At 39.4% G+C, this 144,179-nt stretch overlaps 2 protein-coding genes and 1 pseudogene across 3 annotated transcripts; 2 read left to right on the top strand and 1 right to left on the bottom strand.

The window, feature by feature from the left end:
• Positions 1-36,812: 36,812 nt before the first annotated feature.
• Positions 36,813-39,639, bottom strand: LOC136131860 (uncharacterized; annotated as a pseudogene).
• On the top strand, positions 37,124-106,433 carry DSE (dermatan sulfate epimerase). 2 transcript variants are annotated; one of them, XM_065888779.1, is made up of 6 exons: positions 37,130-37,326; positions 68,648-69,116; positions 94,961-95,214; positions 98,820-99,059; positions 101,445-101,652; positions 103,752-106,433. In XM_065888779.1, exons 2-6 carry the CDS (start codon positions 68,701-68,703, stop codon positions 105,517-105,519), a joined length of 2,886 nt encoding a protein of 961 aa, XP_065744851.1. In that variant the 5' UTR covers positions 37,130-37,326; positions 68,648-68,700; the 3' UTR covers positions 105,520-106,433. The 2 variants fall into 2 exon arrangements, with proteins under 2 accessions (XP_065744852.1, XP_065744851.1); XM_065888780.1 differs by lacking the exon at positions 68,648-69,116 and having other exon boundaries at positions 37,124-37,326; positions 103,752-105,573.
• Positions 106,434-123,675: 17,242 nt separating this feature from the next.
• On the top strand, positions 123,676-125,823 carry CALHM6 (calcium homeostasis modulator family member 6). The gene is made up of 2 exons (XM_065889035.1): positions 123,676-124,393; positions 125,342-125,823. The coding sequence occupies exons 1-2, from the start codon at positions 123,866-123,868 to the stop codon at positions 125,762-125,764; spliced, it is 951 nt and encodes a 316-aa protein (XP_065745107.1). The 5' UTR covers positions 123,676-123,865; the 3' UTR covers positions 125,765-125,823.
• Positions 125,824-144,179: the final 18,356 nt, after the last annotated feature.

Here is a 144,179-nt window from a genome sequence, read left to right as displayed (position 1 = left end):
TCTCATAACAACTGAAAAAAGTTGAATCTCTAATTTAAAACCTTCCAATATACGTCCAAATAGTTTCATTATTTAACTCTAGCAAATGTTTAACGAATAGACATCTTTTATGCTTTTTCAGAAAACAGAAAAAAAAAAAAAAAAGGTAACACTCTTCAACTTAATTTATTAGGCCAGCATAACCTTGACATCAAAACATGAACAGGAAATTATGAAGAAGAAATTTCTGCGCAACCTCAATCATGAACATATATATCAGAATTCTTAATTTCAGCTAACCAAACAACATGTACAAACAATAATATGTCACGAACAAGTTGAGTTTGTTGTAATTACACAATGTTAGTTTAACATTAGAAAACTAATCAGTAGAATTTACCACATTAAAAGAATAAAAGGAAAAAATTATATGATCATCTTATTAGAAAAGCAGTTGATTAAAGTCATCATTTGTTTATGATTAAAAATGTCTTTTGGCAAACTAAGAATAGAAGAAAATTTCTTTAATCTAATAGAGGTTATCTACAAAACACCAATAGCAGACACCATGGAAATATTGAAAGCTTTCCTTCTGAGATCAGGAATAAGACAAGTATGAGAATTATCACCATTTCTGGTCAGCCTTATGCTAGAGGTCCTAATCAGTGTAGAAAGGAAAGAAGAATAACTAAAAGAAACAAATAAAACTGCTATTATTTGATATGATTGTGTATATAGTAAAATCCCAAAGTTCTACAGATAGATATTAGAATAAATGAATTTAACAAGGTTGTCTTTGTTAAGCTCATTTAATTCTAATATCTACCTGTAGATTTTAAAAATTACAGTTCTATGACAAGTAACAGTAGGAAATAAAACTGAAAAAATTTATAATTGTATCAAAAAATGTTTAAAATCTAGCAATAAATATTAAAGAGTTATGGGAAAAAAACATAAAACATTTCTGAGACATAAAAAACAAATTAAAGCAGCCCGATGCCACATTCACATGTTGGAAGACTCAGCATTTAAAAATGTTAATTTTCCTGAAACTGACCTTTAGGTTTAATGAAGTTTCAATAAAAATCCAAGTAGGTTTATATGTGTGCTTAAGTATGTGTGTATTTGTTTAGTTGCGCTGGGTCTTAGTTGCGGCTTGCGGGCTCCTTAGTTGTGGCATGCAAACTCTTAGTTGCAGCATGCATGTGGGATCTAGTTCCCTGACCAGGGATTGAACCCTGGCCCCCTGCATTGGGAGTGCAGAGTCTTAACCACTGCACCACCAGAGATGTCCCCAGTGTGTGTGTATATGAGGAGAGAGAGAAAGGAACTTTAAAAATATTCTAAAGATATCTATATGAAAATTCAGAGGACCAGGTACAGGCAAGACACTCTTCAAATAGGAGGATAAAAGTAGGAGGATTTTTTCTACTAGGTATTAATACTTATTGTATGTCTGTAATAATTAAGATAGTGTAGTATTGGGGTGAGAATAGACAAAAAGATCAGTGGCACAAATCAGAGTCCAGAAGGAGATGCACCTTTGAAATAAATCAATTGTCTCTATATTAAACTGGACACAAAAAGTACCAATAAAAGGAAAAGACTGATAATTACATAATGTTAAAATTAAGAACCTCCGTTTATCAAAAGACACCTTTAATTACCTGTAGTCAAGTTACAGGGTAGAAGAATGTATTATATATGTGAGTCTTGTATCCAGCATACATATAAAGAACATCTACAAATCAATATATAAAACAACCCAATGAAAAATAAGCAAGAGACCAGAACAGACATTTCACAACAGTAGGGTACCCCAACTGCCAACAAATATAAGAAAAGTCTTTAATTTTTTTAGTAGTCAGGCAAATGCATATTAAATTAAATTAAATGCAAATTAAAACCACAGTTAAATATTACTAGATTTCCTCCAGAATAGCTAAAATTTAAAATACGGATAATCCCAAGTATGGGTGAGGATGTGGAGCAACAAGAATTCTCATTCACTGTTAAAATGAAAAAATGATAAATTGTCCATAAAAAGAGAATGGAATTATCATGTATTTATATCATTCATGCATTCAAATGGCAAGCACTGACCTGTGCTGTGTCTCAACTGTCCTTCAGGACAAGTACCATATCTAGTTTACAAAAAAGAAAAGTGAGCTTCAGGGAAGCTAAAGATCTTTAGTAAATCTGTAAATCTACTAAATGGAAGAGCCAGCATCTAAACCAGGTCTTTGCAACTCTCAACGCCATATTCTTTTCAATATATCTATAAAAGCATCCTTTTAAAATGCTATCCTCTCTTTTTTCAAAATAAATATATAAATTTCTCTTTTTACAAATTTAAAAATATCACTCTAATTACATTATTTCATGCATTTTCTGCTTACCCAGAGATAAGACAATGCAGTTTAGAAAATAGTGTGATCTGTGAAAGAAGTTCATTTCTTTGCTGTGTTGATCTCTACGGTTGCTGCTTTCTTTTAATGTATTGTATTCACTTAGTGAACATTATTGCACTAATCTGTTTACACATGTGTGTCTCATTATTAGATTCTAATATTTTTGAGAGAAATCTCTTATCTTTGTGCCATTATATTCCCAGCATATCACACAAATGTCTGTTGAATGAATGAATGAAATTTTATCCTTGACACTTTGACTCAGAATGGGCAAATTCCCATTTTATCTCTTTTAAAGAAAGATTGAAATGACTCTACTACCTTCTAGCAGAATTAAAGCTAAATCATGTTCTGAAAGATAAAGGATTCTACTTCATCTTTACATTTGAAGTGATTCACAAATAATTCCACTTCTTGTTGCTCTATTCATTCATATACTACCTTTCACCAATTATACTCAGAGAGTTTACTGAAAGTTTTGTTTTCTTCTCTTCTGTGTGCACCTACTCATAAACATTTCTCTCAGAATTATGTTCAGCGTATGTCCTACATTTGTATTCAGATGTCAACTTTTTATAGGAGAAAAATCTAAAAATAGGTATCTTGCAGTATATGAACAGAAAATACATTCCTGTTGAAAAGGTTCATGATGACCTAGACATATAAACAGTGGAATGGGAGATGATATACAAGCTACAAGATGCTAAATGATGTGATAGAATTAACTTTAGCCAAAATCTTGCTCATCTGAATGTTATAACTTATAAAAGTTGTGTTAAAAATAAAGAAATGGGGAGACGGTGGGGCAGGGGTGCAAAGGAACAGAAGGGAACAGGGCAGTGCTTTCCCTGTCCACTTAGGCACTGGGAAGCCTGTTGGGATCCTGGGCCTAATCCTGTGCCCTCGGAGCCTCCCTCCTGCCATGCAGAACCCAAGCCCTGCACCTACACCCTCACTCATGGCCCTACCTCCAAACTCCGGAACCCCACACTCCAGAGGCCCTCCTTTCCACGTGCTGCCTCTCCCCTTACATGCAGGTCCTAAGCAGAGGTCCTACCCCACGTTTGAACGTCGCCCCACCTAGGCCCCGCCCCACACTCAAACGTCACCTGCACCCGCCTAGGTCCTGCCCCACCCTAAACCCCGCCCCTGCCTAAGTTCCACCCCCACCTAAACTCTGCCCTCATAACCAAGACATTTTTTTTCTTTCTTTATTCCTCTTTTAGATTGGGATTCTGTTTTACCTTGCTGATTCATTGTTGTTGATTCTTTTATATTTTTATTTTTCCTAATAAATCTTTTATTTTTCTAATTTTATTTTATTCTTTATAGTTTGTTAGTGATCTCTCTTTTTGGCTTGTTGCCCCCACCCCTTTTTTTTTCTTTTTTCTGCTGTGGTTTTATTTTACCTTTTGCAGTTGTTTCAATTATAGTTTTATTTTTCCTAATATATTTTTTATATTTCTGGTTTTATTTTGTTTTTTACTTCTTGATATTGTACTGCTCTTTTTTCTGTCTTTCTTCCTTTTGTATATTTTTTTACCGCGCCACGAAGCTTGCGGGATCTTGGTTCCCAGGCTGGAGGTCGGGCTCGAGCTCCTATGGTGGGAGCTCCAAGTCCAAACCGCTGGACTAACAGAGAACCTCAGACCTCAGGGAATATCAGTCAGAGTGAGGCCTTCCGGAGGTCCTCATCTCAGCACCAAGACCCAGCTCTATCTAACTGCCTGCAAACTCCAGTGCTGGACATCTCAAGCCAAACAACCAGTAAGACAGGAATACAGCACCACCCATCCAAAAAAAAATGAAATGACAAAAAAATATGTTACAGATGAAGGAGCAAGGTAAAAACTTACAAGATCAAATAAATGAAGGTGAAATAGGCAACCTACCTGAAAAAGAATTCAGAGTAATGATAGTAAAGATGATCCAAATATACTAAATAGCAAAGAGATCACTGAAGAAATCACAGAGGAAATCAAAAAACACCTAGAAACAAATCACAATGAAAACACGATGACCCAAAACCTATGGGATGCAGCAAAAGCAGTTCTAAGAGGGAAGTTTATAGCAATACAGTCTTACCTCAAGAAACAAGAAAAATCTCAAATAAACAACCTAACCTTACACCTAAAGCAATTAGAGAAAGAAGAACAAAAAAACCCCAAAGTTACCAGAAGGAAAGAAATCATAAAGATCAGATCAGAAATAAATGAAAAAGAAATGAAGGAAACAATAGCAAAGATCAATAAAACTAAAAACTGGTTCTTTGAGAAGCTAAACAAAATTGATAAACCATTAGCCAGACTCATCAAGAAAAAAAGGGAGAACTCAAATCAACAGAATTAGAAATGAAAAAGGAGAAATAACAATTGACACTGCAGAAACACAAAGGATCATGAGAAATTACTACAAGCAACTATATGCCAATAAAATGGACCACCTGAAAGAAAGGGACAAATTCTTAGAAAAGCAAAACCTTCCAAGACTGAACCAGGAAAAAATAGAAAATATAAACAAACCAATCACAACCACTGAAATTGAAACTGTGATTAAAAATCTTCCAACAAACAAAAGCCCAGGACCAGATGGCTTCACAGGTGAATTCTATCAAACATTTAGAGAAGAGCTAACACCTATCCTTCTCAAACTCTTCCAAAATATAGCAACAGGAGGAACACTCCCAAACTCATTCTACGAGGCCACCATCACCCTGATACCAAAACCAGACAAAGATGTCACAAAAAAAGAAAATTACAGGCCAATATCTCTGATGAACATAGATGTAAAAATCCTCAACAAAGTCTAGCAAACAGAATCCAACAGCACATTAAAAGGATCATACACCATGATCAAGTGGAGTTTATCCCAGGAATGCAAGGATTCTTCAATATATGCAAATCGATCAATGTGATACACCATATTAACAAATTGAAGATAAAAACCATATGATAATCTCAGTAGATGTAGAAAAAGCTTTTGACAAAATTCAACACCCATTTATGAAAAAACTCTCCAGAAAGAAGGCATAGAGGGAACCTACCTCAACATAATAAAGGCCATATGTGACAAACCCCCAGCCGACATCATTTTCAATGGTGAAAAACTGAAATCATTTCCTCTAAGATCAGGAACAAGACATGGTTGCACGCTCTCACCACTATTATTCAACATAGTTTTGGAAGTTTTAGCCACAGCAGAGAAGAAAAAGAAATAAAAGGAATCCACATCAGAAAAGAAGAAGTAAAACTGTCACTGTTTGCAGATGACATGATACTATACATAGAGAATCCTAAAGATGCTACCAGAAAACTACTGGAGCTAATCAATGAATTTGGTAGAGCAACAGGATACAAAATTAATGCACAGAAATCTCTTGCATTCCTATACACTAATGATGAAAAACCTGAAAGAGAAATTAAGGAAGCACTCCCATTTACCACTTGCAAGAAAAAGAATGAAATACCTAGGAATAAACCTACTTAAGGAGACAAAAGACCTGTATGCAGAAAACTATAAGACACGGATGAAAGAAATTAAAGATACAAACAGTTGGAGAGGTATACTATGTTCTTGGATTGGAAGAATCAACATTGTGAAAAATGACTATACTACCCAAAGCAATCTACAGATTCAATGCAACCCCTATGAAACTGCCAATGGCATTTTTCACAGAACTATAACAAAAAATTTCACAATTTGTATGGAAACACAAAAGACCCTGAATAGCCAAACCAATGCTGAGAAAGAAAAACAGAGCTGGAGGAATCTGGCTCCTGGATCTCAGACTATACTGCAAAGCTACAGTAATCAAGTAATTGATTGTCAGTACAATGAATCATTGTACTGGCAGAAAAGCAGCAATATAGATCAATGGAACAGGATAAAAAGCCCAGAGATAAACCCACGCACAAATGGTCACCTTATCTTTGATAAAGGAGGCAAGAATGTACAATGGAGAAAAGACAGCCTCTTCAATAAGTGGTGCTGGGAAAGCTGGACAGCTACATGTAAAAGAATGAAATTAGAACACTCCCTAACACCATACACAAAAATAAACTCAAAATGGATTAAAGACCTAAATGTAAGGCCAGACACTATAAAACTCTTAGAGGAAAACATAGGCGGAACACTCTATGAAATCAGAGCAAGATCCTTTTTGACCCATCCCCTAGAGAAATGGAAATAAACAAATGAGACCTAATGACCTTTTGCACAACAAAGGAAACCATAAACAAGAGAAAAAGACAACCCTCAGATGGGAGAAAATATTTGCAAGTGAAGAAACTGACAGAGGATTAATCTCCAAAATATACAAGCAGCTCATGCAGCTCAATAACAAAAAAACAAACAACCCAATCCAAAAATGGGCAGAAGACCTAAATAGACATTCCTCCAAAGAAGATATACAGATTGCCAACAAACACATTAAAGGATGCTCAACATCACTAATCATTAGAGAAATGCAAATCAAAACTACAATGAGGTATCACCTCATAACAGTCAGAATGCATCATTAAAAAATGTACAAACAATAAATGCTGGAGAGGGTGTGGAGAAAAGGGAACCCTCTTGCACTGTTGGTGGGAATGTAAATTGATACAGCCACTATGGAGAGCAGTATGGAAGTTCCTTAAAAAACTAAAAATAGAACTGCCATATGGCCCAGCAATCCCACTACTGCGCATATACCCTGAGAAAACCATAATTCAAAAAGTCATGTACCACAATGTTCATTGCAGCTCTATTTACAATAGCCAGGACATGGAAGCAATCTAAGTATCCATCAACAGAACAGATGCATGGTTAAAGAAGATGTGGCATATATATATATGGGATATTACTCAGCCATAAAAAGAAACGAAATTAAGTTATTTGTAGTGAGGTGGAAGGACCTAGAGTCTGTCATACAGAGTGAAGTAAGAAAGAGAAAAACAAATACCGTATGCTAACACGTATATATGGAATCTAAAAAGAAGAAATGGTTCTGATGAATCTAAGGGCAAGAAAGGAATAAAGACACAGACCTTGAAAATGGACTGGAGGACACGGGGAGGGGCAAGGGTAAGCTGGGACGAAGTGAGAGAGTAGCATTGACATATATACACTACGAAATGTAAAATAGATAGCTAGTGGGAAACAGCTGCATGGCACAGGGAGATCAGCTCTGTGCTTTGCGACCACCTAGAGGGGTGGGATAAGGAGGGTGGGAGGGAGATGCAAGAGGGAGGGGATGTGGGGATATATGTATGCATATGCTGATTCACTTTGTTGTACAGCAGAAACTAACATAACACTGTAAAGCAATTATACTCCAATAAAGATGTTAAAAAAAGAAAGAAACATTATTTTAAAACTAATATTAAAATGCCTGAGTGACATGTGGTCTGCTGTATTTACTTGCATGTTTTAAAGAAAAGAATAACATCAAATTCTATTAGTGTCGTTATATTGTGCTCAAAATATGTATGTATTTTATGCTAAGTTCATAGTCTTTGATGCAAAAACATTAATGTATGTGATACATGTGAATATTTATGACTATAAAGCGAATAAGCTAATGATAGTGATATATTGATAATGTCGAAGTTTAGATTTTATCTTTGTTAATGCAGTGGCCCTATGAGGTGTAAATACTATCATTATCTCTGTTTTACAGATAAGTAAACTGAGGCACACACAATAAATATTTGCTCAATGTCACACAGCTGATAAGCGGTAGAGCTGGTACATAAATTTAAATAAAGTGACTCAGAAACCCCTGCTCCCTACTGACATGCTATGCAGTACCTCATATATATGAGGAAAACATATATAAGAAAAGATGCTTTGTGCAGGATTTACTTTAGCTAAATTTTTCAACAGTGTCATTATTCATCATTTAAGATTAGAAATGCTCTTATTGCAGAATTAATCTGGAAAAAATGAAAAGCATTGGTATTACTGATGATTAGAGAGAGTCCTGAGGTCAAATAAAGGCTAAAGATTTACAAAATTCGATGAAGTCTGAGATTTCAGATACCCCATGGTAAGAAATGGTTTCACATACTTCTTAATCACTATTTGTAAGCTAAAATGTCCCATGTGATTTGGTTTATTTTTTAGAAGTGGCTCTGAAGGTATCAAGTATGTTAAGTCTGCTCTGATTTATAGAGACTTTTTACTCCTGTATTCAATAACACCCTTAGCAATTTGGGGGGACATCATAAAATTTGGTATAACCGTGACGATTATCTTCAGCAATTGCAGCAGAAATTTTATAATTACATTGATCCTGTCAGGTAAGAGAAACAACAATAACCACAGAGAGTAAACTTCATCAGTTCCTTTCTGTAAAACAAGAGCTTTGTTTTTCTTCACACCTCTGTTTTGTGTCCTGATTAACCTTACTTTTCTGGCTCTATTTATCTTTAATTAACATGCATCCTTTCATAGTGAAATGTTTTAAATTTTGATCCTATAAATTCAGAAATCATTATAATTCGTAAACTGAACGAAAAATTGCCTTTGGCATAAATACAGAGAGAGTGGAAAGCTTAGCTAAACAACTTAACCCACACCCAACCAGCCTCTGCAGGGTTTTTGTTACCTAATTTGCAAAATCCACGTAGCTTATTCTATGCACACAGCTGTAGAGTGATAGAAAGCTTTTTCCATTTTCCAGCAAAGTACTGTACACGCAGCAGCATGTTTATAAAACAAAGCAGCTTCTTGCCAGTTAATCAAGATTCTCCAGCTTCCCCTTGCTTGTCAAGTGTGTCTGGACCTCTGAGGGCTTTCCTAGACATCTTCGCCCAGGTCCATCTGGAACTGTACGTTCCTCTATGATTACAAATAGCAAAACTGAGTATTCCAGAAATATTTCCTCTAATCTTTATTTGTCTCATGTGCCCTGTGCTAGAATCTCTGTTCATCTGTATCCATTTACTAGTAACTTGCTCCTGTCAGTAGATAAATTAGTTGGTTTTCTTGTCTATAACTGGCTGAAAAAGCCCAGCATGGGATCCTCCACCCCAGCCCCATCCATCTGTTCACCATATCCCATGGCCACGTGTCCCAAACTTTTCCTCTCCCATAGCTGATGTGGCTACTCTACACTTCCAAGAACGTACATAATGATAAAACTTAGAACATTTACAAGTTGTCAGGGAACATGCACTCACCCACAAATAATAATCTTTTTTTCATGTTTTTTTCAAAAATAAACTTTCCTTTTTCTCTTTTAAACTTCATGGTTTATTTCAGTTGAATTGAAAACAGTCTCCAAAAATTTTTTTTTTCACAACTGGAATTGGAGGTTGGTGAAAGGAAGTGGTAAATATAGTTTCGAAAGGAATGTTCTGTTAACAAACTCAGATATTATTTTGTGAGCCATGGGAAACCATCATTTTGTTGTTTTAACATGGAGTGAAATGATGAGAGCTATGGTTTAGAAATAGTAATCTGACTACTGTGTTTTGGATGGATTAAAGAGAAAAGAACAGGGTCATGAAAGCCAGTTATTGCTGTAGGATCAATCTGGGTGAGAAAGTAATGAAATCCTTAACTAAGGAAGTAGTAGTGGAAATGACTAGGAAGGAGACAATTGTCAGTAGAATTGGTAGGATTTAACAACTGAGTAAATTGGGGGAGATGGAAAGTCAAAGGTAACTGAGGTTTCAGGCTGCCTGTTGCCCACTCTTAGTGCTAATGCTGTTATAGAAATATGGAACAACAGAAGAATATCCATTCTGCAGTTAGGGAGATAGTGAAATACCCAAGAAGAGGTATTTAACCAGGCAGTGGAAATACAGAAGTTATAAGTTTTGAAAGTCTCTTTACTGATAGTTTTTGAAAATGGATAGAATTTCTATGTGAGAGTGTGTAGTATAGAAAGATGAGTTGCATGGGGTTTTAAAATACATTCACTGAGACAAAAAAGATTGAAAGACAAGTACACAAGAGGAATAGTCATGGATGTGTGAGGGGACCCATGAGAGTACACAACCACAAAAAACCAGGGAGGAGAGCTTCATGTAGAAGGTTTATATACCTGGAGTTGATTGAGACTCTTGGATATGCAGATTAATGTTTTTACTCAAATTTGTTATGTTTTCAGTTATTATTTTTTCAAATATTTTTCTGCTCTCTTCTTTTTCTCCTCTTTTTGTGGAACTCCCACTACTTGGATGATGGCACACTTGATGTTGTCCCACAGGTCTCTGTTCTTCAGTTTGGGTAGTTTCTACCAATCTGTCACTGATTCTTTCTTGTGCCATATTAAATCTGCTATTGAGCCCTTCTAGTGAATTTTTTATTTTAGTTTTCAAATCCAGAATATATGCATTTGGTTCTTTTTCACTAATTTCTGTCACCCTACTAAGAATTTCTATTTGTTGATTCATTGCTATCATACTTTCCTTTAACTCTTAATCATAGTTTACTTCAGTTCTTTGAACTAAATAGCTGCTTTTTAGAATAAGTGTTTTGTATTTTTTGTTTGCAAGATTCAACATTTGGTGGCAATCAGAGAATGTTTTTATTGACTGCTTTATTTCCTGAATATAGGGCACACACTCTTGTTTCTTTGCACATCTCATAATCATTTTGTTGAAAACTGGACATATTAGAAGTCCAATGTTCTATCCATGGTGCCACAAAGCTCTACATAACTGGATGTATTAGACAATATATCTCAATGAGTCTGGATTCTGATTTTTTTTTTTACTTCTGAATGTTATTTTTGCTGTGGATTTTTGTTTGCTTGTTTAAGTAACTTGCCTGGGCTAAATTTATGAAAATTTTCTCCTCTGCCATTTGCGTGTGCTGATGTCTCTGCTCAGTTTAAAAAATATATAGATGTATGTATACAAATATAGAATATATGTATATCTATATGTATCTATACATTATATATATCATATATATCTATGTATATATATACATATTTTAAAACTGAGCAGAGTTATATATGTATGTATATAGTGTATCTACACCCCCCCAAACACACACACACACATACACACACACACACACACACACACACACACACACAGAGTTATTTTTATTCTAAGCCTGGTTTCCTAAGGATGTCCTTTTGTCTACAAAAGGCTGAGTGATTGGACAGAGGTTGTGTTCAACACCTTAAGCCATATGACTTCTGTCCTCTGCCAGTGAACCTCTGTGTGTGTAGGGGAGCTCATTCAAAGTTCAGGCTGTTCCCAAGTCTGCTCCAGCTCCAGCTTTTACTTTACACTGGGCCTTTTCTTATCTCCTCTGTGCATGCACACAGCTCCAGGGTTGGCTAGGAGTGCGTGACTATCTTTGGCCCACTCTAGTCACCACATATACACAGCCAAGAATGTGCCTCAACCATGACCACAAGCTCAGACTGGTAGAGCTCTTAGCTTTCTTTGTTCACCCCCCTAAGTGAGATGATCACTTTCACTGAGAATGCTGCTGGGAGTGGTTGTCTGCCACCACTCCAGGTTGACAGAGAGCCTGCCAGTCCTCATAGCTGCCCTGCCTCTACAAAACTTCTGTCCTTACTGAGGGCAGAGTGGGAGGCAGGGGAGGAATAGGAGAGCAGGGCAGGGTGGGAGCAGCTTTAGGACAGAATGGCACAGATTCTAATTATTCTTACTCTAAGTTCAGCAGTTTTTCAAACCTAAACACTTCACAGATTGTTGTATGCCTTTGGTCAGTTTTCAGAGTGCTGCTACAATGATTGTTTTTGTCGATTTTATCTAGCTCTATGGTTGCTTTTTGGAGAGAGGATTTATCAGTCTCCTCAAGTGTTCATTACTAGAAGCTCCACACCTATTTATTGCCTTAAGAAGAATGGATTATATATTAATTCTGTTTCATGTTTACATGAATAAAATTTTTAAAAGATTACTCTGAGCTCATAAGCTTTAAGAGATTAAGTCACCCAAATCTGTTTCATTTAAAAATTTTATAATTTACTTTTTCTCTATCTCAAAGTGATTTAATGTGTCCTAAAGAAATAGGATAATAAGAAAATTGTAAAGTGATCAGGCCATTTCAAATGCATTAATAAAAACTGTTCAAGGGGATTAGCTGAGGACTAGCATGAAGGTCAATGTAGTATCAATATACTTACTTCCTCACAGAGCAGAGACCTTCCACTCTCTAACTTCTGTGGCAATAAACTTTTTTGTTTGGCCACGCCATGCATCTTGTGGGATCTTAGTTCCCCGACCAGAGGTCGAACCCAGGCCCACTGCAGTGGAAGCACAGAGCCCTAACCACTGGACCGCCAGGGAATTCCTGGCAAAAAAACTTCTTTTAAAGAAGCATGATTATATCAGAACTTATTCTTCAGAGAAAGGAACTTGAATCTCTTTTTCATATCACAAAAGCTTTCTTGAGAGAAGCCTGGATAAGCCAATCACTTTTAGAACTTGCAGGGTCTTGACTTCTCCCACATTTTCTCAGGGAAAAGTGTTAAACAGACCATCATTAGCCCATTAATCATAAAAATATCCACTGACACAATTGTCTCCTCTTTGAGAGAGAGCAAAGAATCCAGTCAGGTCTTACACTGTATTCAATTGGTGATTATGATATTTAAAACTGTCCTTAAACAGCAAAGTATAGGGCTCTGTAAACATCAGGCAAGTCCTCACTGTTGTCATGGTATTCTCAAAGAGGAGTTATGTTCCACATGTGTATTTTCACTGAACACGTACACTACTATCAGCCTCCAAGTAAAGAAAAAAGGTAGAGCAATATCTGGGTGTTTTTCATGACTTTAGACATGATGAAGATAGACTATTTTATTTATTGTATAATGATTTTCCTGGCATATCTTCTGTTCAAAGAAAGGAAAGAAAGAAAGCCCTGAAAGTCCCACGAAACATCCCAGTCTCTGTTCTGCGTTGTATTATTTTACACAGAACTTACAGTCTTAGAAAAGAATGTTTATTCCTGTGTTAAAAGCTACTCAAATTGGCTAATATTACCAATGCTGTAGTTTGTTTTTACATAGTGGTTAGTAGAACATTTGCTGTGATTGAGCATGAATTTTGGGGTTTTTTTGTCTTTCTTTTTTCTTCCAAATAGTCAACATCATTAATAACTTTCCTGTAACAGAGATGTGAATGTTTTCTCCTCACTGAATCCCCAGTCTCATGAATCCACAGTCTTAGAACCCTTATTTTAACCGAATAGTCATCTGATCTCAGTTTGGCTGTTCCTTACCCAGATCTCCTGGCAGCAACAGAGTAACCCTTGCTAGTACCTGTGGGAGAAAACAGTGTGTTTTGAGTATAGTAGAAGATAAAAATAAATCTGATACTTCATATCACATTTTAAAACTTTTATTTTTTTATTTAAGAAAAGTGTTAAGTTGGTAACCTTATTAACATTTAAATTTCTAAGAACCATTTTTATAGCTGATTATAATATTATTATTCTTATTGGCTAAATATATCACAACTACGTTCTACTACAATTTTATTATAGTAATGCTTGTTCTTTATTAATAACTTCATTATTTTTACCTCCTTATGAAATAACTACATATATGCTGAAATTTTTAATGTTCCACAAAAAGAGAAAAAGAATAAGGGTTATTGACCATCTTGGATTAATTTTTCATGAATCCAGTGTCCTCAAGTATATAATTTTAGAAACAGATTTATCAATTTAATTCAAATGATCAGTCTTTGCTGATTAAAATAGTCCTCTCTGTCATCAAGGGTACTCCGATTCTAATCTCAGGGCTTTAGGGATTTGAGTTTGTAATTAGAAAGCTCCCTGGTAAGCTATGAATGAGATAAAGGTCTTGAATGTACGTCTCAACTCTGGTAGAACCTGGAGAGTTGTCTCTTACATTTTATCACACACCTTTCTAGTGACTGCAGTTCTCCTATCCCAGAGTGCTGCTTTTTAGTTTATGAGAACTTTAAGTCCCATCATTAAACCTTTACTAATTGTGTGTAACCTCCTTTGTTACAATTAGTTTCCACTGGACTGTAACCAAAGCTCATTCCAGTCTCTGCCCATCATCTGGGAAAAGTTAGTTAGAATCTCCAGACCTCATTTCTGTCCATAAATATGTAAAACAAAAGGGTCAAACTAGATGTCTAGCTGTAACATTTCATGATTTTAGGTGTTTATATATTCTTGGAATCGGTATCAATAAACAGTGGTGCCTTGATGAATGTTACTTTGTGTGAGTCAGCTATTATCTAACTACACATTATCTATCTACACATAGCTTCCTGGGCACAACCAGTTTTTTCAGACCTTACCTTACCCTGTTACTATGTCCAAGGATAAGTTCAACTAAAATGACCAGTTAGAACCATTGCTTTGCTCAATCATAAAGGTTCCCCAAACACAGGTGTGCCTCAGATGATAAAGTACCTGCCCTAGAAGAATCTCTCAATATGTACTGAATTGGCATGGGTAATTGATCCTAATTTCTAGGCTCTGCGTGGAGGCAGCTGTGCCAGTATTGGTGGTTCTGAAAGGCAAAATGACTTAAAAATCTACAGAGTCAGTGCTAGAGAGGGTAGAGGTCACTAGCTTTGGAACTGGGTAGAAGGAAATTGAGAAACAAAAAGCAGGAACTTTGGGATTCTTTGAGGAGAACACTTCAAACCACCACAGCCCAGATGTTTGTGCTAAAGAAGTAAGAGGGCCAAGAAGAAAATGTTAGTCAGGTCTGGGACTTCACTCATTCCAATAACATGCCTGGAAGAGAAATCACTACCCGTTTTACAACATAACCTTAGGGCAAGTCTGGGCAAAAAAGTTGGCTTCCCAAAACTGACCTGGCTTGCCAAGCCAACCCACGCACATGCCCTACACATGGAATCTTCCTTTCTTTCCTCCTTCCTTTCCTCTGTTCTTTCTTCCTTCATCCCTTCCTCCCTCCCTCCCTCTATTCTCTTCCTCCTCCTCCCTTCTCCCTGCTCCCTCCTCTCCACTTCCTCTCCCTCCTCCTTCTCTCTTCCTTCTCTCTCCCCTTCTCCAGAATAATCTGTGGGATTGTGGAATGTGTTCGTCAGACAAGTTCATCCGGGATGATTAAGAATAAGAGAGGCATGAGTCTTGTGGTCATCATAAGTGTTTGGGCTTCCCCAACACCTTACTCATTTCCGTTATCTAAGCACTAAAACCTAGGTCTTTACTAATTTATGGTTCAAGTATACATATAAGTAAATGTGTTTGTGTGTATGTGTGTACATGGAAGTGTATATCTTTGTGGGTTTGTCTTTGTATAAACACTGATGGATATTTTCACAAATGACCTGACAATGACCTTTAATTTGTGTTTAAGCAGAAGGAACTTTATGTTCTACTTTTCCTCTTGAGAAATGGAAAGACTACTTAAGGGTGTGTGTGTGGCGGGGTGTCGAATCATGTGTGTGAGTGTGTGTTAGGTAATATTTAATGGAAAATTTGGGGATATTTTCCTTTGTAGTAGTACAAATTAACCTGTTTATGTCATGGATAGTTACTCTGAATAAATATCTTTCTTCATGGAGGCCTTCTTAATTTCCAGAAAATCTTATAAATGTTTATCAGTAAAATCTTTAAATAGACTTTGTTTCATTAATAGTAATAGCTACCTTTGAGCATTTACTCTGTCTGGCATTGTGTCCAACACTTTACATTCATCCTTATAACCTTGCAAGATGGGCATTAATATCCCCAGAAAACTGAGATTTGGGGGTGCTAAGTAATTTTCCTGAGCTTATAGAGCAAATAAATTGTACAGCTGTTACTTGAACATAGATCTGATTGTCTCTATCCATAGGACACTTGCCGTTGTGATATAGAGGGACTCAGGTAGATGTGGGGCTTATTTTATAATTTTTCTCCTTTGATGAGAGCTTCTCTATCAAGATGTTTGTTTTTTCTGAACTTTAATGGCTAATGTAAAATAATTTGATAATTATTATTTTAAGTTTAAAAAGTCTTAGAGTCAATCTAAACATAGTGATACGTTTTCTTAGATTCTTAGAAAAGGTTTTAGAGTATATGGAAGCAGCCTTCAGTTACTGAATCATAGTGGTTATCTGCTTTTAAAAAGTGATGTAATGTCATTTTCTAGAACGTAGACTTCAGATAGCTTTTAAATATACACCTATATTTACAGCAATATGTAGAGGTAATATTTTCCGATATATAGTCCTTCTCTTAAAAAGAATGAATATAATATTTAGTGCAGTCTACACAGGAACAGTCTTCCTCATATTTGTCCTTGAGAAGTGAGGTAAGGATTGGAGATTCATTAAGTAAATGTTAACCTAGACTATATAAATTTAATTATCAAAATCCCTTTTTTAAAAAACTAAGGAGATTGGAAAACTTTTTTATTTCCAACCAATGAGTAAATTTTTATGTATTGATTGAAAGCATTTTGCGTGCTATGTGCTGCTTTGGTCTTAGACAACATAACCTCATGTAGACCTTACAGCTGCTGTGCAGGCCAGTTTTCATTCTCAAGTCAGGCTCTTTCAGTTGCAAGAAACAGAGTTGCCACTCATTGCTATCTCAAAAGGGGTAACTTATTTTAAGAGAGAGTGGATGGAAGGTTTGCACAATAAGGGAACCATGAAGCGTATGGAATTGCTGTACAATAAGGCCTTACAAGAACTTCAGTTAGAACTCTGTCAGAATGGGAAGCAGCTCAAGAAACTCACTCTTTCCACCTCAGGAAGGATAATATTTTTCTGGCATTAATTCTTTTTTAAATGTTTGGTATCATTCACCCGTGAAACCAGCTGGTCCTGGGCTTTTCTTTGTTGGGAGGTTTTTGATTACTGATTCAAACTCCATACTCATTAATTTGTTCAGATTTCTATATCTTCATGCTTCAGTTTTGGTAGGTTTTATGTTTCTAGGAATTTACCTATTTCTTCTAGGTTATCCAGTTTGGGGGCATGTAATTGTTCACAGTAGTCTCTTACAATCCTTTATATTTCTGTAGTATCAATTGTAATGTCTCCTATTTCAGTTCTGATTTAATCCTTTAAGTCTCTCTCTCTCTCTCTCTTCAGTTAGTCTACTTTCTTAGACTGCTTTCTTAGTTAGTTTAGTTTTTAGTCTAGTTTGTCCATCTTATCTTTTCAAAAATTCAATCTATTTCATTGATCTTTTCTATTGTTTTTCTATTCTTTACTTATTTCTGCTCTGACCATTGGTTATTTCCTTCCTTCTGCTAAAATTGGGCTTAGTTTGTTCTTTTTTTCCTAGTTCCTGGAGGTACAAAGTTAGCTTGTTTATTTGAGATTTTTTTCTTTTTTCTTAATATAGGTTAGAACTGCCTTTTCAGCATTCCTTAGGTTTTGATATGTTGTGTTTCAATTTTAGTTTGTTTCAAGATATTTTTAAAATTCTCTTGATTTTTTTCTTTGACACATTGGTTGTTCAAGGGTGTTTTGATTAATTTCCACATATTTGTGAATTTCTAACTTTCCTCCTGTTATTCATATCTAATTTCATACCATGGGTGTCAGGAAAGATACTTGGTATGATTTCAGCTTTCTTAAATTTGCTAAGACTTGTTTTGTGACTTATCATGTGATTTATCCTGGAGAATGTTCTGTGTGCACTTGAGAAATGCATTCTGGTGCTGTTGGATGTAGTGTTCTGTATATATCTATTAAGTCTATTTGCCCTAAAATATGTTTCACATCCAGTGTTTCCTGGTTGATTTTCTACCTGCATGATCTATGCATTGTTGAATGTGTGGTAAAGTCCCCTACTATTATTGTATTGTCTATTTCTCCTGTCAGGTCTGTTAGTATTTGCTTAATATATTTAGGTGCTCCAATGTTGGGTGCATATGCATTTATAACTGTTATACCTTCTTGATGATTTGACCCCTTTATCATTATATAATGACCTTCTTTGTCTCTTGTTATCATGTTTGTCTTGAAGTCTATTTTGTGTGATATAAATATAGCTATCCTTGCTTTCTTTTGGTTTCCATTTACATGAGATATATTTTTTCATTCTTTCACTTTGAGCCTATGTGTGTTAAAAAGCTGAAGTGAGTCTTCCGTAAGCAAGATGTTGGGTCTTGTTTTTTTAATCCATTAATGTCTTTTGATTGGAGAATTCATTCCATTTATAGTTAGAGTAATTACTGATAGGTAAAGACTTACTAATGCCATCTTATTAACTGTTTTCTAGTTCCCTATTCATTGCTTCCTCTTTTGCTACCTTCCTTTATGAATTGACAATTTTCCATAATGGTATGCTTTGATACTCTTCTCCTTACCTTTTGTGAATCTACTATAAGTTTTTGCTCTGTGGTTACCATAAGGCTTACATAAAACAGCTTATAGATATAACAGTCTATTTTATGCTAATAACAACTTAACATTTATTGCATAGAACAACTCTACCCTTTTATTCCACCCTTTTATGTTTTTGATATTATAGGTTACCTATAATAGAAATTACTTTTATATTGTGTATCCACTTGTTTCAGCATTTCTTTCAAGTGGTTATAAACTCTCAGCATTTCTTGCAAGTGGAGATAAACTCCCTCAGCTTTTGTTTGTTAGGAAAAGTCTTTACCTTGCCTTCATTTCTAAAGGACAGCTTTGTTGGGTAAAGTATTCTTGGTTGGCAATTTCTTTCTTTCAGCACTTTGAATATATCTTCCATTTCTCCCCGGTCTGCAAGATCTCTGCTAAGAAATCTTCTAATAGCCTTATGGGGGTTCCCTTATATGAGAGAAAATTTTTTTTCCTAGCTGAGCTTTTAAAATCTCTCTTTGTCTTTGATTTTAGATGGTTAAAATGTGTCTTGGAGAAGATCATTTTAGATTGAAATTTTGGTGTGAACTATTAGCTTCATGAACTTAGATGTCCAAATCTCTCCCCAGGTTTGGGAAGTTCTCAGTCATTATTTCTTTAAATAAGCTTTCTACCCCTTTCTCCCTCTCTTCTCTTTCTGGGACTCCAATGATATGAACGTTGTTTCTTGGAATGGTGTCCTATAAATCTCATAGGCTTTCTTCATTCCTACTTATTCTTTTTTTTTTTTTTTTTTTTGCGGTACGTGGGCCTCTCACTGTTGTGGCCTCTCCTGTTGCGGAGCACAGGCTCCGGACGTGCAGGCTCAGCGGCCACGGCTCATGGACCCAGCCGCTCTGCGGCATTTGGGATCCTCCCGGATTGGGGCATGAACCCGTGTCCCCTGCATCGGCAGGTGGACTCTACACCACTGCGCCACCAGGGAAGCCCCTATTTATTCTTTTTTCTTTTTCTCCTGAGATTGAATAATTTCAGTTGATCTGTCTTCTAACTCATTGATTCTCTCTTCTTTTCAATCAAGGCTGCTGTAAAGTTCTCTCTCCAGTTCTTCAGTTCATTCATTGTATTCTTCAGCTCCAAAGCCTCTGTTTGGTTCTTCTTTATGTTTCTATTTCTCTGTTGAACTTCTCATTTTGTTCTTGTATTGTTTTCCTGATATTGTTAAATTGTTTATTTGTGTTGCCTTATAGTGCTCTGAGCGTCCATAGGATAATTATTTTGAATTCTTTGTTGGGCAATCCCTGGATCTCCATTTCGTTGGGGCCAGTTATTAGAGCTTTTACTGTATTCCTTTGGTGAAGTCATGTTTCCCTAATTCTTTGCATCCCCTGTAGCCTCAGGTAGGTGTCTGTGTTTGAAGAAGGGCTGACTTTATCTGTGTTTTATGGGCTGACTTCATTAAGGGAAGACTTTCACCTATGGGTGGGGGCACACTGAAGTGTACTCTGGCCCCAGGTCTAGTGGTACAGGGTGCCAAGCGTGAGGGTATGTAGCAGCACTGGGTTCTTAGGGGGAGATGATGTCTCTTTGCCTCAGGCTGCTGGGGTCCACATCACTGACAATGGTGTGGTGCTTGGTGAGTACTGCAGGAGGTCCACAGTGGCTGCAAGGGCTATTGGGGTCCTCAGTGGTACTTCTAGGTCCAGTGGCTAGGGACCAGGGCAGGCAGCAGTGGCGGCTGGAACTGGTGGTGTGCACACACTCAGCTGTGGGGGCCCGCTGCAGGTACCTGTGTAGTGGTAAGGGTTGGCTGCAAACACACACGTAGTGTAGTGGTGGGGGCCAGGAGCCAATGACAGGTTCACTGCAATCTGCAGGGTCCCTGGCTGTTAGCATGTTCGTCTGTGTCTCCAAATCTCCCCCTAGGTATGCACCCTTCAGGAGGTTTGTGATGGGCATCAGGCCAGTGGGTGAAAGTGCATGGCTGGAGGGGCTAGAATTGAATGTGCACATGGCAGTGGGGGCAGCTGTGGGAGTCTTGTACTCACGAGTTGCAGAGGCCTAGGCTGGTTGCTGGTGTCCTTCTGGGCTCTGGTCGGGGTGGGGGAGGGGAGGTAGTAGGGAGGGACTCAGGTGACTGGCGTCAATGAATGAGAACACCTTTCATCTGTTGGGTGAAAGCTAGTGAAATCTGCAGGGGGTCTGTTGTGACTGTGCTGGCCATTAGTTTCTTCAGTGGCAAAATCAGCTGGGTTTGTCTGCATATCAGGTCTCTGTAACTGCAATTGCTCCTACTGCATAGCTGCTGTTGGTAGCCCCTGCTTTTTTTTCTTGTTCCTAGCTGTCTCTGTGTGTCTCAACTTTGCTTGTCTAGGTAGGGGGAACCGAAGTGGGACCTTTGTGTAGTGTTCCAAAAGGCTGGGTAAGCGTGTTGCTCACCCAGCTGTTCCTTTCCTGACAAAGGGAACTCCTTCTAGCTGGGAAGTTCACTCTTGGTGCTGAGCAATGCCAGCCAGGGGATGGGATGATAACAGGCAAAATGAAGCTGTCTTCATTCTCTTCTGGTGCTGTTATTCTTAGGTGTTTCATTCCACTGTGCTGTTAGGGTTTCTTAAGTGGACTCCAGAGCTCTCCCAGAGCTGTTTTTGTTTGTGGATAGCTGTCTAATTGTTGATTTTTGTGGTGGGATGGAGGCTGTATTCTCCAACATCACCATTTTGGTCTCACCTATTATTTTTTGGCTGATACTTTTAAATTATCTGCTCCAGTTAGGCCACAGATACCGTCATCTATTGATGCACTTGAGACCCCTTTGCTTTTCCTTTGGAATAACATTAGCTAGGGCTCATTCAACCTAATTTCAACTCGTATGTTTTCTGAAAATTCCCTAGTAGCCTCCTTTGTCCATGCTTAAATGATTTTGGAAGTCGAGAAGGGAGACTTCTAATACGTATACCCATTTTTTTTTCTGTCAGTAAAATGGAAGTATTATGGGACTCTTCACTTTGATAAGTTCTCCCAACTACTCTATTATCACTCAGTTGAACACATATGAAGGTGATAATGTCTTAGATCGAGGGCAACCAGTCTACAAACAAATGTTAAGTGGCTCAAAAATAGATCTATAACCACAGCTGCAGCTCCATCAAGTCACCAGCTGGACATGTCCTGGGAGAATAGAATCTGGCTTCCTTTGTTTTGCAACATCAGCTCACTGTTGTTTGTTTTTTGTTTTTAATACATTTTAACTTGAAAAAGTTAAATTGCCCTCAATAACTGAAAGCACCCCATGCTGTCAGGATTAGTGTTGAAATCTTCCAGCTCACATAGGAGACAGAAGATAGTCCTCATGCCCACTCTCTGGAGAGTCTCTGGAGGGGCCGCTAACCACATGATCACTGCTTCCCTTATTCCACCTACCTCTGAACAGCATGAAGCCTCAGTTAGGTCAGTGAAGAGGTTTTAAACACTGCTCTGCAGACTGGAATGTACTGGTTGCACATCAGGTTTATCTAGGGAGATTTTTAAAGATATGACCCATGCTCAAGGAATGGGATGGGCTCAGAAATATTTTTTTAAGTTCCTCTAGTAATCTTGGTGAATAGCCAGGCTTTGGAATCATGACTCAGAGCATCAAAGAGAAATGTAAAAATAAATAAATAAATAAATAAAAGAGAAATGTAGCTCCTTTCCTTTCTGTCTTGTACCATTTACACTACTGTCTATAGCTGTGCTGTCCAAAATGGTAGATGGCAGCTACTCCCAACATGGGGCTATTGAGCACTTGAAGTTACACGGCTACTTGAGATTTCAAAGGCATGTTGAAATAACAGAATTTCGGACATATTGGGTTAAGTAAAAATTTTGTAAAACCTTATTTCACCTGTTTCTTTTCATATATTTTGATGTAGTTACTAAACATTTAAAATTACATATGTGACTTGCATTAGATTTCTTCTGGACTGTCCTTATCTGGAAGGCATCTGTACCACGGCTCAGGAATTTTGAGTCATACAAGGAATCTTGTAGATGATACAACCTTTCATTTCATAAATGAGGATATAGGCACCAAGGCGGCTGCTGCGACTTATTCAGGTCCCTGACTTGGTGGTAGAGCCAGGATGTACATAACTGGATCTCCATTGAGTGGTAGCTTTTCCCGCCCATGCTGCCTGTGTTTGGCTGCAGTTGCCACACTGAGTGTTTCCGGGTTCCTACAATACTGGGGCATGAAAAGGCTTACTACCCTCAGCCCTTGCTGTAGTCTCTGCTTACCAGATCCTGTCTGCATAGCTGGTACTTCCAAATTCATTACTAAAAAGCCATATATGGGCCTTAAGTCAATGTCTCCCCTTTTCATCATCTCACATTAATTACTAGCTTTGACTCCTCAGGGAGCTGTGGTTTCAGTATAGTCTTGATATCTTTCCAAAGCATGGCTGGGAAAAATAAAAGCAAAAAACCCAAACCAACAACAACAACAAAGAAACAAACCCTTCTAACTAATTGAGAAGTGTGAACCTTTGAAATTCATTAATAATTTTTTCCCCCAAAGTTTACTACATCTTGATTTTCTCTGGCATCCACAAAACAATGTTCCTTCTCCAGTAGTAGTTCACTCTTCAGAAGGATGAAGTGCTGATGGGTGGTGAGCCACTCCTTGGCTTCTGCCCTTTAGCCATAAAAACAAGGTTTTTTTTTTTTGGTTTTTTTTTTTAATGACATCAACATAGCCTTGCTTATATAAGACTTCTTTTTAAGCTAAAAAATATTTTTCCTTCTTTCTCATCTGTTAATAAATTATTTGAGAAATGTAAACAAATAATGTTAATAGGTAGCATACAAAATATTTCTAGAATCCATTGCCCTGCAACAGGAATATTTGCTGCTCTGAATGGTGCATTCCAGGGACCCACTTTCCCGGATGATTCCAAGCTGGTTGAGGTCCATGTACGTACATGTTCCAAGATGTGTGTATGTGTGTGTCAAAGTGAAGACACAGAGAAACACCTGGCTGATGTCTTTGCGTTTTGATGTCTTTTCTTCTGGATTCCTTAGGTTTAAGCTGAGCTGTCAAGTGTAGAATTTATAGAGTAATTAACCCAAGTCACTGATAAATTAAAATGCCCCAGGAAAATAAAGCTAGGTAAATAAATCTGGTTTTAGAATTTCTGAGAACTAGGTCACAACATAATTTCTAACTTCAGTCCATTACTATTTAGTTGAATCCTTGCTGCTGGCAGAAAGCAGGCAAGTTCTCCTTCCCTGACTCCAAAGCCCTTGTATGCGGGGCAGCAAATATTTCTTGTTATGGCCCTATTTTCCTCGTGACGTATAGATGTCTTTCACTGCTGCTGATTCTTTCTGACCATAGAGATAGTCACTCTGTGAAAAGAAATAAGAATAATAATCAATGGATGACATGTTTAGAGATGACAGTATCAACACCATCTGCAACAGCAGGCTGCAGCCTATGCTGGTATGTATGCTACCATACAATTATTTATAAATGGAGGAGGTGGAAAGAGTTTTTGAAAGTCTCTAGCTTTGTTGAGGGGAAGAGCTATTCTTTAGTAATAAAAAACCTGAGATGAGGTAGTGAGGGAATGTGGTGGGTGTGGTCTGGGATGTGGCAGTCCTTGGAAGCCTTCTTCCCAGTGGCAGGGATTGATGATTTATGATCATCCAGGTAGACTTTCTCCTTGATGAACTGATGACTTCTAAGGTGTGGGAAAACTCTGGTGCCTTACAGCTCTAACAATCGCACCTTTTCTTGATGTACCTCAAAAACACACACTCTTCCTGTTAAAATATCTATGTGGGGCTTCTCTGGTGGCGCAGTGGTTGAGAGTCCGCCTGCAGATGCAGGGGACACGGGTTTGTGCCCTGGTCCGGGAAGATCCCATGTGCCGCTGAGCGGCTGGGCCCATGAGCCATGGCCGCTGAGCCTGCGCTTCCGGAGCCTGTGCTCTGCAATGGGAGAGGCCACAACAGTGAGAGGCCCACGTACTGCAAAAAAAAAAAAAAAAAAACCTATGTGACCCTTGGGAAAATCTCAAAGGTAGTGTATTGCTTTAAACCTTATCTATGTTGCTACTGTTTCCTTCTTCTCCTGCTACTATGAGCAGGCTTCTCAATGTCACAAGGTATCTGTTTTTAAGCAGAGTTGTCTCTACTTCTCTATTTAAAGCATCAAGACATCTTCCAGATTTACGTAGGTTAGAAAGAATGCAGAAGCCACAGTTTCAGTTTCATATTTCTTAGAGGTCTACATCCTTAAACTTTGAAACGAAACATGAACAATCTCTCTCTACACATACATAATAACCCCAGTGCAATGTTTTAAAGCTGCAAGTTGCAATCCATTAGTGAGTTTTGAAATCTATTTAGCAATCAAAATCTTTCTTTTTTAATGAAATCGACTAAAATAAAAAATGTAAACATTGGTTTCTGAAACTTTGTTTTATACATATCTATTTCTATATCTTTATCACCTATCTACCTAGCTTGTCTATTATCTATCATCTCTTTTCTGTCATCTCTCTATCTATATTAGTTTTTAGTTAAAAAAGAGTTTTGAAGAAAATCTGTTTTGTGGGAACTGTCAGAAATAGATTATTAGATTCTGTGACAATTCTTATGATTTCTTAGTATGCTAAATAGGGAACACTTCCTGTGAGTTTGCATATATGATGATGTCCTCCTTTTATAACTTCTTCCTCCCAGAGCTACATGTTGGATTTTTTGGGGGGAGTTTTGGGGACTTTTTTTTTTTTTGGCCTTTTAAAACTGTGTGTAGGGACATTAAAAATGATTAATACTAACTTTTTTTGTGTGTGTGTGTGTGTGGTATGCGAGCCTCTCACTGTTGTGGCCTCTCCCGTTGCGGAGCACAGGCTCCGGACGTGCTGGCTCAGCGGCCATGGCTCACGGGCCCAGCCGCTCTGTGGCATGTGGGATCTTCCCGGACCAGGGCACGAACCCGTGTCCCCTGCATCGGCAGGCGGACTCTCAACCACTGCGCCACCAGGGAAGCCCTAATACTAACTCTTAAAGACATCTAGAAAAATTATTAGAGACCTTTGAATCCTGGCTCCAAGCTCTCTGGGCCAGATCCAGCTTCTGTTCCTCCTCACTGATGCCATCCAGCAGAAGAGGCAGGTAAAATGTCAGCTCCTTGAAGCCTTTGTCTTGGTGGGCACTGGCTGTCAATGGGGCATTAAATGAAAGAGGTTGTGGAGGAATCAGGCACCTGTTCAAACAGTCTTTCGTGTATCATTCTTCATGAATGTACTTGGAGGTCAATAGCCAATGAGACTTGTTTAAACTTCTGAGCAATAGGAACACCAAACCAGAAACAGAAATTTAAAGTGAAAACTTTACAATGGTATGAAAAGCAGAGCATAATTTCTAAAGGAGTAGATATCATGTGAAATATTGCTTCCCTATTCAGTTTTGACACTTCAGTCATCCACTCTGGGTATAGAATCTGGCACTTCTTTGATTGTCAATCCAGAATAATAGAGCTGTCATTTGTCATCTCAATGTCTAAGCAACAAAAGTCACCTACAAAGACAGAGGCCAAAAATAATTTATATTTTCTGGTTTATCCTTCATTAGAACTATTCTGCTTATTGGGGAAAGGAAGACACAGACGCTGCTGTCAGTTCCTGGTGAAGCTGGCAAATAAGACTTTCTTATCTATTTCTGAACTAAGAAAAAACATATAGTTCTAACCGACAACGCTTCTTTCAATAAAACAAAAAAATTATGTTTAGAGTGGCATTTTATCAATTTCCTCACTGAAAGTGAACAGTGTATTTTACTCAGATTCTTAGTAATACAATACAATTTAACAACCATTATTACCAGGATTTTATGGATTTCAGTAGTCATTGTCAACCATCATGATCAAATTTAAATACATCTTTTTTCCTGTCTATAATTTTGGCTAAGCTACTATATTCATATATTTTATTTCCTATATATAGCAAATACTATTTTAATACTTAGCAAATACAGTTTAATCCTGAACTACGAAGTTCAGAAGCTTTTTGGCTTCCAGAGAATGACATCTGACAGATCATGGACCTACAAAAGTTAGTACTATTCTTTCACACACAGAATAGAAACTCTGTAATACAGATCTTTCATTTCAGTACAGTATAGATAACAGATGATGTGGTTAAGTGGAAACAGCTGGGAGTTTTGCACTATTATTACAAATCAGAACTCTAATACTTCCTTTTCACTGCAAGCATTTGTTAATCTCAGCTCATCTGTGGTTCTAAGTGTTCGTTTAGTTTGCTTTCTTCATAAAATGGTATCTCTTGACTTGTGAGGCAAGATCTCTTAGGTTAAATTGCTAGGTCATGGTCATTCTTACTGGTATCCAGTAAAAGCAAAAGTAATACGGCAGCATTGTTTTCAAACAGTTCTCCAGCAGATTATGTTCTACTTATAAACTTGCCTATAGAGAAGGAATATTGTCGTGTATCTGCATGTGGAAAGGAAGTTACATCTTGACATGTTTTCTAATATTTCATTTGTAGTTTTCCTGTTAATGTTTTTACTTGTTGAAAGATGCAGAAAATATTTGAAAGCTAATTTTTGAAGGACTTGTAAACAAAGGTGACACCATTATCCCACTTTTAATAGAGCATGAATTTGTGAGTGGATGTACCAATTTAGTGTTAATTACCCCAGGTGCTTTGTGAACATTAGTATGGATATTTAACATGTCCATATGTTTGAAAATGTTGCCCCCTTGGCCTCATCAGAACAGAATTATAATTAAGCCAAGTGCTCAAATACTATTCTTAATAACTCTTCTATTAAACCCCAATATTATTAGGAAGATTATTAGTTTTTATTCGTTAGTTACTTGTTCCTCTCTGATGAATTTGAAGTTTTTAAATAATTAATCTACCTGAAGAGAAATGACAGTATTTTAGGGGGTTGTGTTTTTCTACTTTTATGTGCTAACTTTTATGCTGACAGTATTACAATTAAATTCACTGGTCAGAGCTCTGGTGATTTGAGATATTTTAAAATGTCACTTTTCTACAGCTATTATTGTACACTTTGGGGGTAAATGACATACAACTTTTATCCTAGAGCCATTTATACCCTGGTATCAAAAGAGATTTTAAAATTATATATAAGTTTATATATATAAACTTATATTTGAATGTAAGCTTTAATACTAAGAAATACCCATATTTCCTTTATTTATATGGTTGAATAAACTTTTTGAGATTTACAAAATAATCACATTATGTTTGATTTTTTAGAATAACCCCTGGACTCTAAATTTGTAAGATTCTTTTAAAATATCTCATAAACATCTGGCTACTATCCAAACCCTCATTTAGTTTTATACAGTGGAAAGACATTTGACCATCAAATAGATCTTTGATTTTTATGAAGAATAAAGGACCATATATCTAGCAAAATAGTACTATCAAAGTAGTAATTCTCGGGCTTCCCTGGTGGCGCAGTGGTTGAGAGTCCGCCTGCCGATGCAGGGGACACGGGTTCCCGGAGCCTGTGCTCCGCAACGGGAGAGGCCACAACAGTGAGAGGCCCACGTATCGCTAAAAAAAAAAAAAAAAAAGCAATTCTCAAAAAAGTTCCTGTTTATTGCATCATATAATCAAGTGATTAATGAAAAGAGGCTAACAAATGGTTTGTATCTGAAACTACAAAATAGAAAGAGCTATCTGATCACCCTCATTTTGATGTACATTATCTAGATTATGTATATTACATATATCATATATATGTGTATATGTCATTGTATTAAAATCCACACCCGTTTAGAACTGAAAAGACCCTTAGAGACCTTCTACACCAGAGGTTCTCAGATTGGAGTCACCTGCAGAGCTTTAACACTTGCTTAGCGTGAGCATCCTGTAACAAATCGAAATTTCTGGGATTGGGCCCCAGGCATCAAATGTTTAGAAATTCCCCAGGTGATTCAATGTGCAGCCTAGTGTAAGAACAAGTGGTCTAAGCCAGTAACCCTCAAACTCACTGTGCATAAGAACCACCTGCAGAGTTGGTTAAACTATAGATTCCTGGTCCTTACTCCCCGAGCCTGGGCTTGGAACTGACATTTTAAAAAATCCCATGGTCACTGGGGGATGGGGGGGGAGGGATAAACTGGAAGATTGGGATTGACACATACACACTACTATTGATATATTTAAAATAGGTAACTAATAAAGACCTACTTTATAGCACAGGGAAATCTACTCAATACTGTGTAATGGCCTGTATGGGAAAAGAATCTAAAAGAGAGTGGATATGTATAACAGATTCACTTTGCTGTACAACTGAAACTAACACAACATTGTAAATCAACTATGCCCCAATAAAATAATTTTAAAAATTAAAAAAAATCCCAAGTTCTATGTATTGAATTGTTTCTCCCCCCACCAACCCTAATTTATACGTTGAAGCCCTAACCCCCGATATGATTGTATTTGGAGACAGGGCTTTTAGGAGGTAAAGTTACATGAAGTCGTAAGGGTGGGGTGATAATCCAATAGGACTGGTGGTCTTAAAAGAAGAGGAAGAGAGAAAGAGATCTGTTTCTCTCTCTACATGTGCATGCACTAAGGAAAGGCTATGTGAGGTTACAGCAAGAAGACAGGAGACAGGAAGAGAGCTCCCACCAGAAACCAAATCAGCTGGCACCTTGATCTTGGACTCCCCAGGGTTCAGAACTTTGAGAAATAAATTTCTGTTGTTTAAGCCACCCAGTCTCTGGTATTTTGTTGTGGCAGCCCAAGCTGACTAATATACCAAGTAATGCTGATGCTAGCAGTCCATGGACCACATTTTGAGTACCACTAGTCTAGGCCACATACCCCAGAAACTTTTTTAATTTTTCTGAGGGTAGTGCAGGGCATCATTATTTTTTAACATTTCCTGGGTGATTTTAGTGTATAGACAGGATTGAGAACCACAGATCAGGACCAGCTTCTTCAACTTATGACTAGGATGCTGAGACTCAAACAGGTTAAGTGATTTGCCCAAGTTATCATGTATGCTATTGCTGAATTTTGCAAATTTATAGGAGAAAAAAAGAATTTCTTCACACAGCTGGAATTTGAAAGACACAGTCCTAGAACCCAGCACTCTCAGTTTCCAGTATTAAGCTACTCATTTTTCCCCAAACAACATTAAAATTTGTTTAATTCTGGCAGATTCATTTTAAGTGCCTTTTCCATTATAGTACAATCCAAGAATGTTGTAGTCTGTGCCCTTCGTCTGCTTCATAACAGTTGTTATTTGTTGCAACATGCTTAAAGACTGAATAGAAAGTGATATTTTATATATATACATATACATGTATATGAGTATACATGTGGCTGACCTTCACACCACAATATTAATTTGCTCACCATGAACAGAAACACTGCTGTCTAGCATTATGCTTCTTGTGTAATAGCAGGAAACTTAGAAAATTGATTCATGCAATAAAAAGATGAAAATTTAAGACTTTTGAATGCCTTAAAAACCCCAGGCATAAATGAGGATAAATGACCAAGATGGGTAGAAGTTTACTGAAATTTCACCTCAAGGACAGGAGCTTGGTTTGGTAAGTATGTGGTGCTGAGCTTACTTTGCCCATAACTCGGTGGAAAATTATATCACAAGTAATATACACCATCAAGTTTAACAATGATAAAGGAAACATGCTATATTTTGAGTACATGCTATATTTTGAGTACATTTTGAGTAGGCATTTGATTTTCCCTAAAATAAGGCTTATTTCTCCTTATACATTGACCTTTTGTTAATGGAAAAAAATGTATCTTGACATTTTAAAATAAATTGCCACAGTTAATGTAAGATATGAAATCTCAAAAGAAGTTAGTTGTAGTTTCTTGGCCAGTGATGCAGCATGGAGAAGTGGGAGAAAGGAAGCTTGGCTAGGAACCAAGAGGACTGACTTCTCCTCTCTACCAGTAATTAGCAGCAGGAACTGTAACAGTCACCACCTATGTTAACCTCAGTTTCTTTGTAAAAGGAAAGGGTTGGTATTATTCCAAGTTTCTTTTTACCTTGCTTCATAGATCATAAGTGCCTCTAAGGAATGCTGTTTTTCTGTTAGACTGTACTTGGGCTTTTAAATTTTGTTTCCATTTGTCCACAAAGAGTAAAAATGGCCACTCAAAAATCCCACCATTTTAAAAAGTCTTAAAAATTAAAACAGAAGAAGAAACAAGTCTGTATTATTTGGAATCAGGTTAGAAAAAGATATTGAAAAATGCCATTGGATCACATACTTAGGTTTAATATCAGCAAACTGTCAATTATTCCTTATCTAAAAGATACTATGAATGCAAAGCAGACAAGATTTTCATTGCCTGATACAGTTAATCTCACCAGTAGAAGAAAAAGCCTGAATAGCCTGGCTATTGGAATTCATTATTTATAATACTTGGGCAGCAGAAATGTGAAATGAAACCTTATATTCTGAAAGCAACTTCACTAGTTCAGCCATTACTGAAATCAAGTAATACTTCCCCAAACTGCATATCCAACAAAAGTATTTAGAAATAAATATATCAGTGAACTGATATAAATGAAAACCAATCTTCACAATATTTTATATCATTATTAAACCAGTACAAGTGTGGCAAATAAACCTATCGTCTAAATCTAATGCTTCATTTGATTCAAGTGCCCATTGAGTAATACTCCTGTAGACCAGTGGTTCCCAAGCTTTCTATACATTGGAATCACAGGGCTTTAAACACCCTGTTATTATGCTTTGATTGGTACAGGCTACAGCCTGGGCATCAGAAGTTCTAAAACCCACAGGTTGTTCTAAAGTACAGCAAAGTTTGGGAAGCACTGCTATGGAGTATTGGTTCTAACTCTGGCTACATACTGGAACCATCTGGCATCTTAAAAAGAATATGGGATGTCTGGACGTCATCCTAGAAAGAATTAAATAAGAATTTCTGAGAGTAAGCCTGAGCATTGGTGTGTTTTAGGTACTCCCCCAGAAGAGTTCTACTACAGAATGCTGCCTGAATAACTCCTATGGCTCCCGAATACATGAGCATAAAGTCTCATAAGGTTTGACTTCCAAACTAGTGCAAACCTGGCATGAACTCAACAACTTTCAGCAGGGCTGTGAGTGGGGTGTATGAAGAGAGAAGTTGGGCTATTTCTTGAAATAACAGACCATAACAATACACGGACATTTGGCAATCAGATTCCTGGGCCGTGAACCTGTCCTCAGAAACTTCTTAACACAATTCTTCCCTAGCTGTACGTTTCTGGAAAAAGCCAGAGTTTGGTAAAAAGAGGAGAATTAAGTACTACCCAAGCACCTGAATCACCCAATTAAAAACATCTTAATAAATATTTATTTTCTAAATTCCTCAGTGATGTCCAGATTTCTTTACAATTCTCAAAAGCCATGTTTAAGAAAAATACTAAATGCTTAAAATTTTGACCCATTCCATAACTCTGAGTAAAGAACAAACTTCTAATTTCATCCATTCATGTGGCAAAAATTAATAATCATTTTTGTAATTTCAGAGAACAGTGCTATAGTTTGGTAGGTGTAAGGGACACCTTGGGTAGTTGTATGGTTAGGCCATTCAAGATGGCTGTTCTCTGGCTCCCTGTACATCTCATGCTGGACCAGTCCCTGCTTCTCTCATACAACTATGCAACCTCATAATTATAGGGTTTAATTAGTCCCTGTAAGTGATGAGCCCACCTGATGTCAATTCCACCTATAAATAGCCTCCTTCCTTGAGTAGAGAAGATTGTTGCCATGTTGTCTGTTGTAGGCAGTGGGGTGCCCCTCCAGGACATTTTGCTTAAGATCCCCTGTCCAATAAACCATTGATGTCTCTGTCACTGTTTCCAAGCTCTTTCTTTGGTCTCCAGGCTGGGCAACTACAAGACTTGCAGGCCAACAGTAGTTTAAGGTAACTCAGGGGATATGTAAAAATCATCAATTTCAAAAGTCAATGGAGCATGAATGGAGGATAACTTTCATCTGAGACCAGGACACAGACTGTAAGTGGGGCTTTAGATATGAAAAGTTAGTATGGGCCAAGTGGTTTAGTGGAAAGAGCCTGGATTTGATAACAGAAAATGTAATCATATGTGGTCTGAGCCATTACGTCTTGGGAAATTCACTTCAACTTTCTGAGCCTCTGTTTCCTCATCAGTCAAATGAACATAGTAATACTGACATCAGTGCCTGTGAGGATAAAATGAGACACAGATGGAAGTTCCTGGCACACGTAATGATCGATCTGTTAAAAGATTGTGAGGCCAGGAAACATGTATCTGAAGAATTATATGTAAACGCCTCAAATTGTGACTGAGGATGGAGGGTTACAACTCAATTATGATTAAGAATGTAGGTAAATGTTTCCTTTCGTATTAATGATGAAAGCTAAGTTCAGGAAGCTTGAATCATCTGGAGATGAAGCAGTAGCAGCAGAACAGTCTAGGCAGTGGCAAGGAGCAGGTCAGCACTGGAAGAGTCAGGGAGGTGACAGGCCTGAGAAAGGAAGGTTGGAGAAGTTGGTGGTGGATGTCTGGACAGGGCTGAATGCCCGGAGATGGAAGGGGAAGCTGAAGGATATTATCACTGAGGAAGTTAGTACAAGTATAGGGCAATAGGGTTTGAGCAAACCAAAATGATCACACCTCTTCGGTGACTCGAGAATGTATCTTTTAGATGTAGGGTAAGGTGGTTTTATGAATAGACTAATTTGATCTGAGGGGGGAAAAAAGGCTTTTCAAGGATTGAAGCAGGTATACAGTCATGGACCAGCTGGCTGGTTAGTAAAACCTAAAGGGCAATTTGAGTCTAATGACTTAAACGAGAACAGAAACCATATACTCGTAACAGCCCTGTAAGACTGGGGTTCATTAGGCTAGAGCCAAAAGTAAACTAAAGACAACAACAACAAAAATACATTTTGTAAGATCATAGAAGGGATATACCTACTTAAGGTAAATGGATGATAAACCAGAACTAACTCCCTTTTTTCTTCCCTATCATGGAAAAAAATAACCCTTCAACCTGAAAGAGTAAAATGTACTTTGCAATAGTTAATTGAAAGCTAAGATAGGTGAAGAACTTATAAGAAAGCCTAGCTCTCTAAAGCTTAACTTCTCTTGCCTAGAAAAATTACATCTCAGCAAGGAGAGTTTACAAATAAGGACTTTCATCTAGAATCAGCATCAGAGGTGAACACTAAAAGACTGGGGATGAACAAATGGAGTTCCAGTTTTCAAAAAAATGAAGCAGCTCGATTCCTGAAACCAAGACAAGGAGCTTGTCACAGATCCTGAGCAAAATGAATAAACCTATGATTAAGGTAATATCTGGGCACTTAGAAAAGGAAGAAACTCAGAAGTTAACAAGAATTCACAAGTAGTCATTTCCTTTTTTGGACTATGTTGTAACACCGTATAGCAAGGACATCTAATAGACAAAGCACATCTGCTGTTTGGGGCTGTATCTGGGGGAAGAGGTCACTTTTCCCTAATCCCTCAGCCTGGGAAATGATGGTGTACTTTAATTTCTACAAAGATGTCACGTACCCATGTGCCTTAGCTGCTCTGGGACAAGGGAAGAAAATATTAAGTTACATGAGGTTCCTCAACTGATGAGAATATTCGTCAACAGCATGCTAATTCAGTGTCAGCAGTGCAAGGCATCTGAGAATGAGAACTTGAATGTTGACATGGCATACAGACTGCATTTGCAGAACACGTGAAGCTGGGACGTAGAATTACTCAGTTACATCAGTGATACATAACATGTCAATAAGCTAAAAGAAGAGGCCTAACTTAACATGTGATTCTATTAAATTTTATTGTGCTAAGTGTTGAACAAACTATAATGGGTGTGGCTCGGGAAGAAGTGTTTTGGAGTGGGTGAGAAAAAGACATTATTACTTCAGAATTTTAGTAGATTGTAATATAGGAGTCAATAGGGTAATATTGCTGCCATAATAGTGCCTAGGATTTACTTGGGGAAAATACAGTAATTAGAACAAAGCCGTTAAACATCTGTGTTATTTGAATAAAACCTTGAACTCAATTTTGGGGATCAGATTTTGAGAGGAACAATGGCAAAGTAAACCACCTTCCAAGGGCTTTCAGAAAAGATAAGGAAAAGCTGATGGAATTGGTAGGTATCCAGACAAATTGAAGCACTCGCCTGTGGAATTCATGCTAAGTGCATCCTAGAAGACCCCAGAGGGCAGGACTGCAGATCTTTGAGTCCTACTACTTGGGGGGCCATTTGCAAGAGGTGGATGTTATTCCGAAGCAGATTTCCAGGTCAATTTAGAGCAAAACTGGGGGCAAAGGGGAATAGAAGACAGTGGGTACTGTCTCCTTTGAAAATTTCTTTCTTTCTTTTTTTTTTTTAGCGGTACGCGGTCTCTCACTGCTGCGGTCTCTCCTGTTGCGGAGCGCAGGCTCCGGACGCGCAGGCTCGGCGGCCATGGCTCACGGGCCCAGACGCTCCGCAGCATGCGGGATCCTCCCGGAACAGGGCACGAACCCGTGTCCCCTGCAACGGCAGGCGGACTCTCAACCACTGTGCCACCAGGGAAGCCCTCCTTTGAAGATTTCTTCATCCTGGTTGCACATTCTGATCGCCTGGGAAGAGATTTTAAAATGCTGATGCTTACATGTTAGCCCTAGAGATTCTGATTTATTGGTCTGGTGTGGGGTCCCCATTAAAAAGTATTTTATCAGAGCTCCCCTGCTGATTTAATGTTCTAGGTTGGAGAACCACTGAGTTAGATGACTACTTATCTAGAGGTTAAATAAATCAAACCAGACGCTTTTTCTAAGGTCTTTTCCAAATTTGAGAAGGTAAGTGTAAATTAACACTTATGGGTTATATACCACAGCTAGACACTTTCACAATGAATCTTCTCTAATAATTGAATTAATATATGTAAATCTCTTAGCACAGTATCTGGCATGTAGTAACTCAAATATTCGATATTTTTATTGTATCTTCTCTATAGCTGTTCGATGGAGGTATTATATCTCTACATTACAGATGAGAAGACGGAGGCTCTGAGGTTAGTTTTCCAAGGACCCTTGTAGTAAATTGCAAAATGAGGATTTAAACCAGATTAAACTAGTTTTAAGTTCTAGAGCCCCTTATCTCCTCCACAGTCCACCTCTAAAACATCTGGAAGTTTACGCAAATTAGTGGTTTACTTGAGTGAACATTTAAAATATTTTAACAAAACCACTTCCTCTTGACCATTTTGTAAGGAATTTCTCTCCAAATGCAATTTCTGAAAAAAAGAAGCATAAAACTCGACATCCACATTTCTTTCTAATGTCGCCTGAGGGAAACTACTCTGTAGGTCTTGAGATACTCTGAGGACGGGAAAATGGAAGGAGGTGGCCCTTCAGAACTCAAACAAAGCATGGGAGAAGCAAGGGAGAAAAGCACTGCTCTCAGGTAAAACATCTCTAGTGCTAAAGAATGGATGAACATCTGTCACTGTACCGCCTAGCTCTGGCAGGTTAATTACAAGCCAACGCTGAGGAAGCCCTGCGGTGACGGCCCTGGTCTTGTCTGCCACTTTCCTGAGGCCAGGTTGGATCAGGCTGTGTGCAATGGCTGCTGGAAGAGAAGGCAGGAAACTTCTCCAAAGGGGCTGTGACTACTAAGGTTGCAAATCCTCCACCTGAAAAACTCAGACGGATGAGGGGAGTCGGTCTCTCTCTCTTTCTCTCCCTCGTCCACCCAGGCCTAGGAGATAAGGTAAATTAAATTTCCTCTTGTGCGTTGTATATATCAAATGTTCTGTTCCTGACCCTTTACCTTTGATTAACATCCGTTCAGTTTGCAGGGTTCAGTGCTTTTGGCTTTACTGTATTTTGTTAGTACGGTTAAGGCGAGGACCGCTTCTAAATAGGTGATTTCCACCCTTCTGTCTGAGAAGAGAGTAAAACTGAATTCGGGAGAAACGGAGGGGTAACAATTTTGGAAAAGGCGAGGGGAGTGGGTAACAGCCTCGGTAGTAAAGTTCTCAACGTTGGAGGAAAACGGTTTCCTCTCCCGGAGCTCTATGGAAGCATCAGCTCCTCCCCTCGGGCCTCCAAAAGTACCCTTCGCTTGGGGGCGATTCTAGAGTTGAACCCGAAGCGCGTGGGGTCATTAGAAACTAGAGCAAGTTGAAGCCAAAGAGGCCTGGCAGGGTAGGGGTGCGTAGAGTCGGGGCCCGAGTGGAGGGGAAGGCCGAGAGTCGCGAGTCCCGGGAGAGGAGGAGGAAGAGAAAGCGGGGCGGGCCGGAGGTCGGGGTCCGGCGGCGGGAAGGGGTCCCCGTTTCTCCCTCCCCGTCCTCGCCTCCCGGGGCGCTGGTGACGTTGCGGTTTCCTCCTCCCTGCAGCTGAGCCTCAGCGCCCGCCGCGTCCCGCCCTCCTCCCCTTTCGCCCACACCCCACCCGCCCGCGCCGGCCCGGCTCGCAGTAGCGCCGCCCGAGGCTGCAGCGGCGCATCCTGTGGCGCGGCGCCCACCCGCACCCATGGCGCGGCGGGCGCGCTGAGGGCTCGGCTCCGAGGGCGCCAGGGGCCCGGGCGCCCTGGAGTGAGGGGGGCCGGGAAGGGCTTCCGGAGCCTGGGCCCAAGCTGGGAGGCGACGCCCGAGGGGACGAAGCCGCGGCAGGGAGCGGTAAGTGGAGGGGCGCGCGAGTGGTGGGCAGGGGCGCGCGGCGGGCGTCGCTCTGGGCCCCGCGCGGCGCAACTTTCTTCCGGAGATTCGGGCGGGTGGCCGGGCGCCGGCTGGAGGCAGGCGAAGAGCCACGTCCCCAGCTGGGCGCAGAGCGCCGCGAGCTGCGCGCCCGAGCGCGGTTCCGCCGGGCTCCTGGAGGGCGCGCGAGGCGTGAAGCCGGAGCTGTGGGTTTCCCCGGCGGCGGGGCAGTTTTGAGTCCCTTCCCAGCCCTCGAGCGCCCAGCGCAGAGCCGGGCGCACCATAAGAACTCAGATCACTTTCGGTGCGTCGGGTCCGGCCGGCCCAGCAGCGATTTCCTGGACGGCCGGGGGGCTCCGGCTTCCCTCTGCCCGGTAGCCTGGCACAGCTTCGCGCCCTCCTTTCCCTGTATGTCTCCGTTAATTGGGGTGGTAGTGGTCGTGGGTGCCGATGCTGGCGCTGGCAGCCCGCCTCTGCGATTGTGGAAGCTGGGCAGGCACGTCCCGAGCCTCCCCCAGGCGCTGGATTCCAGAGCCGCCCGGCTCCGCAGACACTTGGAGAAATTGTTGGTAAACCTCACTCCCTGGCAGCCCCTGGTGGTAGGGTGGGGCTGGGACGTGCTTGACTCACAGGCTGGGAAGCTCTGTGAGCAATGCCACATGGGCTCAAGATCTGTCGCGGCTGGAATCTGAGCTAAGTTTGTGACCCGAGAACTTTCTCATTTTCATTGCTCATTTGAGGCATCAGCCTCTGCTTAGGCTGGCGGGCATTAGAGCTGAAACCGAATCCATTGCTTAAAAAAAAGTAGGTGAGCCTCATTTACCTGGAATTCCTTAGATCAGGAAATGCCACATTTAATTTCTGGGAATCTCCGTGTTATAAAGTTTTTTAAAACGTTTTTTCATTAGTCATGGTTTAGTTAATGTTACATTAAATTTGAGAAGGGACGTTCTCACTGAGAAATAGTTTTGAAACAGGTTTTATTTTATTTTATTTTTCACATTATAGACTTAACCTTTCAGGAATTTCCTTTTCTTCAGTTTTTAAAAATTTCTCAATAAATGATAACCCGTATGAAATAAAATATTATGTGCAATGTTTTTTATTATTATTTTAGTTTAGTTTAGTTTTGGTTGTGTTGGGTCTTCGTTGCTGCACGTGGGCTTTCTCTAGTTGCGAGCAGGGGCTACTCTTCGTCGCGGTGCGTGGGCTTCTCATTGTGGTGGCTTCTCTTGTTGCAGAGCACGGGTTCTAGGCACATGGGCTCAGTAGTTGTGGCTTGCGGGCCCTAGAGCGCAGGCTCAGTAGTTGTGGTGGCCGGGCTTAGTTGCTCCGCAGCATGTGGGATCTTCCTGGACCAGGGCTCGAACCCGTGTCCCCTGCATTGGCAGGCGGATTCTTAACCACTGCACCACCAGGGAAGTCCCTATGTGCAATGTTTTACAGAATATTCTGACACTACTTCTAAAATGGGATCCCCAAATTATTCGTAATGTGCATGGAAAAAATAAAATACAGCGTTATCTGAGTATTTGTGTGTCATGTACTACAGGGTCCCATACAGATATGTGTCCTTTTATGAAGTGTGCAGGTAAGATGTGTTCTAGTATAAATGGAGAAGAGAAAATATTGAGTTTGATGCCTCCATCATCTAGTGACCCCTCTGTGTGGGTTCAGCAGTAAGTGCAAGACAGTGCTGTTTACTTAGGAGACATACAGAAGGATATAAGAAACTGCCCTGGCTCTCCCCAAGCTCTTAAGGTAGAAAGGGAGAAACCATAAATAAGCGGCACCTGAGAGTTTGGGCTTGGGAAGCATCATTTTTCATTAATTGGTATATGATGTCAGTATTAGTGTCATCTAGTTTTCGTTAAATAAAGACAGTGGCCTACATAGTACATTTTTACATTCAGGTTAAAAAGTATCGATAGTACAGTTACCAAGTAAAATGGAATTCTCAAAAAAAAGAAATGTGGATAAAGAGGGAAATTTGCCACAGAATACGATTTAGGCCTTTGTCACTGAGGAGATTATTAGCACCTTCCTGGTCCTGCTGGGTAGAAGCTGTTTAAAGTTCCTCCATCTGAGGTTAGGGGCCTGCTTATGGAAAGACACTGGGTAAGAAGTTAGCTACGTTTGCCACATGAGGTCAGGACCATCATAATACCTAATATTTGTGTGTGCATCTACTTTAGTGTTTATAAAATTATTCCACAAATTAGCTAATTACAGGTTTTCAATGATATTTGTTTTCCGGTCCAGTGTCCCACAGTACTGCCTTAATCTGGTGGCCATCCAGGAGGGAAAGTTCTTAGCTTCACAGATGTTGCCCCGCCCTTCCCAATACCTCATTATAAAGATTTTTTTTAATCTCTGAAAAAGTGTTTTAAGATCATAGATGAAAATGCATTCTGCAATTAAACAAAAAAAAATTTGTTTATACATTTCTTAATATTATTTGTAGCAGAATATTTTGGTATTTATTTCTACTTGCCTTGGATTACACTAAGGCATGAAAGAAATTACATGTTCATGAAAGTAATTACATGATATCCGCTCTATTATGATTTCAACAAATGAATGGAGAGGAATAAAGAAAGATACATTTAAATTTGGGTTTTAATATATCAGTAACCTTTGTGTTCCAAAGGGGTAAAGAAACTACTAAAGGACTAGCATTTTGTATTTGCAGCATGTGTTAAATATTACTTAAATCATTAGCATGTTTGAGTCTTAGACATAACACATTTTCTTATCCTTTTTTCACCCTCCTCCATTTAAAAAAAAAAAAAGAAATACTGTTATTGTCCTGGGATATGTTTGTGGCAGGCCTTTGAGGAGATCAAGAATGTCTGGTCCAGGGAACTCCATCATTATAGTGGATACTTTTATTCCATTTACTGAGAGGGGCTGGATCTTTACTATTATGAAGGAGTGGGTAAGGCAGAGATTCCATGTCCAGCAACCCTTCTGAAATAATGGGTCCAAGCGGAGGGCAGGACAGTTCTTATTACTATATTATAAAATGCCTTAGGGTTTTCTCATCTTGGAATTACATTATCTTCACCTACAGTGATTTGGAGAATAAAACTCTTTGGTGGTCACCAAATTACCAGTAGGTGTTTGGATGATGCAATGTAATCCTCTAAACCTGAGTCAGTGGCCAGCATGGGAATTAGGCAAGCGTGTAAGCCCAGAGTACCAAAAAGAAATTATTTTCCAGTAAAATTCATATGATTAATTAAGGGTAGAATGGAAGTAGAGATTAAAGTCCTAGATTCCAGAGGCACTGATCCATGCTTCTATTTGGTGATAGCAATAATTAGAAATGGATGAATTTCAAAGTCTTGCCAACTCTAATAGGAAATTATATTTAAAAAATTAAACTTTGCAAAAAAAATATAGTTCTGATGAACCTAGGGGCAGGACAGGAATAAAGATGCAGAGGTAGAGAATGGACTTGAGGACTTGGGGAGGGGAAGGGTAAGCTGGGATAAAGTGAAAGAGTAGCATTGACACCTATACACTACCAAATGTAAAATAGATAGCTAGTGGGAAGCAGCTGCATAGGACAGGGAGATCAGCTTGGTGCTTTGTGACCACCTAGAGGGGTGGGATAGGGAGGGTGGGAGGGAGGTGCAAGAGGGAGGGGATATGGGGATATATGCATATGTATAGCCGATTCACTTTGTTATACAGCAGAAACTAACGTACTATTGTAAAGCAATCATACTCCAAGAAAGATGTTAAAAATCAAACTTTGCATTAAGTGGATAATATTTTTAATTGAAGCAATTTTTCTTTAAAGAAAATCTTTCTATATATGTTAGTTAATAAATGTAGTCCCAAGTTCTGACCCATCTAACTTTATTGTTTCACAACTTCTAGTTGCATATGGAAGAGTGGTTTGGTTAGGGGATGGTGGAGAGATATTGCAGGGAAGAAGCATACTGGAAAGAAAATTAGGAAATATTGTGGATGCGATTAAGAGGAGAAACTAGCGTTAATAAACTCTTATGAATTCATATACATTTAGACAATTGAAGGAAGAGTCCTTGATAGATCATACAGCTACGTGAATGCTTGCATTTTAAAACTGCCTAGTAATTTAATATTTTTTCAAATAATTCTAATATTCTGATGTTTTAGCCTAGTGGAAATGGAGAGTGATGTAGAGCAGGTGTCTTATCCTCATTTTAGGGGTGTAGAAATGGAAATACCATGGAAGTAAGAGACTTATCTCTCATTTTAAAAAAAAATTTATTTTATTTTTGGCTGCATTGGGTCTTCCCTGTTGTGCGCGGGCTCTCTCTAGTCGTGGCGAGCGGGGGCAACTGTTTATTGCAGTGCACAGGCTTCTCATTGCAGTGGCTTCTCTTTGTTGCTGAGCACGGGCTCTAGGCGTGCGGGCTTCAGTAGCTGCGGCTTGCTGGCTCTAGAGCACAGGCTCAGTAGTTGTGGCTCATGGGCTTAGTTGCTCCGCGGCACGTGGGATCTTCCTGGACCAGGGCTCGAAACCCGCGTCCTCTGCTTTGGCAGGCAGATTCTCAACCATTGCGCCGCAGGGAAGACCTGTTGTCTCTCATTTGCAAGTAATTACTGGTCTACCTTAAACATGAGATAACCTAAATGGAGTATGTAATTCTACTTTTCTCCTTTATGACTCCACATTCATGTTGTTAAAGACTCTTATTCATTTTCCTACAGATCTAATTTATTATCCCGCTTACTACTCATTACTGTCCCTGAACTGTCAGCTCCCTGGAATGCTTATGTGCTTCCCAGTCTTCTGTAAACTGGCTATTTACAGACCCTCTTCCCACAGCTCTCTCCTCTCACTCTGCCTATCTCTTCTCATCCCCATCAGGATTCCATCCTGGGGCCCCTTCTAATTCCCACAAAACCCTAGGCTCATTGCTTAGCTCTCATTAGCTGGCTTCGGGTTTTTGGGTGCTTTACCAATTGTGTTGCTTCCTTCTGCTTGTCTCAGCAAGCTCCAGCCTGTTGAGGGTGTGGATTTCAGATCCCCTGTCAGATGCCCAGAAGAGTATAAACCTGCAGGAGGTAGAATATTCAGAGAATCTGTTGAATATCACAGAAAATAAAAGGGAATGATTTTACTTTGGGAAGAGAAGAAAAGATTGTTGAGGCCATCTGTGTATTTCTTGAATGGAGTTCAGTTCTTAATTCCGAATAACACTATGAATTTTGATGTGCTTTAAGATTACCGCTGAATTTCCTTCTGTTTGTTTCGACTCCCTTGGGGTGTTCCATACACCTGATCTTGGTAAGTGTTGTCATCAAATGTTAGTAGGTAATTTCTGAAAGAACAGAATTTGCCTCTTTAGTAATATGTAGAAGCTATAAACATCCTGATAATAAGCATGATTTGTTTGGGCATTTTATATGTGAGAATAGTTATAACCATTAGGTAAGTATAGTCCTGTTTTTAAAAATATAGCAAAAGACATGTATGCAGTTAACTCTCAATTACACATATGTGACGTATCCATTGTAGGTTGTGCCCATCTGCTTTGTCCTAGACAGAGTCAGAGAGAGTTTGCAACTGAGTGTATGTATGTGTCTGCATGCCAGAAACATTTTTTGATATTATTTATGGAATTAATAGTGCCTCTCTTCTCCCCAGTAAATGTGGAAAATAGTAGGATAATCATAGTAAAATTCCTTGTGTGTGTTTAAATTAGTGTACATGATCTTTCAGAAGAAATTGAGTAGGTCCACACTCTTTTAAAAAGCTGTCATTTAAATTTTTCCATTTGAAATATTCATTGCATACATAGATGCCATAGGGTTGTGAATTTGTTGATTAAATCAAGGATTTTACGTTTTTCTCAGGTGTAACAAACTTAGCTACTAAGCAATAGGCATTTAATGTGTGCAGATGTTCTACCACAACAAAGTTGAGTCAGCATTTCATAACTCTTAAAAAGAACTTGTAAAGGAAATGGGCTCACCAAGCTTGTGGGTCTGTAATATTTTTATTGATGAAGTACACAGGCAATATACTGGCTTTACTGTGGGAGTCTAATTGCTATTGCAAGAAAAATGGAGATATTTGTTAGCAATTCCTGAAGTGGGAGATAACAACATTGGGTTGGTTATATAAGTCTTAGTGTAAAATGTAGTAATCTGTAGATTATGTTGTGAATCTGGTAGAGATTACTCATGTAAAGAAATAACGGAGTACAAATTGACACCTTCATTTAGAGTAGTCCTTTACATTGAAGTATTGAAAGGGTTATAGCATTTCTAAAGTTAGCTTACACCGAGAAAGGTGTGTCAGTGACAAGAAACTCAAGAATTGCATGATAAAAATCATCAAGTAGTTTAAAAATGTTTCACACCAAGGTGCACTCAACACCCTGACACCAGGTAGAGCAGTAGTAAAGGTGGCCTGGCTGCAGGATCACACCGCTTGCCTTCTTTACAGTTGTGACTGTCAGCTTTTCTTCTTGACACAGTGCTCTTTTTGTTGTTTGGCTATATCTGAGGACAGACTATAAGTAATGGATTTCTGGAATTCCACAAATTCTGGTTAAGAGCTCTTCTTGGGGCCTTGGCAGTTGAATGATATCATCCTAGGAGGTATGGATGGGGCCAGGCTCACCAGACCCGTGGATAATCGGGCAGGGGCCAGCTGGATTTAGGAATCACCTGCAGTGTTTACACTGCTCCCAGGGGGGGAATGGGCCTGGCAGGAAGGAAAAAGGAGACTGAAAGGGAATGTTGAACAGCTGTTTTCCATCTTCCCTGAAGAAAAAGAAGAGGAAATCGCTGTAGAGCAGGCATCAAGAGGGATTTATGCTAAATACAGGGAAGTTTTTCTGAATGTTTTAACCTTTAGAATGGATTTATGGAGGAGGCCTTTGAGTTCTTCTCTGTTTAGAGAGGTTCAAGTGAGGTTGTCCAGAAGGGATGTTAGCATTTATCTTCTGGGGTTCTAATTTTATGACCTCTGCTCATCTGGATTTGAAAATCTTAGAAGTTAAAAATGACTTAATTATATGAATGTAGAAGAAATGGTCAGTTTCAGTGTTTGAAATGCGAGTTGTCTTTATAGTTTCTACTTAGCATTTTTATTTATTAGAGCAAAGTATTTGCTAACTGGTTAAATATTGATTCTATATAAGACTGCTTCAACCTTTCATACAGATACACATTACAGTGTCTGAAAACTCCTCTCCTCTATGCTTAATCTGTTTTCTCCCCAAACAGGTCACTTTTCTCCACATTTCTTTTTTATTTTAGAAAATCTTTAAAAAGGTCTTGGCATCAGACTATGGTGTTCCATTTGGACTTTCAGCAATATCTTTTACTTTTCCCTGCCCCAGTTTTTCTAGTAGAACTAGACTGGCAACAGTGATCACCTGAATGTATGGGGCATTCATTAGCCATGTGGTCAAAACATAGAGGTTGCCCATGTCAGAAAGAGTCTGGAAACTTCTCTCATATTCCAAACTTCTTATAGCAGTATTTTGGTTAAAAATAATAATAGCATTTATAGAAACAATGTGAACTTTGCTTCATTTTTGTTCAGGAAGATAGACTCTCTAGTAGAATTTTTTTTTTCCCTCTCCAGTTTTATTGAGATATAATTGACATACAGCACTGTATAAAAGTTAAAGGTATAATGATTTGACTTACATCATGAAATAAATTTAGTGAACATCCAGCATCTCATATAGATACAAAATTAAAGAAACAGAAAAAATTTTTTCTATAGTGAGCCAGTTTTTCTACAGTGAAGTAGTTTACGGAAGAGGAAGGGGAGGAGGCCAGAATGATCCTTGTAATGGATTAGAGCTGGAGACTAAGTGTGAACTCATGTTTAGCTTAGTATCAGTACAGATGGTTAAATTTAGAATTGTTTATAGATACATGTATTATATATACATGGTTTAGTATACACGCATGTATTTCCTCACTCTGTCAGCTGCAAAGGACAAGCAGCAATGATACCCTGGTGGTAATGAGCACACCTAGCGCTCAGTTCTTGGTTTTTAAAATCATTCTTCACAAAAGTAACCAGGGCTCCTTAGAGAAATGGCTGATTCTAGGACTGGGCAGGAAATATACAAGGTGATTCTGGAGCATCTTGCAGTGGCAGAAAATAAGGAAGTGTTAAAAAAAAACCCAAACCAAAACTAAATTATATTCAAATTTTCTTATCTTTTACCTAATGTCCCATTTCTGTTCCAGGATCTCACCCAGGACACCACATTATATTTAGTTACAATAGCATGTCTCCTCAGGCTCCTATTTTCTGTGAAAGTTTCTCAGACTTTCCTTGGCTTTGAAGACCTTGACAATTTTAAGGACTGGTCAGGCATTTTTATAATGTCTCTCGAGGGCTTCCCTGCTGGCGCAGTGGTTGAGAGTCCGCCTGCCGATGCAGGGGACACGGGTTCGTGCCCCGGTCCGGGAAGATCCCACGTGCCGCGGAGCGGCTGGGCCCGTGAGCCATGGCCCCTGAGCTTGCGCGTCCGGAGCCTGTGCTCCACAACGGGAGAGGCCACAGCAGTGAGAGGCCCACGTACAAAAAAAAAAAAAAAAAAAAAATATATATATATATATATATATATATATATATATGTAAAATGTCTCTCGAGTGGGATTTGTCTAGTATTTTTCTCATTATAATACTGGGGTTTTAGGTTTGGGGGAGGAAGAGCATAAAAGTAAAGTGCCATTTTCATCACATCATATCAAGGGTACAGATCATAAATATGACTTATCATGGCTGATGTTGACCTTGATCACCCGGCTGAAATAGCGTTTGTCAGGTTTCTTACTGTGAGGTTATTCTTTTCCCCCTTGTCCATACTGTCCTCTTTGGGAGGAAGACACAGTCCACACTTAAGGAGGGGGAGGTCATGCTCCACTTCCGAAAGAGCAGGCTATCTACACCGAACATTTGGAATTCTTATGCACAAAAGGTTTGTTTTTTCTCCCTCATGTATTTATTTATTCAGTCATTTTTATATCAGTATGGACTCATGGATATTGTTTTTATACTTTGGGTTGTAATCCAGAACTATTTTGTTTATTTTGTTGCTCAAATTGTTTCAGCTTTGGACTGAATTTGGGTCCAAATTCAAACAATTTGGGTACTATTTCAGTTGGCTCCTTTGTCCCTTTGACATACTGCGATCTAGTAGAATTAATTTGTGGTGTCAGACCAGCTGTGTTTTTTTCTCAGTAAGAAAATTAGGTAGGACTTAAGATGTAATCATCTTAAAAGCAGGCTCATAGCGATGCTGCAAAAGGTATTGGAAAATGCACACTTAGCCAATATTGGGGCAGTGGGTTTGGGGGATGTCAAGAAGTGGAGCCCAACAATGTCAGTGTCTTTGGCAACTGGAATTAAGTGTTTCTACTTAGTTTCACAGCCCATAGTTTTAAAGCAATTTTGAAATGTTTTTCACAATTACCTTTCTCAGAGGAAACTGGTTCTTGGAATCACTGAAAAGCCTGCAGAGTTAACTTAGGTCAAGGTGTCTTTTAGTGTCTCCTTTAGTTGTGAGGTTAATTTCTTTTCTTCCTCTGTCTTTAATGTAAGTCTTTTACAAGTTAGAGCCTGTTGGCTCTAATGAGAACCCAGGAGGAGTAGAGAGCAAGATAAGAATCGATCTGTTACTTTTATGCAATAGTTCAATTTATCCTTTCTTAAATTCTAGTGTGAAATTTTAAGATCCACCTTTTTTTCTAAGGAAACCAGCATTGTTCAGATTAGATTCATCTTGTTTACCACATGCTCTGCTAGGGTTCTAAGATTTTCACCATTACAGTTTTTAGATTTACTGTGACTTGCATAGAGTTATTCTGTATAAAATTCAAATTAACAAATGATATTTGAGATCTGCTGTGGGAACTTTAAAAATTCTGTTTCACCTCTACTTGTGAAATTTAATCTGGCAAGTTTTAGGATACGTTGGACCACTTTCAGTATCTCTTTCTTGGGGAAGAAATCTGTTGGCAGTATTTATACTACTAAATTGCCATAAAATGATAAATTCTGTGCCTAAAGAAGTTGAGTGGAGCTAGAAGTATTAGGGTAGTTATGTAACAGACCCTTCTCTGTGTGTTTACATCCTTTTTTCTTGTTGGTGAAGCCACTGAAGTTTGTTTCAGTGATTGCAAGTTTTAGAAAAGATAAATCTGTGTTATCAGAAATGAATGCTTTGATATATAACTTTTTTCAATGTACTTTTGAACCTGGAAAGTCAGATGAAAGAACGTTCTACTTTGGCAATAGAAATACTGAAAGGATTAGTCATTCAGCAAGTACTTGCCAGGTACTTCTGTGTTTGAGGGGACGTCTGGGTGGAGGCAAAGAGGGGCGGCATGCAAAAGAAATATGACATGGTTTCCAGCCTTCAGGAGCTATAAAATCTGGTTGGAGGATAACTAAATATGAAACTTTATGAGAACAATTAAGTGTTGAACAGAGACAAATGCATGCAGCAGGATTGCAGGAAGGAAGATGTCTGTGAGGCTTACGTGGGCAGAGAATACTCAGCTAGGAAGGGGAGAGTGAATTGGGCCTCAGAGGATTTTATGCCAGAAAGGGGAGGGGAGAAAGCATTGCAAGCAGAGCCCGCCAGCTAGGCAAAGGCACAGGAAGAGGAGTGAGCAAAGGAGTGGGGTGGCTGCCAGGTCAAGGAGAACTTCTTAGAAAAATCATGGGAATTCACTTGTCTCCTTTTATGACATTCTCTCTCCTTTCGTCCTTACCTTCTTTGTATACTCTTTCATTCTTTTCCACAAATATTTTTGAAGGCCTGTGTTGCATGTAATCATTGGTGCATGACACCATAGGAAAGACAAAGAAGACTCAGACCCCTGCCTTCTACCAGCTTATACTTGAGCAGGTGAGGTCTGCCTCAAATCCCTTTTGGAGCCAAAGAGGACTGACAATAAATGTGGGAAAAGAAGATAACAAGTACCTTCAAGTAACTCAGTATGCATATTGACTCCTTTTTAGGGCCCAATTCAGATACCACCTCCTCAGTGCATCCTTCCTTCTTCAACTCAGCCGGAAGTATTAACTTCTGTAAATTTAAGTAGTACTTTGTAATTCTCATGCAAACTTACCTCCTTTTTCTTTCTTTGATTTTTTGTCTTGCGGGATATGAGTTCCCAGACCAGGGATCAAACCCATGCCCCCTGCCATGGAAACATGGAGCCCTAACCACTGGACCACCAGGGAATTCCCTTACTTCCTTTTTCTTTAGTGGTTTGTGTTAATATTTTCTTTCTTTTGCCATGTTATACGATGGCATAAGCACTTTCTTGGTTGACATCATCCCTGAATTCCCGAAGAGTATTGAGCAATGCATATATGGGGCCATAGGGGAGACCACTTACGGATGGAGTTGCTAGGGAAAGCCTCATACATAGCACAGTGTTCTTTGAGAAAGGTATGCAGTTGAAGTGGAGCCCGTAGAGGGAACCCCCAGAGAGAGTAACAGAGGGAATTAAGGACAAAAATATGAGTTGTGCTCAAGCAAGGATGAATAGCTAAGTGTGAAGGGAAAGTTTGTGTAGGGAGGAAATGAATGATAATGTTGAAAAGGTGGGCCAGAACTAGACTGTGGAAGCTCTTGGAGGAGAAAATTGTTCATTTTGCTGTGTGTATAGAGGCTCTTGAATAAGAAAGTGATATGATGATGGTGATTAATTTGGGAGGAACTTTATGGTTTACAAAGATAGTTATATCATGGGTAATATTAGCAGACTGCCTAGGTTTATATCTTGGCTCCTTCACTTTCTGTGTGACCTTACTTATTATGTCTGTGCCTCAGTTTCCTCAGCTGTGAAAAGGGGATGATACTAGTATCTGTATTATGGCACTGTGGTGAAGATTAAATGAGTTAACCCATATGAAGTACTTAGCATAGTTCCTAGGACTTGGTAAGCACTATATGTGTTTATTGTTTATAGCAGCCTTTGGTGTAGATATAATAAGAATTACGATCCCTACTTTAGAAATGAGAAAACTGTAGAGCTAGGACTATGTATAGTTTGTTAGGGCTGCTGTAACAAAGTGCCTCAAACTGGGTGACTTACACAACAGAAATTTATTGTCTCACAGTTCTGGAGGCTAGAAGTCCAAAAGCAACTTGTCAGCAGGATTGGTTCCTTCCAAGGCCATGAAGGAGAATCCATTCCATGCCTCTCTCCCAGCTTCTGGTGGCTTCTGTCGATCTTTGGTATTTCTTGGCTTGTAGATGCTTCACCCTGATCTCTAGCTTTATCTTGACATGGCATTCTCCCTGTGTATGTGTTTCTGTCTCCAAATTTCCCCTTTTCATAAAGATAACAGTCGTATTAGGAGCCCATCCTACTCCAATAAGATTTCATCTTAATTATAATTATTATGTCTTAGTTATATCTGCAATGACCCTGTTTCCAAATAAGGTCACATTTTGGTGTATTGGGTATTATAACTCCAACATACGAATTTTTGCAGGACCCAATTCAACCCATTACAGATTTCAAGTTACATCTTTTTTTTTTTTTTGTGGCACACGGGCCTCACACTGCTGTGGCCTCTCCCGTTGCGGAGCACAGGCTCCGGACGCGCAGGCTCAGCGGCCATGGCTCACGGGCCCAGCCACTCCGCGGCATGTGGGATCTTCCTGGACCGGGGCACGAACCTGTGTCCCCTGCATCGGCAGGCAGACTCTCAACCACTGTGCCACCAGGGGAGCCCTCTTCTTTCTCAACATGGACTTTCTGTGACTTCTTTCCATTTAGGATTAGAGATAAAGACATTAAGAGAAGTTTAGGGACATTATACTTGCACTGGATAATTTCAGTTTTCTCTGTAAATGTGGATGATATGTCACCGTCCCAAAGTATAGGGGATAGAGGAAGAATAGAATGCTTTTGGAAGAGGCAAAAATCTAAAGTATCACAGTAAAGATTTTACTGAGAAGTTAGCTGGAAATGAATGAGTGGGTAGATATGCATCTGAGTGATGTCAGATAGAAGTTGATGCCTCCCAGGTTTATAGTAGGGATCGAGGTAGAAAGGACAAATATGATTGAGGTTCCCGAATCACTGAGGGAGTTAGAAATATCGCCAAACAATAAAAATGACCTGTGAAGATTAAAAAGAGTACAGACACAGATAGTGATTGCAAGTGATGAAAGTGCCAGGAGAGTCACCCCTGGTGAGTCACTGAGAGAACTAAGGTGGCCCCAGGAATGGAAGAGGCTAGCTCCCATCTTGCTTATGGCTTGGGGAGAACGGCATTTGGTCTCCATGGGAGAGCACAACAGAGGATGTATCGCTGAAAGAGTCAAAGTTGCTTCACAAAATCTTTAATTTGGAAGCATCTCAAGTGATCTCTGCACCGTCCCTTGCCCCATTTAACTCAGGAGTCACCTGACAGGTGGTCATCTCATCACCATGTTCATTTAGGACAAGACATGAGAAGAAAGTCTAAGACATAAGATTAGTAGAAAAGGACTTTTCTCCAGCATGGATGAAGAGAACTCCGTCAGGTTTGACCAAAAGAAATAGCTAGGTAAAATCTGGCCATGAGCAGATATAGACACCAAGTTAAACGTTCATGACCTTGAATATAGACACAGACACAAATATTAAATATCTGGCATTTCAGGCCCTGAATTGGGGTGTTTCTGGCAGGAGCATGTTTTTTGGCCTGTGGATCTGTGACCATCAGTTCTGAAATTATTGTCTTGTTCTGCACAGCATGCATGGTCTCCAGCAGTCTAGTGAAGCTTTTCCTTAAAAATTGTTTCTCGACTAGTAACATTTTATAGACAGATATATAAAGGCTCATCATAAGAAGTTTTTAGCGCAAGATAATAGGAATAGTGTAGGTGTGAAAGAAAGAATAATTCATTGGAAAGTATCCTTATTATATTGACATCTCTACATAAAAGAAACGTTGGCAGTACAGAGGATTTTTTAAAATTTCCAAATAGTAGCACTAATAAAGCGCTTAAACCAAACCGTTAAATAATGATGATAATCTTTGGGAATGTGGTTGAAAGTGGGGACTTGAAGGGAATCACTTGAAATTTGAAAACAGAAGAACCTCAGTAAAAGTCTTGGCACCGAAATAGTTATCCCGCAGAAAGGGTGGCCTGGCCAGTCTGGGCTTGAGGAGAGAGGGGAGGGACGGGATGTCTAATACTGTGCAAGAGGGGCTGAAAGTTTTGAGGTGGCATTTAGGAAAGACCCTGAGAAAACCCATGAAAACCACTCATGGAATGCTAGGAAACAGCAAGGGATGCTCAGGGAGTGGACTGTGGTCAGAGGCAGGCCAGGCACATTGACAAGGGCATGGCAGGCTTGGGGGTGCAGGAGCCAGCCACAGCCGAGGGTGGGCATGGAGCTTTGTGCCTAAGCAAGGGTTGGGAGGGCACTGGGCAGGGGGCAGCTCTCAGTAAACTCCGTTAAGAATCGCCCTCAGCAACCTTCAAAGGTTCAAGCATTGTAGTATAGTTTACCTCCAAAATGTTTATCTTGGTATACAAAAGATTTTTATTGCTTCTTTTTATGTAGTTATAGAGCTATCTCACTATATGTATAGTTATCTCTGAGTATTTAAAGGTTTACATCTTAACACATTCATTAACTTCATCTTATTCAATAAATACTCTGTTTCTTAAGTGCTGGGCACTCCTAGATGTTGGGGATATAGCAGAAAGCAAAGTGCCCTCACGGAGCTTACATTCTAGAAGGGGGAGCCAGGCACACAAAAGAAATAAGTAAGTTGTGTGGTAGATTAAAGGGTTGTAAGTGCCATGAAGAAAAATAAAACCCCGGAGGGAGTTAGGGAATGGTGGTGGTCGTGCGTGGTAAGAGTGTAACTTAAATAAGATGGTCACGTCCAGCCTCACTGAGAAAGTGGCAGTTGAGCAAATACATAAAGGAGGTGAGGGAGCGAGCTATGTGGATGTCTGGGGGAAGCATGCCAGGCGAAAGAACAAGCACACAGGTGCTGAGGAGGGAGCGCACCCCGTGTGTATAAGAATAGCAAAGAGGCCACCTGGTGAGAATGGGGAAAGAGTGGGGAGAGCTGTAGGATGTGAAGGCAGAGATAACACAGTCAGGCCATGTAATGACTTGAGAGCTATCGTCAGTACTTTGGTGCTGACTCTGAATGAGATGGGAAAACACTGGAGGGTTTTAAACAGAGTGGTGACATAATCTGAGTTATGGTTGAACATGATGGCTCTGGTTCTCATGTTGAGAATATCTACTGGAGATGAGGGTGAAGGCAGGGAGACTAGTTTGGAAGCTATTGCAATAATTTGGGCAAGACATGATGTGGCTTAGGCTGTTATGGTGGTGGCAAAAGTAGCTGGATTCCGGATGTATTTTGAGAATGGAGCCAACGTAATTTGCTGATGGTTTGAATATGGAGACAGGCGGGAAGGGAAGGAGGGGTAGTTTGGGCCTGATTGGTTGCCAGTAACTGAGACTGAGATGGGGAAGTCTGAGAAGGCAGTGCCTGCATCTTTGGGTTAATTACATCTCTGTATCATTGTTTCACAAACCAAGTCTGTGGTATTCTGAGTTTTGATTATGATTCATAGGAGGACATTTGGAAAGTGCTCAGGGATTTTGATTCCAAAGAACTATGATCTGAGACAAAAATGAGAGTCAACAAAAGTACACATAAAAATGTTTGAGAATGTGAAAGGCAACAACAAAGAAAGTGAAATTTATCATTGGTGAGTATTTGAAGATTAAAAAATGGAAGAATGCTTGAATATAAGTGAGAAATGAAAAAAGAGCTTGTGTGTTGTGATAAAAGCATCACTCCATATGTACCCATCCAATAAATGAAAGTTTAATTTTAATCAAATGAACTGGAATTGTATGTTGAATGCCAGCAAATTACTTTCCAATGAAAGGCTTTTAAGCTTTTTGCCTAACATCATGTATTTCATTTTTAGACAATATCTAAAGCTTTTAAGCAGTTTCTGAGTCCAGTGTATCCTGCTGTGTCCTTTGCTTTAACAGCAACGTCCTTGGACAGAGTCATTTTTCTGGGTTGAAGTTGGAAAAATAATAGAAGTTGAGTAAAGAAAAAGATTTGGTGAAAAGTATCACGACATTTTCTTGTCTAATGGGACAAAGAGTTATGACGAGACTCTCAGAATTCGAACAGGAATTTAGATGACTGAACTAAAAGGAAGTCAGGGAGTCCCCAAGACCACTGTTGGGCTCAGTGATTCATTAGAAGGGCTCAAAAAGCTGTTAAAATCAGGTTATAGTTTAAAACAGCCAACGGATAGAGATTGAAATCAGCAAAGGGGAAAGGTGCATGGACCTAAGTCTGGGAGAAACAGGCACTGGCTTCCAGTATCCTGTACTAATGAAGTTCCACTCCCACCAACAATATGTGACAACACGTGCAAAACTTTGCCAGCCAGGGAGGCTCACCCGAGCCTTGGTGTCCAGGGCTTTTATTGGGGTTCAGTCGTGTAAACATGCAGCGCCTATATGAATGACTTCAGATATTCAGATTCTAGCCCCCCAGAGCAAAGACAGGAGTTTGTCGTGAATCACATTGTTAGTATAAATTATCTGATCATACTGGTACCACGTGACCCAAGGCCTCAGGCATGCAAAAAAAACCTCTTATTACATAGAATATTACAAGGGCTCAGAGCTCATCTCCCATGAGCCAGACAAGGGTCAGTCCTGAAGACAGGCCTTTCTTGGAAATGTGTAGGTTTTGAGTTAACCCTTTCCGGCATAGCTTGGTAGGGCTTTGAACATGGTATTAGTGCTTCTTAGAGTCATTATCATTAGAGGGTAAATTTCCAGGACCTGATGCTGGAGGGGATGATATAAGGACATACCCCAAGTATACATAGTTTTAGCTAAATTTGTAAATGAGTGAACCAGAGTAGATTATAGATGAGAGGTTAAAACGTGTTTTGTGGTACTTTGCCTGAAAATGTATAATTGATGTCATGATACATCCCACATAAGTTTGCAGATGCTGGGCTAGGAGAATAGAGGAACTAACCTGCAATTATGTGGTATTGATTGGGATCAGGAAAGAGGTGGAAAAGAGGAAGGGAGCCTGGAAGTTGAAGTTGAGGCAGAGGAATTGACTCATGCAACTGTGGAGGCAGATCTACTGTCTGCAAGCTGGAACCCAGGAAAGTTGGTGGTGTAAGTCCCAATCTAAGGGCAGACGTCCTTAGATGACGTCTAGATGAGGAGACGACGTCTTAGATGAGGAGACGACGACGTCCCAGCTCATCAGTCAGGCAAAGAGAGAGGGAGAAAGGAGGAGAGGGGTGGGAAGGAGAGAGAGAGAGAGAGAGAGAGAGAGAGAGAGAGAGAGAGAAAGGAGGGGGGGATCTCTCCCTTCCTCTGCCTTTTTGTTCTATTCAGACCCTCAATGGATTGAATGAGGCTCACCCATATCAGAGCAATCTGCTTTACTCAGGCTACTGCTTTTAACACTAACCTCTTCAGGAAACCTTTTCACAGACACAACCAGAAATAATGTTTAACCAAATATCTGGGCACTCTTTGGCCAGCCAAGTTGACACATAAAATTAACCATCACAACTGGTAAGAAAAGAAGTCAACATATTTCAGAATCAAAGGGGGAGATTTGGTTACAGAATTAAAGGCACTTATATTCACAAATTCAAAGAATTACATTACCAACTGAAAACTAATGTATAATATCATTTATGGGAAGTAGAAAATATATTTCAATCAAGCATAAGATATGTAAAATTTTAAGTTCAGAAGTAATTTTTTCATCTTTAAATTTTACCAAGACTGTTGTTTCTATGTTTAGGATATTTTTCTGACTGTGTAAACACATATATATCAGTATGGTGTATCAGTAAGCTTTATCTCTGTATATAAAATTTGGTTGGTGAAGAAATAGTATTAAATGTGGAAACTTCTCCTCAGATGTGTTCAGTTACCTGGAATGTGTAGCCTGAAAGTTACAAATGTGCAGTTGTGCAGGAAGAAGGACCGACTTCTTGGCATCAAATACTTTATATCTGTCAAAGTATTTGATATTTTTAAGCCCTTGAAGAATCTGCAAGGTTCTGAGTACCCGGTGCGTTGTACCTATTTTAAAAATAACTTTCTGTGAGTGATAGTTCGTGAGTACTTCCTCGTAGTGTCATGGCACACTTCCTCTTATGTGGACTGACTTTGGTGTTCTCGTTGACAAGGTGATGACAACCGCTAGCATTTATTGAACTCTTTCTAAATCCCAGGCACCCTTTTAATGCTTGAAGCTAATTTAAGATCACAGAAACCCTGTGAGGCAGGTATTATTTTATCCGTTTTACAGAGGAGGAAACAGGAACATAGCTAAGAATGTGGTGGTGCTGGGTTTCAAACTCTGGAAGTCTGGCTCCAGCTTGTGCCCTCAATTGCTAATCAGGTTCAGAGGTGAATGATGAGAACCAGCATTTGGGGGAACACTTACCAGAAAGCGTTAAGTACTTTATAGGTGTTATGTCATTTAATCCCCCAAGCAGTCTGTGAGACGAATACCATTTCTATCTTCATTTTAAGTAAGGGAGTAGGTTCAGAGAGTTAGCTTGTCCAAAGTCATACAGTTGTGAAAAAAGCCACTCTGACCCCAAGCCAGCACTCCTAACTACCTCACTGGTCTGCCCTCATGAATCTATGGCAGGAAGAAAAATTTTACTTTAGTTTTCATGGGCATTTCGTGGTTTAGTTTAACTGTTATAGAAACTGTATACGGTTATATTTAGCTCTTGGCTTCATTATCTTTATTCATCTTTTCATGCTTTATATTTTTAGTCAGTAATGCCAGAAAAGAGTGTTTTCATGGTTAAAGCGATTGCTGAGAAAGCCAGAGCTGATTTTTCAGACTCTTCTAGAAAAATCTTTGATTACTCACTATTTAGAAAAATTTTGGAAAAAAAAAAATTAAAAGATTGCTAACTGTCTTTTGGGGCCAGGTACAATAAGTTAAATAAATTGCTTTGGACTAAGGAAGAATTTTCATTTTGTATCCTCATGGATACAAAATGTTCCTGGATTTAATGGCTTCTCAATACATAGCTGAGTTAATTAATATTTGTAAGAAACTCTTACCCCCAATATCGATAGGGAACTGATATTCCAATTCTGGAAAACAATGCAGTGGAAAACTTAATACGCATAAGTTACTGCTTTTTAAAAGATTCAGAATACCAAAAAAGAAATACACTCATTAAATTAGCCTGAAAATAATATGAGTAAAAAATTCAGAAAATAAGATATTATCGTCCGATGTCATCATTAAGAAAATTGATTAAAATTGTAACAAAAGGTACCATTCAGAAGATATGCAATTGTTAGACTGCTAGATAAACTAGAATTTACTCATAGCTTGTCTTATAAAGTATAACCATTTCATTTTGTCTTTGAGCCTTTTTGCAGGCAAAATTCAGTACTCCACTAGTCTCATCAGTGACTTTGTAGACCTTCCCCCCACCTCTACCCTGGTCTCTCTGCCTCCACGAAAATGATACACATTTTACTTCCTCTCTGCTTTCTGTAGGGCAACCACTCTCTCAAAAGCTGGATCTTAATGGTTTTTAGTTTTGTAGGAATGAGCACCAGGCAAAACTCTCCTCCTAATTATGTCTTCAGTTTGATAGCCACCAAGTTATTCATTCAAGTATTGATAGTGTCTGGTGTGTGGGAGATGGAGCCTTCAGACTTGATACCAGAAAATATCTCTGACCATTTAAAACATAATTTAGATGAATTATTCTCATATAAAGAAGTTATACTGTTATCATTGTTGGTGTAGGAAAAAAGTGAGCTTCAGATTATATTAAGGGAAAATGTGGTATCTTCACAACTTTCCTGGGGACAATGTAGAAATGTTCTTTGACTACACAGAGCTGCACTTAACTTACAAACTTAACCTAAAGTTCTCCAGTGTTGAGTGTAAAGGTGGTGAACATCAATTATTATACACAGTGTGGTTTTGCTGTGTGGGTTCAGGGTTATAATTACTCCCTCAGTAGTGTGTATAAATTCTTTGGGCTTCCATATGTTATAATTTCATATTGTGGACTTTTGTTTGGAAATGACTTTTTTGGGGGAGATGTATTTTGTTTCACCCTTAAGCAATAAGGAAACAATAAGCCTTCAGTAAAAAGAACTTTCATTTTGATTAAGAACCCTTGGTTTTTAAAATTTTCTTTTTTGGCAGAGTCCATAGGCTTTACACGTCAGGGAGTATAATTGTAGGGAATGATTGCATAGTACCAAAACCATACGTTTTCTTAACATTTGACATATTTAAGAATAATGTTAGATTTATTTCACTACAAAAATTTACCAAGGACATATAAGGCTTTATTTTGATATTGAGGAAAAATAACTAAAATTATCCTAATGATACCTTTAATAAAATTGAAATAGAAAAGTGAGGAGAACTTTAAACACATGTATATTCCGTTACTTAAAATATATGGAAACAGGGAAGTAGTATGTGAGACCATGACAAGATGTTTCTCAAATACTTGGAATTAGATTTCTTTGAGAGTTAAGTCCTAAAATAGATCAGAGAAGGAAATAAGTAGCTCTGCTGGGATGTACTAGTGCTCTTAGGCCATTGCTTTGCCTAAACCCTGATTGGAGGCCTATAGAGGGAGGGAACTTGGGTTTTACTGGAAGCATGATGAGGGAGGAGTTGTAGTTGCTAACTCCTGCAGGGCCTGCGCATTTTCCAGGGCAGAGGGTACGGTGTCAGGGGTGTTCAGTTGTCTGGTCTGCTGGGCTGTTTCAGCCCTTCATGGATAAGGGCACATCCAGATCTAGTGTGGAAGGGTTAGCTGTCCTAGTCATATTATTCACTACTGGGCCTATCCATTGGGTTGGGCAAACCATAACAGCTGATGTTGGGCTGGGCTTGGTGGAGGTGGTGGCAGGAGCTGTGGGGGGCATACATTTTGCTCTTCTTTCCTAAATATTCACTACAATTCAATTTTTTTTTTTTATTTTGTGGTACACGGGCCTCTCACTCTTGTGGCCTCTCTCATTGCGGAGCACAGGCTCCGGACGCGCAGGCTCAGCGGCCATGGCTCACGGGCCCAGCCACTCCGCGGCATGTGGGATCTTCCCAGACCGGGGCACGAACCCGTGTCCCCTGCATCAGCAGACGGACTCTCAACCGCTGTGCCACCAGGGAAGCCCCTAGACATTGATTTTTAATGATGTCCCAGGGGCATTTGTGACATGCTGACAACACAGACTCCTTTCAAGGGCAGCTATGGTGGTGATCTCTACTCGTTGAGTTGCTCCAGGTCCAGGGCCCTTCCCACTGCCTTTGTTCTGATTCCTTGTACACCAGGCAATTGTCTAATAATTTTACTTCCTTTGTATTTTTCTGATGAAGCCAGAAAATATTTCCTAATCTGCTTGATAGTTGTATTTCTCATAAATGAGTGCACTGACATTCTGGTTTTATATATGTGGAGGGAGGAGGGATTTAGTTTCATTAACATCAGATAGCATCTCCTAGGGTGATCAGCTGAGATGCTGATGACATAGACTGACCCAAGACCAGAGCCTGGACTGAGTTTAAATCATCATCTCTGGCAATAGCAGCAGATGTCCTCCAAGTCCTCATGTACTCCTTCCATAATATCAACTTGTTCCTAGGAAACAGCTCCCCGGCCAGAGATTGTTTTTCCCAGCACTTACTGTATCACTGGGCCTTTCTTTCCAAAGAATACAGTAAGCAGCAGTCACCTTTTGTACACCAAGAATAAATAACTGGCCTTGGGAGGCAATCAGATTCAGATAATAGTTTATTTAATGTTTATGCTTTTCTTTGGGGGTAAAACCGCCAACAAATTCTTGAAAAATTTCAAGGGTCATTTGCTTTCCTGTCTAGTGAGTGTGGGGCTTACTGTGAACGATGCCCTAAAGGGTCAGGAGCCTTGTGTTCTAGTTTCAGCTAAGTCTCTAACACGTGGCGTGACCTTGCCCTAGTCAGTGGATATTTTTAGTTCTTATTCTTTTACTATAATATTTAGTTTCTTTCAAATAAAATATTTTACGGGTAGGTGAGTATCGTCTTGCATGTCTGAAACTTCTTCCCTTTTATTCAAAATGACAAATATTTATGAAGCCTTTCATGTCAGGTTCTATGCTAAGTGCATCACATAATATTTATTTTGCCTCAGGAAGTTGGGGCCATTTTATGGATGAGAGAACGGGGGTTCCGAGAGCAGGACTCAGTTGATCAAAACTAGTAGACAGCAGAGCTGGGACTTATACTCATGCCTGCCCAACTCCACGCCCATAATGTTAACCATAATGCTGTGCTCCTTAGACTTGGCACATATTATAAGGGGTTTTTAAATCCATCTTAATTTGGGACATGGTTTACTTTCTATAGGGTGATTTCTTCTATCCTTATACTTTGTATATTTCTAAAGCCAGAGGAATTGAAAGAACTTTTGTACTACTGTATGTTTCATTTATAAATCGCCCAGACTGTTTGCAAACCCATTTCATTTTTGAAACTCGATGTACTCGTATAGCTTTCAGTTCTTGATCCTTCTCAGCATACTCTTTCTGTGCTTTCTTTGTGTAAGGATGACAAAAATGGAACCTTTAATGTTGTTGAATGTTAACAATTTGGCTAAAGGAAAGAACCTTGGTTTAGGGTTTGGGAGACTGAGGTTGTTTTTCTGCCTCTGAAGTTTACGCTAAGATGTTGTTAGATTAACTCTTAATACTGCTTTACCACATTGAGTTATTGTAAAGGGAAAGATCAAACACGTGAAGAGCGTTTCACACAAAATTTCTCTGTGTGTCAGCAATCATAATAGCTGCAGTGGCTTGTTGGAACCAGAATTAAAGCAAAACAACTTTAGGCTTATTGTTGCTTTGTGAGGACCTACTTAAGATAATTGGAATTCGGTCAGTTTGTTAAGTCCTTTTTGCATTATTTGGCTTGGCCTTAGCATAATGCCAGTTGAGCTGTTGCAGATATATGTAGGGCATGCAAGCAGAGAAATGATTAAATTGCTATCTGAATTATCTCAACTATACTGTATTCATTGATTAGGTCAAAATTTAGGAATGTTTTGCTCTCTAAGCTGTGTAGAGTGAGACCAAAAAATAAGAAGGAAAACTGGATTAGAAAAACTAGTGGAGAAGAGAAGAGGAAGACTGTTAGGGGAAATGAGGCCTTAATAGGGTCATTCAGAACCATCCTGAGAATTGAATTATGGGTAAACTGTGTACTCTTAGGCAGCTGCTGAGGGGAGCTCACGATTTTGCCATATTGAGAGTTCCGTGCTCTTGAACTGGGCCAAGGGCAGCTTAAAGTTTTAAGGGAGGTGGTAGCACTCTGCCGTGTTTGCAGCACAATGAACTAGGGAGAGAATGGCTTGAGAGATCATCTGCAGACATCTGAAAGTACAGACTTAATTTGTGCAAGGTGTGTGTGTGTGTGTGTGTGTGTGTGTGTGTGTGTGTGTGTTGTGGTAGGGGGAGCCAGGGAGTCAGGGTTGGTCATTTTGGTAAACTCATTAGCCTTTAATGGCCGTTGTTTCACTCACCATTTTCAGCATCTTCCAAACTTTAGTCATTCAGGCACCACCTTCAACGGTTTTTGCTTTATCCATTTACTTTTCTTTTTAAATTATTTTTAAACTTAAATGTATTTTAAACAGGAAATTTATCTATTGAAATCTCAGGTTTGATGTGATAGTTATAGTTTTTTCTAATGTACATTGAAATAAGTACATAAAATTAGCATAAAACCTGTCCACCTATTTTTTTTTTATTGGAGTATATTTGCTTTACAATGTTGTGCTAGTTTCTGCTGTACAACAAAATGAATCAGCTGTACGTATACATATATCCCCTCCCTCTTGAGCCGCCTTCCCATCCCCCTCAATCCCCCCCGACTCTCCCCCCAATCCCCCCCGACTCCCCCCACCACCATCCCACCCCTCTAGGTCATCACAGAGCACCAAGCTGAGCTCCCTGTGCTATACAGCAGCTTCCCACTACACACAGTTGTGTATATATGTCAATGCTACTCTCTCAGTTCATCCCACCCTACCCTTCCCCCTGTGTCCACAAGTCCGTTCTCTACGTCTGTGTCTTTTTTCCTGCCCTGCAAATAGGTTTATCAGTACCATTTTTCTAGATTCCATATATATGCGTTAATATACAGTATTTGTTTTTCTCTTTCTGACTTACTTCACTCTGTGTGACAGGCTCTAGGTTTATCCACATCACTACAAATGACCCAATTTCATTCCTTTTTATGGCTGAGTAATATTCCATTGTATATATGTAGTATATCTTATTTATCCATTCATCTGTCGATGGACATTTAGGTTGCTTCCATGTCCTGGCTATTGTAAATAGTGTTGCAGTGAACATTGTGGTACATGACTCCTTTTGAATTATGGTTTTCTCAGGGTATATGCCCAGTAGTGAGATTGCTGGGTCATATGGCAGTTCTGTTTTTAGTTTTTTAAGGATCCTCCATACTGTTCTCCATAGCGGCTGTATCACTTTACATTCCCACCAAGAGTGCAAGAGGGTTCCCTTTTCTCCACACTCTCTCCAGCATTTATTGTTTGTAGATTTTTTTGATGATGGCCATTCTGACTGGTGTGGGGTGATACCTCATTGTGATTTTGATTTGCATTTCTCTAATGATTAGTGATGTTGAGCATCTTTTCATGTGTTTGTTGGCCATCTGTGTGTCTTCTTTGGAGAGATGTCTATTTAGGTCTTCTGCCCATTTTTTGATTGGGTTGTTTGTTTTTTTGATATTGAGCTGCATGAGCTGCTTGTATATTTTGGAGATTATTCCTCTGTCAGTTGCTTTGTCCACCTAATTTTAGCTCTTCTCTTTACAGAGAGGATATACGGAATGCCAAAGGTAGAAGGTTAAAGGGGAAATCCAAACCCAAAGCCTGGTTATAGGGGCTTTTCGATGAAATTTCCTAGACAGATTTAAGATGGTAGATGGGAAATAGGTCTCCCTTTCGGTTATCAGGCTAAAGCAAGTTTGTGTTAGACTTTAGTTAAGTTTAATTTGTTTACCTCTTTCATTTTTTTTTTGAAAACCTAGTGAATAATACACAAATCAATAAACGTGATAAACCATATTAACAAATTGAAGGAGAAAAACCATATGATCATCTCAACAGATGCAGAAAAAACTCTCAACAAAATTCAACACCCATTTATGATAAAAACCCTCCAGAAAGTAGGCATAGAGGGAACTTACCTCAACATAATAAAGGCCATATATGACAAACCCACAGCTAACATCATTCTCAACGGTGAAAAACTGAAACCATTTCCACTAAGATCAGGAACAAGACAAGGTTGCCCACTCTCACCACTATTTTTCAACATAGTTTTGGAAGTTTTAGCCACAGCAGTCAGAGTAGAAAAAGAAATAAAAGGAATCCAAATCGGAAAAGTAAAGCTGTCACTGTTTGCAGATGACGTGATACTATACATAGAGAATCCTAAAGATGCTACCACAAAACTACTAGAGCTCATCAATGAATTTGGTAAAGTAGCGGGATACCAAATTAATTAATGCACAGAAATCTCTTGCATTCCTATACACTAATGATGAAAAATCTGAAAGAGAAATTAAGGAAACACTCTCGTTTACCATTGCAACAAAAAGAATAAAATACCTAGGAATAAACCTACCTAAGGAGCCAAAAGACCTGTATGCAGAAAACTATAAGACACGGATGAAAGAAATTAAAGATGATACAAACAGGGCTTCCCTGGTGGTGCAGTGGTTGAGAGTCCGCGTGCCGATGCAGGGGACACAGGTTCATGCCCCGGTCTGGGAAGATCCCACGTGCCGCGGAGTGGCTGGGCCCGTGAGCCATGGCCGCTGAGCCTGCGCGTCTGGAGCCTGTGCTCCACAATGGGAGAGGCCGCAAGGGTGAGAGGCCCACGTACCGCAAAAAAAAAAAAAAAAAGATGATACAAACAGATGGAGAGATATACCATGTTCTTGGATTGGAAGAATCAACATTGTGAAAATGACTATACTACCCAAAGCAATCTACAGATTCAATGCAATTCCTATCAAACTACCAATGGCATTTTTCACAGAACTAGAACAAAAAATTTACAATTTGTATGGAAACACAAAAGACCCTGAATAGCCAAAGCAGTCTTGAGAAAGAAAAACGGAGCTGGAGGAATCAGGCTCCTATGCTTCAGACTATACCACAAAGCTAGAGTAATCAAGACAGTATGGTACTGGCACAAAAACAGAAATATAGATTAATGGAACAGGATAGAAAGCCCAGAGATAAGCCCATGCACATATAGTCACCTTATTTTTGATAAAGGACGCAAGAATATACAATGGAGAAAAGACAGCCTCTTCAATAAGTGGTGCTGGGAAAACTGGACAGCCACATGTAAAAGAATGAAATTAGAACACTCCTTAACACCATACACAAAAATAAACTCAAAATGGATTAAAGACCTAAATGTAAGGCCAGACACTATAAAACTCTTAGAGGAAAACATAGGAGAACACTCTATGACATAAATCACAGCAAGATCCTTTTGACCCTCCTCCATTTAGAGAAATGGAAATAAAAACAAAAATAAACAAATGGGATCTAATGAAACTTAAAAGCTTTTGCACAGCAAAGGAAACCATAAAGAAGACGAAAAGACAGCCCTCAGAATGGGAGAAAATATTTTCAAATGAAGCAACTGACAGGATTAATCTCCAAAATTTTTAAGCATCTCATGCAGCTCAATATCAAATAAAACAAACAACCCAATCCAAAAATGGGCAGAAGACCTAAATAGATATCCTCCAAAGAAGATATACAGATTGCCAACAAACACATGAAAGGATGCTCAACATCACTAATCATTAGAGAAATGCAAATCAAAACTACAATGAGGTGTCACCTCACACCAGTCAGAATGACCATCATCCAAAAATCTATAAACAGTAAATGCTGGAGAGGGTGTGGAGAAAAGGGGACTCTCTTGCACTATTGGTAGGAATGTAAATTGATACAGCCACTATGGAGAACAGTATGGAGGTTCCTTAAAAAACTAAATATAAAACTACCCTGTGACCCGGCAATCCCATTACTGGGCATATACCCTGAGAAAACCATAATTCAAAAGGAGTCATGTACCACAGTGTTCATTGCAGCTCATTTTACAATTGCCAGGACATGGAAGCAACCTAAATGTCCATCGACAGATGGATGGATAAAGAAGATGTGGCACATATGCACAATGAAATATTACTTAGCCATAAAAAGAAACAAAATTGAGTTATTTGTAGTGAGGTGGATGGACCTAGAGTCTGTCATAGAGTGAAGTAAGTCAGAAAGGGAAAAACAAATACTGTATGCTAACACATCTATATGGAATCTAAAAAAAAAAAAAAGGTTCTGAGGAACCTAGGGGCAGGACAGGAATAAAGATACAGACATAGAGAATGGACTTGAGGACACAGGGAGGGGGAAGGATAAGCTGAGACGCAGTGAGAGAGTGGCATGGACTTATATGTACTACCAAATATGAAATAAATAGCTAGTGGGAAGCAGCCGCATAGCACAGAGAGGTCAGCTAGGTGCTTGTGACCACCTAGAGGGGTGGGATAGGGAGGGTGGGAGGGAGATACAAGAGGGAGGAGATATGGGGATATATGTACATGTATATCTGATTCACTTTGTTATAAAGCTGAAACTAACACACTGTTGTAAAGCAATTATAATCCAATAAAGATGTTAAAAAAGAAAAACAAAACCTAGTGAATATGTTTTAGGCTACAGAAGTTTCTAGGCCTCGTGAGTGTTTTTCTCTGTTCGTTTTCTGGCAGAAACTTTTTCTCAAAAATTCTAAACTTGCTTTGGCTTCAAATAAGGAGGAATAAGGTTTCTCCTTGCTCATTTCAATAATGAGATCCACTCTATCAGCTCCTAGGCCCACAAGTTCAGCCAGCGTCTGTGAGCTGCCTTTTATATGCCAGGCACACACTGCTAATCCCTGTGATGCAAAGAGGGAGCTGTGGTCCCCTCTTCTGTGAGGTATGGCATAAACAGCTGAAACAGTCCGATGTGGTACAGGTACCCGCCAAATACAGGAGATGTTAACTCTTCAGGTAGCTCAGCAAAGGCATTAATAAATTACAGAGAGTAGAGGCTGGGCTTGTTGTGTGTATGCTATGAGGAAGGCTGCACAATTTGTGCCACCGCGAGTGCCACGGTCTTCTCTTCTCATTCTTCGTGGATGATTGTTCAGCAGAATTTCTGTGGGTACTGCACTGGCCCACATGTATTCCAACAAGAATGTTTTAAATGTGTGGTAACTCAGGCCTTGCTGCCCTGACACCCTCACGTGAATGAAGCAATAACTAGGGAACCTTTGGTAACAGTTGGCATATTGAGGTGGCATCGTTCCCAAAACAACATCTTAATGAGGTCTGTGCTTCAGGAACAGCGCTTCTTGTTTAAATACCCTCAGGCATATCCTATGTAACCGGAAGCAATGTGGCAGAAGTGGCTGTGATCATAGCTTGAGTCAGTCCTGGATTGGGAGGGTCACTGTGGAGCAGCTGTCTCTATCTCAGTGACTCCAGCCCTGGATAGGAGGGTGATATGCATAAGGCAGGAGAAAGAATAAAACAAATCAGCTTTAGCCCCTTTTAGGGAATGTGTGTGCAGAATCTGAGATGGAGTTTCTAGTTTCCACATAGCTTCCAACCCATCCATCCATAACCCATGCCACCCCCTTACCCACCTAGAATTTGAGCTACACGTTTAAAAAACAGTAGTTGACGCAAAACATTTTCATCACCCCAAAAGGAAACCTACACCCATTTTAAGCAGTCATTCCCTATTTCCCTCTCTTCCAAACCCCTGGCAACCACTAATGTATAATATTTTCTGTGTCTATGGATTTGCCACTGCTGGACATTTCGTAGAAATGGAACCATACAACATGTGGCCTTTCGTGTCTTCTTTCACTTAGTTGCATCCATGATGTAGCATGTATCAGTAATCCATTCACTTTTACGTCTGAATTTCCTGATCCTGTTTTCTTCATACTGTTTGAATACAAACTTTAAAATATGTTGAGAGTGAAGCTCTGTTTTAATGGTACATCTGTTAGGCCAGTTCATTTAAAGAAGGTGAAAATGGAGATATTGTTGTGAAATGATAATCATTAAGAAGCCTCAGACAATTTGATAATGAAAAGTTTGGGCAATGTTGCAAAAAATTATTTGCTTTATGTTAAAAGCCTTTTAAACAAGGAAAACAAATAAGCAAACAAACAAACAAAAACCCAGTAGTTGAGAGAAGATCTTCAGTTCTGTTCTATGCACGTAGAGGTCAGTTAAAGGAGAAACTTCCAAGCCATCCTCAGTCTGGCTGCCTACAACCCACCCCCACCCCCACCCCCGCAACAGTGCTAATTGCATTGATGGCTGCATCCAGTTGTAGACCTTTGGGGATTTAATATATGCAGGCTTTAAAAAAAAATTAGCACACTTGTTCTCTGAAAAGAGCAAAAAATACACCTCGGGGTGGGGGCAGTGGGGACTGAGCATTACTTCAGACTCAGCCATGTCTCTGTGTTGCCAGAGACTACACCCCTCCTCAGACATAACCACAGAAGACTCTGGGCCAGCTCTCTGGCCTTGAAGGAGGCAGCCAGTTGCCTTGAAGATTTGGGTGCTAGACACAATATGGGTGGAGTCCAAGAGTTATTTCTATTTTATGTATTTTATTTAGCATGGCTATATTAGTTGTTTTTATTCATTACAGGTTCTACTCTTGAAGTAAATCTAAACTGCATCACAAAATCACTGCCACTGAGTTTTATATATATAGTCTAAAGCGCGTTCAGAAATACAAAGAATACTAGAGTTTATGGCAGCATCTACAAGTGATGCCATGTTGCCTTTCTCTTGGAGATAGACCAAGTTGAGAATATGGATTGTTCTCCAGTGTGTGTTAAATCCTTAGTTTTCTTTCTTCTGAATGTGATGAGGCAGACTTTCCTTGGAAAAATAGTTTGTGTTCAGCTGGAGAGGTTGATTTTTCTCCACCAGTTTCTCCGATGAATAATTGAAAACTACTGTTCATTATTTACATAAAACTGTCTTTTTCTGGTCTGCTTTCTATAACCTTTCCCCTCTGAGGAATTTTAAGAATTCCCTGACTTTCCTCTGGGGGATTTTATGCCTGCTTTATCCCAGATGTGGGACATAGACCAGGCTGAGGATTTTCTTTCTTTCTTTTTTTTTTTTTTAATGTTCCTACTTTGAAAGACGTTCTTGCTAACCTGTGAGCAAAGCTGCCACTGAAAGAAAAGGATTTTTAAGAAAGTTAAGCAGTAAAGAAAATATGTGAGCTTGGTTTAAATGTCTGACTCACTGAATGACACCAAAATCCCAAATACAAAATGAAAAAGTAGACAGTAGTTTCAAATAATAAGGGGAAAATGCACACGTGTTCTTTCAGCCTTTTAATTCTGGAATTTTATTTTCTGAATGAAGGCATGTCAGTCTCTAGTCCCTGCAGCCCCCTGTCTGATCATGCCCTGCACTCCTGCCGATATCAGCCCAGGGAACACATGGGCTTAGCAGATGTTTACCCTGCTTTTGTTGTCGCAGTCCCCACCTTCTGCTGACACAAAGAGAATATTTAGCCTTACTCATAATATTTTGTCTGCTCACATTCATATAGATGTATTGATCCTAATCCCTGGTTCAGAATGGAGAATGCTGAGAGGAGGGGAGAACTTAGAGTGAAGGTGGCTGTATTAAGACAGGATTTTCTTTTTTTTTTTCCCTAACGTCCATCCTGATTCCCAGACGATATTTCACCACAAGCTTTTGGTTACTGTGGTTTTCATATTAATGTCCAAAAATACCATAAAATCAAAACGTTTTTTGTGTGATAAAACGTGAGAAGAATGCCAACAAGAGTTTTTCTTCTCTACTCGAGCAGATATTATACTGTTTTCCCAAGTCCAAAGTTTCTGTTTTCCACAATGAATATGTCTGTTGTATCATGTGTAATTAATTAATGAGTTAATTAAATGATTAGGTTTTAGTTTCTTCCTAGCTCAAATTTTTGCTGTATTTTTGAAAAGTCTAAAAATTCATAAGCTTAATTTTCATAGTAAGCAAGGTCGCTACCTACCACGTATTTCCTGCTTCACCATGGTCCCCTGGTTGACATATCCTCCTCTTCTCTTTTCCGTCCTGTAGGATCTTTCGAAGATGGTTTGGCTGCCTTGGAGATTTGGAGATCTGAGGCCACGATGAGGACTCACACACGGGGGGCTCCCAGTGTGTTTTTCATATATTTGTTTTGCTTTGTGTCAGCCTACGTCACCGACGAGAACCCAGAAGTCATGATTCCCTTTACAAATGCCAACTACGACAGCCATCCAATGCTGTACTTCTCCAGGGCGGAGGTGGCCAAGCTCCAGCTCAGAGCTGCCAGCTCCCACGAGCACATTGCCGCCCGGCTCACCGAGGCCGTGCACATCATGCTGTCCAGCCCCTTGGAGTACCTCCCTCCCTGGGATCCCAAGGAGTACAGCGCCCGCTGGAATGAAATTTACGGCAACAACTTGGGAGCCTTGGCCATGTTCTGCGTGCTGTATCCTGAGAACATTGAAGCCCGAGATATGGCCAAAGACTACATGGAGAGGATGGCAGCTCAGCCTAGTTGGTAGATTTTTGTCTTTTTCTTCTTACTGTATTAAACTCTGCAATTTAAAAAAATGAATTCATAGTCAAATGAAATCTCAGAGGCCAGATTTTCACATACTTGTGTGTGTGCGTGAGTGAAGGGGATAGGATACTTGTTATTTGTGTTGTTAGTGGCTTATGAATGGTCCCTAGTTTCAAAAGACCTAGTGACTTCCATGTTTAAAGTTAGAAGAAAAATATTTAGGTAGAACCTAACCAAAGAAAAAATAATTTGCTGCATTGAGTAAATAGTATCATCTTGATTGTTGAGATTTCTTTCCCCCTTGTTTAACAGCCTTGTATTACCATCATCAGGCCTTAGGTTCTGATTGACCCCCAAGTGGTTAAAACCTTTTGCCAGCAAGAGATTTCCGCCAATTAAGATTTCTTTGCATTTTAGGACAATTAGGAGCTAAAAGTAAATGTGATAGGATTAACTGACAATTTATAAATAAGATCTTATCCAGTAACCAGCAAATTGCCCAAACCTGTAGGAAAACCAATGTTGTGGTATAATTATGTGAGGAATTCTAATTATGTAATAATTTACTTTCAGGAGTTCAAGATTTGAGAACAAACTTCCTGTCTCTCCTTGATTAGCTTAAATTTATTTTATTTGTGTATAATTAATATGTCTACCTGCTTCCAAAAGGTATGGGATGAATTAATTAAGCTAGGGATTCCGCGGGTATTCTTATTTAAACTGTGTTTTAATACACATGGTCCAGTTACACTACAAAAAATTACAAACTGTATGAAATATCCTTTTAAAATTACGTAGGCTGATACTTGTCATAGGGTTGGAGAGAGCTCATTTTTAAATGTTTAGAAAAATCAGCGATGCATTTAATGTTGTGAAGAGTTACATCTCAGATATCATAAGGGTGAATAATGGTAGCTTGCAAGCTTCCTGAATTCTGCCAGTATGGTAAGTAAATTTCTGCCAGTATGGTAAAGAATATTGTTTGTTTATAGAATTTGAAGGAGTTTCTGGAATTTCTAAATGAAAAAGATTATGGAAGAGTTGACATTAAATCCATATCAGAGCTTATTTTTTTAAGGCTTGTTATGAGGTATGTATAATCGTTTTGAAGCTTACAATATTTTAGGTTGAAAAGAACCTTTTTATTTGATTTGTTTCAAAGCTGAGCCATGTATGCCTTAGTTTCTGTTCTTGACTAACCTCATTCTACTCCTGACACCAAGAAAGAAAATAAAGATGGATGGAAATTGGATATTTGACTTATAAGTTTCCATTATCAAGTGTTACAATTACTCACTTGACATTGTACAGTTAGTTAAAAAGTGGCAACCATATTTACTTTAGGGGAAAAAAACCTTTGTTGTCTATAAGGGTACTTTTAAAGTCCTTTTTGTTTTAGATAGGTAAGTGAAATTTGACAGATTAAGATGTGGATGAAAATGTTCCAGAGAGCCGTCTGTTTCACTTCATGAAAGAGTAGCTAACTGTGAAGTACCACTTTTTAATGGAGATTTTTTTTTTTAGTACAAATAAAATCGCATTAAGAGAATTCACAAGACCACTGCAATTGTATTATGATGATATAAAACATTCAGGCGTATAAATACCAACTTAAATGAATGCTGTTATTAGAGAGGACTAGACTCCTATGATAAAAGGAGGAAAATAAATAAAAATGAACATTTTCATAGTTTCTACAAGTTCAGAGTTACTGGTTGTGGAGCTGTGTAGGAATTTATTAGAGGACTAGTACTTTGTTCATGGCAGTATTGATAAAAATAGGTATACCTCTATGCCGTTAGCCAGTAACCCAAAGCCAGTCTGTGATTTAATAGAGCTGAACAGTTGACTTCTTTCCCTAGACCTCTTAGATGAAGGTCAGAAATTGAGAATTTACCTTTACATCTGGTTTCTAGTTCCAGAAGTGATCCTAGCATAAAAAGTCGAGCTACTGGAACATTTTTGTCTTGGCAAGTACTGTTACTAGGTTGTACTTTTAAATGATTTTATGGAAATTTTAACTTTTTAAGAGCAACCACACCCAACCCCTAGACCCTTAAATTTTTATTAAACTGTAGTTGAATATAATCAATCACTTTTTGACAACTTAAAACACTGCTAAATGTTTTGGTAGTTCAACTGTTCCTATTTAAATCAACTAAATCATATGTTGCCACTGTACCTAGAGAAATGTATTGTGGTCGTTGTCATTGTCTTAGGACATAGTTCACCTATATTTGGTTTCAGAGGAAAATAAAAGACTGACTCTTATTTATAAAGATGCAGACCTACTAGACCTACTAGAGAATGGACTTGAGGACACGGGGAGGGGGAAGTGTAAGCTGGGACAAAGTGAGAGAGTGGCATGGACATATATACACTACCAAACGTAAAATAGGTAGCTAGTGGGAAGCAGCCACATAGCACAGAGAGATCAGCTCGGTGCTTTGTGACCACCTAGAGGGGTGGGATAGGGAGGGTGGGAGGGAGGGAGACGCAAGAGGGAAGAGATATGGGGACATATGTATATGTATAACTGATTCACTTTGTTATAAGGCAGAAACTAACACACAATTGTAAAGCAATTATACTTTAATAAAGATGTTTAAAAAAAACTACTATGTATAAAATAAATAATCAGCAGGGATATATTGTACAGTGCAGTGAAATATAGCCATTATTTTGTAATTAAAAAAAGAGATCAATAATTAATATTGATTTATCAATTAATTTGATTAATTAATTAATTTTAAAAGCTTCCTACAATGGCTTCATCAAACTTAATACATTTGCCATATTCCATGAGGATCCTTTCTACTCCTTTGAAAACCAGTGACTAAATTGTGTCCACTCACTTATTCAATTAACAAACATTTATTGAGCATCTGTTGTATGTCATGTACCATGCTAGGTGCTGGGGATTCAGTGATGAAAAAAATAGCCCAGTAAGTTTAAAATTTGCACCTAGGGTAAGGGCTGCAAACATTGGGTATTTGAAACCTAAGCTAGGACTATATTCTCTGCTCAGAATTAAGTGTAAGCATCACTTAATAGTAGGGGTTCATTAGTTTTTTGTTTTTCAATTAAGCAGAATTCAAGACTATCTGGATTTTTAAATTAATTTATCTTTAAATTTAAAAATTTTTTTTAATAATTTTTATTGGAGTATCTTATTAGTTTTTATTCATGACTTAAAGATTTGAGGATTAAATGAGATAATGTAAAGTACTTAGCACAGTTCCTATCAAATAGTAAGCCTTCAATAAATACGAGTAATGATAATTATTGTTACTGATATTTGCTTAGTACTTAGATCCTGTTTAGTTTATAATTTGGTGTATGTAGGCTGTAAGGAAATAGTATTTGTTTGGGATTTATTTGGAGATTTGACTTATCTTTGTCCAAATTGCTCTCAAAACTAGAACATCTGTTTAACTCATAACATAATCCTTTTGGCTTTATTCCATTAAAACTTTCAGCAGTGCTCCCCTGGGCCCTTTTTTTGGCATATAAGAATCTGATGGTAACACCAATCATGATGGCTTAGGGGAAAGTAACAGTGATGTGTCTTTTGTCTGGTATTCAAAAGAAGTACATCTGAGATGTACATGCATACAGATTTATTCATGTGATTCATTTCATTTGAGTATTTTTGGGTTTTGTGGGGGGTTTTTTCTTTTACTTTTTATTGGAGTGTAGTTATTTACAATGTTGTGTTAGTTTCAGGTGTACAGCAAAGTGAATCAGTTGTACATATACCATTTGAGTAGTTTGTAAATAAAGAGCTAAAAGGTCACACCTGTAGATTCACTTATTTAAGAGTCTTGGGCCATTGGAAAAATTAAATAGAAAATATTATCTAATGATATACTGATCTTTTGTGTTCATCTGATATAATGTACTACAAAGTAGAAAGGGAATCTCATAGATTGATAATGATGATGGTGGTGATTGAAAAATAACAACATGCAAAACTTTCTTCTTCTGACATTATAATTCTGTGTGTCAGCGAGTACCCAGATGATTGGGCACCACAGAAAGATGAGACATGTCTACATACTGTATCTGCTTTTGCGGAGATGCCCATATTCTCTCTCAGAAGCTCTCTCCTTTGTTCTTCTGCCTTCTGTTAATGTCATGCATTCTTCATAACATCCTTCATAACAGTAAAAGTAACAGAGTAATTTAATTGTTCTTAACTTAGTTCTAAAAATCAAATTTAAAAAGATATTATTTTAACCTATATATAAAATGGCAAATTATTTTCAGCATCACCAATAATGTCTCTGACCTTTGATTTAAGTCCCCTATACATCTCATCTTCCAGATGAAAGCTAGGATTTGGGTTATAGTTGGCTCTGTATTATATAAAAGTGTGATTAGAACTTAATCAGACAACTTCTTTAAGAAAGCTTAATGAGCTGAGGTCATACATCTAGAGCTGGTAACAACAGAAAATGCATTTTATTACACTTAAAGTCAATTCATTTTTTTAATACAATATCACCTAGTCACCAGAGCAAGTTCTGTGTATGTCAGTTGGCACATTGGGGATATTCTCATTTATAAATAGTTGCTTTCTGCATTCAGTCCTTACATAATTAAAAAGAGAACATTATTGGATTCCAAATAACTAAAAATTCTCCATCAGCTTTTTTCCCCCAGAACCTTAAACTTTAAGGTGGGAAAATAAATAAAAACGGTTCTTAGTCAAGATTTAAGAGATTTCCAAAAAGTCAAATTTTTGGAGTTTTTGGAGTCAGCAGACATTGCTCTACTTTCCTAAAATTTTCATACGTGTGTATATTTTTATTTACTTATTTTTACTTTTTTCTACTATACCTTTTTCCCCAAAGATTAAGGAAACAAAAAACAATATTCAAATAGGAAATATCTGAAAAAGAAAGGAGGAAAGAAAAAGATAAGGGACATCAGCTGGACTAGCAATGAGACAGTTACTGAAATGCATCTTATGTCCCATGGGTGAGTGGGCCACATGTGGGCCCTGAATTTTTTTAACAGCAAAGAAAGTAGGCTCAATTAGTTTTGAAGTATAGAGTGTCCGTGGGATTAAAAGTAGATCAGCTTTTCTACAGAACTACGACTCTTGACCCAAGGACCAGAAAGCAATTTCTCCTGGAGTTTTCATGAGGGACCTGCACGATAGTTTCATGAACATCCTTCCAGTGCATGTGTGATGAATTGCAGAGTGCTGGCATTTTATGTTAGACTAGACTGAGGGCAGGACCGGGTCTGTTTTGCTCATGCCTGTATCCCTCAGCACTTAACACAGTGTCAGGTAGATTTCTGCCCAATGAATGAATGCTCTAGCATCCCTGGAGATGCTCCAAAGTGAAATTCACTAAAACCAGGGTGGAGGTAGAAGGGATGGACATACGGTTTAGCCCCAGGCCACTTTTTTTCCTAGTCTAGCTTTGTCCTTCAGCAGAATTTGAATATGCAGAAAAATGAAATGACCATGTATCTATCAGGCAGCCTCTTTATACACTGTGTAAGTATACACTCAGCGGAGCTCATGACTGATGGGTTCTGTGAGCTTGGGTATTATACTGCCTAGCCTGTTCTTACAGTGATCTTCTATATAGCTAAAAACAAACACAAAAAGCTCACTCAGATGATTACTGGAGAACACTACACGCCTGAATCATTTAAGAAAGATAAAGGTAAGTTGACCATATCTCACTTACTATGCAGAGATGAATGGCAAACATTCAACATTGAACAGTGATTGTAACAGAAAAGATTTGTTGTTCAACTTCTGTTGACAGCACATAGTTATCCAACGTGCATTTCTGAGCAGTGGGCTTTTCAAGGCTTTTGTCTAAACATTGTAAAGCCTGGGGAAGGGGCCTAGGATAGCAGTCCTTGGAGGCAGAGGTGCACTTGCATCTTGACTCTGCTATTATATTAGGCTTTAGCAGGTTTTTTTTAAACCTCGGTAAACCTCATTTTCTTTATCTTTAAAATGTGGATGATTCTTCCCATGCAAATATGTTGTCCCAAGGATTAAATGAGATAATGCATGTAAAGCTCTTAGCATTATGTTCCTGACACATAGTTTTACTAAAAAGTGTATTTTTATTACACAGAAATATATATGACCATGTAGCAGTATTCTTAAGTTTCTTGACACACAGGACTCCATTTTACCTACTCTCGCTCTGGAGTTGTGTTTTTGAGAAGTACTCATTTTGCATCATTCTTTTCCCTTTCTTTATAGTATTTTTGCTTACTTATCATCAGAAAATAAATCACAGAGGAAAGAAATTACTTCACTCTTGCGTTGGTGCCAGTCAGCGACAGGAATTCAGAACTGGTGAGGGAAACAAAGTTGAACTTTTGGACAGAGAAGTAATTATAATTTTATTCGCAGCAGACCTTGTATTAATTCCCTTGCCTGTGGATTGCAAACTTCTGGAGATTGACATGTGAGGGCCCATTTGCAAAGTAAAATATTAAAAAAATAATAAAGTAAGGGGAAAAACGGAGAAAGAAAAGCCCCTGGCAGATCGAAATGAACCAATCAGTTTCATTCCTGTACATTCCAAACTGAAGAGTCCACCCATCTTTCTCAGCGTGGCGTGCTGGGCTCCAAATACAGTTCCCTACAGCTGTTTCACAGGCTTCTTATTTCTTTAAATTGCATGTTAAGGCTGGGAATCAAAGTAGGGGAGGATGTAGCTGGGCCCCAACATGTGGAGCCGCAGCACCGGGAGCAAATAGATCAGGTTTTCCTCTCCCGACCTTACAGTGGTGAAGACCGGGTGGCATAGCCCGGAGTGCACCCGGAATCCATTGGATTCAAGGAAGCAAATCCAGTGGCCCCGTGAAACAAATGCAGGCTCTCAGAAAACCCAGCCCCCAATTCCCCTGGCTTTTTCTCCTTCATGCTTTCTCTTCCTTCTGCCCTTCCCCCTCCTCTTTCTGCCTCTTTTTCTCTCTGTTCCTTCCATTCTGTGATCTGAAGAGTTACTGCTTTTACCCTGCTTCAGATCCTTGGAAACAGAAGGCTAAAACTGATGACAACGAGGCTTTTTATGATGTTCAGATTCTTTAATATTTACAGAAACACATGTGTTAGGAACCTGGCTGTTGGGAATTTCCTTCTTTTACGCCATTTAATAAGCAGGTTGTTGCCAGCATCGTTGCAGATGAAGACACTGGGCAAGGATTGGTGTCAGGAGACAGCAGGTGAGGAGTTGCTCAGGGAGAGGCCAGGTCAGGTGTGTGGGTTAGCTGAGCATCTCAGTGCAGATTTTCATACACACCAAGCAAACTCCTCTCCATCTATTTCAAATTGAGTGAGGATAAAATGGTTTTAATAACGCTTCTTTCTAACAACAAATGTGAGACTATTTATAACACCTCTAGACATACACAGCTGGAAAGAAATGCAACGTTAGTTTTCTTGTGGGATCTGTTTGTTGTTTGAGTCTAACATGCAGTACTGGTGCAACCCTCAGCTGTCTCCACGATGAGCAACACTCTCTCCTATCCTGCTCCTCTAGTGTCATTTGTTGCCTTTTTAATAAAACATGCAACGTGGGCTTGCAGAGTTGTCTGAGGGAGCTCTGCTTAAGGCCAGAGGCATCCTCATCCCCCTTCTGATGGGATTCTAAACCTGAGCCCCTCACCCCATGTATACCACAAAGATATGAACGTAGTAAGTTCCACACCGACTTTACAGTCTGGCTCTTACATATTACTCAGCCATAAAAAGGAACGAAATTGAGTCATTTGTTGAGACGTGGTTGGATCTAGAGACTGTCATACAGACTGAAGTAAGTCAGAAAGAGAAAAATAAATATCGTATATTAACGCATATATGTGGAACCTAGAAAAATGGTACAGATGAACCGGTTTGCAGGGCAGAAGTTGAGACACAGATGTAGAGAACAAACATATGGACACCAACGGGGGAAAGCCGCTGGGGGTGGGGGTGGGCGTGTGATGAATTGGGCGATTGGGATTGACATGTATGCACTGATGTGTATAAAATGGATGACTAATAAGAACCTGCTGTATAAAAAAATAACTAAAATAAAATTCAAAAATTCAAAGAAAAAACAACTTGCTAAGCATGTTGTTTAAATTTTGTGCCTTCCTTGCCCTGTATCTTGAGGGAAGATGTTAGTTAGCAAGTGCTGCATATATATCTGTATTCTATTCCAATAATGCTTTATAATTGTTTTTTAAAAGTGGCCTTTGTCTGTTAAGTGAGATACGTGTTTAGTTCTAATACCACTAAAGATGTAGGGCCTTGCTGACATTAAGTTCTTACTAATGCTATATAGAGAGATATATATAACTACTGGAGAATAGTAGTGACATGAATATGTCCGTGGAGTCTCTTGTAAAGCTGCGTAGTTCTCTTTACCTTAGTTATCTTCAGAATGGCATTTTACTTCTTCATTTCCTTCTGCTGTATCCATCAAGAGAATATGTTTTAGCCACGTTTAACACAGTCTGTCTCCTCCATCCTTCCTTTTTCTTTCCAGTGTCAACATGCTGGCTTAGGACAGCAGGAGGAACCATAGTCAGGGGCCAGATGATTGTGTTTCCCACATAAGCCTGTGTTTAGAAGCTTTGTGTGTGGATGGCTTGGAGGAGAGGAATCAGGAGGAGGGGAACTAGGTGGAAGCTTATATAAGTCTAGGGGGGAAATGAAGACCACAGTTAAGTCAGTGAGAGTGGGGAAAAGAAGGAATGCATCTGAGACATTTAGGGCAGGACTTCCCTGGCGGTCCAGTGGTTAAGATTCCATGCTTCCACTGCAGGGGCCACGGGTTCAATCCCTGGTCAGGGAACTAAGATCCCGCATGGCGCACGGTGCGGCCAAAAGATTGAAAAAAAAAAAAAAGAGAGAGAGATGTAGGACAGAGAATCTACAAAGAGATTGATTGGATATGGGACACTTTCTCAAAGTATGGTTCTTTCATCAGAATCATATAGGTATTTTTAAAAACACAGATTCCTGGGCCTGGCCCAGACTCAGAGAATCACGATTATTTGGAGTAGGCCAAAGAACAAGTCCCCCATGTGATCTGAGGCACGCTAAAAATTAAATAGTAAAGAGCAAGGTGTTATGAAGCGTGGGACTTGGTTTTTGTCTAGGCATTGTGCTAGGTATTGGGATATAAAAATTTGAGGGCAACTTAATACATCTTGCCTAGAGTTGTTGACCTATGGAAAATATGAACTAATAGACTATATTAATGCAGATGATAAAGGCTGTGATTGAGAAAGTATAGTGTGTAATGGGAAGACAGAGAGGTACTTCGGGATGCCCAACATTGGAGCACTGGGAAGGCTTTCCTCCTGGGGCCTGAGGGACAAATAGGAATCCGCCAAGTGAAGGGGAAAGAGAGCATGTTTGATTGTTCCGAGCAGAAATAACTGACGTTCAGAGGCCGTGACAGAAGGAAGCAAAATGCTTTTGAGGAACTGAAAATTTAATGTAGGGAGGAGACAGGCAAGCATTGAAGCTTTGAGTAGAGAGCCAGATGCTGCAAGACCTTGTCCACCATGTGAAGGAGTTTGGACTTTTTCTTACAAGCACCATGAGGCCATTGAAGGGTTTTAACAGGGCAGCAACAAGGGCAGATTTGTGTGTGTGTGTGTGTGTGTGTGTGTGTGTGTGTGTGTGTGTGTGTGTATGTTTAACTTTTTCATTCTAAAATAAAAGTAGCGCACCATACGAACAAACGTGTGGCTTAGTAAAGTATTTTAAAGCAAACGCCCTGCTAACCACAGCACAGCTCCAGAAATAGAACGCTGCCAGCCACCCTGGGAAGCCCCTCGTAAGGCTCGTCCCAATCACAGCTCCCTCTGTCCCTACAAAGACTACCCTGACTTCTAGGGTCATCGGTCACGTCCTTGTGTTTCTTTATAGTTCATTCAAGTGTGCATCCCTAGGCACAAGTTTAGTTTTGCTCATTTGTTAAATGTTTTTTAAGTCTTTTTTATCTGCAGTTTCCCCTCCATCCCTTTATTTTTGTTACAATTTATCTGTGGAAGAATCTGGGCCCTTTGACCTGCTCAGCTTCCCACAGTCTGGATGTTGTTGATTGCAGGCTCAAGATGCAGCTCAGTGAGTTCCTCCACCCTTGGCATTTCCTACGAACTGACAGCCGGGTGCTGAGGCTCGCTCCAGCTCGGTTTTGATCACTTTGACACAAGCATAGGTGGTGGCTGTTCTCTCATCAGGAGACGCAAAGTGGCTGCTGGTTTCTCCATGGGACAGATTTGTGTTTTAGGAAGAATCTCTGGTCATATGTGGAGAGTAGATTGCAGAGGTCAAACCAGGAAGACCATTTAGGCCTTTTGTGTTTATCCAGATGACAGCCTGGAATAGGGGCTCTGAGAATGCAAAGAAATGTTGGGTTCCAGAAAGTTTTAAGGATTAGCAAATCCTTGGGTTGGCCAAAAAGTTTGTTCGGGTTTTTCCATAAGATCTTACAGAAAACACCCAAATGAACTTTTTGGCTGACCCAATATAAGACTTGACAATGATATTTGAGGACAAGAAAGACTAAGAACTTTCTTTTATGGGATGCTGAGAGGCATGGGACCTTTCAATGAGATCTCAACACTTGGAACTCTTGGAGAGTACTAATAAAGGGTTTGGTTTGGGATCGACTGAGTTTGAAGGGCCTGTGGACCCAAGAGGAGATGTTGAGTTCATGTCCCTCCAGCATTATTTTTAGCTACCTCCTGTTTGCTAGAAGTGTACTGTGACTTTAAAAAATGTCATCACCAGGAAAAAAAAAATTTATCCAATATAAAATATGCTTTCAAGTACAACAAACATAGTTTCTGTGGGTGATAGGAAAATGTAGAAGGAAAGTTCAAAGAAGGTCAGATTTAATTAAAGTAAGCTTATCATAACAAATAAATGAATAACAACAAGAAGAATGAGATGAAAAGGTAAAGTGCTAGAAGAGCCACTTGGGTGTCCTCAAATCACTTTCTGGATGTGAAGCCAAAATGAAACATCATGTCGGCATCACTCCAGGAAGAAAGTATCAGCTTGAGAGAATCGTGCTATTTCTTCTTAAGTTGGAAAAAAAAAAAAAAAAAAGATTCTTGATGAGGTGTGGATGGATGGCAATTTGGGTTTGTAACAATTTAATGTGCAGTTTTTAGTTCATTTCCGTGATTCAATTACAGGGAATACACTATTCCAAGAAAAGAAAGTCTAAGGAAAGGGAGAGTTAAGAATAAATCCACACATATTGCTAAAATTTTGTATTAACTTTAATATCTTTCTGCCCTAAACTATGGGCCATAATTTTGAAAAACCATATGGAGCTTACTATTTTACCTTCTTTGGAGAACCTGTTGACATGGGAAAGATTTTACACTATTACTAAAGCCAGTTTGAGTCTTTTACTCTTTGCTTTTCTATCATAGCCTGTCACTTGGTTAAAGAAGATGTGACTACATTCAACCTTTGGGGTGGGGTCAGCTTTTATTTTCCATATGACAGATAACTCTAGATCTAAAACTCGGGGAAGTATTTAATGCCCATGGCATGTTGAAGATGGCTCACAAGTTTGGCTCATAATTTAATCTAAATTTACTTTATCCATTAATTCTATTTTATGGCAAATAGCACATCCTCCAGATTTTTTATGATTCACAAACTCCTAAACTGACTTTTTTCCACTTTGTTGCCAAATTAGGAAATACTCTTTAAAACTGTGTCCCCAGGACATGAAATAAAATAAACATTATTGGTACAAAGTGCTGTTCATAGGTATTATTTCACTACCTCTCTTGAAAATAAATGGCTTCAAAGCCAAACAAACGTTTTGGGGGATGAGAAATGTTTTCTTGTTCTTTTTCTACACAGTGACAAATTACTTTTCGTTCTTGAACTGACTGTGTGGACCCATTTGGTGTTTCACATCTGCCTCTGTCATACACTGTCTACTGGCCTCTTTGAACATTCTGAACTTCTCTGGTGGTCTGGGATCCTTCCTTATGAACTCATGACAGATTTTCCCTCATGGTTGGCTCCAGATCCTCTGCTGTAAGGTGTTTGGGGCAACCCAGTCTCAACCTAGCTCCACACACTGAAGCAGGCCCTGGGCCTGGGTCCGCTCTGCCTACAGGATGCATCTGATGGGCTGCTTGTTTGGTGGCACATTTACCCTCTAAGACAGTGGCTTTCAAACCTTTTATGACTGTGACCCACAGTAAGAAATAAAGTTTACATCCCAATATACACATAACTTTAACTCTACATATGTAAATACAAGTAGAAGTTGTGTGAATCAGCCCTTGCATTTAAGTCATGTTTTGCACTCTGCTATTTCCTATTCCATGCCATTAAATTCCACTAAAAATATGCTGGTCACAACCCCTTATATTCATTCCACAATCTATTAATAGCTTGTTATTTATAATTTGAAAACTCTGCCTAACATTGTGATAAACCCATGATTCCTTTTCAGAGAATCCCTTCTCAGTATCCCTCTTCTTGAATATTTCCAGTGAGGGGACTGCTTCACTCTTTGAGGTGGCTTCCTTATTCCATAATTCTAGTGTTCAGAGTACTTGTTCCTAAAATATATTAGGAAGCGTCGTTTTTTCATTAGGAAACAGTGTGTGTCTGTGATTAACGGTTACATTTCAGGTTTCCAGGGCTGAGTGGAATAAATTCTGCAGCCCATTATTTCCAGTTGGCACCCAGAATAAAATCAAGAACAGTTCATTCACTGTTTTAAAAAGGCAACTTCAGCAAAACCTTGAAATAGCATTTTGTAAAAGAGAGAAATTCTGATAAAGCGTTAAAAAGTGGGAATCTTAGGTAAATATTAACCTTACTGAGGAAACCATAATAGAAAGTAAAATACTGTTTCATGTATCCTAGCACCTTAAGGTCGGCCTTATTTTAGTTTTTGTATCTTCCTAACATCAGGGTGGCAAGATTTAGCAATTTGATTACCGTTTTTGCCATTGTTAAAGTATCCCTCGCTTTTTAAACTTACTGTCACAGGTTCTTTGCCCTTTTGCATGTGGTGGTGTCAAAATCTTAGAGGATTTCTTTAAAATAAATGGGAGTCACCACGTGTTCAGGCAGCAGCAGGAAGATGGTGCATACAAGATGGCAGCGATGACAAGTCAGATTCTTGAAGGTCGGTGTATTATTCCTAGGGCAGCTGTAACAAAGTAACACAGACTAAGTGGCTTAAAATAAACAGAAGTTGATTCTCTCACAGTTCTGGAGGCTAGAAATCTGCAACCAAGGTGTCAGCAGGGTCTTGGTTCCTTCTGGAGGCTCCAAGGAAAAACTGTCTCATGCTTCAGGTGGTTGTAGGCAACCCTTGGCATTCCTTGACTTGTAGATGCATCACTCATCTACCTCTCACACGTACCATCCACCACCAACACATACAAACTGCGTGTCCCTCCAGCCTTCCAATATAGATATGTTGTGATTTTAATTGAATGAATATTGTGTTTGCATATTTTAACGAGGCAAAAGCCGTTGACAGCTGAACCGTGTCATATACTATGATTACTTTCAGTTTGTGTGCAACTTTTTGTTTTCTCTAGGATTAATAACAGCCTTTTTGCTTTATTTGCTTAGTTTCCTATACACTTATCACTAATTACCAACCAGACTCTCACTCAGTTATGTAAGTCTTAATCCATTCAAACAAGATGTTCTTAATAAGACATTCTTAACAATTCATCTTCTTGAAGAGGAACCTGCCAAAGCCTTTGACTGGTTATAATCTAGATCTACGGTATGGCTGTTGACTAACTCTTCTTTTCTCTCATGGGGTGGGTCCCCTCTGGAACATGAATCTCATGTTGTCTTCTTTTTGGTATATATCTTAATTTGGGTGGAGAAATTCTTCACTAGTTTCCAGAGGAAGTATTGATGAGCAGGAAATTTTGAAAACTTGGATGTCTTCTTACATTGTGTATCTATTAAAAATTATTGTATAGTTATTTTTTAATACTGTCTTCTTTTAACCTTTATACTAGAGTTATAAGTGATTTACCCACCACCATTACAATATTAGAGTATTCTGCGTTTAAGTGTATATTTACCTTTACTGGTGAGTTTTATACTTTCATATGTTCTCACGTTACTAATCGGCATCCTTTCATTTCAGTTTGAAGAACTCCCTTTAACATTTCTTCTAAGGCCAGTTAGTGGTGATAAACTTCTTCAGCATATGTTATGTTTATCTGGAAAACTCTTTAACTCTCCTTCAATTCTGAGGGATAGTTTTACTTGGTAGATTATTCTTGATTGGCAGCTTTCTTCTTTCAACACTTTGAGTATATCATCCCACTTCCTTCTGGTCCCCAAGGTTTCTTCTGAAAAATCTGCTGATAGTATTATGGGAGTTCCCTTGTACATAATAAGTTGCTTTTATCTTTTTTTAAAATTTTTATTTATTTATAAATTTATTTATTTATGGCTGTGTTGGGTCTTCATTGCTGCGAGCGGGCTTTCTCTAGTTGCAGTGAGTGGGGGCTACTCTTCGTTGCGGTGCGTGGACTTCTCATTGCAGTGGCTTCTCTTGTTGCGGAGCACGGGGTCTAGGCATGCAGGCTTCAGTAGTTGCGGAGCACGGGGTCTAGGTGTGCGGGCTTCAGTAGTTGCGACACGCAGGCTCAGTAGTTGCAGCTCGTGGGCTCTAGAGTGCAGGCTCAGTAGTTGTGGTGCACGGCCTTTGTTGCTCCGCGGCATGTGGGATCTTCCCAGAGCAGGGCTCGAACCTGTGTCCCCTGCATTGGCAGGCAGATCCTTAACCACTGTGCCACCAGGGAAGTCCCTTTCTTTCTATTTTTAAGATTCTCTTTAATTTTTGAAAATTTAATAATGTGTCTTACTGTAGGTCTTTGTAGAGGCATCTTTTTTGATACTCTGGGGTACCTGTATCTGGGGGGCTGTTTCTTTCTCCTCAGGTTAGGAAAGTTTTCAGTCATTATATCTTTGCATAAGCTTCTCTCCCTTCCTCTCTCTTCTTCTTCTGGTACCCCTGTAATGTGTATATTAGTCTTCTTATGGTGTCCCATAAGTCCCTTAAGCTATCTTCACTCTTTTTTATTCTTTTTCCTTTTTGCTCTTCTGATTGGATGAATTCCACTGCTCTCTCTTTAAGTTCACTGATCCTTTCTTCCACTTGATCTAGTCTGCTGTTGAATCCTTCTATTGAATTTAGTTCAGTTATTGAATTTTTCAGTGCTCAATACAATGCAGTGCTCAGTACTTTTTAATATTTTCTGTCTCTTTGTTGAAGTGCTCCCCTTGTTCACGCATTGCTCTCCTGACTTTGGTGAGCATTTATGACTGTTATTTTGAACTCTCTATCCGATAAATCACTCATCTCCATTTTGTTAAGGTTGATTACTAGAGATTTATCTTTTTCTTTTGTTTGGAACGTATTCTCCTATTTGTTCATTTTATATTGAATCAAATCTGAAACATAATTTCATCTCAATATTTATTTCTGACTTAATTTTAAATATCTGAAATATTTACATGGTTCACAATGTGCCATGTCAGAATCATATTACAAATAATGCCATGATAAATAACCTTATGCATATATGGTTTTTTATTTGTGGACATATGTCTTTGGGGTAGATTACTATAAGTGGTATTACTGGATCAAAATATAAAATGTTTATAAAATTTGTTAAATGTTACCAAGCTCTACCCCATAGGATTTGTACTACTCTGCACCCCTAACGGCATTTTAAGAGTGTGCCTATTTCTCCACAGCTTTGACTAGAGTATTTGTCCTATGTGAGATTTTTACTGATTCGAATGTTAGATCAGTTGTAACTTGATTTAAATTTCTTTTATAATAAGTGGAGATGAGAATTTTGAATGAGGGATGTTTGCTCTTTTTTTGTTGTTAACTGTCTTGTTTGTCACTTGCTCATTTTTCCAATAAGATTTTGATCTTTTTCTTAAATTTTATGAGCCTTTGGTATGTTAGGATAAGTCCAACTGTATTCAGAGCATATGAAACAAATATTTTTCCCCAGTTTATTCATGTTTACTTGTGGTCTTTTTTTTCCCCCTGTGCAAAAGGTTTTGTCTTATTTTTTCTTTTAAGCTTTATATGGCCAAAATGATCAGTCTTTTCTTCTATTGCTTCTTGTTTTTGAATCATAGTTGGAAAGGCTTTTCCTTCTCCAGGTCACAGAGGAATTCATCCATGCTTTCTTTTAAGATTTTTTATCTCATACTTTATATTTAGATGCCTAATTAATTTAGAGTTTATTTTCTTGTATTCTATGAGGTTTGGATCCAATTTTCTCCTTTTTTCAAATGACTATCTAGTTGTTCCCGTATAACTTGTTGGAGGGTACTTCTTTTCCCTATTGATTTTTGATGCCACCTTTATCACATACCAAGTTTCCATATATTTTGCACCTGTTTCTGAATTTTGTTTCATTCCATTGGTATGTCTATCTATTTATATGTCAGTACCACTGTATTCTGATTAGCGAAGGTTTATAGTGTGTCTTCTTCTCTGGCAGAGCTAGCCACCCTCCATCATTGTTCTTTTCATTGACTTCCCTGGCTCTTCTTGCATGTTTAATTTTTTCTTAAAAATCAGATCAACTACTTCTAGGCATTGTTTCTCACATGATCACTGGATACTTGCATAGTCATTGACTGAAGTGATGACATCTATGAATTGTTCAACTGAACTTTTATTTATTTATTTATTTGGCTGTACCATGTGGCATGTGGAACTTTCCCAACCAGGAATCGAACCCGTGCCCCCTTCCTTGCATTGGAAGCATGGAGTCTTAACCACTGGACCACCAGGGAAGTCCTCAACTGAACTTTTAGAAACATTTTACATACATAAATATAAAGCATGTTAAACCTATAAAATACCAAGCTACTTTTTTAAAAGGCCAAAAATCATTTGATTAAGCTTTTCTGAACAATGCAGGAAATCTGGGTTATTCTCTCCTACCACCTTTTCAAGTTTCAGAATTTCTCCACTATAACAGATTCTTTCGTAATTTATTATTAGAATGTGATAGGTGAGCCTGTTTTAAACTCTAGTACTTTGAGCTCTGCCTTTCTTACAAAACAGAGGTCTTCTTATCAAATTTGAATCATCTTAATTATTATACTTCTCCCTCTTACCTTTTCAGGCTGGACAGTAGCCCAAAACACACTTGGCCAGCAAAAAGGGATTACAATTTTGAATGCTGTTTGATTCCATTTAAATAGAATGAAACAGCGTAGTTGGGTAGCATACTTGGATATTTGGATTAAAGGACTTTGTGTCAGTGAATTAAACACTGGAATAATGACATGGCAGTGCCATTTCCCATTTAACAACACTACTACATTAGCTTGGTGTATATTTTGACACTCAGACTAATTCATTTTCTCTATAAGCCATCTAGAATACTTGTTTAAGTAAAAAAGAATATTCTTTTTAGTTTCTGCTTTTGCATAATTGACTCCTCAGTATTCTTGAGTAGGGCGAAACTGACCTAAATTTTTGTATTTTAGAATTTAATATTTGGAATATTGAATTTATAGCTTTAAAATGAAATTAAGTGGTAGTACTCTCTATCTTGAATCCAGTGATTTCATGAATATGGAAATGAAGATTGTGGAAGAAAATGATCTTTTATAGTTCATGGTCGATAAGTCCTTTTCCCTGAAGATGTCTTAATATACAGTCAATTCCCATTCTATCATTCTGTTATCCTTTTAGCAGTTGTTCTCTAGTAGGGAGCAAAGTAGATGTTCAAAAAGGAAAGCTCATTGTCTATTTCTGTGTCTGTAGCCCTGGCTAGCTTTAGGAGCTGAACGTCCTCAGCGTGCAGGTTCAGGCCCACCAGCCCCTGGACCAGCTGGACCTGGAGCAGTACATTAGGAGCTTTACGCTCACCAGAGGTCTGTGGGGAGAAGGAAGAATTGTTTCAGGAATGCTACATGGTTGGAATCACATGTTCCTAGGGTGGGCCCTGAGCAACCTTGTGAGCACAGTATCATATCTCTCCTCATGTCTGCCCCTTTTCCCACACCTCATGCCTTGTTTCTCTCTTGGTATCATGAACATGGCAGGGCTTTGGAACCCTCTGTTGTATTTCAGCGTAAGTGCCCTTCTGCCTAGCTCTTGGTAGGTTTGCTGACTAGCCCTTTCTTCTGGCTGGGTTCTTATGGCAAAGTTGGTGACTTTCCTTATAAGCACAGTGCTTTCCCTCACCAGGAAGAAGTAAAAATTCTAGATTCAGGTAGTCCTGGATTCCATTCTTTAACTTAGCTACGTGATCTTCAACGAGTAATTTTCCTATCCAAATACCGCTTTTACAATCTATGAAATGGGGCTGTAACATCTAATGTGAATTTTGAAGATTAAATGAAATAAAGTATGTAAAGGGCTTGGCACACACTATGTGCTTAATTAATATGAAATATAACTTCTCTCTTTCCTCCCAACTATAAATAGTTAATTTTGCTTCATGATGCAAATGCCACCCCTTAGCCACCTGATCAAACATTTGGAATATGGACTACAAACCAGGCCAGAGTTGAGCTTGCTACCCACTCAGAGGCCCCTAGATCAAGTTTATCTATATTCCGGGCTTACTCTGCTCTTCTTGGCAAGTCACTGTCAGGGTCCCACTGTGCTTCACAGGCAAGGCCACACGGGTTAGAAATCCACTTCCTTTGGCTAAATGTTACAGGAATTACTTACAAAATTTCACATATTACTGACATTTAACATTTATGGCTAGTTTTTATGTTTAACTTACAGAGGGGAAAAAAGACGAATCACAATTGCCATGAGTCATATTTTTAAAAGCAGTGGTAACACATGACCCTCCTAACTTACTGGAGGTGGTTTCCAAGCACAGAAAAACGGAATGACTTTCTGTCAGGTTACTGTCTTCAGGACTCTTTTAGAATGAATAGATTGATTTACATTTTAAGAATAGAACTGACCTGGGCTTCCCTGGTGGTGCAGTGGTTGAGAGTCCGCCTGCCGATGCAGGGGACACGGGTTCGTGCCCTGGTCCGCGAAGATCCCACATGCCGCGGAGCGGCTGGCCTGTGAGCCATGGCCGCTGAGCCTGCGCGTCTGGAGCCTGTGCTCCGCAACGGGAGGGGCCACAACAGTGAGAGGCCCGCGTACCGCAAAAAAAAAAAAAGAATAGAACTGACCTTATATTGGCATATTTTGGTGATGTGAGCCAGTACATGCTATAGGCAGAGGTGTAGCTTATGTGCAGTAGACACAGCTGCAGTGAAGCTGGCAAATGTGAAGTTGGTGCTGCTCTGCCCTGTAAAGTTACATCTGGGAATTTCTAGAGCTCATCGCTGCACTGTACGTTTAAATTCTTAATTCCTTTCAGGCTTATTTCATTTTCTCTTAAATTTATATTCATACATGAACGTCTAGTGTCTAAAATAAACCAGATTTTGAAATATGAATCTTCTACTTTATGAATTTACTATGTAAATATTTTATAGGGTTATAAAACTGTATGTTATCTCAAAATGAGAAAAAGAAGGATTGTTTTGAGCTCTACTTTTTGGAAACATTTAACAAACAGTGGAGCCTCATTTAAACATACTTTTGAAAACACACAGACTTGCTTATACCATGGATCAAATCATGACCTTCAAAATACCATTACGTATGAAAATCCTGGTATAAAATTGTCAAGCTGTAAAAAGTGCTCAAAAACAGGACTAATAACCATAATGACATTGTAAAGGGAGTTACGAGTTGTCCCACTGTTTCCAGTAATTTTTTTTTTTTTGTATATCGTTGATTCATTTAAATATTTAAGTATCAGTGACCTCTTGACACCTCTTAGATTTTAAATACAGAACTTCTGTTATTCCAAGTATTTATTTTAACAGTATTTGTATAAATGAAATAGTATAAAAATTTAAACAATATGATACCTAGACTATTCTGTGAACCTCAGAATACCTAAGATTAATCTTAGATACCTAAGTATTAATCTTTTCACAGATAATAATTTTCTACAAAATATCTACTAAGACTATATGGAAAATATATGAATATAACTGATCATTTTAAAACAAATCTATGCAAATAAAAATGGATGCCAACATTGTTATTAGACTTTTTATATTAGTCATTGCATCAAGTAAGCTGTCGATTTTTAAGTAATAGACTCCTTAGATTGCCTACTTTTGTACTCTGTACATAGTAGTTCAAAAGCATTTATGATAATGGAAGCAGTCTAACCACAGGAAATTGTTATAAAAATTCTGATTAGTGAAGCTACTAAATTTTGGAAAGGTTTTTATGTCTCTTCCTTTCACAGTCACAACTTGATTTATGGAAGTAGCACATCATGATAAACCCTATGCCTTTCCCCACCAATACCATGCACCCCAACCCAGGCAATTAATAGTTCCTTTCTGTGTTCGCATCATTCTGTTTCACATAAATTCACTTAAATTCACCTTTGGAAATATTCTAGGCAGCAGATTTTAAATGTTTTGGACTCAGAACTCTTTTACACTCTTAAAAATTAATGAGGACATCAGACATCAAAGAGCTTTGTTTATGTGGGCTATACCTATTGAAATTTACCAACTAGAAATTAAAGCTAAAAAATTTTTAAAAATATTTATTCATTCTCTTGAAAGATAAATCCATTTCATATTAACATAGATAACATATTTTTAGGCAAAAAATAACGAGATTTTTGGAGACAAAATATTTAGTGTGAAGGAGATCATTGTTTTATACTTTTGCAAATCTTGCATATCTTCTTCTGTATTCAGTTTGTTGCAATGTAGTGTTTAAGTTGAAAATGTGAAGAAATATGAAGAAAATCCAGCTTCACACAGATATCTGACTGAAAAGGGAGGAGTATTTGAAGAGTCTTTTCAGATAATTTTGACAGTTTTCTTTGCTACTGTACTAGAACTTGACAAGTGGTAGTTTTGTAAAAGTTAGTTCTATGTGGAATCTGGATTATAAAAGTTAGTTTCAATGTGGAATCTGAAACCATGTTAGTTAATAAAATTCCTCATATATTTTAATTGGTAAAAAATCCATTAGTATGCTTTGCACTTATAATGAATCTTTTATCTTTGTATGGTTTTATAATATGCCATTTTTATTTGAATGTTTATTCACTGAGTTATTCCCATCTTCCAAATGTTGATGCATTTAGTTATATAATATAAAAATAAATCACACTTGTTATCAATACAATTTTTCCAAAATTCTTTTTTTTTTTTTGCTTGAAAGCTCAAATTTTGTCATTGTCAACAAAACCTTTCAGTTTTTCTTGAACTGGCAGGCTTCCTTGTTTCAAAAAGACTTCCACTTAAATACCCAAGTCTAAAAAACTGTAATTTGTCAGTTGGTCATTCTCTGACATAAAAACGATGTTTCGTGAAAAAGCAAGGAGCTAGTTCAGCTCTCAACTAAATGCACAATTTCTTCTCCTCACGATAGTTATTTACTTTGCTACGGATAGTGCTTTTTACATACTTCCCATTTCATCACATGGGCTATTAGAAAGATATGAACTAAAAAGGTTGAGATTTTATAAAATTAATAACTTTTACCACTTTATCAAGGATATTCTTAAGTGAAACTGGCTTTTTTTTTTTTTAAACTTAGAGTCCACGGCAGTATGCAGAATCATACAAGGATTACTAGAGCAGTTCAGTGCCCCTGCCTGGCTTGCTAAGATGCCAACATTCTTAACCCACTAGTACTTTTGCACCATTAGTGCAAATATCAACATAGAACATCTTTATATTATTATGAGAATAATTTTTAGTCATGGATCCCCTGAAAGAGTCTCAGAGACCCCAGGGGTCCATGGACCTTAATTTAAGAATAGTTCTCTAAGCAGGGGAAAGTATAGCTTATAAAAAGGAATACAGTAAAAATTTTCCTAACTAACCTCCTCTTAACTTACTTAGTTTTCTTAACTAACCACCTCTTAACTGACTTGCCAATGAAATTAACCTCCATTCCTTGTATAACTGGCAGCAGCTCTCAGAGACTGCTGAATGTCAAGGCTGTGTCCATTAATTTCTGTTGCCACCCATAGAATTATGTGCTTAGCAAATGTCAGTCGTATTTGTTCTCAAACCAGTTTATGCCACTTTCACTAATACCTGTAATTACACAATTTTAATAATATTATACAAATAGAATAAGTGTGAGTTTATAAAAAAGAATTAATATTTCCAAAACCAACTTAAATGCTTTGGAATGACTTACTATAAAAAATTGCTGTCATAATTTAATGTGGATGAGATTAGTAAAAGTTTAGGGAAAAACTCATAAAAGTCTGGAAGGATTCTATATTCCTTCACAAGTATCTTTAATTTCTTCCTATATTAAAGAAACCAAGGCTGGAAATTGTGATGATGTGTTATATGTGTTCTTTGCAGGGAAAAACAATGACACTGATCCGTAGACCCACATTCAAAGACAAGGCTTTTAGCTCCCCTTCAAAAGATTGGTAAATATGTACAAATAAATATTTTAAGCTGCAATAAAATTCATAAATTAATACCTGTATCTTTCTTTTGTGATTCTTAACATGCTTCTTTAGTAGTTTTAGTAACTGCTCGTTAGGATCACATTGAATACGATAGTTCCTTTTCTGCTATTCATGAGCTAGAAGCAAATTTCCTTTGGTTTCCATGACAGTAAAATATAGTCTCATCCATAATTACTCTCTGTATCTGAAGATGAAACTGGGTAAAAATGTAGTGGTAAAGAATCTAGGTAACCTCTTAGAAGTGTAGCTATTACAGATCAGATTTCATAATGATATAGTGATGCACCTGGTGGTACCAGGAACTCTTTTGTTTTTTTAAATCAGTGTGGTAGGATTTTGTTGAATTGGAAACTGCTTGGAGTAAGCAACAATATGTGGGAACTTGGAAATTTTCTCACAAATTGTATAGTAATATTTCCTGAAGAACAATTATATTAAATGTTCTTTTATCTATAAAAAATAAGTTCGGGGCTTCTCTGGTGGCGCAGTGGTTAAGAATCTGCCTGCCAATGCAGGGGACACAAGTTCGAGCCCTGGTCCGGGAAGATCCCACATGCCGCGGAGCAACTAAGCCCGTGCGCCACAACTACTGAGCCTGAGCTCTAGAGCCCGTGAGCCTCAACTACTGAAGCTGGTGCGCCTAGAGCTCGTGCTCCGCAACAAGAGAAGCCATCGCAATGAGAAGCCCGCGCACCGCTATGAAGAGTAGCCCCCGCTCGCCGCAACTAGAGAAAACCCGCACGCAGCAATGAAGACCCAACACGGCCAAAAATAAATAAATCAATTTATTTAAAAAAAAAAAAAAAAAAAGTTCACTGGTGTATCAGACGTGTCAGGGCTCGGTAGATGGTAGCAGCTCATTGATGCCAGCTTTAATCATGGCTACGTGTATGTGCTGTCATTTATAGGTGACATGGTGCAAAGACACAGGACTGGGGAAAAAATGCCTTGGAGTCTCTGCCTGCTTCCCCAATCACTATAAGTCAGTGAAGATTGTGTTTCTAACTCCCTGGCAGTGAGCTTGCAGTCTGAGTTGTTTTTTTTCCTAGAAGTAGGGAATTAATTTACACTCTTCATAGTCTGTTTACAACCAGTGCACACACTGGCCAGCTGACTGGCAAGGCAGCTTTGTCCGTGGCCAACTGGTTAAGAAGCTCATCAACTTTAGTCATTTTAGCACCAGGCTGTATCACTAGCACAGCTAACCAAACACTGAAGTTATTGTTAAATACCAAGGGATTCTTCCAAATTCCTGATTTCTTAATCATCACATATTCATTGTCAACAGTGTAGCCTAGTTTTATAGGCTTGTTCCTTCCTTTTTTTCTTTCTTCCCCAAAATATTTATTGAAAGTCCCCTGTGTGCCAGACACTGTTGTAGGATTGGGGATCCAATAGTGAATACAACAGAGAAGAAAAGATAACCCTGCCCTTGTAGAACTTCAATTCTAGTAGGGGATACATATACATACTTAAACACTAAGAGGACAAAAAAGTGAGGAAGGCAAATGAAATACTGTGAGTTGGGGAGTAATGCTGAAGTTCTGACAGAGTGAGCAGAGAAGGCCTTACTAAGATCAGGTCTTTAATATAAACTCCTGAAAGAGGAGCACAGTCTAGAAGAGGTAGTCTCTCAGAACATGTTAAGTATTCTTAACCTAGGGTCTGTAAGGTTTGTATGGGAGAAATACTGCATCTTAATTTTCACTAACTCTAACTGAAATTTTAGCATCTCTTCTAAATCATAAATCTGGATAACCAACTATAGTAATATCAGGAGAACCTGTAACTTTGTCACATATTTTCATGTCACATTCAGTTACTGTGTACATCTCAAAATATTATTTATGCTCATCACTACTTATACATTATCATAGTTACTATCCCTGCCATTAAATCTTGTATTTTAATGCCTTAATAAAGAATTACATATATCACAATTTTTAAAAGGATCTGTACTGATAGTTATATTTCAAAGTAATACCTTTCCTGGTACCTCTATGTATTATATGTTATGAATTTTAAAACATTGAGAAAGAGGCTGAGGCTTCACCAGTTAGCCAAAAAGAGGCTCTGGCATAGAAACGTTAAGCTTTAGTTTAATCCCTAACTGAGAGCTTTCTTCCACCTCCCGCAAGTACAGCACACCCTTCATTTGTTTCCCTCTTTTAGAGATTACTCAAATACATCCTGAACAGATAGGGAGGGTTTTCTGGATAATTCCCTAGAACTGTGATTGCATAAGATCCTTTTTCGCTTCCTGTGTCATGCAGGCCACACACTATTAATGTACTTGCAGAATTATGTAGCAAGTCAAGCAGAAATTTGGTTTCCGAGAAAATGACAGTTTAATACTTCACAGATCAGCTTTTATAGACTTCCCTGAAAAGTACTTGAAGAATCGTAAAGGCAGTGCAGTTCATTCTATGAGAAAAAATGAGACGCAGAAATCTGAGTTAGAATCAGCTCATTTTACTCCCTTACACCAGCGTTTTAGCCACTCTCCTCATCATGGCATTGACCAAGCGGGTCTGTCTAGATTGAGAGGTCCCAAACTGTACACCGTGGTACCTTCACCTTGACCAGCCCGTGAGAAATAAGATGGGATATACATACATGTTGGACAGTTTCAGCACAGCAGCCATGGAACAGAACCGAGAACCCTACTGCAGGTAGAAAGGGGAGGGCAAGCACTAGTTAATGGGTACTCCAGAGAATTTTGATCTGCCATGACGTTATGTGCTTTTCATCTCTTTGAATATATTCTTCTACCTTTCATGAAGAGTAAAGAAAAAAGTCAAAAGTGGGCTTCCCTGGTGGCGCAGTGGTTGGGAGTCCGCCTGCCAATGCAGGAGACACGGGTTCGTGCCCCGGTCCGGGAAGATCCCACATGCCGCGGAGCGGCCGGGGCCCGTGAGCCATGGCTGCTGAGCCTGCGTGTCCGGAGCCTGTGCTCCGCAACGGGAGAGGCCACAACAGTGAGAGGCCCACGTACCGCAAAAAAAACCCAAACCAAAACAAAAAAAAGGTCAAAAGTAAAAAAATCTCAACATCTTGATGTTGCCAGAAGCTGGAGAGAGAAAAGTGTTTACTCTGTAATTTTCACATTAGACAAACTTTATGCTTGTGTCTTATGTGGAGGGAAATCTATCTTTTGTGTCATTAAGCCTTTTGGATTGTATCTCCACTTGTGTCCTTTAGTTCTGAGAAGTAGACACTTTAAAAGTGTGGTGAGGGCGGTGAGCCTGCTGGCACTCATTTGCGTGGCTTCTTCTCCTTCACAGGTTGGTGAAAGATGCTCCTTGGGATGAAGTTCCACTTGCTCACTCCCTGGTTGGTTTTGCCACTGCCTATGACTTCTTGTACAACTACCTGAGCAAGACACAGCAGGAGAGGTTTCTTGAAGTGATTGCCAATGCCTCGGGATATATGTATGAAACTTCATACAGGAGAGGATGGGGATTTCAATACCTGCATAACCATCAGCCCACCAACTGCATGGCCTTGCTCACAGGAAGCCTGGTCCTGATGAATCAAGGTGCGTACGGACACACCGAGGGGACGCCTGAGCTGACATCACTTGTCGTTACCGTGTTGTGAGCAAAGCATTTATATGACTAGTCTAAGTATACATTCATGCTTGGATCCTAACTAAGCCCATAAGATGAAGTGATATCTGGGACACCTCTTGAAGAGTTGAGAGACATCTCTTTCCTCATTTCTGCTTGTTATATTAGCCTGAAGGTTACTTGAGTATGGCGTTTGATTGTCCCAAGCCATATCCTTACAGCACAGGATCAGTGGTGAATCTTCCTTTTTCCAAAGATTTTTGACAGTGAAGGCAGCCAGCCTGGATAGAGTTTTTAAAAGCTGAACAGATGTTTTATTATATGAACTGAATAGTCCTCATACACAGGTGTGTATCATTACAGCACTACTTTTTTTGTCCCTCTAAAGACTACTTTAAAACAATCAACCTGCATCATTCAGGTCAAATTTGGAATTGACTTTTGTGGAACGTATAGCTGCTTTACCTTATTGTATTATGTAATTGCTAATATTGCATTTTCTTTGTTCTTGTAATTCTGACTTAATTACAACTCCTGTGGAAGTCTATAAATGACTAAATAAGATTATGTTTAAGAAAAACAACCCTAAGATCACAGTAAGTTATTAGAATTAAATATATACTCGTAACTGGCAAATCTAAAAGAGTTTAACTCTTGATTATATTCCCCATAAGAGTTAGTAAGCATTTTGCACATTATCCAGCATCAGATTTTACCCAAGCCTAGCTTTCTCCCTTGTCATATGAACCATCACTTTTAATTAGGTCTTAGAAGAAAAGAAACTAAAATTAATTGAGCATATGGCATGTGCTAATCCTTGTCCATATTTTATTTAATTCTCACATCAACCATATAAGGTAGCTGGGATTGGGACCCAGTTCTAGACAAACTCAAACTTCATTGTCTTTCCACTATATTTTGTTACCTCTCTCAGAATAGGAGTTCAATTTTAGTAACTTAAGGAAAGCTTGATTAAGAGGGTAAATTTTCATGCTAGCTCCCTTTGCCCCCCACTCTCACAAAAACAAATGAAATTTTAAAAGTCAAGAGGTAAGCCATGTGAACACCTACCATCAAACCATTTATAAATCCACAGGCCTGTGGAAAGACAGCATCATGAATTGGTGGAAAGAACCTTGGAGTGAGCTGGATTGCAGCTTGGGGCCTTGAGTTTTAGTCTAGCACAGTTTTATTTCCTTAGATAAATTTTAGTTCTTTACCAACAGGAATAGAGCTTATTTCTTCATTCCTCACAGTAGATAAAATTGTTCCAGATATTAAGCAGGCACCTAAAATACTGGCTCGAATTGGGTCAAAATTTGAATTTTCTTCTGGCAGGAGTTTTCACATGCCTTTGTTTTCTGAGTAAAGTAATGGATTGCTCTGGGATGCACTCTCCCAGAGCCATTCCATAAGCAGCACACACATTTCTAAGAAGATGGGACAAAAGGAGTGAAATCTCTGGTCCTGCACATCTCAGTTAATAATCAGACTTACAGCCCCGGCTTTCTTGGCAGCCTCGCTCTAACTTTAGGAGCTACCTCAAGCCACTCTGTGCTAATAATTCCATGTTCTCAGAGCAGCCTTGTAGATACTGACTGAGGTAGCTTAGTCAGGTGTAGCTCCTACTGGACTCAGATGAAATTTCAGCACTGAGAGAGTTAGGATTTTTCCTCTGTTCTGCTAACCCTGTCTTAAGGCTTAGGATACAGGGCCCACAGGATCACACGTATGCAGTTTACAAATCAGTTGGAAAGAAGAAAGGTGTGAAATGTTTAAATGACTACACCATACTTATAATATTACCACGGAATGAAATAAGGGGGATCATGAATTTATGATTAAATATCCAACGAGTGTGTTAAGTTTGAATTCAGGAGAACAAGGTTCTTTAGGTGAGTTTGAGATGGTTCATGAAGCTTTGAAGGATGGGTAGGATATGGATAACTGAAAATAACGAACATTCCAGGCAAGGTGTATGGATGATGGAAAAACATACAGGGCAGAGCATCAGTAACAACAATATTGGTACCTCGTATTGACAGATTTGAAGTTTACAAAGGTAGACATTGCCTCGTCTCATGAATAGGGTTTTTATAAGGAAAATCAGGTAATATCTGGGGAGCAGTGAGTAGCAGTTCTAATTTTAAACATCAGTCACATTGGTATCTCATTGGAGATGGAGGATACAGAGAGAAAAAAGATGAGGATGATTGAGATTTTAAACTCTAATGACTAATGGAAATTGAAAACTATGCAGAAGGCTGGCAGGTCAGGTGTGGAGCTGGATGGGAGAAGGAGCCAGTGTACAATTAACAGTAAACTCTGCACAGCAGAGCCTGAGAATGGTGCTGCACCCCCATGAGATGAGAGCTTGGTCTTACTTAGCCTGGAACCTTGGATTTAGGCTGGGAGGTACCTGGTGGTACCTGGGCCTCTGGAAGCCCCCATACCCAGCACACCTAGTAGACTGTGGTAGAGGGTTCAGCATGGATGATCACACGCACGTCTATGGGAGTGATACAAAAAAGCCCACTCATTAGGAGGCAGTGAGCTTAATTTTATCCTTAGGGGTTGTGTATTTTAAATACAAGCAAACAAAACAAACCTTAAATCTCAAGACCTAGGTTCAGATCAAAGTTCTGTTCATTTTTAGTCATATGCCAGAGGACAAGTCAACCTTTCTGTAATTTTGGGGTAATAATGCATAATTGAGTTGTTAAAAGGATTAAGTAAGATTATGTTCGGTGCTGTGTAAATTATAAATGTTACGAAATGTGAGGACTTATTGTTGCCTAAATGCTGGTCTCACAAGAATTATAGGAAGATAGCATTTCCGAGTCAAAAGGATTTTAGAAAAATTTTTAGACCTTTAATTTTCAGCTGGGGAAATTGAAAAATGTGGCAGGTTGAAGAAGTGCTTGAACAAAATCATGTGGCTCATTTCTGGTAGATTAGGGACTCCCAGTTGATTCTTGTCACCTTTAGATTGCCACTCCAATGGTCTCTCCACCACACTGTGCTGCCTCTTCCAATGCTGTGGAATCTAAAACCACGTAAAGGATGAGGTATTGTCTTCTAAGAACAGGACACGTTGGAGAATATTCATGTAGCATTTATAGTATTTGCAGCTCGTTAAAAATTCTGTAAAATAATGATGACAGTTTTTGTGAAGCGGAAAACTTCAAAAATATTTTCAGTGTTTTCTAGAAAAATTGAGTGAAAGTCTCAATGTACAGATCGTTTCTTTCAGACATAAAGTATGTACAATTTGTAATCTTAGATGTGGTGTGGTTTCAGTTTATTAAAGATTATGAAATGACTGATACTTACTTAAAGGTTTGTCTTTAATTAATAAATGACCTGTATTCAAGAACTGCTTAACTTAGATCATGGACTCATCATAAACCTGGGCTAGCAGGATGTTATTTATAATGTTGATAAGTGAGAGTTTTCCAAAATGCAATTTGCAGTATAAACTGGTCAGATAACTCAGAGGGTTTTATTTGGCCATATTTTTGTTTTTAGTTTGTTACAGCCTTAGTCATTGTTTCCATGTGTTTTCATCTTTCAGGGTATCTTCAGGAAGCTTACTTATGGACCAAACAAGTTCTGACCATCATGGAGAAGTCTCTTGTCTTGCTCCGAGAGGTGACAGACGGCTCCCTCTATGAAGGAGTTGCATATGGCAGCTACACCACTAGATCACTCTTCCAGTATATGTTTCTTGTTCAGAGGCACTTTGACATCAACCACTTTGGCCACCCATGGCTTAAACAACACTTTGCATTTATGTATAGAACCATCCTGCCAGGTACAGTGAGGACTTAGAAGTGGGAAAACATTAAAGTACTGTAATTTTTTCTGATTATGAAGATGGACTAGACTAAGAAAAGAAACGTGGGATTTGAGCCATATTGAGGTTAAAGGGATTTTTTTTTAATCAGAGAATAATTCAAGAGTTGTATATAGCCAGGAATATTTGGAGAGTTAATGTGATTTAGGTATTATAAAGCTTAGAGCTCAACAGATCAAATATAATTTGTAGCCTCCACAGTACTTTTATTTTTGTATGTGTACAAACTTGGGTACATATACAAACTCATTTTCATGAATGTAAACGAAACAAAAATACTTATGATTACATGTTAATTTTCCTTTATGTGTGATCCCTAATTGATCCTACTTTACTTTTTTAGTTTTAAATTTTTTCTTCCAAACTATACAAGCATGATTCAAAAGAAAGATTACATCTACATATTTAAATTGGGGGTTTAGTATTCTCTTAACGCATTTTTGACCAGAGACGTATTACAGGCACAGGTGTTAGTTTCTGCAGAAATCCCCTGGCCAATAATGTGTTAATACTCAAAATATTTTATGCAAATAAATGGTGTAAGATATAGAAAGCAAACCAAAAAATGAATTTCTGGGACTTCCCTGGCGGTCCGGTGGTTAAGACTCCGCTCTTCCACTACAGGGGCCGTGGGTTCGATCCCTGGTTGGGGAACTAAGACCCACGTGCCACGCAACACGGCTGAAAATTAAAAAAAAAAAAAGAAAGATAAAAATGAATTTCTATGAAACTTCTAATTTCTTGTTGCTATGTAGCTTAGCCTTTTAAGAGAACTGGCTCACACACACACGCACGCACACACACGCACACATATATAAAGAGTTTATTCATTTCTAGGACAGCCTATAACTCTCCTTATTTCAAAACAGGACTATCGTGTTAGAAAAAGTTTAGGAGGTAAATTTTCATCAGGGTGGGTTTTCCCTCAGTGAAATGCAATTTTTTAGTTGAATGATTCGAGACCTACAGCAAACAATCCATTTTTTAAATCTTTTTGCTCTGGTTATATACACATAGATTGGATAGAATCTCCATTATTGGATTAGTTATCAAAAAAATACTGCAGAGCAAAAGAACCTTGTTTAGTTTAGAAAAATTTAGTTTAGACTCACATGCGGAGCCCTATTGTTTTGGTTATCCTTAAGCATGCAGGAGAGGCCTCTTTTATCTTTAGTTTATCTTGGTAAACAAAGGCCATCTAAAGCAAGGGCCTTTAAGAGGTCTCAGTGCTTTGTAATTTGATCTGAGTTCTAACAGCCAGCCACATCAGGACTTGCGTTTGCTGTGAACTATGTATGTGGCTACTGCCTAAGGTGGAAAAGACAATATGAGCACCTCTAAGAGGAGAAATCATGTATTTGTGTCAATTAGTAAAACAACCTTTATTGAACATTTATGTGCCAGGCACTATAATAGGCAGGGGATTCAGAGTAATAAAACATCCCATCTGCTTTTAAGATACAGGTTAGTAGAAGATTCAGAAAAATCACATTTTATAGTAAGATTTACTTGGACGAGAGTTTACTAAACTGCTAGAAGCAAAAACATTAGCTGTAAATATGGTCATGCAGGCATTTTTAGAAGGGATTCTGTGTTAAGTCAGTCTGTTCTCAACAAGATTTCTTTTTTATTTTCTCTACAATGGCTATTCTAGTAACGATTATTCCTGTCTGACCCAGAGTTTTATTCCATTCTTCTTTTTCAAGAATGCCTGGAGCATTATCTGGTCTTAGCTACATTTGTTTTTCTGACCTATTCCAGTATGATCTTTACATATTCTCTCTTTTCTTCAACTTCTAATAGTACATACAGGCAGGACCTTCTCTGGAATTGTTTCATTTTCTTCCTATAGAAACTCCGTTTCTCCCTGAAACCTTATAATTTCTGCTGTATTGGATGCCAAGTTGAAGCACCTTATGTTATTTCTTGGTCTGGGATGTGGGATGAGTTGGTGGGAAAGCCAGTGCTGATTCCAGGTTCAGGGACTCACCATGCACAGGAGGAGAGATCTCCCATGTATCCATGCAATTATATTTGCATGTAGCATGGACATTAGAAAATGAGGAAGGTAGGCAACAAACCTAAGCATCCATCGTTGTTTCCATTACCAAAGACAAGTTGCCACATGACAAACTTGCACACAGGTTTGTGGAAGACTTTTAGAAGGATTCTGATTAACTGGCCTGGGGTAGAGTGAGGACATGGTGGTTTTTTGTTTCTTATTTTTATCCAAGGTACACAATTGAGTCTAATTTGGAACCAGGATTGAGAATCATTGTTTGGGCCTTTATGGAAGTAGGCAGTTTTAAACTTATCTTAATTCTGTCAAACTTCTTTCCCCAGGGTTTCAAAGAACTGTGGCTATTGCAGACTCAAATTACAACTGGTTCTATGGTCCAGAAAGCCAATTAGTGTTCCTGGACACATTTGTCATGCGTAACGGCAGTGGCAACTGGTTGGCTGACCAGATCAGAAGGAACCGTGTGATGGAAGGTCCAGGGACGCCTTCCAAAGGGCAGCGCTGGTGTACGCTTCACACAGAATTTCTCTGGTATGCTACCTTGTACTGGCTTTAAAGAGAAATTGTACCCAGGGGTATCGTGTGCTAATTTTTTTACATTAAAAAAGAAAAACGAATCTACTTTTTAACACTTTCTCCATGCCACCTATGTACTCGCAGCTTCAATTCAGTTCACATCACAGTTTTGAAATTCTGTTAGAAACATTTCCTTCCATTTAAGATCTAATTACTGTTTGCAGTTTTTGCTTTTCATGTATCAGAATCCTAGGCTCACACTATTTCCTAGATATGCATGTTTTGATTTACATCAATTTTGAAATCATATAAAGAGAAAAACCACGAAATTTAGACTGAGTTATTCTGATAATCGCACCAAAAAAAAAAAAAAACAAAAGTAGTAAAATGTTTTGTTTTGATAAATGGAGCATTATAATCTTCTAATAGCAAAGCTGTTGCTAAATTTTCAGAACTATTTAAAAGTGGTGACAGTATTTGACAGTTTTACTTTGATAATAAAAGAACCATGTAATTTTTTTTGCCTTAATCTTTTAAGCCTAGAAGGAGAAGCCAGGCTCTCCTTTTTAAAGTACTGCCAAATACATTTTTGGCATCCAATAAATTAAAATAAAAATTACAGGGAACTGGTTAATCATTAATCCCTGATGTCTTTTCAAGCTACTGAAGTTTGCATTCAACTCCAAAGTAAGCTTCTGTGGTTTGATTGCTTCTTTTCATTTACAAAAAAAAAAAAAAAAATTAAACAAGAGGGAAAAAAAAGTTAGTAAAGTGGTAACTATCATAATTTAACCAGCATTTTTAAAAACTATCTTCACAGATGAACTGCATATATTAACATGCAACCATTCTTGGCTCCTTTTAGGTATTTGAAGTAATTACTTAATAGTGGTTTTCACTTACCCGTAAATAAGCAAGAGAGTTCTATAAAGCTGATTATAGGAGTCAGATTAATGCTAAATCTAAGTTGATGCAGAAAGTGCCTTTATGGGAATATGAAAACTGACCAAAACCTGAGAGGAGGATGGCCAGTTCCACTTGTTTCTGGATTTGTTAAATCATCATAATTAAGCCAGCACTGTACACTAGACTGAAGCAGAGAGACAATTGCTCATGTCCGTAACTGAGACTCCAGAACAAAAGACAAAACAGCCCAGATCAAATAAATATCAGTAAGATTAACTCTACCATAGGTGACTGATTCACTTTAGAGAAAAAGTATCTTAGAGCCTTTCTTCCCTTGAGCAGCAAATCATGTGAGCCTGTCAAGGCTGTTGTCTCAGATCACCAAAAGTGAACAGTCATCTTCATTATTATTTTTGGAGCCTTCCTGAATCAAAACCTGTGTTCTTAATCACGGTGAAAGTTTAATGTGAATTATCTTACTTTGATAATAAACACCATAAATTAAAATAAGAAACTTATATCAAAAAAAGCATGACATCATCTGCAGATTAAAACAAAACAAAACCTTGGAGTCGGGCTAGGCAGTGGGTGGCATGATCATAAATCCTCCACTGTTAGATCATTTCCTGGATTTCATCTATTCATATTCTTAGATGTGGTATTGGCAGTAAATTTTATCTAATACGTGAAATTCGACTCTATTTAAATTTATTTTTTTAGAGGGGGAAGAAAGTACTCTACCAGACTTTCAATAGTATCAGTTGTTTGCAGAACAGTGCTCCCTTAGCACTCAAGGATTGCTAGAGTCCAAATCTTAACATGTGGTTTCCTAGAATAGGAGCCCCTCAACTAGAGGTTTGGATGAGCTGCTTAATTCTATGAGCCCCCGTCGTTTGGGTGGCAGTTCTGAAATCATTAAGTGAAGAGGGTCCACGTAGCGATTATCAGTAGCTGTCATTTCCGGCTCAAACCCTTCACAGTTGTAAAGACACACTCCTCTCCCATTCACCAAGGGCATGCCCCTACACATGCTGATTATACGTGGGTGTTTTCAGAAATGCCCCTAATACAGTCTGCACCGCCAGTGCTCTGGGTGGCATTTTTATGTTGTTTCCTCCAGCCACGTTGCCGTGTGGCCTCGCGGCTCTGCTGTGTTCCTTTCACTTCTATCGGAAAACCATTTAATTTTTAAAAATTGATTCTTTCAGGTATGATGCCAGCTTGAAATCTGTCCCCCCTCCAGATTTTGGCACCCCAGCATTGCATTATTTTGAAGACTGGGGTGTTGTGACTTATGGAAGTGCGCTGCCTGCAGAAATCAATAGATCTTTCCTTTCCTTCAAGTCAGGAAAACTTGGGGGACGTGCAATATATGACATTGTCCACAGAAACAAATACAGAGACTGGATCAAAGGCTGGAGAAATTTTAATGCAGGGCATGAACATCCTGATCAAAACTCCTTTACTTTTGCTCCCAACGGTGTGCCTTTCATTACTGAGGCTCTCTATGGGCCAAAGTATACCTTCTTCAACAATGTTTTGATGTTTTCCCCAGCTGTGTCCAAGAGCTGCTTTTCTCCCTGGGAAGGTCAGGTCACAGAAGACTGTTCATCAAAATGGTCTAAATACAAGCATGACCTGGCAGCTAGCTGTCAGGGGAGAGTTGTTGCTGCAATGGAGAAAAATGGTGTGGTTTTCATCCGAGGAGAGGGTGTGGGCGCTTATAACCCCCAGCTCCATCTGAAGAACGTTCAGAGGAATCTGATCCTCCTGCATCCACAGCTTCTTCTCCTCGTGGATCAGATACACCTGGGAGAGGACAGCCCCTTGGAGACAGCAGCAAGCTTCTTCCACAATGTGGATTTTTCTTTTGAGGAGACAGTGGTAGATGGGGTCCATGGGGCTTTCATCAGGCAGCGAGATGGGCTCTATAAAATGTACTGGATGGATGATACTGGCTACAGTGAGAAAGGAACCTTTGCTTCAGTGACATACCCTCGGGGCTATCCCTACAACGGGACCAACTATGTGAATGTCACCACACACCTCCGAAGTCCCATCACCAGGGCAGCTTACCTCTTCATAGGGCCCTCCATAGATGTTCAGAGCTTCAGCATCCACGGAGACTCTCAGCAGCTGGATGTGTTCATAGCCACCAGTGAGCATGCCTACGCCACTTACCTGTGGACAGGTGAGACTACAGAACAGTTGGCCTTGGCACAGGTCATTGCCGACCGTCAGAAAATTCTGTTTGACTGGAGTTCAGCCATCAAGAGCACCGTTGTCCCTGAGGTGAAGGACTACACCGCTATTGTGGAACAGAACCTGCAGCATTTTAAGCCAGTGTTCCAGCTGCTGGAGAAGCAGATCCTGTCCCGAGTCCGGAACACAGCCAGCTTTAGGAAGACTGCTGAGCGCCTGCTGAGGTTTTCAGATAAGAGACAGACTGAGGAGGCCATCGACAGGATTTTTGCCATATCACAGCAACAGCAGCAGCAGCAGCAAAGCAAGTCCAAGAAAAACCGAAGGGGGGGAGGCAAGCGCTATAAATTTGTGGATGCCGTCCCTGATATTTTTGCACAGATTGAAGTCAATGAAAAAAAGATTCGACAGAAAGCTCAGATTTTGGCACAGAAAGAACTGCCCATAGATGAAGATGAAGAAATGAAAGACCTTTTAGATTTTGCAGATGTAACATATGAGAAACACAAAAATGGTGATTTGATGAAAGGCCGGTTTGGACAGGCTCGGATGGTGACGACGACTCGCAGCCGAGCCCCAGCACTGTCTGCTTCGTATACCAGGCTGTTCCTGATTCTGAACATCGCGATTTTCTTTGTCATGTTGGCAATGCAACTGACTTATTTCCAGAGGGCCCAGAGCCTACATGGTCAAAGATGTCTTTATGCAGTCCTTCTAGTAGATAGCTGTATTTTATTATGGTTGTACTCTTCTTGTTCCCAATCACAGTGTTAGCACTGAAGCTATAAACTGCTTGATCGTTTTGTGGTCACAAGTCTGTGCAAAAAATAAAATCATTGCCCTCGTTTGTTACTGGATTTTTTCCCTCAGATTCTTTTAACAAGTTAAGGGGAAGGTACTTTCACACAAGAAAGCAGGGACATGGAGAAATCAGTATGGGTAAAGGCAAAGAATTTATCAAAGGAATGAGTAGCTCGGTTGTCACATGGTGTTTCTGGAAGTGGCTTGGCTGAATTAGCGGTCCATGTAATACTGCTCTTAAAAGAACAAAATGTCTGGTTTTAAGTAATATTTCTTCTTAAGAGAAAAAGACTTAGATAGAATTGGACTTTATTAATATTAATTTAATGCTATTAGCGATCTCCAGATGCTATTTTATGAAAAGACTGAAGCACACAATTCTAAGAAATACAGAAAAAATATTTTAATGGTGTAGTCATGTTGAAAATAAATGTTAATAAGTCCTGGTGTGGTGGTGTCACCTTCCTTAGAGAGTAATTCATGAGTTAAGTGAATAACAGCATCTGTACATTGGGTTACTATTCGGATAACATAGTAAAATGATGGCAGATTATTGAAAAATTTGGGATATATTTCCAGTGGAAAACATATATCTATGAATGAATTTCCTTGATGATGTTGGTTTCAGCATACACATAATTGACTGCTTTTACACACCCATTGGTTATTCAATAAATGAGACAATTACAGGTAACTTAATTTTCTATTTTCCTTCTGTGGAAAACTGTTATAGACCCAATGACTAACTTCAAAATAAATACATCCTGAACATTGATTTCAGTACCAAAGAAGATGGGGAAGCTAAAATTTGGATATGATTCTTACTTTTTTTTAATAGAAAACTTTCTTCAATTTATTTTGCTAAATAAACATCATAACTGTGATTTGTCTATAGTGTCTTTCTTCTTTTTTCCTATGTATTCAACAATTTTGAAATCTTTTAAGAAAAACTTTATTTGAGCATGCGTTAATTAAACAAAATAGAGTTGGAATTGAAAGAAGTAATTTTTCTGCTTATTTACCTTTTTGTTTTTTAAACATATTTTAGACATTTAAGACAAAAGCCACATTCTGATATTTAAGTAATACCAAACTTTTAAAACATAAAATTTTCATATTTATTTTCAGTTAAGTCCTCAGGAGGTAATAGCAGCACAGAGTACTGGAAACACATTCCACAGATTGATATTTCAGCATAAGAAAATGATAAAAGGAACTTAAAGTGCATTATCGCACATTTAGCATATTCGAGTTTTATGTATTTCTCCCTTGAAAACAAAATACGTTTGGCTCCAGTTTGTAACGAGAACACATTCCCTGATACAGGTCTAAGGTAATAATGGCAATCTTTTCCTTTCACTTGTCCTTTTGGTTCATGGAAATACCGGTAAGTAACAGAAAACAAAAACATCCAGAAACTTATGAGCCCCTTTTTGCAGTTCTAATTTTGAACCTTCTTACATAAAAAAACACAAGTCTGACTTTTCACTGTACTTCACTCATTATACTGGGAATCTAGAAGATGACTTCTGAGGAAGTATTTTTTTTTCTTTTATGGAAGAAGTCTCTGGGGAGGATGTCATTACACACTGTTTAAAAGAATAATGTTTTCAAAAGAATAATGCTTCCGTTTGTCCTGCATGGATGCTGTTACGGGGCTTTAAACTTGCTTTATGTGACAGATTCTCCGTTTACTTAACCTCATTCGACATTCCTCTCTTCTAGTCTTTCTCATTCAGAAAGGATGAATTGTCTGAAATGATCAAAAGCAAATTTTGAAAAAAAAGGTAAATTGCTCTTTGAGGCTACCAAGCAAACCTGATCTCAGACCCAAAAACTCAGGCATACTTTCTCATAAAGATGAAAAGTGCAAGCGAATGCCAAATCCAGCTTTCCTTTTGTTTTTACTAGGTTAGGGCAGACAATAAATTAGTCCCCATAGCACGATCCTAGTATAACACATTAGCTCATTTTCAAAGCAACTTTTAAAAATATGGTAATCACATATCTTTAAAACAAAATTATTTGATGGGTTTATTTTCCTTCTAAGTGGACCTTGTATTTATTTCGATTTAAAAAATTTCCACAGTCAGTGACTTAAGTGGTTAAGTAAGGAAAAAGAACGCTGAGACAAATCACAGCTCTTCATAATGAGACATGTTTTATATCAGGGATAGTTCATGTTTGAATAAAACTAAGGAACTCTTTGTATCTTCCAGAAAAGCAAGCAATGTTAAATCTCTCTTGAAACTGAGTAATTAATTATGGAATGTTCACTGCTGCTCACTGTGAAAGGGGTGTTTCAAGTTCATTGGATAATATGGGAGCTTTTGTCTGGGGGATTGGCAGGACGTTAGTCCTCATCTTAAAGAAAATTTGGGAATCATTAGCAAATAGAGCTTGTCTGTGCAGTGGGAGGGTCAAATTCCCTGGTGGATAACTGATTAGCCTCGTAACAGCCATGATGATGGATGAGACCTATCATTTGCTGAGAGAACAGTATTGAGATCATTGTTATAATTGTTAATAAAGTCAAGTGGAAGACATTCTCAATTCTCAGACTGTTTTAATAAATAGAATCTATTATATCACCTAATTCTTCCACAAAGATTTTAGTCATAGTTTTTAGGAAGTACCAAATGTCCCAGGGTTACTAGAGAATAGTTTTAAAAGGATATTATGCACACTGAATAATGTTTTAGAAGAAAAATTTATATTACACCTTAATCTGCTTTTAAAAAATTCTTGGTAGTTCACAAACCACCACAAAGGAACTGGAAATTTCTCCAAATTTTTAAGAGAAAGCAAGTCATGAAATGTTATTATTATTTTTTTTAGAAATGTTATATTTTTAAGTTAAAAAGTAAATGCATGTTTTTCCTTAGAAATATAAAACAAGATTAACTGGGCCACTTTTGAGCGTTAGAGGAGAAGCAAGCAACAGATTCCAAGACTGTTCTAGGAAAACTAGGACATGGTCATCTGTGTCTTAGATTCATTCAGGAAATAAGAGGGGCTAGGGATGTGTGTGAAGGTCTAACTTGAAGTTTAGCACTGAAAACAGGAACTTGAGATGATCTGATGGAGCCTCCAAAATCTGCAGGTGAGGAAACGGACCCAAGCAAAGGGGGCTTTTATCTGCTTATTCTTGTGCTTACTTCACTTCTGTTGGCAAAGCCCACTGGCTTGGTTTTTCCTTTTTATGCTCGCGCTGAGAAGAGGTCAGTTTCTGCAGCTTCTTTAGCCTACTGGCAAAGATGAACCATCTTGCCAGCAATGTTTCAGCTAGATACGTGCTTTACACTACGTAACATCAGTGAAGTACTGACAAGGAAATCATCATTCCAATTCATGGTCTAAATATTTCAATTGTAGTTATCAATTTTGATAGGTTCAAACTCTGTTAAGCAAGATGTAGTTGCCGTGTGAAGAATAAAAGTTGATAAAGTTACATTATGACTTTCCTGTTCTTTTTCTTGGCTGTGCAGTTTCTCTTTGTTTGGGGGGTTTCTTTTTTGTTTTCGTTTTGTGTAAGTTGTAAACATACATGATTGGAAAAGTAAAATAGTACTAGAAGGCTCATATTTTTAAAAATCTCCTGCCCTCTCCCTTTTCACTCTTGATTTGTGCTCCCAGAAGTAACCAATTTCTGACTCTCTTAGCCATTGGGTCCATTACATCCTTGTTTATGTTAAGGCCTAAAATTTCCTACCAGTGAAAAGAGGCTTTATCTCTTTTTTCCATCCCCCCTTCATACCTGTTTCATTCACCACCTTCCTTCTAACAGGGCTATCATAATTTTTGGCTAAGTCACTATTCAGTATTTATATGTTAAAACTATGTAAATATGACTCAAAGGCTAGCCATAAAATGTACTTTCTTACTTTCATAAACAACTTTGGTTTCCCCAGAGTTATGATTATTTTCTTCATTTCCTTAGTTGTCAAGCAACCTCATTTTATCCCCAAACTTACCAATGTAGGTATCAATCTCCTCCCTCTGTCCAATCACATCTATGTAATTTGGGGTTCTTTTTGTTCTTGGGGCCATCCTTGCATGATGGTTGTCTTCAAATCTCCTTTCTCCATCATTCTAAGGATTCTCTCTACCACTTTTCTGTGTGAATCTTTTGTTTCCTGGACCCCATGCTTTTCTTTTTCTTCATCAGTGTCTCTTTTTGATGGAGCATACCCTCCCTGAGAATCCCGAGAAAGGATGCATGGGGAGTAAAATCTTGCCTCCTTCCATTTCTGAAAAAAAAAAGCTTATTCTCTCCTTCACTTGATTCATCATTTTGCCAACAGTTTTAGTCTGGAAATAACTTTTCCTCAGAGATGTGAAGGCATGGCTGTATGACTCTCCGGTTTCTAGTGAAGCCATTGAGAAGTCTGTTACTGAGTTTTCTCTTGGACAGAGATTTTAACCAGAGAAAGTCTGTCATCTCCCTGCTTAGTTCAGTGCAGGGATGCTGGAGGAGGGAGTTGTTTAATAGGTCTAACTGCTTGTGTTCTCCAAGTCAAGTGGAGAAAGGGGCTAAAAGTCTCACCGTTTCGTGCGTAGACACCTATCCTCTAATTACAGTGTCTCCACTTGGTTGTGCTGTGTCTTTAAACCAGAATCCCTCTTCTCAGTCTCTCCAGGGAGTCGAAGCCTCCTGGAGTCCAAGTGCATTCGGCCTACTGTGGTTCCATTTTCCACTCCCATGCATTCCCACTCTCACAGGCACCTACTGCCAATTCCTGAGCATCTTTGTGGTTCTGCTGAGTGAACTGGCTTGTTTCTGTCAACTCCAATCCCATTTTCTTGCTGGCTTATATGTCAGCCTCCTGTTTAGTTACCATTCAACCATCTACTCTCAGCTTCCATGGTCTTGTTTTATTCTCCATTCATTCATTCATTCTGAAAATATTTTTTGAGTACCCAGTAAGTGCGAGACACTGTTCTGGTGCTTGGAATACTACATTAGTGAATAAAAAAATTAAGATCCTGCCTTCTTGGTGCTTACATTCTAGGGATGGGTCTGACAAATTAGCATAACTCATAAGTAAATTATATAATCTATTAAAAGCTAATAGGTGCTATGAAGGGAAGGGAAAGATGGGATAAGGAGATTGAGAAGGGGAGGGTGTAATTTTAAATAGGGTGGTCAGAATAGGCTCTACTGATGTCCCCACTCCCATTCTCTTTTTCATTTTTAAAATCCCTTTAGTGGATTTAGTAGAGTTTCAGGAAGGATCAGAAATAATTCATATATTGAATCCAATATGTTTAACTAGAAGCCCCACTTCACTGTTCAGGTGAGTTGACAAATAACAAGAATGACAGTAACGTGTGTTTATTGAGCACCTACTATGTGCCAGGTACTGTTTTAGGAACTGGAGATTTGGTAGAGAACAACAACAAAATAAAACCTGGTCCTCATGTAGTTTATGATATGAGTGAGTGGGTGGATAGGAGGGGCAAAGAGCAACAAACTCAACAAAAATACACTAGGTCAAGTAGTGATAAGTACTGTGGGGAATAGTCTAGATAGGAGATAATCAGCTCCCTTGACTAAGTCCAGCGGGGGACTATTTAAGGCCTAGCTCATAGGCAAAACATGTGACCAAAGGAGTGTCTATTTTGTGGGAGCATGTTGGTCAAAAGATGATTAATCAAGGGGCCCTCAGGATACTGTGTCTCTGAGTCTCATTTACTGTAGAAGAGCAGATTGCCTGACTTGGCTCTGACCCAATCACCTGACTGTCCCTTAATAAACAGAAAATTGTCCAAACCTTCCTGCCATTTCTATTTTCAGCCTGCCTGTTTCAGGGACTTCACCTAGACGTGTGGCTGGAGTGTAAGGTGTGTAATGGAAAGGTGGTGGGAAACAAAACTGGGAAGGTAAATGGGGGTGCAGAGGAGGTGCTCCTTTCTTCCCCCTCCACTTAATTTTTTAAAATAACACCAATTTTATGAGCATTTTGAGTAATCCAGGCAGTTGGAATACCTTCCACATGGGAAAAGTAAAAGTGCTTCTTCTTTTCCATGTCTTATTGGGAAGTCTGTGTTGTCGAAGAATCATATGATTTTCGTGGTGAATCTCAAAGGACACACCAATGATTTGGGAGAGGTCTTTGAGGCTTTGGTTTAAGGTAGATTTTCTTAAAGCAAGAGCTTCTAAAAACATTTCAGTCAGCCCGTCACTTTCCAAATTAAACAATGAAAACGATTTTAGTATATATTTAGGAATTATTTTCTGAAAAAAAACGTTTTCAGTGGTTTAGGTACCTTCTTTTTCTTTCAAATAAATAGTAATAACGGTACTGGAAATACCTTTCTGTCTGAAGGGAACATTTGTCAATTTTCCCTACTTTTCCTTTTTTTCCATTTTTCAGCATTTATTATTTACCACTTCTAAAATTTTGTCCAGGATAAGAGACAACCAGTAAAATAAAAGAAATTCCCATTTATTGCCTTCCTGTGCAGATACTCTTGATTTCTTAGCTCCTTCACCCCACTCTCTAAGGAACTTGTTTTACTGACGGAAGGATGGACCCATGCCATCTATTAGAGTTCTGAGGAGAATTCTTGGAGCCCTTAATATATTCCATATTTAAAGCTCTGTTCTTAATACAAAAAGAACTGAAGAGAGGAAAATGTGATTATTTTGAAAGATGAATTCACAGAACTTTTTATCAAAGTTGAATATAACTTGCAATAACAATTTAAAACATTGCTATTACTGAATATTGCCCTTCGGTAGCTCACACTTGGGAGGTATAAAGAGATCATAAAAGTCGCTACTCCACCTGTCTTCCCCACTGGACTACACTCCTTGGGGGCTACATTCCTTGGACTACACTCTCTTGCTTATTGTATGTACATGGTTCTTACACAGTACCTGGCACATACATGGTATTCAAAAAATGCTTGATGAATTGACTAACTGAATACATGAATGGAGCACAGAAGACTGCGGCCCCAAAAAACCTTAACATACAAAGCTCCAGCTCTTACGATGAGCTGACATCACTAACCTCCCACACACTAGATCCTAGAGCTGTTTCAACATTGTCACCTCTGGGCTATGTGGTGGCCCTAAAAACTCAATGTTCAGGACAGGGTATATGAAAAAGACAGATGTTAACAAGATACACATACAGCTGCTATATGGCTGTTACACATGTGGCGGTCCCCTGTGGGATAGAAAACCCAGATGTCAAAGCACACCTTAAAATAACACACCGTTTGTGTGGGATGTTGTAAACCACCAGTAATCAACAGACTGTTACTAAGCTTCAGCAGTTACCCACGAGGATGCCTTTTGAGTGCAATCCAGCAAGCAAGGCTGCGCCAGCACAGCTGACTTCCTAAAGAACACAGGACAGTGCAGTGTGGGTGCAGGGGATATGGGCAGGCAGTGCGGCTGGGAGGGTGGCTTGTTCAGCTGGCTTTACAGCCGCACCTACACACGTGGAGAGTCCCACCTTGGCACCTCGGAATACGCCAGACTTCCTCCAAAAGACTCTGGCAAGGGCTTCTCATTGCGGTGGCTTCTCTTGTTGCGGAGCATGGGCTCTAGGCGCACGGGCTTCAGTAGTCGCAGCACGTGGGCTCAGTAGTTGTGACTCGTGGGATCTAGAGCGCAGGTTCAGTAGTTGTGGCGCACGGGCTTAGTTGCTCCGCGGCATGTGAGATCTTCCCGGACCAGGGATCAAACCCATGTACCTTGCATTGGCGGGTGGATTCTTAACCACTGCGCCACCAGGGAAGTCCAATATTTGCCTTTAATTATTTGGAATGTTCAAAACGCCACATTATAATCATTTAAACTATTAGTTGAGTTATCAGCATAGTTATATCAAGCCTATTTTGATATAGCAATTTTTTACCTTTAATCTTGTGAAACTGAAGAGAGTAAGCAAATTTTTCTTGTCAAAATAGATTTTTAAAAATAAGACAGACTAAAGGACATCTCTGTGATTTAGAAATTACTACAACTCTGTCAGAGTTTAGGATCCTGCAGGACAGCTTACAGAGAGTATAAGATACACCATTAGAGCAAAACCAGACTTCCGTTTTTCGTTTCTAGTCTCATCCTGCACTCAAACTGTGAGTTATTTCGATGCTTTCAAAATAGAAGAGAGTCATAAAGGTAAAAACAAATTATTTACTAATTTATTCATATCCATCTTTAATTTAGTATTGTTTTCTGGACTTTGCCCTTAGTCATAGATGTTTGTGGTTTTTCAGGTGGTTGAAATTAATGAAATCATTGTAAAACTTGTGGTTTTGGTTGGCCAGCTCATACTTTCTACAAAATAAGCCCACTTATCACCCTCTCCTAAAGAAGACAAAGATTTGGCTGAAATAGCTATTAACAAGTGTGAAGATACAGAAGAGGCTACAGAATATTTCTTTCACAAACAATACATCTTTCAGACATCCAATCGTTTGTCTTTGTCACACATTGACTTTTTAAACTCCAGCATTACATGGAAGAAAAATATGGAACTTTTGTCTTCTGTTTTGGCACATTTAAAAAATTCTTTGTTTTTCACCTTTGATTGAATCTTGTCACTTCTTGCTTGAGTGTTTGTATTTTTGGAGACCATGACTGTTTCTTTAATAAGCTAGAACTGTGTATTATAGAATGTTAGAGTTAAGAAGGACCCTGAAGATGATCTAGTCTAACCCTCCCATTTTACAGTTGAGGAAACACCTTGCTTGGCATTTCTTCACTGTAGTGCGGGTGAGGGCATCACCTAAATCATCACTGCCTGTTTTGACTTTTCTACTGTTAGTTGGATCAACCCGAGGTTGGGAAATAAGGTTTACGATGCCATCAATCTGGCTGTTGGACTGTTCTCCCCCAAAATAATTTCAAGTGAGTTATAGGCTTAAATTTTTGAATTGTATTAATTTATTTCATTAAATAAAGATGGCTGATAGTTTGCTTACTAAGCTTCCAGTTCTTTCTTTGGTTCTTGGTTAGATGAGCAAGTTAAGTGTCAATGCCCCATAGAGCACAATAGCCTATTATATGGTGCCTTAGCGCCCTCTGGCACATCTCTGAGTCACCACTGTTAAAGAATCTTTTACAAAGTGTAATTGTGAAACTAAAATGTTCTAAGTACTGTGCTGGGTTCTTTACACTATCTCACTTTATTTTTTAATACAGAAATTGTATGACAAAGGTTGAGACAGCTCCCAGTCAAGACCCCAAGACAATAACCATTTTCCTTGCGATTCTTAATCACTTCTTTTTCTCTACAGTTTTGTCGCTTATGTATACAGCCTCAGAAAGTAAGGTTTGGTTTTGTCTGTTTCTGAACTTTTTATGAATGGCCTCATACTGGATGTATTCTTTGTGTTTGATTTCTATTGCTCAACATTATGTTTTAAAGAGTCATCCTTGTTGTTGATTGTTGCTATAGTAGTATTTATTTACATTGCTGTATAGTATTCTATTGTTTGAGTATTTCGCAGTTTATCTTGTCTGCTGTTGTTGGATATTTGTTCTTTGATTTTTAACCAGTTTTCACAGAATGCAAACAATACTACTGTGAGATGTTTCTACCCTGTTCACATGTGCATAACACTTTCTAGGGTATATTCAGATTCCTTTTTCATGACTGTGTGGCAGACAGAGAGTGGGATGTGGTAATAAGGGTCTGTCTACTCTCAGTGAGGATGGAGAGGTCCAACCTGAGGAATGGTCCTCAGGAAGAATTGAGCTGCAGAGGAAATGGAGTGGCATCCGCAGCTGACCCTGAGCTTTCCAGCTTGAAAGACGGATACCCTTAACTGACATCAAAACTCTGGAGGAGAAATAAGTTTTAGGGAAAAGAGAGCTCTGTTCTGGGTTTGAGGTGACTGCTGGACATATAAGTGAAAATATCTGCTAGGCAATCAGAAATGCCTATCTAGAACTTAGGAAAAGGAGGAGCGGGAGATGAAGATTTGGAAATGCTAACATACAGTTGGCTGTCAAAGCCAAGGGAAAGGAGAATAAGGCTAACTGACAACGCTTTTTTGAGCATTTACCATGTGCCAGGCATGGTGCTAAGAATGTTACTTGTAACAACTCACTATCTAAACAACAGCCCAATCAGGCAAGGCAATATTATTATTTTCATTTTACAGAGAGAATTGAGGCACAGAGAGGCCAATTGGCTTTCCCAAGGTCACACAGGTAGTCAGTGGTGGCACCAAGAGGAGATTATTCGGAAGTTTATGTGGAGAGGATTGAACTTTAGTGAGCACCAATATTAATGGTTGGAAGGCAGAGGAGCCTGGGAAGGAGACTCAGATGAAGTCATCAAGTTAGGAGGAGAGCAAGAAGAGTGTAATTAATAGTCAAACTGAAACTAACTTAATAAGGGAAGTACTGCAGGTGCCTAGTCCTCCTGGGGGAGGTCAGGTAGCATACCAAAGTAGAGTCACAAATAGTCTGAGTCTAGGTGTCGACAAAACCTACTCAGGCTCAGTTCATTGCTTCCAAGAAAGGAAGTGAAACCTCTTTATGGAATCTAATAATAAAATATAGAAAAATAGTTATTTCCCTTTGGTTGCTGTCTACAGCTAAAGTACGAAGAAAAATCTCTCCCCTAAGGAATTCAGTTATGTATGGGTATGGGAAGATGGTGGAGAAATGGGGCAGGTAGCGGGGAAGTTGAGCACTACATTCCAGACAACTCTGCTGAGTAAACAAGCTCTCCAGGCAGGAAGGAGGCCAGGAGGCAGTCACGGGATGTCCCTGCTCTGCCAAGGCCTGCGGCCCTAACAAACACCCCCCACTGTGGTTTGGTGACGCTGATGAAAGTGGGTGGGAATGGGTGTCCAGGTGACCCTACAGCTGTACCGGGACCTGCCCGATGGCCTTGTCCTCTCCCTGGTATTGCCCTGTTCCTGTCTGCATAGACTTACCTACTGTCTGTCACAAGCTTGGCAATTCAAGATGCTTTATGTTATTCTGAGCTGGGTGGCGTGCCCAGAAGGGCTCAAGTTCTGAGCTGAAGAAAGCAGGCATGGTGCTGACTCTGCGGTAAGAGCAGAGAACATCCAAGTCTGTTTCTTGTTCATTCATTCATTCACTCACTGATTCACTCATTAGTCCCACAAATATTTGTTGAACACCTATAATGTCCTGGGTACTATGCTAGGACCTGTGTGACCAAAAATGGATTAAATCAAACATGGTCCTTGCCATCATGAAATGGATAATCTAGTTGGGGATTTGAAAGACATAGTAAGCAGCAAATAAAAGACTATAAAACTATCATATGAAATAAGGAAACAAATATGAAGCTAAAAATGGTCAAGGGATGGATCGGGGAATTGAAAAAGAATGGTCATAGAAGACATGGTAGACACATCCCATGTCCAGTTCTCTTTTCCTCAAAGTCCTGGGAGAGGACCATACTTCTTCTTTCCCTTGCAGTTAGGCAGAGCCTTGTGACTAGTTCTGACCAGATATTGTTACTGGAACAGGGTATTTCCATAATAAAAGTCTCCTTTTGTCTTCCTCACTACTTGTCCCATTTCTCCACCATCTTCCCATACTCACACATAAGTGAATTACTTGACGGAGGGATTTTCTCTGTACTTTAGCTGTGGGCAGCAACCAAAGGGAAATAACTATTTTTCTATATTTTATTATTAGATTCTCTAAAGACATTTCACTTCCTTTCCTAAAATATGTGGCAATAGCTTAGCAGTCCAGTGGTGGATGGTAAGCACGGAAACTGATCATGGAGGCTGGAGAGATGGCATTTCTTCTTATGTGGTTGTTGATAAAACTGACTCATGCCTTAACTTGGAAGGAAGATTATGTAGCTTCAAAAAATGTGACTCTAGGGAGAAAGATTGGAAAACAATGTTTCTAGTGTGTGTTGGTTGCTCCTGGCTATGTCTTGGCAAGGCTTTATAAGCTAAAAAAGGAACTGGTTGACTTGTAAGCAGAAATGAACAGGAATAGAGATACTTCACAAAACTAGGGCTTGCAAAACTGGAAAACCTGATCAGTTTTAGGCTCCAAACACTAAGAGGGAAATTGAGGAAACCTCAAAAGACAAAGTCCATTAAAATAAACCCGTGGAAAGGCTAAATTAAAAGTATGGTCTCCACACCTATTGGTAATACCTCTCAGTAAATTAAGGAACTTCAAGGCAAAGGTAGAATTAAGATATTCAATTGGATAAAGAGCCAGGACAAAGATCAAAGTACAAGTTTTCTACAGAAAACTGTAGTCTCATATTTACTCAGGGTACCTGTAATGGCAAGAGAGAGACAGATTATATTTATATCTATACCTATACCTATACCTACACCTATAATTATACCTATACCTATACCTATACCTATCTTTACCTAGAGAGAGAATGGAGCAAGAAAGCAAAAGGATACAGCAGATCTGAGAATCATGTTTTGAAAACAACTGAGTATAGGTATTGGCAAATATAGTTTACTGAATAAAGAAGACAAGAAGCTTATGAAAATCTGAGAGACATTTATAGTCAAAGGAATCGTAATCCCAACCGGACCTGTGGTCTTTCAACGTTGTACAAATAGCACATGGATGAAGAAAACTACTCAGCCACCAAGAAGGGCAAATGCACATTAAGTAGTATTGAGCCAAGGAAGATAACAGAAGACCTTCCAGAGGGTCGAGTCATGAGACTCAAAGAACATTTTGCAGTCACCAGGGTAGGGACCTCTGTGGTGTTGGCCCAGGAGTAATTCAGAATTGTAGCAGGTCAGTTAGTGCCTGCTGCCTACTTCCATTTTTCCCTTTCAGGATGGAGCGTTTCCTGTGGTTGTCCTGGCCCTGTTCCTCCACTAGGCATTGTCTGTGGCAAACGGATTAATCTATTACTGTGAATTCATAGTCTGAGGACCAAGAAGGGCCACATGAAGACCTGATGTGGAGACTATCACACACTACCCAGATATTCTGGACTCTGAGCTCCACGTCATGACCGGTTTGGACTTTCGCTTTGTTTCACTTGGGAAGATTAGTGAGTTTCAGCCTCTCACCCACCTCCTTCCCTGTCCACCCACCTTTCCCCTTGGCCTTGTTTCTATCCCAACAGTGGGCACACAGAAGACTCTACAGAGCACAGCTGGAGCCTTGTCTGAATGAGGCAGGTGGCTCTTTCCATCCTGTATCCCCCAGGGCTTGGGCAGACGCCACCAGATCCTGATCCCATCTTTTCCACTTATCTTCCTATTGATTTTTGACACCTTTCAGTTCTCAAACGGTTCTTTATCTTCCATATTCTTTAAACACAGTTTCTCACTGGGATTTATTACTTTTGGCAACAAGAGATGAGTTATTAGGATTCTAGGTTCAGGGAGCAGCCCTTGATGTGAGCCCTGTGTGCAAAGAAAGAGAAAGAAGAGACTGAAAAAGCCTCTTCCCAGAGTTGTTCCTTAGACCTTCTCATTACATCAGGGCATTTTATATTAGTTTTTTTTAATTGTAGAAATAACATATGCATGTTAAAAAATCAAATACTGTATATATATCTTAAAAATTTTTGCTTTATTTTTACACAAATGGATTGTGTGACCTGCAGTGTTTTTGCTTGCCTTTCTCAATTACCATGTCTACTCTGTCTTTTCAACCACACCAGCACACACAGATCGACCTCAATCATATGGATCTTCTTTGTATTCTATTGCATAGATGCCCATAATTTATATATATAGTTCTCTACAACTGAACCTTATCTGATTGTGAATGTTTTAAATATGCAGCATATTTCATGTGATTTATTCTTTTAGGGAAGATCTTTCACAACAGTTTAACTTCTCCAATGAGTTGATTTAAATTTTTGAGATTTTGCAGTAGTCACGTTTATAATTTGAAGAAACACAAATTTTCTCCTATTAAGTTATTTTCATTTCCTTTATCCTAATCCTTTAATCTTATTTGTTATTCAACGTTATTATCTTTGGAAATCCAAATCTTTGGTCATAGTTCATAAACTATCAAACCAAATTTGAGTTCAGGGGAACTAGGCTTGTGATGAAGCAAAGTATAAATTGCCATTGGCAGTGAAGCTCTATCCCATGTTAAAATCACTCTAAAATGTCTATCTGAATTGATGGGAAAACACAATTTAATGTGTGTTTATCAAGATTCCTAATAGACACAGGTCTTAAGAACCATGGAAGGAAAACTAGGACCTTTAATAGCCTTTTATGGTACCAGATGAAGATGATGTTGGTGACAACAAAGACTGGCCACATCTAGGTTCTCAGAGTTAAAATAATCATCTACCATAAGAAAAAAAATTGGGGGGGGGTGGGAATCACGGAATACTTAAAATTTTGTGATAGGTTTAGGAAATTCAAGCTCAGAAAAGGGGAAACTAATCTATTAAAAGGTTACTTGAAATGTTATGGGATTGCCACTTAGCAAATGACACTGCTGTGCTAAGGAAAAGTCTGAACTTTCCTTCTTTCCGCTTTATACTTCCAGAGGAAGAACTTTTATAAACATTCAAAAATTTTATTATATTAACAAGTCCCAGGTCCCATACTCTCAAATACATTACTTGACATAAACAGTATATTCCACAAATTACAGCATGCAGAAAGGTATACTCTAAGATTCAGAATGTCAGACGTTCTAAATTTACTTGTTATTTTGGCATCCAAAGTTGTGTCTTGCATATTGCAGATACTTAAAAGATATATGAACCTTAATTTGATTTTACTCTCGCGGGTCTTGGGGCCAGGATTGACACTTTGCTGGAATCTAGCAGTTGTATTCCAAGCAGGACCATACAAAATTAGTCTCAGTTCTCATGAGAACTACAGAGACTAATGTTTGACATCCAGCTCACTTAAGGATGACTGCAAGGGACTTTCAGATTCACAGTGTGAACGTATACTTCCTTTCAAGAGTTTCTCTTGCTTTCTTTTCCAAGAAATGTTTTGTGGTTTCTGAAATCCATTTCTGACACCGATAATAACAGTGCTGAGAAACAAAGTACTACAGTTTAGCAAAACAAAACAAAACCCATAACCATTGGTTTTTCGCTGTGTTTAACATGAGAGTCTCTCACTCATTCCTTAGAAGCTAAAGTAAGTTGGTGTTAAATTATAGGTTTTCAAAAGTGTAAAGTTCTTTCAAATATTATTTAGTGTACTCTCAGAGAAAATTCTTGAATCTTCTTGAATTACTATGTTACTCTATTTGTACTAAAGGCTGAACTTCTGAGCAATGGCCTCTCAGAACAGAGCCGGCTATAAAGGGCTGGACAATCTTCAATAGACCTAGAACCACCCATTGCTCCAGAGGTGGTAAGGGTGGGTGTCCGGGCACTAGACTCAAATCAGGGGCTGGGAGGAAATTCAGGCTGGTGGGCCGCAGCTGGACTCTAATAGTTATGGAAACCTGGAATAAGTACAGAAGGATCGTCTTATCTGGGAGATCTGTGATCGGGGGGACACAGTGGTGGCATCCCCAGGAGGTGGTGTTTAGAGACACAAGCTGACAGGATAATAGGTGAGGATGCAGCTCAGTCTCTAATGAGTTTCTGGGGGCAGGATCATAAACCACATACTCTGGTCTATAAAGCCCCTAAAACCCGACCTTCCACCTGCAGCTCTGCCCTCGTGATGCACCACCTTCCTTCTCACTCTCAATGCTCTCGTCACGCCGGCTGTCTTTCTAACCGCAGAATACTAAGCTCCTTTACACCCAGAGCCTTTGTCATTCGCATTTCTGCTTAAATGTCCTCTCCTCATAGAGGCTTTCTCAGGACACTCTGTACCACATGATTGCATTTTAATTATCTGCGTAACCTGCGGACGTTCCCCCTCATCATCTATATCCTCTCCACTAGAACATCAGCTCAATGAAAGCAGGGCATCTCTTGGTCTTGTTCCTTGTTGTACCCAATAACACCAGGCACTTTTATAGGTACCTGGCATATTCTGGGTGCTTATTAAACCTTTAAATGAATGACTGAATGAACAAATGAACTAATTAATAAATTGGTTAACAAATGAATTACTCTAGTCAGGATAGTAACTAAAAATAAATAAACCAAATCCTTGACAGCGGCGAGGAAGAAGAGGAAGGCTGTCGCCAGATGCAAACATCTTAATAAACGGAGGGAATGAAAACAGATTGCAGGACTGAGGTGACAGAGGAGGTCATGCTAAACAGCTTGAGCCCTGATGGAGAATAAACTATTAGAAGTGATGGGAAAAGCCCAGGTGTGGATGTAGTAGTGGGGGAATGCCAGCCCTCCCTCTTGTTCTGAGAAATGTGGGAGAATAAATAAATCTCACTCAAGAGAATGGAAGGGTATGTTTGAGTTAGGTTACAATTAAGGGAGATTTGGATAAAGCCATCTGCACAAAGGTTGTGATACAGTGGAATTTGTTCAGGACGTTATGTGGAAAGCGTGGGAAAGGAGGCAACATCTCAGAGGAGTAGGGTGGCAGTGAAGAGAGGAGAAAGGTCACCCATAGGAAAAGGGAAGGAGGAGTTTTTGCATATGTGGGCTTACAGAGATGATAGTCATAGCAGAAGTGATTTGCCTCAAACATGCAACTTTGATGCAAGTTTACAGGAAGCCTGGCAGTACCTGGTCCAACTCCAGAGAAGAGGGCCACAACTGTCCAGCATGACAGAAAGGACCTTGATCTGGGGACAGCTCCTGAACACTCACACAGAGAGATTAGCTATTCATCCCAGTGCCAGGTGGTTCTGTGCCAGGAACTGGTGCTGGGAGGGAGCTCAGGAGGCAAGTTGAACTAAGAAAAGAGTAACATGTTCCTGCCCCGTCTCTAACAGTTCAGTCGGCTCTGTGGGCTACCTGTTCTTCCCAGATAAATAAGGCAAACCTAGGGGATGGGCTTGAGCAGCAACCAGTTCACTGTGACCTGCCACCCCCACCCCAGACTCTGTATCCAGACACCCTCCTTGAAGTGAAATGGACAGCTCAGGGCACACTGATCCTCTGAAGGTCGTGGAGGATCACTGAGTCACTGAATACAATCCTTGATCTAAACAAGAGCATTCATTTGGATTCTTAAATAATGTACAACACAGTTGTCTGTTGTCTCTTCCTGACGTTGCAAGGTGAGAGGTAATCCCTCACACTGAGCACTCGTTAATAGGCACACCCTGTGTGTAAAAGTGCTTTACAGATGCTACGTAATTTACTTGTCTCAACAATCTTGAAAAGTGAGCACTATATTCTGCTTTTACAAATGAGCGTGATGAGTCTAGGGGGAGCGAACTTATTAAACACACACATACACACACACAATGCACCTGACATCACAGCCCACGTCCTTTCAAGTACACCTCACCTCACTCTACAGCTGCACAGAGTAAGGCTCAGTTTCACAGAAGTGGTTTTAGCTTATGTCAGAGAAATGCTGCTTTGAGAAAACTGAAAGTGGAGGAAATAATGTTAGTTAGATGTGGCTGCAGATTGAAATTTTTTGGTTCAACTAGTGTTTTTTGAGCAGCCATGTACCGCTCTCCTCTGCTGATCAACTTGGTGGTCACTGAGTAAGGATGTGATACTTGTCCACGTACTACCAGTGTTAGGACCCACCTGAGGGGGGAAAAAAGAGGCAGAAGTCAGTACTGTCTATTCAGGCTAATGCCCTGCAGGAGACCAGGCAGAGGCGGACAGCGGTAGTTCTGTCCAGAAGGGGGACAGAAACGAGACAGACATCATGGACATACTGGAATTTGAGCGGGGCTTTGCTGCGATTTAGTTTATGAAAGAGAAACTGGAAATTTGCCCTTGAATAATGTTTCCTTTAAATAATCAGTTTTGTTTGGTTTCTTTGTTTTGTTTTGTTTCTTGCAATTGTTTGGTCTGACTGGGAGTGGGTTTAGGAGCCAGGGTGGCTGCCATCAAGGAAAAGCTGGTGTTTTTCCCAGTTTACCCAAGTAAAAAATATTCATTTGGTGACTGCATAGGGTCATTAAGGGTAAGGAAAGTCCCCTTGTCAGTTAGGAGGAAAGAAAACTCACAGTGGAACAGGGCCTATCTTCCCTCAGAGTTCCGGAATTGAGAGATAAGGTCACCAGTACCTCCGCTTCTGGAAAGGTGTGAGTACTAGGGAGGTCAATGGTGTGTGTGTTTGAGTCTGCCGCACCTAGTCTGGTTGAAATAAGAAAGCGAAAGCTCAGGAAACCCAGAGAAGACCTGTTTTCTTTTTTTGGAAGGCACTGCTTAGCAGAGCAGAGAAAACCCCAGACCCCAGAGCCTCCCCAAATCATTCGAGGAGCTGGGCAGCGAAGAGGCAGAAGCACACGGGCACATCCACGGCGCCCTGGGGTAGGAGACCAATGGAGAAGTTTAGGGCGGTGCTGGACCTGCACCTCAAGCACCGCAATGCGCTGGGTTACGTCCTGGTGAGCTTGCTGACGGTGGGCGGGGAGCGCATCTTCTCCACCGCGGTGTTCCAGTGCCCGTGCAGCGCCGCCTGGAACCTGCCCTACGGCCTGGTCTTCCTGCTGGTGCCGGCGCTGGCGCTCTTCCTCCTGGGCTACGTGCTGAGCGCGCGCACCTGGCGCCTGCTGACCGGCTGCTGCGCGCAGGGCGCGCGTACTGACTGCGGCGCAGCGCTGCGCGGGGCCTTGGTGTGCGCGCAGCTCAGCGCTGTCGCTGCGGTCGCGCCGCTCACCTGGGTGGCCGTGGCGCTGCTCGGGGGCTCCTTCTACGAGTGCGCCGCCAGCGGGAGCGCCTTCGTGGCGCGGCGCCTGTGCTTCGGCCGCAGCCCCGGCTGCGCGGCCCAGCTGCCGCTGGTTCCGTGCCATCAGGTCCAGGCGCCCGACGTGCAGGACCTGCAGAAGGAGCTCAAGGCCCAGTCGCAGGTCGGGCGCCCGCGCTGGACGCGCTGGGGGGATCGGAGAGGGACGGGCTTCTACGGGGATGGACGGGGGAGGTAGAAATGCGTGCCCTTTCTCCAGACATACGACACCCGAAGACTAACTAGACTGCTTGTTGGCTTCTCGTGAGCCAATAGGCATTCCTTCCTTCCTTCCTTCCTCGCTTTCTTTCTTTCTTCCCTCCCTCCTTCCTTTCTTTCTTTCTTCTTCCTTTCCCCTAACTCCCTTCCTGCCTTCCTTTCTATCTCGGTGCTTTTTCTTTTTTAAAATTGAAGTACAGTTGATTTACAATATCGTGTTAGTTTCAGGTGTACAGCACAGAGATTCAGTTATACGTGTGTGTGTATTCTTCTTCAGAGTCTCTTCCCTTATAGGTTATTACAAAATATTGAGGATAACTAATTAACGGGAGAAAGGCACTTGGGCACTCGTATAGTGTCAGGCATCCACTCTGTACCAGTCACCGTGCTGGGCCCTTTACTTCCTTTATTATTCTCTTCTGTCTTTACAGTGAATACACTGAGTCCAGGTCAAGTTGCTTGTCCAGTCAGAATTGTTACAGTAAAATGAGTCTGCCTGGCTCTAAAGCCATCACCCCACACTACTTCTGGGCTTGTAAAGCTAAGAGGTTCTTGGAAATGAATGTTTGTTTCATTGGATTTTCTGAAATTCCACATTTTGAGTTCCAGGGATTCGACATATAAACTCCTCCTTGGGCCTTTGACATGCCTTGGAAAATGACTGTCTTGTCAAGTGAGCACTTGTACTGAGGGGTTCGAGAGGTTACTGCCACTTCCTTCTCGTAAGGGATTAGGGCCTAAAGCTGTTGCTTGTCCATCATCATAACTCTAAGTAGTTCACACTTTACCTGAGGATTTAAAAATTTCTTAAAAAACATGTGACTAAATTGCTATTTTGTTGTGTTTTCTGAAGGTGTTGGGCTGGGTCCTGATAGCAGTTGTTATCATCGTCCTCCTGATTTTTACATCCATCACCCGATGCCTATCTCCAGTTAGCTTCCTGCAGCTGAAATTTTGGAAAATCTATTTGGAACAGGAGCAGCAGATCCTTAAAAGTCAAGCCACAGAACATGCAACCGAACTGGCAAAAGAAAATATCAAGTGTTTCTTTGAGGGTTCACATCCAAAGGAATACAACACTCCAAACATAAAAGACTGGCAGCAAATTTCATCACTATATACTTTCAATCCAAAGGAACACTACTACAGCATTTTGCACAAATATGTGAACAGAAAAGAGAAGAATCAAAGTATCAGATCTTCCAAAGAAGATACGGTGGTTCCTGTTCTTGGCTTTGTAGATTCATCTGATATGAACAGCACTCCAGACTTATGACCTTATGAATAGGAAAAAAGTTCTTTTGAGTTATTGATTCATTAAAAAAAATAAACATTGGTATTGTTTATGACTTTTTTTTTTGGTCTTCCAAATTATGGAAACATAGCATATTAAATCAAATAAAAATTTAGAACTTTATCTCTTTATTATATTATAAGAAAAAAAGGAAGCAAAGGTAAATGGTTCACTCAAAGTGACAACCTGGAACTAAATCAGAATTTTTATATCCCTAGCCTGGGGTATTTTTCACTGAAAAATAATGCTGCTTTCAAATAAAAGAATTTAGTAGCAAAAACAGCAAAAGAACAATTGAACTTCAGACCTTTCTTTTAGGGTATCTGATTTCAAATTCACTTTCATGCAGACAGCACATTGTTTGGTACTTTAAAATACTGGCATTTTATGGCTACTAAAACAAAATACAAAAAAAAAACATCATGAAAAGGGAAGTAAATTTTTTTAAAAACAAAATTTGAAAAACTATGATAATTGCAGGCATAACCTGTATTTAGTTTGTAGGATCAGAAGGAAAATTTTAAAGCTGTTTATTGTGGTAAATTTCAAATATACACAAAGGTAGAAAGGATAGTATTATGAACCCTCATATGGTCATAACACAGCTTCAATGGAGTGGGGAAGTCAGCTAAAGCCTACACCATACAAATAAATATAGAAATACAAATTGTGAGCTGATTTAGATTGAGGAGGAGGGGGTTGGGGAGTGTGAGAAACTGAAATCTGTAGAATCAGAGAAGAGCATTTCAGTTTGCAGAACCGTATGTACAAAGACGGAGGTGAGGAAGATCTTAGTACAGTCAGAAGCCTTAAAGGTGACTAGAGAAAATGTGCAAGGGACAGCTCGTGCAGCCCCTCGAAATCATGCAAAAGATTTTGGTTTTCATCCTATGAACATCTCAGGAAGATTGATCTGCTTTTCTTTTTATTTATTTATTTATTTATTTATTTTTTGTGGTACGTGGGCCTCTCACTGTTGTGTTGAGGTGGACTCTCAACCACTGCGCCACCAGGGAAGCCCTGATCTGCTTTTCTTGTGGGAAAAGGAATGGCAGGGGGAAGAGGTAGAGCCAGGGTGGAAATGGACAGATTAATCAGGAGGTTACTGCAGGGGAAATAGGTGGGAGTGAACCTGAACCTGGTTGATGGTGATGAAGACAGAAAAAGAAGATAGATTCAAGGTGGACTTTGACAGCATTTGTGGATGGAAAGGATGCAAGGATGTTTTTGAGAGCAAAAATATCTATAGATAAAATTCTGTTGCTTGATAATGCCAGGACTTTCCAGGGGATCTTAGACTGTCATTCCTGTCCATCTCCCAAATTTATGGCTGTTCTGTGCGTTTAAAAAAATGACTTATGAAACCTTTGCAAAACAACTAAGCACAGATCATATTTAGCCCTTCTTCCTCTTTCGGCAGATCCTTGCACCTGCTTCTATTTGCCCTTTGTTGCATAGGGGCCATTAAAAAGTACTGGTCAGTAGAACTGAATTTCCTGTTATTGAGAGTCATATATTGCAAGAAAGTTGGCAGAGAAACTGCATGATCAGTTCTTTTCTATTCCCTAATGAATAGTTTTGAAAATCATATCATGACGACTTTCATTTTTGCTTCCTTTATTTTAAAATTTCTTTAGTATATTCTTCTCTTCAATATTTTTTTTCTGGCCTACCATTTATACTTATGTATAATACTGTCTTCAATAGTCTCATGTTCCATTTTATTGACTTCTGCTCCACTTTCTCTTGCACAGTCTTTAATATTATTGTGAAAGTATATATGCTTAAGGTAAAAAATGATGATGGAAAAATGTGTGAAAGAAGAAGTGAAATTACCTCATTCCTTTGCAATATGTTCTTCCCAGAGGAAGCTGTATACTCCATATCTAGATAAACATTATCTCATACTATAAATGTGGCTCTGCACATTTTTCATATAAAATATCGTAGTTCCATGTATATATACATAACAATTTACCTCCTGAAAAATTACTGCATAGTATTCTACTGATATGATTCCTTTTTTGTTAAAAAAAATATGCACACGTGCACACATTCATAAAGTATATAAAGATAGGCACAAAATTGTCGAATTTGGTCAATTCTGAGGAATAATAATGGGTCAGGGGATTCTTTTGAACCTCATGCACTTTTTTTTTTTTCTTTTTGCGGTACACGGGCCTCTCACTGTTGTGGCCTCTCCCGTTGCGGAGCACAGGCTCCGGATGCGCAGGCCCAGCGGCCATGGCTCATGGGCCCAGCCGCTCCGCGACATGTGGGATCTTCCCGGACCGGGGCACGAACCCATGTCCCCTGCATCAGCAGGCAGACTCTCAACCACTGTGCCACCAGGGAAGCCCGAACCTCATGTACTTTTGATCTTTGGATTTTAAAATATTAAGAGTATAATTAGAAACGATTAAAAAGAACCCTTACTACTGGTGTAGGGCTTTACAGTCAATAAAGAGGTTTTGCATCTTTCACTTCATTTTATTTTCAGGAGTTTGTGGGATACCCATGAAACACATCATTCACACTTACAAGTAAGGAATCGAAGGTTAGAGAAGTCACATTGCTAGGCCAAGGTCACATGGTAGAACTGAAGCTAGGGGACTGCTCCTCTCTGGATCGTGTAGTTCAAAGTGGCCACTTGGCTGTTTTTATTACTGGGTTAGATTTTTTTTCCCCTTTTAAACCCATGTGCCCTTGTGAGCGGAAAAAATACAGATGTCCTTAGTGACCCCCAGGAATTTTCATGTCCTTCAGAAACTTGGCGACTACTGATAGCTAAGACCACTTTGAACAAACACAGTGAGATCAGGACACAGCACAGTTATTTCACGGTGGGAACACGGTCACCACTATTTCGCAGGGTACATCACTCTTCTGACCCTGGCCCCAAACAGGCCATGTCGTGGGCTCAAGAAGCATTTTTATACTCAATGTATAGTCTTTATAATATAGCAATTAAGAGCTCAGACACTGGAGACAAATGGGTGGTATATGAGCAACTGAAGCATATTTTTCACAGTTCTGGAGGCTGGGAACTCCAGGGTCAAGGCACCAGCACAGTAAGTGTCTGGTGACAGCCCACTTCCTGGTTCACAAGTGGTTATCTTCTCACTGTGTCCTACATGGTGGAAGGGGCAAGAGAGCTGCGGTCTCTTTCATAAGAGCACTAATCCCATTCATGAGGGCTCTGCTCTCATGACCTAATCACCTCCCAAAGGCCCAACGTCCAAACACCATCACGTTGGAGATTAGGTTTCAACATACGGATTTTGGAGGGACACAAACATTCAGTCTACAGTACTGGGTTGTTGTTCTGGCTCAGCCTCTACTAAGGATATGAGCTTAATCATCTCTCCAAATCTCGGTTTCAGCAGTTGTAAAATGTAGAGTAATCATATTATTTACCCAGATGATTTTTGCTCACAACTGAGATAATGCCAGGAAAATGCTCAATAAACATAATATATTTTTATTATTGTAAGGCAGTAGGCTAACTGGATTGGAGAAAAGGAGAGAAATAAGATAACACTCTTAAGGAACTCTCAAGGAATTGGTAGGCAAATAAGTAAACAGTTAACCACTATAGGAAGGGGAATAAAATATACGATAATTAGAAACATAAGCAAGGTGTTTTGAGAAAAGAGAAAATAAATTCTGCCTAGGACTATTTGGAGGAATTTTCACAAAAGAGGAAATAGTTTAAGGCTTCCTAGTGAGTTGGATCCCACTCACCAGGGAGGGACTGAAAAGTCAACCTACTAAAACTGTAATAAACTCCCAGGCTACCCGGAGCCTCCCAACGAAGGTCCCTTGAGTTACATTCCTATTGAACATTGCTGCTCTAGAACATGGTAATCAGCGTTAAGTCTTAAAGAATTCTCCCCGCCCCACCCCGATGTGCCATTTCAGAGTTTCTCCACAATAGCTTCTTTCTCTGGAGCGTTCTTTTCTTGAATTCAACTTCTTTTGTGGGCGTGGTGATTGTAGTTTTCAATGTAATGTTTCATTCGGTGTGTGCAGAATTAAAAAAAATTTTTTTTTTAACAGTGGCAGCTTAAGAATCTATCTAATTCAAACCAATACTGCTATGGAGACTAACTTCTTCAGAACTCTTCCCAGTATGTTCGCAGTGTCTGGTCATATATTAAACAGTGATTGTCACAAAGAGCTCAATATCCACAAATTTTGACATTCATTGCGAATCAAGACAAACCAATTCAACATAAGAATTTTGAAAAGTCACAGATATTCAGTCCATAGCATCGTCATTTAAAGCTTTTAAAATCTACCTGTCCTCCACTCCATCCCACCTGGCTACCCTTACTTTTTAATATTATCCAATATAAATATAATCTCTGAGTTATTCAGGCTTTTGACATCCTACCACACCCATGAAACAGCATGAAAGGCTCAGTCTTACCTCTTCACTCAACTGGTTCTCTTTTCAGTCATTGTTCCAATGTCTTGACTGGGATTTGATTTTATCCTACTTACAAGCTAATAGTTAGCCTGTTACTGTAACATGGAGGCTGGCAGAAGAGATGAAATTTCTGGGCCAATGACCAAAATCTATATTAATCGCAGCAGAGCAGACAGCATGAGCATTGTGTTTGCATTGGTTCCCCTTGCCCCCAAGTCCTAGGGGGAACAACACAGAAAGCTAAGATGGATACCTGCACACAGTGTGCGTTGTGTTGCTGGAGAGAACACTGCGCTTAGGGTACCACCATTTTATAGCAAGTAGTAATGAAGCCTGCTTTCTGTTTAAGAGAGAAATTTTTTCTCTCAAGGCAGGTTGCTGCAAACACAATCCTGAGAAATGACCTGGTAAAAAACAGTCAGAGCCTTGCATTCCTGGCATACTAGTAAGACATGCAAAAGCATGAGAGACCAAGGGAGGACTATCTCCCATCACGCAATATCTTCCAACTTTCAAGCCCCATTTCAAATCATACTTCCCCCTCAATGCATCCCCCAACTCCATCAGTCCACAGCAACTTCTTCCTCCTCTGAACTCATGACTTCACCTCTCAAACTCACTGTAGCACTTGATCAGATACCTGCTTGTATCATATGAAAATTTTGTGTTTTCTCTTCCCAGAATGATTTTATGACTTCTGAAGACTTAAAAAAAATTATCTTGTAAACGCCACAAAACAACAACAAAACTGATAAAAACAAGTGAGAAAGATTAAATATATTTATCATTTCATTAAGAAGAAAAAAGAGTTTAAGTATCACAAATACTTCTTGAAATTTTAAGACACAGGGTACATGACCATGATAATATATCAGTAACCAGAGATTGTGTCTTGGTAAATACACTATCATTTCTGGACTTGAAAACCACTTGTTTGTCAATCACGTGATTATTTATGTTATTTGTTCGTCTTTCGTGTATGACACTCCGTTTCTTAAAGGCAGTTTATAGCATAAGAAAAACGGTTATATAAATATATTTAATATTTTGCTTGCATATCATAGAGAAATAAATTTAATAGCCAAAAGTTTTTTTTCATGGCGTATCCACTAGCAACTTGAGTTACTGATGTTCCACAGAATGCAGTTTGGGAACCAGTACCTCAGATAATCAGAGGCAGATGGAAAATCCACTGTTGTTTGGCTTGCTTCACGGTATTCTCAAATCACATAGTCTATTCAAAAATAGCAACTTGAATGAACTCAAGTCTGAGACATGGTCAAGCTGTGGGGCAACATTTCAATGGCCAAGCAAGTAAATGGATACATAGGGGATTCATTAAACTATAGTTTATTTCATGGAGACCAGATCATCATGTGTCTAGGCATCTTTAAAGATACTTAAAAGCACTTGGAAAGAGGGCAGTGCATAAAATAAAAAACAGATGTTTCTTCTCTTAAAAAATCAAAACAATCCTAACCCCTTTCTCAGCTCCCAGCTCTGCTCAAGAACTCTTGATGAGACAACTGCTTTTTATTCAATTCCTATGCAATCTAAGAAGACTAACTTTGAGTCCACATGCTTTAACTTTAAATCTGCTTGCCACTGTACATAGCAACAAAATTCCACAACCCTTCCAGCCTCATAGGCACATTTATCCCAGCTAGAAGCTGCCTAACTCTCCCTGCAGATGTGTGCTGAATCTCTGTCTATAAAATAGGCATTTTATTTTCTAAAAATGTAAACCTTTACTGCACATCCTCTATATCCCCACTCCAATTTGAGATTCAATAATTTATACTTGCTTAAGGAGTGCTTGATAAATGTGATCATTGGCAGTGAAAGGCTACCCAAGGAGGTACTTCTGGTTTAAATTGTTGGTTTGAAAGTACATATTCAGCCACAAGCAAACAAAATAAAAGGATTTTTTTCATGTCATAAAGCAACCAGAGAACAGGAGAGGAAAAGGCAACACTTTTTTTGGAAGTTGTAAAGCAGGTGGTAAGTGGTGACTGTACTACCAGGCCTGAGAAATCTGAATCCCAAGCCAGAACTGGAGAAAGATAAGAAGCAATATGATTTGTACCGTGCAATCTGTACAAAAGGATCAGGATTTTGCAGCAGCAGCCACCTCTGGAAATGGGTCTGGCAGCAGTTATACGCAGCATTGGTTGAAAGCTTGTTTAAGAAGAACTGGTCCCTCAGATCTCTGCTGCCATTCCAAGCAGCTGGACAGCTGCTTCTCCCTACCTTAGCAAAAACGGGGGTTTAATCTCTAGATAGAGTTTTTCAAAAAATTTCTGAACTGAGACAACAGGATAGTTGAAGACAGGGATACTATATTGAACAAAGTGAAATAAAAGTTAAAATATACATACTGAGTTTTATTTTCTCCAACCTGGCTCCCAGAATGCTGGCATCCAGGCTCCCATTCTTCAAGCAGTAGGTCAGGAGTCATATCTAGCAAATTTGACTGCCCAAGAGAAGAGACCTCAATAAAATGACACATTTTGAGGGTCACATTTAAATTCCCCAACTGCTCGGGGGTGGCAGGCAGCTGGGGCAACTAACATCACATCTGCCCTCTCCATGGTCTGAGTGGCAATCCTGACCTCCTGGGGTGCTTACAGCGCACCAGTTTAAGATGCAAAATTAACAATTGTTTTCTCTCTCCTTCTGCCTTGCCTTCCTTCTAAAGAAGAGCTGTTTGTCTCAGTTATCATTCCTGCCCCTCTCTGAGCCCTGTGTTTTCGTGCCAGGGCTCTCACACAAATCTAGCTTCACATCCTGAGTGAAATATTTCACAGGAATGTAATTCTGGAATGATCTCATTGAAAAAGCACAGCCAGAAAAGGCCATAAGCATTCACACCCATTGCCCGTTCACACCCAAGGCCAAGGAGATCGCAGACCCCTTTCCCTTAAACAGAGAATGTGCTTGGGGCCCAAAGCAAAGCCCACCAGCTGCCCATGGATATTATCCTGCCCACTGCCAGACCCCCTGCTTGCAGACTGAAGCCTGGGTGCAGAACAGCCACCACCACAAAACATTCTGCACTGTACAAGGACAGACTCAGGAGAGCATCCAAGCAAACAGGCCTCACTTTGCAGAAGCTCCCTATGTTTCACGGGAGATATCTGGCTCCAGGAAAGACCGGCAGAAACTATTGACACTCCCCTGTCACAGCCCCATAAGACAGAAGGATGTCAGAAGCCAAGCTGTTAAGGATCCTTCCCATAGCTGCCTGCTTTTCCCAACTCTCTAACTCAGTTGCTATCCAACTCTTGAGAGAGTCAGAAAGTAGGGTATTTAACTCTGAAACTAGATGTCAAAGCCAGGTCTAGATCAGTCCAGCAGGGCTGAGACCAAGGGAAACTGGAGAAGAAATAATGTACTTTGATGGACTTTCAAAAATCCTAGCTGAAAAATCACCAAGTTGGAATCTTTGGAAAAAAATTCCTTACTCCAATTTGTACCCCACTCCCAATGAATCCTCATAAAATGATCCAGAAGAGGAGAAAACAAATTAATGGTTTTCCAGGTCTATAAATCTAAAGCTATTCTAAAGTAAAATGTTTATTAAGATAAAAAATAATATAATAAGTCCCTCAATTTATTATTCTTTGTTGAAGCCCATAATCTACAAGCTCCACTAAAGTTCATATTTTATCCAATATGGGTGGATAACCAAGGAGCTCCAGAGATTTGAAAAAAGTATGAGAGGCAGAAGCCAAAACAAATGGAAAAAGTTATTTGGAGGAAACAGACACTATGTACTCCCAAGAAAACTTTAAAAAGACGACCAGTAATGATTTTAGAGATGTAACAGGAGACATGACATGTATGAAATGAGAATAGAATTGTATTTAAAAACATTTGAAGGACAAAAGAGTTCTTGAAAATTAACATGATAGCAGAAATTAAAAATGCAATAGGGCTTCCCTGGTGGTGCATTGGTTGAGAATCCACCTGCCGATGGAGGGGACATGGGTTCGTGCCCCGGTCCGGGAGGATCCCGCATGCCGCAGAATGGCTGGGCCCGTGAGCCATGGCCGCTGAGCCTGCGTGTCCGGAGCCTGTGCTCCACAACGGGAGAGGCCACAACAGTGAGAGGCCTGTGTACCACAAAAAAAAAAAAAAAAAAAAAAAAAAATGCAATAGAAGGTTTGGAAGATAAACTTGAGGAAATCTCCCAGGATGTAAAATATTAATATAAAGAGATGGAAAAGAGAGAAAAGTTAAAAAAAAAAAAAAGAGAGAGAGAGAGAGAGAGAGAGAACTAGTCTAGGAGATCTAACATCCTACTAATAAGAGCCTAGCAGAAAGCAGGGAAAATGGATAGAATAGGATAAGAAATCATCAAAGAAATAATTCAGTGTTTTCACCAAATGGAAGATGGATTTCTAGATTGAGGAGTTCATCAGGTGATCAGCACAGTAGAAGGACACAGAGCCACAGTGAGATGCATCATGGTGCAATTTTGGAACAATGGGGATAAGAAGATCCTAAAGTTTTCCAGAGAGAAATAATAGACCAAGAATCCAAAATCAAATGGCACTGAGCTTCTGAAAAATATCTGGAAGCTACATGATCATGTTTTCACAAACTTTATCCCCTATTCACTCTTTATCATGAAGCTACTAAGGTATGCACTCTTTCAGAAGAGGGAGGACACCGAGAAAGGAAAGTCATAGGATCAAGGAAACAAAGGATCCCATAGAAGATAGAGGAGAAGAGAATCTCTAAGAGGATAGTGAGAGGAGAAGACAAGAATGACGGTAAAATTAACTCCTGATAATAAGATTAGCCCTATCTGGGTTAGTCAAGGGTTAGAAAGGAAGAAAGTTAAACACAATGAAATTATGTATTCTTAATATTTTACTGGAAAATCACTGTGACATCTTTCAAATAGCATGTGGTGTTTATAAAACGTTGTCCACAGATTCTTTGAAACTCCTTCCTTCAAGAGTTAGAGATGAATTCCCTTACTTGATTGTGAGCTGGACTTAGTGACTCATTTCTAATGAATGGGAAAAAAGTGGAAGTGATGATATCAAGTGTCTTCAGAACCTAGGTCATAAAAGATGTTGCAGCCTCTTTTCTCTCTCTCTCTCCTGGATTTCTCTCTCTGGTGGAATTCAGTTGCTGGTTTGTGAGGGTGATAGAGCAGCCTTAGGAGAAGCCCATGTGGTAAGAAATTGAAATTTCCTACCAATAGCCATGTGAATGGCCTGTCTTGAAATCAAATCCTCCAGCTCTAGTCAAGCCTTCAGATGGCTACAGACTGCTGACATCCTGATGGCAGCCTTGAGAGAAACCCTGAACCAGAATGACCCAGCTAAGCTGCTCCTGAATTCTTGAACCCCAGAGACTGTGAGATAATTATTGTTGTTAGATCATTAATTATTCTAAAATTATGGGGTGGTTTGTTACACAGCAAACGGTAACTAATTCACTGCCTTTTGAAGTAACTTATGTCTCTAAGGTCCATTCTCCCACCTGTTGTTTTATGACATTATATCTCATTTGCTCTTAGCTGAGTGTCACAGGTTGACACTCTTGCTGACCATGAGGCAATTTTTGGAGAGAGTTTTACACTGTACTCGTGTGTAAAATAACTGTGGTTTTGATGGGTTAAGGAACCTGGATTTGTAAATGCCCAACTACTGGCTGATAATCACCACTTCTTCATTCCTGGATTGCAGCTCTCAGCATCATCAAAATCTTATTTTAAATTTTGAGTACGTTTTTTTCCCACTGCAGTAGGTAAGCAACAAAACAACATCAAAAGGCTTGAGAGAGACTAGCTCTAAGAAGATAAATTGGTAGAGAACTTAATGTGCTTGAAAATATTAAGAGGAGATTTATGCACGTGGGGGAAGAATTTAAGGATTACTGATAAGAATAGGAAAAGCTAAGAAAATGTAAAGACTCTTCTATTTTTAACTCTAGGGAAAAGTTGTAGAGGAAAGGAAACCTACTCTTAGTGTGCTGCATGGTCCAGTGGTCAATAGTGTTTACACAGTCTTGGTAATGTAACCACCGAATATTGATCTAACCCCGATTACGCCCTAGTAGGAGGGATGGCAGTCAGGAAGTTTGCCTATGTGTGTGGTTAGGATGGAGGCTGTGTGTGAGAAAGCCTTACATTTCTTGTGTGGAAATAAAAAAATAATATCTCAGACTGAAAAAATAAAGAGCTATATAAGCATTTTATGCATAAAGGTGAAGTAAATGACAGAAGAATCGGTCACAAGAGTAGAGAGGAGATGCTGAGGTGAAGCAGGAAATGGTAAAAGGTAAAAGTGATGGAGGTCAGGGAGGACAGGCAGGCAGATGATTCACACTCTCATCTGATGCTTTAGATTGTTTGCACAAATACATTTTTTAAAGTAAATTTTAAAAGAAAAGAGAAATAAGATAATTATTAAAATAATCACTAAAATGTATGGCAAGAGTCTGCAAATGTCACCAATGTTACTAATAGGTGCTTTACATCTTTTGCAATGTCAAATCCTTTTCCAGGGGCCCCTCAGATATGGTCCTTACAGGTACAGAGAGGAATATTTGCATGATATTAACTTTCACTTAAGATCTTCCAGTGTTTTCTGAACTGATGAAAAATAATCCTATGACTGGAACCATAATAATCTGCTCTTTGAGAAGAATATTTTTGTGTTTTGAGATGAAACAAAATTTCTAGTGACAATTTTAATCAGTTCTGGTGACTTTTTGTTGACTACTGATTTAAAGTATGAAAAACAATATTCCAGTTATTGAATAGATTTTCTTCATTTTAGCCTTTCCTTCTCTTTGCAATGTCACTCCAAAAACTTTTGAAATGGGAGACAGATTGATTTAATTAATATTTATTAAGCATTCATTACATGATCATAGTCTAGCAGGGGATGGGCAGCCCTGGAATCAAATAATTAAAATGCAATGGGATTTGTGCAAAGATTAATGTGTGTACATGTCAGAGAAATAGTAGAGAGATAATTTCTCTGAGAGTTGCCTCCGGTATTTATGGAAGGAGGCAAGATATAAATTGACTAAGGAGTTGGAGAGAGGTGATAAGGGAAGGTTTTAGAGAACACGAGACCTGTAGAGGTTTTCTGTGTAAGGGTTGTACTATCCAGGGGAAATGTCTACCTTGAGAAAAGTGCCAACCATGGAGCCTGCATATATCAGAATTTGGGGAAGAAAGAGGAACTGGAGGAGAATGAAGGAGACTTAGGATTAATAGCCAGCTAAAATAGAGGAGAAGAATCAGGATAGAGAAATTTTAAGACAAATATTTTAACATAGAATTGTCCAGTTTCAAAGCTGGCACTCTGTCTTTGTTTGGGCTGCTATAACAAAATTCCATAGACTTGGTGGCTTAAACAACAAAACACATTTATCCCTCACAGTTCTGGTGGCTGGGAAGTTCAGTATCAAGGTGCCAGCAGATTCAGTTCCTGGTTTGCAGATGGCTGCCCTGTTGTATCCTCAGAAGGCCAGGAGAGAGGGATCTTATGTCTCTCTTCTTGTAAGAGAATTAATCCCATCATGAGGGCCTCACTCTCAATATCTAATCTAACCTTAATTGCCTCCCAAAGGTCCTACCTCCAAATATTATCACATTGGGGTTAGGGCTTCAACATATGACATTTCGGGGGAGACAAACATTCAGTCCATAAAACACTCTTTATGCTACATCACATTTTCTTAAAATTTGCCAGTGAAAGGATGAAGGAGGCATCAATTGTCTGTTAACTAAGCAGTGTCGAGATCCTGACACGCAGGCCCAGCAGCCATGGCCCACAGGCCCAGCCGCTCCGCAGCACGCAGGATCCTCCTGGACCGGGGCACGAACCCGCGTCCCCTGCATCGGTAGGCAGACTCTCAACCACTGCACCACCAGGGAAGCCCTCGAGAATGTTTTTTTTAGGATGGTGGAGACCTGAGCATACTTTTAGGCTTATGAGAAAGAGCCAAGTGAAAGGTGAAGGTGGATAAGTGACTAAGAAAGGTTCCTGAGGATGTAGTGGGAGCTAGAGCGTGCCTGTGTCTCTGTAAGCAAACCCATAGATTAGTAATTATTTAATTTGCTCTGGGGTCTTCCTCCTGACACCGTTATCAACCTTTCAGGTCTCAGTAACTTTATTAATTTTTTAAAAAGCGGGATTCTTTAGATAATCCCCAAGACCATGTTTGGTACTAAATTGTTATCTTTGTAGCTTTTTCTATAAAATCCACCATCCCAGAGCTGGAAAAAACTCTCTGAGTTATTGTATGGTCTATCTTCCTGCTGCCAAGCCAGATTTGCTGCAAATATTTTTACCTCTAAATGGTAGCTACCAGGCATATCATCGTGTTCAAGTACATTTAACTTTCAGTTATAGAGTATCACAAATCTTTGCCCAGTCCGTGCATAGAAACTATTGGACCCGGAGAAGTTGAATTCTTGGCAAAGAATTGTCCCCAGAGCTGTGTAAACTCAAGCAACTAGTTTTGGCCTCCTTTCCCCCCAAGTTCATTCATTTTGATTTGACATCCTTATGAAGGACTCCACCCGGTGGCTGTTTAGAAAAGTTTAAAGAGGCAATTTCCCACCTCTCAAGGGGGTTGAAAAGCATATTGTTTAGACCTGGAGAGCTTCCAAACTGCCTGAAATGTCTTAGGTAGTCACAGGGCAGACACAGGTTATAGTTTTTAGGGACCGCTGACATTCAGGAGGGGGATTTGTTTCTTTCTGTTAGTTTTTTTTTTTTTTTTGCGGTACGTGGGCCTCTCACTGTTGTGGCCTCTCCCGTTGCGGAGCACAGGCTCTGGACGCACAGGCCCAACGGCCATGGCTCACGGGCCCAGCCGCTCCGTGGCACGCGGGATCCTCCCGGACCAGGTCACAAACCCGCGTCCCCTGCATCGGCAGGCGGACTCTCAACCACTGCGCCACCAGGGAAGCCCCTTTCTGTTAGTTTTTAAGTGTCTCTGCAGTAGTAAAAATTATGTCCATGGACACTTTTTACTTTTCGGCTCCAGCTTTTGTGCTGCTTTTCCTGTTTTTTTTTTTTTTTTTTTTTTCAATAGTGGCATTTGTCAGCTTTTTGCAGGATTCTGTGTGAACCCTTGAAAAATCTTTCCCAAAGAGGAACAGTGCCATTTCTTTTACATCTTTGGGAAAATCACCTTACAAGGCTTTGTAGTCCAGTTAGGTGGCCTTCTATGGCTTTCCTTAGTGGTCAGTTTTCTGTGTACACCATCAGCAGTTTCAGAATGCAGGAGTCCCTGGGGCAACTTTGTAGCCACAAATCTAGTGCCTGCTGCAGGGAAGAGCTCCTTAAAAGAGCTGAATGTCCCAATCTCCTTCCGAGACACAGGGAATCCCGCTTTTGATCCAGGTGGAGTCTCAGGTCAGAGCATGTAGTGAGGCTGTTATCCCCTTTGTGTTGGTGCGAGGGTGGAGAATGGTTCATTAGAGCACAGGGGAAGTAAAGGTGATCTGTATTTTCTCCCCAGGCATGTGTACAGTTATTCAAGCTGAAGGTTGGAGTATTTTCTACTTCCGGGTGTGCTTGCTGAGAGGATGGGTGGTGACCTGCCCCAGGAGGTGTCCTCATCCAGCCTCCACCCCCACTCCATCTCCACAAAGCCCATGAATCTTGCTTCACAGTGAAGATTGAGGCCAGTGGTCACGAGCTCTAAGCTCTTCCCCTAACACCTCCAATCCCATTCCTATTTATGCCCATTCTCACCGCCATCACTTTTTCTCAGGGGAAGGGGTGGTCTTTCTGCTGTTCAGAGTCAAACTTTTCTCTTATGATCTGGATCTTGTCCCCTTCTACCTTCTGACAACCTTGCCTTGTCAATCATTCTCTCTCTCTTATATTTTTCTATGCCTGCATTCTTAAAAAATAAAAATAAAAGAGCAAACAGCCCAACTTTATACCAGTATCCTACTTCTCTTTCCATTTACAGTCAAGTTCCAAGAATCATTTATACTAATATCTCACCTGCCACTGACCCTTCAATCCATTGCAATGAGGCTGCTGTCTCCATCTTGCCCTGTTGATCTGAGGCAAAGACCTCCTCATCAAGTCCAATGTCCCTTTTCTGGACTAACTTTCTTGACTGTCCTGTGGCATCTAACACCTCTGACCACTCTACTCTCCTTGAAACTCTCTTGGCCTCAGTGTCACCAGGTTCTCCCATCTCCATCTCTGGCTAGAAGTCCAGCCTCCCTCGTGCTCTTCTTCTCTTGCTGCCTCTTGAACGGTGGTATTTCTCAAGATTCTATCTTCGCTACTTGTATTTTCGGAAGTCCATGCTCTCCCTGGACGCTGCCATCCTCGTCCTCTGCTTTTACTATTATTCACATACTGACGACTCCAAAGTCCGTCTTCAGTTCAGACCTCTCTCCTGAGCTCCTCGTGTTGTTTGGATGTTTCAAAGGCACCTCAAACTCAAAATATTCAAAGCTTATTAGCTTCTTTCCTAAGCTGCCTCCTCTTCCTGCATCCCTCACCCAGCCTCCCAAGCTAGACACTCGGGAGACATTGCCAACTCCCTGGACTTCCGGTCCCACGAATAATACACTTAAGGCAGGCAAATTTAGGCCCTTTGTAGTTTCATATCCAACTCCTTTTCTCTCCCCGTTACCAACTTAATGCCTCACAGATTATTATGAAAATCAAGTGACATACCACATAATTAACGTGCCTAGCACCTGATAAAAATCTTAATTGAATCCAAAACCAAGAAAGCAGCATTTCCAGATGCTTCTATTGTTTGGCAAATACGGACCACTGGGAATTAGCACTTCCTCTTCTAAGTCATTAAAATCTATGTGGTTCACATGCTACAAGGAAATAGCAAGTCACTAAGTACAGTCTGCTGGCTTAAAAGATTCAGGCCACTTGGGAGGCTCCAGAAATCAGAAGGATTCCGAGTTGGAAATCCTCAAGTGATTCCGGATGTGACTTTAGTTTCCAGTAGAAATAGTTGAAGGAAGAACCTGAAAGGTATGAGTTTTTTGTTTTTTTTAAGAGCTACCACTGATGGAAAATGTCTTTTTTCTATGAAATCTACTTTTTCTGGAACCTGTGCTCTGTGGATGCACACCATAATGCTCGCTCTATTCTCTCTGTCCTGTAACCTTTTCCTCTCTGTGAGGAAAAGAGCTATCGTCAATGCAAATTTTATTTCATTGAGCATTCAACCATGTGAAAAATGTAATAATAAGCAGTTTATTCTCTTTGGTATTCTCCAATATGTTGCAAATTATCTGACCTATCACATAGTTATCATGCAATGAACCTTGTTGCATTACTGTAACAGAAACCCAACCCTACTACTTAAGGAATATAGTAAATGTATTGCCTCATGTAACAGGCAGGTTTTTCTTCTCTTCAGTCCATTCAGCCTTGTCCCCTTCCCTATGTCAGCCGCAATGACTGTGGTCTGGGGAATGCCATGTCACGATTGGCTTAGATCTGACTGGCAAGATTTTAAACTGGGAAAGAGCCACTGTACCTAGGTAATAGCAATGAAGCTGGGCGTATGGATGACTTCCTCTGAAGTAGATGGGTTGCGTTGCCTAATAAAATGCTGGGCACCTGAACAGAAACATGTCATTCTATTAGGATGGGGAAACATACAGGCAGCCAACAAATGTCCATTACATGAAGAATAATTAAAATAAAGGAACTGAAACAGAGAATAAAAAAGGAAGTAAAGGAGTTGCAGGGAGACTTCTTTGGAAGAAAGAGAAGTGTATGTAGTGGAAACAGAGCTCCTAGAAGAAAAAATGGAAGACAAAAGAAACTGAAGGAAGAAAAGCAAAGAAAGATTTAATTGGGAAAAACAGAGTCTGAGTTTAAGGGAGAACAAGGAATTATCCTAGGACATTTATTTCTTAACTGTTTTTAGTGAAGGATTTCCAATGGTTGATGCGTTTTGTTTGTCTTCTGTCAGTGAAACACTTGAAAAATAAAATTTTGCCAATGATTGTTGTGGCTATGGCTTGTTTTCAATTTTAGGGTAACTATTACTGATTGAATAAGAACGGTTTCCTTTTCAGATCATTAGAGGTGTACATTATACTGGCTGCATCCCTTTTCTGTCAGCTGATTATTTGCCATAGCCACTGTAGGTTGACCATTGGTCATGTCCAGTTAAAGTTCTGGAAGGTTTACCGGAATGAGGAAGTGCAGCAACTGGACAGATTTTTTTTTTAAGGAATAGGCAACCAAGCCATGTAAAGAAAACTTGGCTCATTTTTTAAAAAGGGAGTCTTTTGTTGTCCCAAGTTTCTAGGACTGGGAGGGTGCCCTCGTCAGGGACTCCTTCAGTGTTACTGAGAAGAAATGAATTAGCCTCCATAGCTGGTGGATGAAGCTGTGAACTCTCACAACCACTCAGAGTCTACAGTCCCAACTCCAGAGACTCTTAACAATGAATAACATTATATCTTTCAGCACTTGCTGTGTTACTCAACATTTAGCAGGTCTTGGTTAAAGGGACCTTTTTGGTTACAAAAGTTTTAATGTTATATTTGCACTTCAAGTGTCTGGTTTTCCAAATTTCTGCTTTGGTCCTTCATAGACAAGGAGAAGAGGGAATTTTCCACTTATTCATAAGAGTCCATTCCAACTGCTAAAGAGATCCAGGCTTCCAATAACTAATGGATGAAACTGAGAGATTTGAGAAGACAATAATTAAATGTGCAGGCTGCTGAGGGAAGTATGTCTGATTCCTGGCATCTTTAAACAGTGAACAGGCAACCAAGGCAGGTCTCCTCAGAAAACAGCTCAAGGAACCATCTGGTGATGTCATTTGAATAGCACGAAACTATCCCTCTGTCCAAAACCCTTCTTCCCTTTGGCTGTGCCAAGATGACAGAAATCTCGGCATTGATTAAGGTTTGGGGTTCAGAGTGAAGGCTTTTATGAAATAAAAATAGTATATAACTCTGTAGTTACACTGTGCAATTTCCACAAGTTCTTTGTGTAAAGACTCAACTTTACACAAAGGCAATGAAAATACACTTGGAGCCCAGGGGGTGGTGTGCAACCTTTCTTTACTATGAAGAATTTTTGTTTTTATGAATCCTCATTCAGTTTGTGAAGAGATAGAATTTCACGCATCTCTGATGTTCTCTTTCTCTTTACCTTTTATCCTTTCTATTCATCTCCTCTTTCCCTCCCCATGAACCTGGATCCTCCCCACTTATTCTTTGTGTCCAAGGTCAAGGTGATCCAATAGATCTTTGACTGGGAATTCTAGACCTGTGTACATATTACAGTAGCTGCAGCCACATATGGCTATCGCACACTTACAATGTGACTACTGTGACTGAGGAAATGAATTTTTATTTTAGTTTAATTTTAATTAATTTAGGTTTAAAAACTGAAGCTACTAAACAGCACTAAACAAAGTTTGATTGTTTTGGTAGGACTGCATTTTACTGTAAACTTTGAAAACTTAGCATTGAATTGAGATGTGCTAAAAGTGTAAAATACACACTAGAGTTCAAAGATTTAGTATAAAAAAGAATGTAAAATGTCTATAATCATAATCATTTTTACATTAGCTAAAAGTTGAAATAATATTTTGGATAATTAGTCTAAATAAAATATGTTGTTAAAATTTATGTTACCTGTTTCTTTTTACTTTTTTAATGTGGTTATTAGAAAATTTATATATGTGTCTCTCATAATTCTAATGAACAGCACTTTCTAGATTCTTGCATTCTTCAAGATGGAACAATTCAAGATTGAATACAAACGAGCCATTCTCTTGGTTATATAGATCATCTTTCATAGCATAAATTCAATGCCAAGAGACTTGCCTCCCTCTCCAGGGTGAGGAAAACAAAAAAGTATGGAGAACAAACCCCATCTTGAAGCAATCACCAGTTCCAACACTCAGCACCACGGAGAGTATCAGATTAGCTGCCTTCGGGGGGTGGGTAATAAAAGG

This window comes from Phocoena phocoena, chromosome 12, assembly GCF_963924675.1.
Source record: "Phocoena phocoena chromosome 12, mPhoPho1.1, whole genome shotgun sequence".
Lineage (NCBI taxonomy): Eukaryota > Metazoa > Chordata > Mammalia > Artiodactyla > Phocoenidae > Phocoena > Phocoena phocoena.
Note: the sequence above shows the minus strand (reverse complement) of the source record. Positions and strands in the feature narration are given on the sequence as shown.

What these genes read in the sequence shown, in the direction of transcription:
- CALHM6 (XM_065889035.1), top strand. Translation starts at nt 123,866, where the DNA reads ATGGAGAAGTTTAGGGCGGTGCTGGACCTGCACCTCAAGCACCGCAAT. An exon ending in AGCTCAAGGCCCAGTCGCAG is followed by an intron (nt 124,394 to 125,341) that starts GTCGGGCGCCCG and finishes TGTTTTCTGAAG; the next exon opens with GTGTTGGGCTGGGTCCTGAT.
- DSE (XM_065888779.1), top strand. Translation starts at nt 68,701, where the DNA reads ATGAGGACTCACACACGGGGGGCTCCCAGTGTGTTTTTCATATATTTG. An exon ending in CCTGGTCCTGATGAATCAAG is followed by an intron (nt 95,215 to 98,819) that starts GTGCGTACGGAC and finishes TTCATCTTTCAG; the next exon opens with GGTATCTTCAGGAAGCTTAC. An exon ending in CTTCACACAGAATTTCTCTG is followed by an intron (nt 101,653 to 103,751) that starts GTATGCTACCTT and finishes TGATTCTTTCAG; the next exon opens with GTATGATGCCAGCTTGAAAT.